General features: G+C 37.1%; 1 protein-coding gene across 1 annotated transcript; it reads right to left on the bottom strand.

The window, feature by feature from the left end:
- Positions 1-34,047: 34,047 nt before the first annotated feature.
- adamts18 (ADAM metallopeptidase with thrombospondin type 1 motif, 18) lies at positions 34,048-117,575 on the bottom strand. Its single transcript, XM_056461973.1, has 23 exons — positions 117,273-117,575; positions 117,110-117,182; positions 115,052-115,371; positions 91,896-92,175; positions 91,348-91,547; positions 91,193-91,276; positions 90,015-90,174; positions 89,331-89,436; positions 88,477-88,614; positions 85,990-86,143; positions 84,876-84,971; positions 81,616-81,764; positions 71,912-72,084; positions 67,594-67,724; positions 67,309-67,432; positions 64,677-64,924; positions 57,742-57,862; positions 56,977-57,103; positions 45,894-46,098; positions 44,123-44,317; positions 41,372-41,608; positions 41,098-41,275; positions 34,048-35,982 (listed from the first exon to the last, which is right to left on the bottom strand). Exons 1-23 carry the CDS (start codon positions 117,384-117,386, stop codon positions 35,864-35,866), a joined length of 3,732 nt encoding a protein of 1,243 aa, XP_056317948.1. The 5' UTR covers positions 117,387-117,575; the 3' UTR covers positions 34,048-35,863.
- Between the last annotated feature and the right edge of the window lie 26,604 nt (positions 117,576-144,179).

The following is a 144,179-nucleotide window of genomic DNA, read 5'->3' as shown; positions in this document are numbered from 1 at the left end:
ATGCAAGCAGTGTGTGGCGGCTGTGGGCTGGGCAGGAGGTGATAAACTCTGTCACTTTTCCCAACTTCCAGCGCTGATGAGAACGGCATCTACAGCTGTTCAGCCATTACCATTTCAGAGTCTCCACCTGCACTGGGCTTATGATAACCAACAGCTGGTTAGCCTGATAAACCAGCATCTCCTCTGGCCATAAAAGCAATTCTGAGCATTGCTTTGCAGTTGATATACAGAGCATCTGAACACCGTGCTTGGGCAGTGTGTGTGTGTTTTGTGTGTCTTTCAGTTTGTGCGTGTGTTGTTGTTTTAGGCAGTGGTGGGGGGTGTCTCTGCTACAGTAAAAGGTCATGGGTAATAGTTTTGAATGTGTGGAGGACTCCTGCAAATCCGGATGTGTCGTGCTGAGCTGATGGCCTTGTCACTGTGCCATGAATAGACCTGCCCCTCCCACAGAACACACACACACACACACACACACACAGACACATACAAATATTTCCATTTAAGCAGAACAAGAATAAGCAGGGAAAATAGAGACTGAGACTGACAAAACAACAATGGAATGAATAAAGGAGAGAATGAAGAATGAGATGAAGCGAAGAGGGGAAAATGGGGATGGATAGATGGATGGATTCAACAAACTGAAAGAAAAAAGAATGAAAGAAAGGAATAAGAGAAGCAAAGAAAGAAGGATAAGAGAAATGGAAAATGAAACAAAGACATGGAATATACAAATGGATGAAGGAAGTGTGGATTAGAGAGAAAATATTTAACAAAACAAGAAAATATGAGAGGAAGTATAAAGAAATGGAGGATGGAAGGAAGGAAGGAAAGAAGGAAATAAAGAAGGAAGGAAAGACAAGTATTTACAAATTAACAACTGGAAGGACATTTGATGCTTGAACTAATGATGGATTGATGGATGGATGGATGGATGGATGGATGGATGGATGGATGGAGTCAACAAAATGGGAAAAAACAATGAAACGAATGAGAGAAGTTCGGAAAGAATGATAAGAGAAAGGGGAGAAAATGAATAAAAAACATGGATGGATGGATGGGTTCAACAACTTAAAAAAGAAGAAAGAATAAGAGAAATGAATGTGAAAAGCAAGGAAAGAAGTATAAGAGAATGGAATAAATCAAAAAAGAAACAAGGACATGGAATAAACAAATAGATGAAGGAAGGAAGGATTAGAGAGAAAATATTTATCAAAAAAAGAAAATATGAGAGGATATATAAAGAAATTGAGGAAGAAACGAAGGAAGCGGGAAAATAATTTAGAAATAAAGAAAGAGTGGGAAAACAACTGGAAGGACAGTTGATGCTTGAGAGGCAGGAGAAATGAAAAAGTGGTAAAATAGTGATGGAAAGAAGAGAGAATGAAAGAAAGGACAGGGTAAACTAATTATGAATGGATGGTCAGCAAAATGAAAGAAAAAACAATGAAAGGAATGAGAAGCAAGGAAAGAATGATAAGAGAATAGGAAAAAACTAATAAAGAAAAATGGATGGATGAATGGATGGATGGATTCAACAAACTGAAAAAAGAAAATGAGAGAAGGAAAGAAGGATAAGATAATGGCAAAAAAGAAAAAAGAAACAAGTACATGGAATAAACAAATGGATGAAGAAAGGAAGGATTAGAAAGAAAATATTTAACAAAATAAGAAAATATTAGGAAGAAAAAAGGAAGGAAGGAAGGAAGGAAGGAAATAATTCATTTTTAAAAAGTGGGAAAACAATTGGATGAAGAGAGAATGAAAAAACAGAGGAACAAGGAAAGGAATGAGAGAAGCAAGGACAGAAGGATAAGATTATGTGAATGGATGGATGGATGGATGGATGGATGGATGGATGGATGGATGGATGGAAAGTGTCAAGGAAAGAAGGATAAGAGAATGTGAAAAATCAATAAAGAAACATGGATGGATAGATGGATGGATACTAAACTAACAAAGAAAGTAAGAAAAGCGTGAATGGAAGAAAGAAAGAAAGAAGGAAGGAAGGAAGGAAGGAAGGAAGGAAGGAAGGAAGGAAGGAAGGAAGGAAGGAAGGAAGGAAGGAAGGAAAGAAAGAAAGAAAGAAAGAAAGAAAGAAAGAAAGAGAGGAATGATGAAATGAAACAGACTGAACAAATGAATGAAGGAAGGATGAAAGAAGCGGGTGAATGGAGGAGAGACGAGATAAAGAAAAGACTGGAAAAAAAAAGAAAGGATGGAGTGAAGGAAGGAAGGTACGAAAGAGAGTGAATGGTGGAAATGAAGGAGGAGAGTTAAGCAGTTTGAACAAACCAAGGAAATAAGGAAGAAAGAAATGAAAGGGGGAATGAGAGAAAGGTGAATGAGTGAAAAATGAAGACAAAATTGAAGGACGAAAGAAAGATTGAAAGCTCTTTGTGTCCTACTGAATGTAGGAGTGAAGTAACTCACAGAAGACTGCCGGATTCAGTATCTGCTGGGGATTCAGCCATGATGCAAAAAGCTCTCGTCTAATTAGAGCACATCCCCGTCCCATCCGGAGCTCATGCAGGGCAGCTCTGCCCGATCCACCTCTCCTTGCACTCAGTCTCTCTCTCCCTCTCTCTCTACCACTATCTTTTATCAGCAGCCATTTTCCTCCATCATCATTGCTGTAGAGTTTCAGGGTGTTATGCGGGGCAAAGCAGAAGCCTCCAGTTGTCTATGTCGTGTTCGATTTTATGTATTATTGACTTGAACAAAAACACAGAACCAACCCCAGCACTATCAAACATATCAGAGGGGAAAAAAGAAAAACAGAAAGAATGCTGTGATAATACACAAAGCTGAGAACGTGTTGTTTCATCTGGCTGTCATTGTTTAATGTTTTATATTACAGCTCATGCTTTTCGTCCTCAGTTGTCTTTGACACTGTGAGTAAAGCACATCAAACCAAGCGTGCAGGACGTCATGTCAATATGCTCTTTGTCATAGTCTTATTATTTTCCTGCAGCTCCGGTCTCGCTGGAACTCAGCCGTTTTAGAGCAATCTCAATGAATGACATTGTCTTCATTTAGATTTCCCTAAAAAAACCTTCCATTTAATTTTGAAATGAAAGTAGCTGTGAAGTTCCATTAGAGTGATTCGTTCTTAATTAAGTAGAAGACGTTTTTTTTTCATCAGCACTATTGTAAAATGTTATCAGTGCAGAGTTTAAAATGACCGAAGAGAAAAGACGACTGCTCATTTATCATTTTCACAATATGTTAGGACAAAATTTTGGGCAAATAAAAAATAAGAATAATTACAAAACAGAAAAACATTTTCTTGGCTTGCAACAGTTCCATTAATATAATATATACAAGTTTTAATAGAAAACCTCTTAACACCAAGGTTATAATAGTTTTGGATTTTCATTAGTTTTAGTTTCTATTTCTTTTTGACTTTTTGTTTACAAATTCAGTTAGTTTTAATTAGATTTTAGAGGTAGATTTACTAGTTTTTATTAGTTTCTATATTTTAATAATATATTTCTAAATAAGGATATTTGTTAGGTGCATAATTCAAAATCATCAGAATAAATATTGTATAATAAAAAGTCAATCATAAATTTTTTGAAACATGTATTCAGAGGACACATGACTACTATCATCTACCACTACCATCTACCCATCCTCAAATTCAAAGTCAACAGCCCACAAAATAGCAGCCTTAAGTAAAATATGTGTGCAAGGCTGCTTCTGAGGCTACACGGTAGTGATGGGAATCTTCCCATGTTAGGAGTCAACATACTAAAATTATGTAGTGAGTAATCATAATTTCAGTCAGTTAAAACATCACCATGATCTGAAAAATTCTTACAGTTAGGTTTTGCAACCCAACTGACGCATGATTTACTTATTTAAACTCCGTTACTCATTTCTGTTATAAAATTAACTTCCTTTTTTTTTTCCAGATCTTCTCATTTAAGCCTTCGGTTTACCCACGCTGCAGTTTCTTATGTTTAGTTCAGTTACAGCAGGCTCAGTGTTGCCAACTATTTTCAATGAAAAGGCGCTAAGCTCTGGCCATATTTGGCCAAAACTCGCTACATGTTGCTAGATTACCTCATACGTCAATTTGCATATTACTGACGTCATAAAGTTCTATCGTTTTAGTTTGTTAAACAGCCTATGGTTAATAAAGGGTTATTTATATATTTGCACTACACTTTATATATGTGTCAATTTTGTACTTTATATATGTGTCAATTTAACTAAATTTATTGCTGTTTGAAAACAGTATATCAATATAGATGTGTAGTGAATTTGCAGTAATCTCTCAGATGTAATAAACTCAAACAAGTTCCGAAACTGTCACTAAAATATCTGTGATTGTGAACAAGAAAAGAATAAACGGTCAAATTAAATTGTTCAAATAAAGGAGAAGCAGATCGCTTTGAGTTTACAATGGAAATACCTCTCACACTCCAGTTGCTAAATCATTTGTCGTCGATACGCAGAGGAATGATCTGCTCTCGGGCTGCAGGTGCGGACTGAGTACTTTGCTGTCTGTCTGTGCTCTGAGGCGGGGGAGGGGCCGACGGCATCACCCGCAGCTCGTTGAGAAGAGTAGGGACGGTACGGTACGGATACATGACAGTCTATAAAAATGTCCAGTAACACACAAAGTTGCTAGATTTGTCGCTAGTCACTTTTTTGAAAATATTTCACTAAGAGGGTCTGAAAAGTCGCTAAGTTGGTAACACTGAGCAGGCTGTCATGTACTGTTTGTGTTCGCTTCACTGAATCACGCATACGCAGCAGCTATCATCGATTTACCGCTTCTCAAATCTGATATCAGTGTACTGTTCTAATAACTAAAAAACAGTATATATTGGTTTATTTAGAGCCAGAGCGGGGTATCAGGCCAGTTAAAAAGTACTTTAAGAGACACGAATCGTTTGAAATGATTCAGTTTGATTTAGTGAACTAGTTCAACCAATTCACTTAGAAGATTCGGTTAAAAAAAAACAATTAGTTCACGATCGCAATCACTAAAACACACTATTATTAAAAAAGAACCATTATTGGGCACAAACATGTTAATGTAAAAAATTTAAGCATCTGCTCAGGTCGTATTTAATGTTGTCACTGTGCTGCTGTCATGCAGCAAGGATGACTGGAGGAGGACCGGCTCGATCTGGCCAATGGCAGCAGGATTACAGACTTTGAGGTCAAACACTTGCAGCGCGAAGTAAACAGATTTACTTCTAAAAGGCATACAGTAAAATTATGTATTAAATACATTTACAAAGACGAAAACGAAGGATGTTTTTGAGATAATTTTACTTCCAGTTAGTTTTGTATGTATAATACAGTTTTTAGTTAGTTTTAGTTTTTTTTAAAAACTAACATTTTTATTTTTATTTCAGTTAACGAAAATCTTAGTTTTCATTTTATTGTCCATTTTCGAAAACTATAATACCCTTGCTTAACACCTCTGCGATAATAATTATTCTCCCTTAACAACTAGCATTTTACCAGCAGACCATCACCATTATCTCGCTTCTCTTTTCACTCTCAAACCTCTGACAGCTGTAACGGCTCATATCAAGGTGTTGACCTCCAACGTGTCACTCCCTCTTTCGTTATCCGCATCTCTCCTTGTCCCTCTCCGTCTCCCCCTCCGCCTCTCTCTCCCATCCTCTCCTTTTCTTTCTCTCAGACCCTGTTATCTGCCTGCGATTCTCTGCTGATAACAATGTCTTTTATCTGCGGGTTACCTGCACAAAGGGACCTCCGAATTGATCAAATGCCAGGCGGCTGATGAGCCCTCAACAGAGTGCTTTTCCAAATCCCACAGGGCCAGAGGGGAGGGCGGACTAGGAGACAGGGACATGGCGTGCATGGAAAACACAACTCTGCTGGCTTGCCGGACCCCTGAAGCCATTAAAACGCATCATAAAAACAACAACAGCCACAAAAAAAAAACACTTCTGCTGTCATTCTCTCTAGATGTACACCCATTAGAGGCCTTTCCGGCTGCCTGCTGCGAAGCCTTTCGTAATTCGAAAGGGAAAACTCCCCCATGCAGAGAAAGATGGAGAGTAGAACATGCTATTAATTTTATAGTTACATATATCAAAGAGTATAATTGTGGAAGTTTGTTTCCACCATGAAAAAAAAAACATTAAATAGAAAATAATCAATTGCAACTTGTGTAAACACTACCTGACAAAAGTCTTGTCGCCTATCCAGGTTTTAGAAACAACAAATAATAACCTGATGTCTAGTTGATCATTTGGTATCAGAAGTGGCTTATATATAAGGCAAAGGGCTCTAAATTCGCTAATTTTAGCAAAATAAAATATTATTATGCCTTGATTTTTGATTATTTAATTAGGACAGTAAGGTCTGACTTAGCTTAGACAAAAGTCTTGTCATTTAACAGAAATAATGTACAGTATATAAATATAATATAAAGAATATAAAGTCATGGTGCAGTGGAAAAGGAATTTATATTGTGTATGACTCCCATGAGCTTAGAGGACTGCATCCATACATCTCTGAAATGACTCACATAACTTATTCATGAAGTCATCTGGAATGGCAAAGAAAGCGTTTTTGCAGGACTCCCAGAGTTCATCAAGATTCTTTGAATTCATCTTCAATGCCTTCTTCTTCATCTTACCCCAGACATACTTAATAATGTCTAGTGACTAGGCTGGCCAATCCTGGAGCACCTTGACCTTCTTTGCTTTCAGGAGCTTTCATGTGGAGGCTGACCTATGAGAAGGAGCGCTATCCTGCTGAAGAATTTGCCCTCTCCTGTGCTTTGTAATGTAATGGGCAGCACAAATGTCTTGATACCTCAGGCTGTTGATGTTGCCATCCACTCTGCAGATCTCTCGCACACCCCCATACTGAATGTAACCTCAAACCATGATTTTTCCTTCACCAAACTTGACTGATTTCTCTAAGAATCTTGGGTTCCTGCGGGTTCCAACAGGTCTTCTGCAGTATTTGTGATGATTGGGATGCAGTTCAACAGATGATTCATCTGAAAAATCTATCTTCTGCCACTTTTCTAAATGATCAACTAGAAGTCAAGTTATTATTTGTTGCTCTTACGACTGGGATCGACAACAATATTTTTGTTAGCAGTTGAAGTCAGAATTAGTAGGCCTCCTGAATTTTTAGCCCTCCAGTATATTCTTTTCCCCAATTTCTGTTTAATGAAAAGAAGATATTTTTTTAGTAAACTAGTATTCAGCCTAAAGTGCAATTTAAAGGCTTAACTAGGTTAATTAGGTTACTTAAGCAAGTTAGGGTAATTAGGCAAGTCATTTTATAATTTGTTCTGTAGACAATCAAAAAACATATTGATTAAGGGGACTAATAATATTGACGTAAAAATGTTTTTTAAAAAACTGCTTTCTCTAGTGGAAATAAAACAAATAAGACTTTCTTCCAGAAGAAAAAATGTTTTCGGAAATATTGTGAAATATTCCTTGCTCTGTTAATCATCATTTTGGAAATATTTGCAAATGAAAAAAAAATACACAAGGATTAATAATTTTGACTTCAACTATATATATATATATATATATATATATATATATATATATATATATATATATATATATATATATATATATATATATATATATATATATATATATATATATATATATATATATATATATAGTTGAAGTCAAAATTATTAATCCTTGTGTATTTTTTTATATAAATATAATAAATAAATATATATATAAATAAATGATATAAACATATAAATTATGTTTAACAGAGCAAGGAATTTTTCACAATATTTTCTAAAATATTTTTTCTTCTGAAAGTCTAATTTGTTTTATTTCCGCTAGGAAAAAAAGCAGCTTTTCTTTTTTTTTCAGAAATTTTTTCAGAAATTTCAGAAGAGAAAAAACAAAACTTGTAAGCCATTAAAGACAGACCAGTTCTGAGCTTAGAGGTTGTTAATTGATTGTACTGTAAATGATTTGTTATACAACAGTTCATATTTACTGAACTTTGTTTTAAAACAAAGCAGAATTTAACGGAATTCGTGGAAAAATATTAAATAAAGTTAGTCTCTCTACACTCATTATTTAGTCAAATATGTTTGTGTACAGTCGATTGATCAACAAACAAACAGAAGTCCTTTTTTTCCATATCTACAATCTAAAACATATATAGTTTAATTTTTCTTTAGTTGACAAGATTGTTTTATTTATTTAATCAAAATCAACTGCAAAACGTAAACTGACAATTTCAAAAGGTTAAAAAAACATAATTGGAAAAAAAGTCTGAATTACAAAACATAAACTTTGAATTATGGAGGAAAAACAGTCCAAATAGTGAGACGCAAACTAGGGCTACACAATATCTCGTTTCAGCATCGATATCGCAATGTGTGTGTCTGTAATAGACGGATTGCAAGATATGCAATGTTAAGTTGGAATTATAGTCAATCAACAATTGAGATGAGATTTGTAACGTATACCCATAGCAGTGTGAAACTTTGTCATTTTTATGTGTTTCAAGAAAGTGTAACACATTCGGCCACAATAACATAAAACATTTGTAACTTTAATGAAGAAAGATTTACTGATTTACTAATACAATGAAGTCTATACAATGTTATTTTACATTACTTCATTTGAATACTGTTTGACTCTCCGGAAAACCATAATGATCTGTTTATTTACTTTTTTCTTTGCCCTATTTTGATTATTCTTGCAATTTTTTTTTCATACATGATCACACCCTTACAAAACCAATATAAATGAATGATTTTTCACAAATAGAGCTATTCAAAACATCTAGTGAAATTGTTCTCATGTCGCAATATCCATCGCAGCAAAACAAAACATCACAATGTTAGATTTTTCAAATATCATGCAAACAGAATTGAGAGTGTGGAACAAGAAGATATACAGTAACACTACAATTACAAGTTTTTAATGTGCAATTCTGACATTTCAACTAAAATTTCAGAAAAAAATGAATAAAATATGGTACTAGATATAAGCCTTCAACCGTAATAGCACAGGGATAAAGGAGGGAACGTCATCCATAAGCTACCTAGAAACAGACAGCTGGGGATGGATCATACTGGCTTTTATATACCACCACACACTACGAATCCCCCTCTGTGTTTGCGGGAATGCAAATTTGTGATCACTTCCATTTGCTAGGTGTTGGAATATGTGCACACACGTTGCCTGTATATGTGCGCATGTCTCTGCGAATCAACTGTTCTTGTTTGGATCTGCCTATGCACCTGAGACTAAATATGCCTGGATATATTTGGACTAGGATGCGTGTTTCTGTTCAAAACACACCCCCTCACCTATATGCATCCACACAAACATGCACAGCTGGGCACAAACACTGCCAGCGAGACGTCTTTGACGAATTAAACCCCTCCACCTCACCTGTCATCTCACTAGTCAGCAGGGAACGAGCAGGCTTGCGAGTCTCTGGATGAAGCAACATCCTCATCTCCGGGTCCAGTCCTCCTGCACGCGGCTTTGGCCCGTGTTGTGCACTGACCCTCTCACAGCACCGACATAAATAACCCATGCTGGGTGAAAGGACTGCAGTGGCCACAGACGCTCTCGGGTATTCAGGCAGCAGACACTCTGCGGCAATATCCAGCACTTCGAGCTAAAAGCGGGGCTGAAAATAAGCTGAGTAGCGCTTTGGGTTTAATGTTTTGTTCTGAAGAGGAGCGAGGAGAACAGAACTGCATTATCATCCTTCATCTTTAAAAGCATATATTCAGATTTCTGAAAAAGGGCTCTATTAAAATAGACTAAAAGAGCAGTGGAATCTCAACAATACAGAACGTAATTTTCCTAATCTAGATCTGGGCTGGTTTCACTGTAAAATGAACTATCATTAAAACAAGACACATTTACTTGATGGGTAAAAGTGTGTAATGTAGTAAGACTTGTTTTCACAGAATATCTCTGGAATTAAGTGTATTTTCCCCCTCCCTCACACCCTACTGGCAAATTGTTATTTCCTTGCTTTGAGCGTAAATCTCATTAAATGTTGTTAGATTGTAGCTTTAAAAAGAGGAAAGAAAATTTGCGATAGGGTAAGAAAAAAGTCTTTGTGTTGTCATTTACTCACCCACACCACTCCAAAGCCATTTCTGTTTCTAACAGAATGAACTAAAAACAAGATATTTAGCAGGATGTCTGCTCTATGGATATATTGAAGTAAAAGAAAGAAAAAAAACATGCTGAGAAACCTTTTCTTCTACAAATAAATCCTAAAGTGCAACTAGACTTAATAGTCATTGTTCACTGAAAATCATCCTGCATGCTGTGTCCCTAAAAAATCTCATGTACTTCATATGCTATTCAACAAAGTTGTGACATTACTTGCGGTGTCCCAACCGTACTTGCGGTGTCACAACCCACAGTTCGGAATGTGAGCCGCGGATTACTAACCTTTTTGAACTTGTAGGTTAATCCAACATTTATAACAATTGCAGAGAGATCGGGAGGCAACATTCAAATCATGTGTATGAAAGCATTTCGGCTTTCCTGTAAAATATAATGATGACGGAAAAAGTTGTGGTGGGACTTAAATGCTTAATTATGTTATTAATCGGGTATATGCACACAGACTTTTAACTTCAGTCCGGTTAATTGTCATCCCATATAAAATTTTTGCGTTTAAGATCTGATTTCTTTAAAAAAAAAAACAGCAATCTTCACTGTCTGAGATATGATATAAAGTGGGTATCAGACCAAACAAGAAGCACTGCATTAAATTCTATTTTCTATTTTTAGTGTCATGTCTATAAAATATGGAAATTAACTTTATTCCAGTATTTTTAATGGAATTTTGGCACTAGCCTGCTGCAAATGACAGCGCCTGCGATTAAACAGTGTTTTGACTCTTTTTACACTGTAACAACCATAATGAATGCTTAAGTCTATTTAACTGAATGTATTGTAATTACTTTACAACATCGATGCTGTAAAAGGAACCTTATGAAATTAAAAATAGTAACATAAAAGCTTTCACCGAAAGTTTTTCACTTGCTGAAAACACTAGCACTAGTACATCTAGCCCATTAAAGGTGTTTTCTGTCACTGTTTGTTTAGTCAACATTAATGTATTCAGTGTAAAGCTGCACAATTAAACAATAAAAGATCGGGATCTCAATTCAAACTCGCACAACACGAATGATAACTGATAATGATTTGCATACGTTTATTAATCCTTCGAAGTGCTGCAATTAAATTTGTGTTTGATCGAGAGAGGTTCAGTATTAACTTTTTCAGTTAGTTACAAACTATCAAATAATACAGTACTGGAAAAACAGTTTATAGTTCAGATATAAATCACTGATGTTTATGGCAAACGTTAAAATCACAGTTTAATGGAACTGGACACTGGTGAATGTTGTAGCAATTACATTGTTTAACCAATAGGTGGGGCGACGAAGTGGAGCAGTAGGTAGTCCTGTCGCCTCACAGCAAGTAGGTCGCTGGTCGAGCCTCGGCAGGGTCAGTTGGCGTTACTGTGTGGAGTTTGCATGTTCTCCCTGCGTTCGCGTGGGTTTCCTCCGGGTGCTCCGGTTTTCCCCACAGTCCAAAGACATGCGGTACAGGTGAATTGTGTAGGCTAAATTGCCCGTAGTGTGTGAGTGTAGTGTGTGTGTGTGGATGTTTCCCAGAGATAGGTTGCAGCTGGAAGGGCATCCACTGCGTAAAAACGTGCTGGATAAGTTGGTGGTTCATTCCGCTGTGGCGACCTCGGATTAATAAAGGGACTAAGCGGAAAAGAAAAATAAATGAACCAATAGGTGGGAGCAAACAACAATCAAAATTATGCCACTGACAAGGTTTTCAAAAATGATCCACCTATATTGAAACATGAAGTTTTATGTGTGAATTGTTGAAGCATTAATTGAAAATAAATATGATCTTTTGTATAAGATTTTAGATTTCTATATTGAGCACTATTAGCAACAGTAGCAAAGATCATTTTTCGTATTGAATATCTTCCTTTTTTTCAGCTGGTTCTTTCTTGACTGATATTTGTATTAAAATTATAGCTTATAAATTAAGTTTTGTTTGTTAAAACCAATGGTTTTTGCAGTATCATTTTTGTATAAATAGAATGCAAATGACATTTTTATCCTCCTTTTTTGCTGATCCAGAAAAGGGTCCGATCTGTGAATCAATAAGCGTAGTGGGATCTGAACCTTGAGATTTGTGATGCGTTACACCACTAGACATCACAGGTTTAGAGTTTATTTCAGGAGTATGCGACAGCTTCCAGAAAAAATAGCCTTCAATTTTAAATTACTTTAGCTGGTAAATGCCATAAAACTACTACTGGTGTTTGGCGATGATGTAATAGGTAGGTGTAGCTCTGGAGTAGGGCTGCACAATATATCGTTTCAGCATCGATATTGCAATGTGCGTGTCCGCTATAGTCACAGTCCAAAATATGTTGAGGGATTATAGTTGATCCACAATTGAGAATGCATTAGTTTTGTGGAGTAATTGCAAAATACAGCATAACCATAACAGAGTGAAACTTTTTCATTTGCACGTGTTTTAAAGGCATTTCAACAGTGTTTAAAGCATATTGCCACAATTTGTAACTTTCATGAATAATTTTACTGATTTATTAATACAACGAAGACTATATAGTGTCGCTTTACATTTCATCATTCAATTTCTGTACCTGAATACTTTTTGATTCTATGAAAACCAAAGCAATGTTTCTTTTACTATTGCAATTGTTCTTCCTAGCAATTTATTGAAGATTCACACACTTACAAAATCAACCTCATCAATCTATTCTATTTAGAATAAATTTCATATCACAATATATATGGCAGAAAAACAAAATATCGCAATGTCAGATTTTTCCAATATCGTGCAGCTCTACTCAGGAGTTCTTTGACTTGAAAATCCTTTCTATTTATAACTAAACAGATAGTTTATCTCCTCTGTTCAGTCCATTGATGCCAGGGGCCTGTATTACAATGAACAAGCTTAGGGTTACAGAATTAGTTTTGACTTGACACCATAAACCTGATCAATTTTCTCTGTCAACTCAGGCTTTGATCCATTCACTCGGACTGAAACTGTGCTTCACTTCTTGTGAGAGAGTTGGCCAGATTCACAGCCAAAGATTAAAAGTTTGAAAAATATGAAGAATTTCAACATTTAAACAGCAAGATGAAAAGAGCTGTTTATGAAAGATGACAGCTAAAAGAAAACATCATGCTTTTGTAGTGAAAGTTTGTTATGAAGCAAAGCAAGTCATGAAGTTAGTTTATAAAGTTACTACTGTACAGCTGTACAGAAAGTAAAAAAAAAATCTAAACTTATATGTACTGGAGTCATGTTTAAAGCTTCATCTATTGATTCTAAAGCTTATTCGAATGCATATGATCTATAAACTAGGGTGTCAGCAGGGGTGCTGCAGGATTCTGGGCCCCCTGGGTGACTGCCCCAGGGGTTCGTTCTTCATACGTGGATTGCTCAATTAGCTGGATTTGATTATTGAGGACTAGACACGATTCAGGGTAATTTTGTTCTTTAAAACTCATGAAGGGGTTGTATTCATAGCAACAGGTCTTTAAGCCCAAACATGCTTAGTGCATATTTACTTCATATAAAGATTAGATTGTGTTATTTCAAGTGAAGGTGATACATACCAACTGATGGAACACAACATTTTTACAAATGTAAGAACACAGTAGGGCTGGGCCAATAAAATAATATCTATATGCATTGACCGAACACCATTGTCAACACCAATAGAAAAATGTTTGGTATGAAGTTTCAGTATGAAGCGCTATGGTTTTTAAAATTTCCTAATCAGCTGAGCGCGTGCCTTGGAAGGAATGCCAATAAGCTTAGGGTTATTTTCAATCGAGGCACATGGGTTGGGAATGACGTGCACATGATGTGCAAGCGGGGCGCACATGACGCACTTACATTTTCCAGGCGCACTTAGTCGAAAACATCTCAACTTTCCAGAATGCCACGTGCGCAGACCAATAGTAGAACTAACCAATCTGCTTTACACTTTCTATGGAATTTACACATTTTGGTAATAATAGCAGACTAATTACCTCTAATTAGACAAAAAAAAAACAGAGCATCCAAACTCTGCAGTACTTTTTAATACTTCATTAATTAAAACTTGTATCGGAACTGCAGCAATCCGTTTGTCATCACCTGAGAAAACAGTTGATGGTCGCCTAGTTAAGAGAGATGCCAGGGAAGCACAAGCACAAAACTCATTGACAATGGTGAAAGAATCCACACACTCGCGCTTTTTACTTGCTTTTAGACACAATAAGTGAACGGACTCTGGTTGAGTTTCATTATCACTGCCTAATGTCAAAATAACACAGTGGCTTTTTGGGTATTTTTTCTTGTGCATTCCAGCCACAGCACCCCACCTGAATTTTTTATTTATTTTTTGGCATGGGGGAAATGTAGTCTTTCAACTCATGGGAGCCGCTGGTCGGTATAAGCCTAATGACAACATTTAGATGATGTCGTGAACTAAAGTGAAGAACTCTGGTTGGGGTTGGGGTTATTGCAGACGATAGTGAAAAGCGGGGTGGGTTTGGCATAGGGTTGAAAATTGAAGAGCAGAAAAGTGAAGAGCAAAAGACGTAAATAAAGAGGGGATGTTGGGGGGAGAGAACACACAGTGATATCAGATCAATTCATCCAGACAATTTAATCTGATTCACAAACTTGTTTGAAGAAACAACTTAGACAAATCTGTTACAACAATAAAAGATCCAGGATAATATGGCAAATCATCTGATGGTAGTAACTCTGGAAGCCCCAAAACGGTGTGGGCCCTTAGAATCATCTTAATTTCCCCCATAACAATGCCCCTGATTCAACTTCACAATTTGTAATGTTGCAGTATGTATTTGAATAATGATGGTTAGTTCCTTTACTTGAAAGCTCAGATTTAATTATAATTTGTTTACAGACTTTGAGGTTTGCTTTATTATTATTGACACCTTACAGATGTTGATCTACCTTAAAGTTTGCTATGATTGTTCAGCATTTACACTTCATCACTGCACACACTTTGTAACATTTTATTTATCAAGTTTAAGAGTCTCTTTAACACTACTGTTTATTTTATTATAAGACACAGAAGACGAGATATTTTTCTTTATTTATTTTTATTTTTTTGCTTTTGACTTAAATCTATTTGCCTTAGTAATGCTGGTAAATTAAAATAAAGTGGTTAAATAAATTAAAAAAATCCTAATATTCCTAAATGGATTGTAAAAAATGTAATAATTACAGATATGGAATTCTATAAAAGATTATATCATAATATTTATTTTTGCTGTATTGCCCAGCCCTAGAACACACACTCTCTTAGAACAAAGAAAGGGTTGCTTTCATTACACTGTGTATAGTTTATTGTGCAAAGATTCATTTTAAAAGCCAAAAATCATGTCAAAGTAAGGAGGTTGCCTGACCCCCCCTGTGTGACCAGGGCCCTTAAATATAATCATAATCTTCCCCCAGTTACAGTGCCCCTGGGTGTCCGAGATTTCACTTTGCTAACAGCTGATTGGTTTGCTATCTCAAACGCAGACTAATCTGCCTTTACCATACCCAGAAACCCAGAGTTGAACTAAACTTTAAACTCGGTTGCTAGCTAATCCAGCTTCATGGTGTAATCTCCTGATGTCAGCAAGTAAAAACCATACACAAGTTGCTTTTCCTTTACTTCTAAAGAAAAAAAATGTAAACTTGAATATGTGTATTTTTAAATTTGGTGTATTTTACTTGGTTACAAGACAAATTAGGATAGTATTTAGTGTTGAGGGAACAATAGAGTTATTGAGATGGCATCTGATTATACACGAGACTCATTGGAAAATTGCAGGTACATTTCAAAGCATATTCAATTAGTTTACCTTAAACTGGAATGATAGACATGTATAATTTATAGTAAACTTAATCCATTATTAATGTAAGATAATGCTTAAATGCAATAAGGGATTTTCAGATATCTTGGATATGCAAAATGGTCCACAATTCTAGAATCACCCATGTATGGTAATAAGATCTTTAAGTTTGTTTGTAACAAAAAAAAACACTGAATGGCTTTAAAATAACATACAAATTCTACAAGTTGTATGAAACATTTTTAGTTTTTGTTTTTTTTTTTTTTTTAAATCACCCTTAGTGCTTTAGCCAAGCTGAAAAAGAACATCAGCTTTTTTATATATATAGACACAACAGTTCTGTCTGTTTCTCGAACTGATTGGCTGATAGGTGTGTGATATTCTGCAATATCAGAACTCGTACAGCCTCTTCACCCTTCTGTATTACTCCACCCACATAGAGTGACAGCAGATCAATAAACTCACCACAGTTTGACAAATATTGCAGCTGTTGGACAACAAAATGTACTTTAACGGCTTTTTAAGTGAGAATTTAGTTGTTTAGATTGCATCTACAGTATGCAGTTTATTTAGAAGGACAGTGCCTATTTTAAATATTTGTAATTCCAGAATTTTAGCCAGCTGCCTCTCATAATGAGCAGAGCAAAGAAGGTTGATGCTCCACAACAAGATGGCGACGGATACCGCATAATACGTCCTTAGAGGGAGAAAAACTCAGCATTTTCTCAGCGCAAGTTTCAAACTACAGCTAATGAAATCATTACAGGACAAGAAAAAAGAAATTCTAAGTCGATCTCTTTCTTTTGTATTTTTGTATTTAGTTTGACGGCACAATCGTGTATATAAAAAAAAAAAAGATCAAACTTTCTTCACATCTGCAGCTGACGTCAGAACAGCAGAAGCCATTTCTAATTCACCAACGTCACTTTAGAGCCAGTGTTTCAATGATTCTCAAGCGTAATGTCTAAAATGATGACAAAACAGGTGATTTTGCTGACATTTTAAGATTATAAGGCTGAACTTGACATGAAATGCCATCCGTCTACAGAGATGACAAGGGGGTGTTCGAGGGTGAGGTCTCTGAATAACCCCGTTGAGAACCGGGATAGGAAAGTAACTGTACTGTGGTGTTAGTAACTGTATTATGCACTGAGTTTTTGGGTTAGTGCTACGATCGGATACTTTACCAAAGTTGGCAACCTGGGGTGTTACAGACTGTACCAAAAAGGGGGGAAGTTTTCCAGAAGAAATAACAAAACGGAAGGGTTGCGGGAGATTGGTCTGAAATACGGGGGACTCCTGGGAAAAACGGGAGTGTTGGCAGATAGGCTTACCAGTTTAATAATGATTTGATCAGCTGTAGCTAGAAATTAGGCTGTTTTAACCTTCTAAGGGCTTATTATGCAGTCCTGTTGCCATCTTGTGGATAGACAACGTCAACCGTCTTTGGTCAGCTCAGTATGGCTCAGATTTTTATTTATTTTTTATTTTTTTAATCAATCCTTTATGTATTACATGCATCAATTACAAAAAAAATCCCTAGTAAAACACTTTCCAAGAACTGCCAATAAAACAAATATAAAGCAGTTTTTGGAAGGTTTTATTTTTGATGCTTTTATTTCACTGCAAAAAAAAAATACTTTTACTTTTTTTAAATGCTTCTTGGTTTAAGAATTTGTAGATATTTGGACTAGAAACAAACAAAAACTTTAAGTAGGAAAAGCATATTTTGTAGTGTAATAGAATACAAAAATAAAAACACATAATTTCTCTTCAGTAATATCTGAACCACTGGAAAGAAGCCTGACTGTGATTTCCCACACTTGTGTGTGTCTGATAACAACAGCTGTGCTGCAGTGTGCACTTGACGAAAGAGTGAAGTCCTCTTTTATTGAGTGTGCCTTGTTACAGCTCCAACCTGGAACAGTGGGAAGGTATTAAGGAGTCAAAACAACTGTCTCTGTTTCTCCTCTTGTTGCGTCTGCAGTGGAACTAATCGTTGCGTCCCGCTGTTCTCCAAAACTACACTTCACAGCTCTTTTTTTCTGAAGGCTGGTCTGGTAATCACTTCTCCAACAGCATGCACTGCTCTGGACTAATTAAGCCCCTAAACCCCCTGAACAGGTCCTGGCAGAAACCATTCTTTAAATCTCCACTAACTGATGTGATGCCAGGGATGTGAACAGGTAGACGGTGGCAGACTGCAGAGAGGAGAGTCAACTTCCCACAGCAAGGGCTTATGGGAGTGCACTCGTCCCCCCTCTCCACCCCCGAAAGTGGATCCCAAATGAGAATGTGAGCCTCCCAGAGCAAAACAGACCTTATTGGCAGTGGAGAATGTTAATGATTGTTTATTCTCTCTTTGAGAAGGTGATGGAGGGGAGGGGGGAGAGGTGATTGATTTGCTTCATTTGCCGTGATATCTATTGTAATTGTTACCTTGTTTGACAGCTGTGCCTTGGGCTTTGGGCACATACCGAGAAGGAGAGAGCGCTCATGGCACTCGCTGTTGCTCCCCTTAATAATGGAGTGATTTGTAAATATGATTTATTTATTCCAAAGTTATTAGAGGCACACGCGCTTTATTTGTTTTGCGTTTCATGGCATCACACGAAGGCTCCCGAGCCCGACAGGAGCGTGGCTTGGCTTTCAGTGACAGCTTGTTTTGTGCTTTAATAACGACAACGGGTAGCAACGCTGCCACAACTCACCACTTTCATGCTCACTTTACCAGAGGCGTCGAGTTAAAAAAAAGAAAGAAAGAATGACGACAACTTAAGTGTGAGCTGTAACTGTCATCGACACTCCCCTGCCTCCTGCTGACAAATGTTGACAGCTCTCAAGCAAAACAGTTCCAGGTAGCAGAGATAGTGGCGTTATCTTTGGAGATGGCAGGCCAGTTTTGAGTTATACCTGCCTGTCACTTGTCTTTTGGAAGAATCTTCAGAGACCACGGTGTAAAAATAGCTCTCCTTTAGAGCGCTGAACACTGTCTCTGTCAATTTCTATGAGTTTTTTTAGACAAACTATGCAGAATGTCAGCTCCGCCAAACAGACACTTAAACAAAGATGCACAGCAGTTGCCACCAACTAAAGCAACGCAAGTGTGACAGCTCCTGCATGCTTACTGAAAACCGAAAACGGTGATATCCTGTATATGTTTCCCAAACGTTTAGGATCACAGTGAAACCTTGGTGCTTCTTTTTATTGCTGGAGCTTTGGTCCATGTCCAATAACGTTAAAACGTATTAAAGGCATTGAGGCTGAGTGAAAGAACCCTTTTGTTGCTTTGTTTATAAAGTGAAACGTGAAAAGCAAGTGATCTTGCTGCTTTCTTTCTGTATCAGTATGTATTTTATTGCTTTATGCATAATAGCGTGATGTCAATGACCGGTATTGAATGTGTTCAAAAATACAGAAATTCAACTTATTCACACAAAGAATGGTTTCCATACATTTCTTCTATGATGATTATCTCAGTGAAAAGTTCCTATGAATTGCTGTTTGTCAAATATGTCAAGGTGACTCACGGTAGCTCTCTTGATATAATGAAAACAAAAAACATCTTGAGATACTTTAGAGCATAATATTTTATTATCTATATTTTAACAAAATGCTGCACTGATGAATAATAATGACTAGTTCATTGGAGAGCAGGGATGAAAGTAACAAAGCGATTTTCTCGAAGCCCTGACAACATTTGATTTCCAGCCTATTAACAGCACATTCAGCATGCAACCCTTAATGGAGCTGCCAAATGTCACCTGATTTCAGGAATTTGTCCCGGGATTAGCTCAGAATTTCTGTTTTTAAATTGTCTTTTTTCCTTATTACAAGTTGTGTCTCTTTTCACATGTCACAGTAAAGCTCAATCGACCGGTTATTAAGTGCAATAACACATCCTTAAGTCTTCATTGTCTGGGTTTTTCATTTTAAAAGTAAATCAGGTTTAAATGGCAAGAGTTCCTGTTGGAGTGAATGTAACACTGTTATTTATGCCCCACTGATGATAGCCATACCTTATTCTTCGCTTCCACATTAGAGTTTGCAGTGTTTGAATTCAGGTGTTTCAGAAAATTTATGCATATTGCCAATAATAATGAAAAATAATACAAGTCAAAAGTAACAAAAGTAACATTGTGCACCTTTTAAAGTGAAGTTATATTGGAGTTGTTCTACATTAATACAAAATAACACCTGATTTTGATAGACCACACTTGTGAGTTAGTAACCACAGCAAAAAAATATATTTCTGCAAAAACATTATCTTTTAAAATTAGGTTTTTATGAAAAATGCTACTTTCGTCTCTGCTCTCACTTTAATATTTGATCACATAGAGTATATTCATAGGAATAGCCAACAATCATACAGTCAACTGTATGAGTGAAAAATGTTTGCCAAAAAATAATTATAAAATTAAATAAAAATCATGTTCCATGAAGACATTTTGTAAATTTCCTTCCATAAATACATCAAAACCAATTTTGATTAGTAATATGCATTGCTCTGGTTTCCCCCCAGTCTAAAGACATGTGGTATAGGTGAACTGAATAAACGAAATTGACTGTAGTATATGTGTGTGAATGGGTGTGTATGGATGTTTCCTAGTACTGGGTTGCAGCTGGAAGGGCATCCTCTGTGTATAACATAGGTTGCATAAATTGGTGGTTTATTCTGCTGTGTCGAGCCCTGATTAATAAAGGGACTAAGCCGAAGGAAAATGAATGAATAATATGCATTGCTAATAAGACAAATTTAAAAAGGAATTCTAGATTTTAGTTGCACCTCTGCCAAACTTTGTCTGATCCTAACAACCACAGATCAGTGGAAAGCTCGTTTATTTAGCTTTCAGATGATGTACAAATCTCAATTTCAAACTTCAATTACACTTATTACTGGTTTTGTGGTACAGAATCATATAGAATCACAGCAAAAAGTACATTTTAAAATGTATTCACATAAAAAAACTGCTATTACTGTACAGAGCAGAACCTTTGACTGCCAGTGCTGATATTTTTCTTTTAATAAGTTCAGCCTTGGTGAGCAGAGACTTATTTCAAAATCATAAAAAAATGTTATTTCCTCATATTTACTTTTAGTGTTAGTCTATATATTGAAAAAAATATATCACTTTTTAGTTAGATCTTTAAGTTTAAAGATAAATATGTGGACAATGTACAAGATAAATGCACAGGCCTGTAGCAAGCCTGGTAAAAGGGATAGTTCTTTTTTCCATATACTGAATTTAGGTTACATTTTAAGTACTATATTTAGCTGAATTACCTTTTCGGATGGTCATCATTACCACAATTATTTAGAATAAATAATAAATACAAATTGATTACATCATAATATCATTAGAAAAAAAGTTAATAAAAAAAAACTATAGCTTTTTGTAATTTATTAGGCAAATAACAAACTGGCCAGCACATTTAACTTTCCTCAGTCAGAATTTGGCCATTTGAATAAAAAAATAAAAAATAAACAAATAAAAAATAAGAAGAAAAAGAAGAAGAAGAAAAATAAGAATAATAATTTAGAGTTTCACAATTTTTGCTATCCTCTTTTCAAAACAACTATAGCCAAAATAGCATTCAAAGTGATTTTAATATGGGTTGCTTTTGGTGATAAACTCTTTTTAATTGGTCATGTTTTCTTTAAAGAATAAGCTCCAAGATTTAGAATAAAAGTTACTTGTCGAATGTTTCCTTTATTTAAAAACAATAGCGAAAGATGACTTCTCTTATGTCAGACGTCAGCACAGCTGGATGTTGCCTTGAAAAATAATTGTTTGCATTGGCCAAAACTGATTAACTGAAGTCACACCAGGATTCTGCTTGGTCTTATAACCTTTTTTGATGGATTATTTCAACACAATCTCATGGCAATTCATAACTTTTTGATTTATTGGCTAATTCGTACGATCTAATTTGTACAACTTAGTACGGTTTGCTCATCCGCCAATGACGGTTGGGTTTAGGGGTGGGGTTAGTTGCCACGCCTCCTTTTTAAAAATCGTACAACTTTGTACGACTGAACTTGTAAGAATTTGTACAAATTAGCCACTAAATTGACAAAACAAAATACTAAGGTTTTCTCGTGATATCCGGCTGGTTATTTTCACTATTTATGATGGCATAGCAGTCAAAATAGGACAATTGAGCTCATGAATGGGACAAATTCTAGACCTTTGTCAGTGAGGGATGGGGTATTTCTAACCACCGGAACCCCCCCTGGCTACGGGACTCATGCAGTATTATTTAATGTAAACAGTTCTGTTTTTGTGAAACAATTTTAAAAACCAATTTGAGCGACTTTCAACGTCCTTTGTGTGATTTATTATTAATTTCTACTTTTTTTACACCAAGGATATAAATTTAGTTTTTTTTTTTCAAGCCCAATTCTGGACAATCTGTACACTGTAAAATCAAATCAAATATAATCTAAATATACTGAACGTATCTAAACAAACATTTCAATCACATATACATGACTACACAGCTCAAAAATGATCCCCACACACAGCCACATCTACATACAAGTGCAGATCCCTTTTAAAGCGCTCATGCAATGACAGATCTTCATCCTTGAAGGAATCTAATTGTGTTTCCTGTCCTCAGAGACTGCAGCCGGCAGCTCAGCAGCAGGTGAGCACCTCCCTCTACTGGAGCTGAGCGGAACAGAACTGCTTCCACTCAAAACATCCCCACTCCGAAGCGACAACTGGCATTCTTCATGCGTACAATGAAATATGCAGCAGCCACTCAAGCAGAAAGGGCTTCACTGACCTGTGCCATGTGCTTCATAGCGACGCACAGATGGCAATAGCTGAGGTGACCTGTTCCCTCCCACTGTTTGTATTACTATGTAAAATAAATCGATGTCCTCCAACACACAACATCTCAGGGGAGGCGAGAGAAGAGAAGAGGGTCGTTCGGTCGGTCGGTAGGTGTGTGTGTGTGTAGGCATGGGGCTGTTTTACAATATCAGGCACATCAGCTCCTTGAAATACACTGACAAGAAATGGATCTGCTTTTGGCAGTAAATTGATTAATTCTGGAGTGTCAAAAGGAAGGACTTCAGATTGCCTGTGGTCTTTAAGGTAATACAGTACGACAGTTTAAGAGTCCTGAAATGCATCGCAATAGCCTTGAAGTGGAGAGGTTAAAGCAGAGGAGAGGGAGAGAGAGAGAGAGAGAGAATAGGGGACAAACGCTCCTCTCGTCGCGCGCTAGCGTCTTTTACTTCGCTCCAAGGTCAGCAAGGCTGTCTGCCTCCGCTATAGGAATTGTAATCAATTCTTACATTTCAAGGGGGAGCAAAATCTGAACAAGTCGCTCAAAGGAAGATAGATGAGAGAGCACAGCCACAAACACACAGATCAATAATATTCAGAGCACACAGGAAAAAAAAACAATAAATTACAATTTTAATCAATGATCTGTGGAGGAGATGCACAGAGATGTTCTGCGGTAAATTTGCCCTTAACCACTGCAAAATGTATTATTCAGAAAAGCAATGGAAGAAGGTGTTTGTGGACCTTTTCTGTTTAAAGTGCCAACATTGAGCTTCTATTTCTTTTATATGTGCTGTATGTGCGTGGGATGTGAAAGTAAAGGTGAATGCATGGGGACGGATGTCCAATTAGAAGGTAATAGGATAAATAATAATTATAATAGCGATCTATCATGCTGTGTCTGAGCGTCTCCGATTGCATTTTCCCAATGGGATATGGAGCAAAAGAGCAAAGCTGAAAGGAAATTTTAGAGATAGTTCTTTTCATTTCTGTCAGCATGATGGGCTACATCTTCTGATCCGAGTGCTTTATAAGTTTGATAAGGTGAGGATACAATCTCAGTGCCACGAAACATCAAGCTCCTTCATCTCTGTCTGTGGAAATTATCTGAAAATGTGCAGTTGTTACCTTTATGGGATGGTTCTGTCATCATTTACCCACCCTCATGTTGTCTCAGACCCGTATGACTTCCTTTCTTCAGTGGAACACAAAAGAACAAAATGCAAAGACAATTTGTTTTCGCTGATCTATTCATGCGATTTGAATAAGCTGGAGCTTTTAAGCTTCAAAAGGAGGCAAAAACAAGATGAAAGCATAATAAAAGTAGTCCATGTGACTATGATTATAGTCATAAAAGTAATCCAGCACTAAATTTCCAGTCGTCTAAATTATATTCAATAGGGTTGGGTGGAAAACTGACTAAATTGAAGTTGTTTTAGTGATAATCCTTCTTTAAAATCAGTTGAATGTTGAAACAAAGGGAGGACTTCTTACACAACAGACTATCTAACTAAAACTGAAAAACATTTCAGGTATTTTAATAATCATTTACTTAACAGCATTTTGAAAGTACAAAAACATGATTTTGTATAAATAGTGATGTCATCCACATACTGTATGCACATGTTCAGACTACTGTAGGCGAGTGAGAAAACATGTATTTAAAAAGTGGACTGTAGACCCACATGAGTGCAGATTCATAGTGTTCTTTACAAATAGTTGGCAAGTATGTATAACAATTTAGCTGAATTTTAAAGGGGTGGTCCACTACGATATCATATTTTAAATTTAGTTGATGTTTAATGTAGCTGTGTGAACATAAACAATATCTCTGAATGTAATCCGCTCAAAGTTCAATGCAAAGAGAGACATTGGCTTTTACAGAGTTAGCTTAGCAAAGCCTGCTGCGAACAAAATCTGGAGACTGCAAAAAAATTAATGCGGGTTAATGAGATCATAAACCGTTTAGGTATGCATACACCATGCACAAACACGCGAAGGGGCATGGCCAGAGGTGCTGTAATGTTATAGCAGAGAAAGCTAAAATGCCATCCAAACGCTGCTATTTCCACAGAGCTCATTCTGTTTCTGTATTTGGGCTTCCAAAGGACACGACACAAACAGAGAAGTGCTTACAATTAAATTTTAATTATGTTCCAGAGAATTACAAAAAAAGATATAACTCTAGCATTTGACAAAGGAGAGCTTCCAAAATCCCTCCCAGTTTAGTGCTGGATTCGGCTAAAAACTCCTCAAAGAAAGAGCAGCTCCAGCCATAATAGAAGAAGCTGTGGATTGTGAACCACAACCTGTATTTTTATTTACATGCATAGTTTCTAGAGTGTTGTAGCAAGGACGTAAACAATGATGTAAACAACAAGACGTGCTGTTTGGCACCGTTAACAATTTAGCTACAAATTAACATTTATCAGTCAAACCCCTGTAAACACCTACAAACCTCACCAGAACTGCAGTGTCTCTCTATGCGGCTGCTTTCCCTGCATTCTACATCTCAAATAACCAACTCGTGCGAAAGTTTCATATTACTTACACATGCTTATTCCAAATATCTATAAAAAAACACTTGTCAGGTTTTTATTTTAGAAAGCAGGGATGAGGTTCAGCTGTGGCCTCCTCATTTTATGTCTGATTCAGGCTAAAACTGCTAACAGCTACACTGACAGACAGTATTTACACAACAGAGGCAAAGCACATGCTAGTAGAGCAGAGGCGGGACGCTTTTCCTGGAGACGTGGATAATCACATAATCACAGCACATTATGTTAGCTGACCAATCAGAGCCTCTTGGGGGCAGGTTTTCGGTGGAACTAGGAAATATAACAGTCGTTTTCATGTTAGCTGAGTAGCTGTATATAATAAAATATATATAATAAAAAAATAAATAAATAAATAAATAAAAAAATCACATGATTTTTTACAAATGAAGCATGAGCACACATTGCTTTGCATCTTATAAACACAACCAAGCCTTAAAAATACACTCTGGACCACACCTTTAATAATTTTGCAGATCAGTGTGAAGAGGTGTCCTTTGTACAACATTGTCATCTAGATTTTGTGTAAACATAACTCTTATTGTGATTTAACACAATGATGACTCAATAGAGTTATGCTATTATAATTCAGACACAGCCATCTGTTATGTATTTACAAAGAAGAGTGAGGAGGATGCAAACTTATTTTTTCTGTGAATTTTACTGACTCAAAAAGGTGTAGTGTGGCTTCTGAAGACCTTGCAAATAGCATACGCGTTATATGGACTGCTTTTAAGGCACTTTTGATGTCTGAAAGCTTTACTCTCTATTCTTTGTAAATGCATGAAAACCGTTATAGAAAACAGTCTTCAGTTTCTTCTTTTGTGTTCCTCAGAAGAAAGGAAGTCATACTGGTAAGAAACAACACAAGGGTTAGTAAAAGATGAAAGAAACTTTATTTTTCGCTTTAAGGAGCAGCTGTATTTCTACCCGATCTGACCTTAAAAAATATTGTTGTTGGTATAATCCAATATATAACTGGCTTCATTTAGACTTATTGAATAACATTTTTGCCTTGAGTGGAATCATTTAATTGAGACGTTACCACAAAACCCATTTTTACTGTGCCGGTTATGAGACATGTCAAGTTCCATAATACAGCTCTATTTTCCCCACATAGCCTGTAAAACGTGGGTGGCAATCCACAAATCTCCCCTATATAGACTTTCTGACAGGGTTTTAATGCCACCAGTAAAACTTTTCAAAGTCGCAGAGCTTCTAGTAGTCGAGACTGTGGGGGTCGGGGGTCTTCCGCTCAGCTGGAGAGGCAGCCACACAAAGGTGGAGCGAGCCGCTATCAGTCCCTTTGAGATGATAATCTGCGAGATCGCTCTTGCAGCGACAAACGGGGCCACGGAGACTGCCATCTTTACATTACTGAGAAAAGGCCAATGCCGACTGACAGCTACAAATGAGCCCCGCTCCTGAGCCTAGACACAATCACAGCCATCTAAACCCACACTGACGTTTTAATCCTCCCGAAATAACCTACGCTGAAATTCTCCCACAGAGGCGATGAAAAAGGGTTTGTGTGTGCGTGCATGTGTGTGTAAAAAAAGCAAGAAATTGGGAAGAAAAGCACTGACATGGAGTGGGATGCTTGTGTGAACATGGTTTCTGTATGAATGCAACTGAGAGTCTACATCAGTGGTTTTCAACTGCTCACTCAGGAGCCAAAAAATAACATTGGACATGAGGACTGGTAATGTGACAAAAAGTAGCATATTGTGATTTGTTTAATCTTATTTTACAACAACAATATGCACTGCATGTCACCCTACCACCACCCAAATGTTCTTTATAAGCAAGATCTTCAGGGTCTCTGATTGTTTATGTATTGCAGTTTGATTGCATTATGCATTTATCATGACGTGACAAAAGTTGTACTCATTTATGGCAAAGAGATTAAATACTGATAATGAAATCACCCCTGCGACCCTGAGGCATCCTGTCCACTGTCGACTCCAGCACGTTATGATAGCTCATCCAAAAATGATAATTTAGGTTAAACACCTTTATAAGTTTCTTTGTTCTGTTGAACAATAAAGAAGATAATTTGAAGAAAAATAAAAACCTGTAACCACTGACTTTTACTGTAGAGAAAACAAATGGAAGTGGAAAAACTATGGAAGTCAATGGTTACAGATTTTTAGCTTTCTACAAAATATCTTATTTTATGTTCAACAGAACTAAGATACTTAAGCAGGTTTGGATCAAGTGAAGCGGGAGTAAATTATGATTTTTATTTTATTTTTTCGTTTTTGGGTGAACTATCCCTTTAAGCCTTGTTTAACTATTTGAGCCTAGTGGATCTTTGCACTGCCATTGTAGAATATGACCATCTAATGCAACATTGCAAAAGTTACACATTTAAAAGGGTTAAAAGACTTTCTAAGTATTTTTTTACTTAAATTCAAACAGCAACTTTTTACCATGAATATGCATGCATGCATGCATACATGTAGGCTGCTGTATGCATTCACATACACACATTCACAAGTGATTCACAAGTGTGTCAAGTGACATCAGAGTGTTTCATTCCACAAAAGTAAACATATCAAATCAAACCATGAACTAGACAGCAGGCCAACAAGATTAAGCAAACAAAAAAAATTGAATACAGCTCGTCCAACAATGCGTCACGCCATATTGGCCGCGCCACTCTCCCAACAGTTAACAGCAGCCAAATACTCGCTGTACATTTATACTTCCATCGCGATATAAACCATAAAGCACATACCTGCAATTTGCTGGACTTCGCGATGCTTCTTCAGAACCATATGCAGTAAATCAATCCAAATCCAATTCAAAACGTTGAATCCAAGCTTGTGAGTGTGCACAGAATACGATCTAATAAGATGTTTTTATGGGCGGGACTACCTGGGGTGACGCCATATTATTATTGTATTATTTATTATTTTACGTTCATATATATTATAAACGTTCAAAATTATAATGGCATAATTTTGTGGTATAAATATAGTGCATAGCATAATTGAGTACACCCCATTTCGAAAATAACAATTTTCTCCATTTCTCAGTGAATACAGGTAATGTATTTGGTGCATTTAAACACAACAGATATATAAAACAGATATATTTATTAAAATAATAGTTTAGTCACCAAACATATTTAGAAATTGACCGAAAATACAATGAAATACGAGCAAAATATTTCCAAAAATTTACAACCAACAAAATTTTAACAAAATCGTAAAATTTTTTTGCTTCTCTTGATTTTTTCTCTTTTTAAATTTTGTATTTTATATTTTTCTATAACATATACATTTGGGTGTACTAGTTTTTGGACCGTTATTGTAAGCTATTTTGTTAGATTAGCTCCAATCTAACTCTGCGTGTGTCTAACTAGCTCTGTGTCACAACTGCAATGAATTTGATAAACCCATGAAGCATTTCGCTTTATGGCCACACTTTTTCTCGCAGCAACCTAATGCGTAGAATTTATTCTTTACTTAAAAATTGTATAAATGTATTTTAAAAGTGGGTCAAGATAGGCCAAACTTACGTGGCCCACACATCCATTTTTAACATTTGGGCCAAATACTACATTTGCTATCTAGCCCAAGTCTTGTGTGCGGCCTTAAAGACCCGGGTGATGTTTGACCCACATGCTATATGCCAGTGCCGGACGAATGACTGCTGTGCCATCTTTTTGCCAAATCTGGGCAAGAATTCTTTGCTACCTGGGTTGTATAGCTTCCTATTAAAAATATGATTTTAAAAGATAGATTTGTGAGGAGTGTATATATATATGCTGATACATGTGTATAGACGACCACAAAATTATGCCATTGTGCTGCACAGTTTGTTCATTAAACACCAAAGCATTTACAAGTATTAATTATCATTTGTTTATATGCCTATTTTGCGCTCCGGTTTCCCCCACAGTCCAAAGACATGTTCTATAGGTGAGTTGAATAAAGTAAATTGGCTGTAGTGTATGAGTGTGTGTGAATGCGAGTGTGTATCGGTGTTTCCCAGTGCTGGGTTGCAGCTAAAAGGACATCAGCTGCGTAAAACATATGCTGGATAAGTTGGTGGTTCATTCTGCTGTGGCAACCCCTGATTAACAAAAGGACTAAGCCGAAAAGAAAATGAAGGAATGAATGAAGCCTATTTTGCTAAGCTCTAAAATATTACTCAACTACAAAATGTCGGATGGTTATTTAGATTGTATTAGTTGTATTTAATATTTCCAAAATAAGAACTGACCCGGGACCCACCTGTGAATCATTGTTTTATGTGCATTCACCCTTTAAGTGCTTTATTGTCTGCAAGGGCACAGAGTGGATGCTGGATGGTGACCTTTAGCTGATGACTGGAGATATGTCTGGAAGAGATGACAGCTCTCACTTCATCTAAGGGTTGAGAAGGAGAGAAAGAGAGAGTGAAAGAGAGCGTGCTCATGACCAGCGCCCTGTTAAGATGTGATTAGAAAGCCTGTCAAAAGTGAGCGGTACTCCAAAGAAGCATCATACTGCCAGAGCTGAAGTGACACAGTGAATTGTGAGAGTGAAGAGTCTTCTGTGTGCATGTTTGTGTGAGGAGAGAGGGGGAAACAAAGCGAGTCTGCACCATGCACAAGAGGATATAGAAATGCCACAGACGTGCTTGGTATTCAGTCTTCATAATCAGTGTCTGTGCATCCAGTGACACGGATGAGGAATTGCTTCTTTCTTTTACGAGTCTCTTGATGCTGTCAGAAATTATCACAAATAATTGTACACACAGGAAATTAAGAAATATGACAAAAATGACAAATGCGTGCATACTATGAGGAGGAAGAGATATTCAAGAGTGCCAAGGGAGGACTTAAGCAAACTCAGTGTGATTTACAGGGGCATTTAGTACACACAGGAACATTTTGCCTGGAACACAAAGAGGAAAGAAAGGAATACGAATGTTTGAGTTATTTCACATTAGGATTGGCTGGGAAACATTTCTCTTTGTATCAGAGGTTTTCCCTTTCAGTGTTTATAGCTTATTATTAGTGGTGGAAAATCTGAAAAATCACACTCAAATAAAAGTACCATTACTTGCCCAAAAATGTAGTGCGAGTAAAAGTATCTGTTGTAAATATTACTCCAATATTTAAAAAGTAAAAAGTAGCCCTTTTAAAAGTACTCATGAGTAGTGAGTCAAAACACTGTGAAAAGTTGATGCGTTTACATGCAGTTTGTACGGAGATGTGTAAACGTAACATTCTGTAGTGCATTTAGTTATGTTCCTATATTCGTTCGTTCCTTCCAACCTTTCTTCCAGTGTTTGTTAGTTATGTCCTTCATTCATTCGCTCATTTGTTCTGTCCTTCATTTATTCGTTTGTTCGTTCCTTCATTCGTTCACTCACTTATTCGTTCGTTCGTTCATTCATATTTTATACCTTCCTTCATTAGGTCATTTGATCATTTATTCATTCATTCGTCCCTTCCTGTCTTTCTTCGTTTGTTCAGTCCTTCCTTGAATCCTTTCTTCATTCATTTGTTCCTTCCTTAGTTCCTCCATTCCCTGCAGGCACAGGACGTCAACAAGATGTCATATTGATGTTGTACCCCAACGTACCCCAACGTCATGGGGACGTTGGGTTTTGTTTGAAAATAAAAAAAATTGGGTTGACGATGTCAGAACCCAGCGTCAGGCTGACGTCTATGTCCATCGTCCAACCTAAAAATCAACCTAAAATCAATGTCTAATCATGTTACACCTTGATGTTGTGTGGACGTTACCATTACAACATCTGTCAGACGTTGGATTTTGGTCACTTTCCAAAACAACCTAAAATCAACCAAATATCAACTTAATTTGACATTGTTATTGGACATCAAAATAACGTTGTCCTTAGACGCTGAAGACGTAGAATTTTGGTTACCTGACGTCATGATCGAAATCTAACATAATATTAATTAACGTCTTATGCTGCTGTATGCCTGCTGGGTTCATTCGTTCACTCATTCATTTGTTCGTTCATTCATATTTTTGTTCCTTGCTTCATTAGGTCTTTTGTTCATTCATTCATTAGTTCCTTTCTTCCTTCCTTAGTTTGTTCTGTCCTTTTTTGAATCCTTCCTTCATTCATTTGGTCCTTCCTTCCTTCATCAGTTCGGTCTTCTACCTTCCATTTTTTGTTCGATCCTTCCTTTATTAGGCTCTTCCTTCCATTCCTCATTCATTCCATTTAGTGATCGTTTAAGGCTGTTTGGTAATTTCAGTTATCATACAGTCGACATTCTTCATTTTCTCATCAGTGACATGCAGTCTATAAACAGTCTCTGGGTTATTACGCATGAAGACTTAGACATTTTTAATGCTTCCAAAAGCGCCCATGTCTTGAGGTTCAGTATGATAAAGTTTACTTTCTATGTGTGATTTGATTGGACAGGAATCGCAGTACTGATTTTTCTACTTTAGCCAATCACTATAGGCAAGAAAGAAATAAAGTAGTGACTGCAGCTTGAAGGAAAGTAGTGGATTAACAGTACTGATACAGCACTAAAACTGTACTCAAGGGGAAGCAAAAGTTCACAATTTTAAAACTACTTAGCAAATGACAATTTCTGAGAAAAAAAACTACTCAATTACAGTAATTTGAGTATTTGTAATTTGTTACTTTACACCACTGATATACCATCTGTCCCTTAGTGGCACATTTTAAACAATGTTTTTTATCTACATACATAATGATCAAGTCTGTTTTCCTTGTCGATATTATGCAAGGGAGTATTTTATTTAAAACCCACTTTGCTGCTGGCTTGATGTTCATAGTAATTTGTTGTGATGACAGCATATCATTTTTCATCCCTTAAATATTGCAGCGTTTTCATCATTCGAGTGCTTTCTGTTCTCGCCTCAATTTCTCCGTTGCAAGACCACTAAGCGGAAAAGCCTCACTGGAGGGATACAGTAAATCAAATACTTTTTTATTATAAAACTTTCAGCGAAAATATTAAATATCACACTTACAGTGTGCTATTATACAGGAAGCTCCTCTCCAGACAACACTGTAGCCCAGGAACTATTTTGACATAGTAATAAATTACACACTTTTTCCATCCAGACAGTGAGGAAAGACATAACTCATCATTTGTACAACATACATAACATCACAACAAGGCTAAACAATGTATTCCCCCATTTGTTCATGATTAGGAACACCTTTAAAGTCAAGTACAGAGACTGAGAGTTCATTAATGGAGATCCAGAAGTTATACAACTAGAAATAAAAGAAAGTACCCTTTGAAACGGTTCTGCAAAAAAAAAAAAAAGGACAGAGCACCCTGCAGTGCAACATCCACTTTTATAAGTGACCTTTTGCACTTATTAGTGTATGCAAATATCCCTTCAAGGGATTGGGGACTGGTAATGAAGTGTTTGGAATGAAATGAGGACAGAATGAGTGCTGGTGCTATACCTCTTGTGCCATCTGCTCTAATGTTTATTGCTAGAGCACGACCGTCATACCTGAACTCTGTGCGAGGTGAAACTACTTTTCTGTTAAGCACAAAACAACTGCAGCACTCTGAGAGATGGATAAAGAAAGAGACGGAGAGCGCTAACAAAGTAACCCGAGATGAGGTCCCGAGTCCTGAGAGGCTTGGGTTTGTTAGCCGCTCCTCCTCCTGAACATGACACTCACTCCTGCACACTAATTGGTCCCTCTAAAGTGACTGAGAGCAAGTTACTCTACTCTCGCTGACACACATCTGGGACGAGCTCAGCCCTCTCGTACGCCGTGTGGGAGATAGCACTGCATGAACAAATGACACACACACACTGGCACACATACACAAACGTAGTTCATCCGTCGATGGACGCACTACATATTTCAGCAGAAGCGCTCATCTTCATTAATGATAAATCTATCTTGCCTGCTTTAGACATCTGTGCTGATCATATGGGATTGTGCATCAACTTCACAAGTCTCAGCAAATCCACAGAGATAATCTGCGCATGTTAAAATGTGTTAAAATCATACATGGAGGCTCTCTCTTGACTGGAGATTTTGAGCAATGGGAAATCTCAAGTTAGTTTGTAAACATGTGAACATCAAAAGGGTTTTGAATGCCAAGGAAAACATAAGATGATGGAGATAAGCTGTTCAGGGTCTGAAAGTAAATTGAAAAATGAAACGAGAATGTGCACTGCACTTCTTATTGCACCATAAACACGGATTCAAAATATGTTCTGATTTAATAAAGCAGTCATGTAAAGCAGGCACAATTAATCAGGGTATCGTCCGTCCATTTCATATCCATTTTCAAAAAAAAAAACTAAGAAATCTGAGCTTGTGACGTCACCCTCAAAATAATAGTAATAAAATAATAATAATAATAATAATAATAATATTAATAATAATGAAATATATATAATTAAAATAGGAGGAAATAAAATAAAAACAAATATTACCCTTTGTTATAGCACCAGGGCCCAATGTGTTTTTATTCTGGTCCTGCTAACAACTACTAAAAAAACTAAACAATAAAAAAACACAAACCAATATTAATTATTATTATTTGTATTATTTAGGCCTACAGTAGCTCTACAGCAATCATGCATACCAGGTTCTGCTTGGCTATCTTTGCTCAGTATCAGGTGCACAGCAGCTATTATTTAATTTATGCATACGCAATGAATGTAAGCCTGCTAATTGATCAAATGATAGAATATGTAAACTTAGTTTATATATATATATATATATATATATATATATATATATATATATATATATATATATATATATATAATTAAATAATAGTAATTAAAAATGTGGGTGTTGATCCGCAGAGGCGTTTCAGCATCGCCTACATGTGTACAATGAATTTTAAAGTTTTCTTACGTTTTTTTTTTCGTTCTTTTTTAGCAAAAGAAAAAGCAAACAGATTTTTTTTAAACGGATATGGAATGGACGGAAGATACCCTGATTACAATTAAAATGTGCTTACTTTTTCAGCTTTTTTTTTTAGCAAATTTAGCATGAACGAAATCAAACTGGAACTCCAATCTGCAATTTAAATTAAAGCAAAGTGTTTTTTGACTGTTGTAAGGTACATAATGCCAATGTTTTTACTACATCGTGTTTCATCTTTTACTACATCTTTTTCTTTTACACAAAGACGAAAATGCATTCTCCAAAGTTTGCATTTCAGGCCCTCAAAATGTTGCTGTTGTGTAAATAATGGCCAAAATGCATTAAAAAAGTTTTCTGGGTGGTCTAAAATGTTGTCATTCACAAAATACGCATTAAAACAGGAGATACATAGACGATTGTCACGAAAACAAGACTCTCCTGTGCAAAACACTGAAAAAGCAGTGAGGCACGGAACAGAGAAAGACATATTTCAAGAGTTCACACTTAGATATTGCTTCATAACATTAGCAGGATTGACATGCTGTCCCGGGAGAGAACCCTGAGCTCGGAGATAATTGAGCCCAGGGCCCCCGCCTGGTCAATGAGCATGTAAGGGTGTCCGAGATCAGATAGTTCTCGAAAGCTCCCCCTGGTAAAGAAGGAAAAGGGGAAGATGGGGTGGATGGGGGATTCTTCAAAGAATGAAGATATGGGAGTATTACTAAATGGGCTATATATAGTGAGTTTGGATTCATCTGATTGGCTTACTAATGATTACTGATGGGAGACCAGCCGCGATCAATCATCCCTGCAGGAACAGGAAATCAACATGATGTCATGTTGACGTTGTACCCCAAATACCCCAACGTCGTGGAGATGTTGGATTTAGTTTGGAAATGAAAATCGGGTTGGCATCAGAAATCAGCGTCAGGCCAACGTCAACGTCCAATCTAAAATCAACATCTAATCATGTTACACCTTGAGGTTGTGTGGACGTTACCCCTATGACATCTGTCAGACATTGGATTTTGATCACTTTCCAACACAACCAAAAATCAACCAAATATCAACGTAATTTGATGTCGCTATTGGACGTCAAAATAACATTGTCCTTAGATGCTGGCTAGACATAAAATTTTGGTCAGCTGACGTAATGACCTAAATCTAACCTAATATTAACGGCTTATGATTTTGTGTGTCTGTTGGGATATCACGTGCTCCTCTCCAAATTAGTTCATGAAACTTCACTTTGAGTAAGTGTTTACATGAAAATTAATTAAAAAGCAGTGCAGTGGAACAAAAATGGCATGTGAATGAGCTCTGAGGATGTGGTGTTTCTGTTTTCAGTACTTTGCAGGTAAACATTGTTTCATGGGTTCGTCTGGAGCTCAAAGAAGAAACGCTAATTCTACAGTACTTCAGGCGTGCACAGCCACACGTTCACTAAAGTAACGCCAATGGTTCTCTTCAATGTTCTGTAGCATAGAGCTGTCTCTTAATGGCTTGAACTGATGCTTGCATCAATACAAATGTTCTGTAGAATCAGTCCAATGTGTTTTTGAGTTCCTCAGACACCAGGCTCTCATTATCTCTCATCAGTCCAAGACACGGACTGCTGGAATTCCTCTTTCTGTACCACATCTCGCAAATATCAACTTTGTCCATAGTGGCCATAATTATCACAAGGATTTACAGATCTCAGAGTCAGTGAGGAGGCCTGAGGGAAGTGAAGATTTTCTGCTTTACTGTCTCTTTGCAGAGCAGGACTTGCAGCATTGTTGACCATAGAATTTGTGATTGCAAACACCATGCTGAGGCACCAGATGACACCAGCTGAAGAAGTCAATGCAAGGCTGGTCTTCTGTTAATGGAAAGACACAAAATGACTATTATTTTGAATACCTTTTCATCATTTCCTGTTCTTCTATGTAAAATGCCTTTGACACAATCCACATTGTACAAAATGCTATAGAAATAAAAGTGTCTGGAGCTTTTATTTTAAGCCTTAAAAAACACTTTTGTGTAAGCGCTGTTTACTCTGAATATAGAGACGTTGTAGAGAGGTTGCTAACCACTTGGAAATACTGCACTGGCATACTGATAAGGACCTGACCTGCTCTCTGAAGACCCTCAGACTGAAATCTCCCATGGGAATGAACAATTATGCACACAAACACAGTTGCGTCCTTTGAGCTATGTGCCCTGTACTACTAAATAAACAAATAAAACGTATTTAAATTTTCAATATCATTATAATTAAAGGTATAATTCACCAAAAAATGAAGAAGTACTGTTGATTTAAACACAGCTAGACCATTCATGCACCGTAAAACCCAAGTCAACTTCATCAAATGAAATAAGTGTAGTTAACTCAAAATTGACTGAAAGTGAATTCTACTCATTTGAAAAGCATTTTGAACTCAGTGTTGAAGGTAATGAGTTAATTAAATACCTCATTAATTCAACTTAAATGGAGCAAGTTTTTTTTAACTCAAATGGTTTGTTGCAATCAGTTTCCTCGATTGGTTTGAGTTGACTTAACTTATTGGGTTTTACAGTACTCAGTTGGTTTGAGTTCTCTTTATTTATTGGAGTTTTACTGTGCTCAAATTGCTTCATTTTCTCAAATGGAGTAAGTTCACAGTACTCATTAGGATTAGGTTTTGAACTTAAATGGTTTGTTGCAATCGATTTTCTCAAATGGTTTGAATTACCTTAACTTTTTGGGTTTTACAGTGTGAAGTAGGTGACTTTTTTCATCTAATTAACATTAAATAAGACTATTACCAGAAACTACAGTATAAACATATCACAAACAAAACTTTTGCCCCTGACTCATGCCCCCTGTCTCATGAAGTGAAATGGTTAGTCTATGTTTTTTGTTTCTTCTATTGAGGTTGTTTGAAGATTGTTGCAAACTGGTTGCCATTGACATCCATAGTAAAAAATAAATAAATACAGTGGAAGTCAATGGGCACTGGTTTCCAACATTCTTCTCGAAAAAACAGAAGACAAAATCTCAGATAGGTTTGGAAGAAGTGGAGGATGAGTAATAATGATATTGTTCAATTTTATTTTAGGGTGAACTACTGTATATTGTATAAGTCAGTTTTTCTCAACCATGTTCCTGGAGGACCACCTCTGCACATTTTCCATGTTCCTTAACCAAACACAGCTGATTTAGATCGTCAGCTCATTAGCAGAGACTGAAAGATATGGGCTTTCAATATGCATTCTTCAGCATTCTTGTGTACTCGTGTAACATCATCATCAACCATCAAAATTCGGTTTCAAAACTCAAGAGCGCAGCTTCCAGCCTCTGGCACTTGAACTGCAGCTCTGCACAAAACGTTTGGCCAGTGGAGAAACGGTCGTGCCCATCTGAGCATGGTTCTCGCGAGGTTTTTTTTTTTTTCTTCACTTTCGCCAATTGGTGAAGTTTTTTCCTCGTCGCTGTCGCCACAAGCTTACATGGTTCGGGATCTGTGGAGCTGCGCATCAATGGATTGCTCTTCAGTGTTTGGACTCTCAGTAGTGATTATTAAACCTCACTGAACTGAGCTAAACTAAACTGATCTAAATTTTAAAAACTGAACTGTTCCAATTTACTATGATCTTTTATGTGAAGCTGCTTTGACACAATCTACATTGTAAAAGCGCTATACAAATAAAGGTGAATTGAATTGAATTAAAAAAGTCCAAGAGGTCATTGCGGCTGAATAAAGGAGATGGGAAGCGAAGAATTTTATATAGGTTTATTAATAAAGTTTAGAGATATAACTTATTTATCTGAGTTTCCCTAAATGAGACGGTAAAAATAAACATTAACATGAAAATCTAAAGGCATAAACACACTAAGGGTGTTTATTTGCTGAAATTCGAATTAAAATCTGCTTTATTTATATTGTGCAAAGTATTTATATTTATATATATATATAATGTTTTTATGCATGTTATTTATTGAAAAAGAGAAAAACAATAAATTATTGTATGAATGCTGTAATGTTTAAAAAAATTCTGTTAAAACACGTGAAGGTCATGTGACCATCAGGAAGAACGCGGCATCTCATTTCTCATAGGACGTGTTCTCTGTTCTAGCAGTTTCTCAAGTTTGTCCTTTTGAGGTACTCTGACAAGACCACTCTCTATGAGAACGCAAGTCCGTTCTCTACATTCTCAGAATCAAGAAACAGCTTTGTAATGGGTATGACAGACAAAGGAGACATCCAAAACATGCAGCGTTGGTGGTCCTCCAGGTACGTAGTTGAGAAACACTGGTATAAATCATACTATTATGATATTAATTGACACTGTTTATTCAAACCTTGTATTTCACTCTTATGTGTATATATAATTCAGTTGACTCGTTAAATGTACTGTAGTAGTGAAATTCACAAGTAAACAATGTATTGTTTGTACCACTACATAATAAATAAATGTAAACACTAATTCTGTTTATGAAGCTTGATAATTGCCTTTGATACACATGGAATCAAAGCAACAATAAAATTGAACACTCTGAAATTATGTATACATTTATGCAGCTGGCGGATGCTATAGCCAAAGTATGGTATCCATTTTTATCAGTAAATGTTTCCTGAGAATCCTACCCATGACATTACTAACGTCATGCTCCACCAGCTCCTCTACAGAGCGAGATATGAGAGTTCTTAACAAACAAACATTCAGCGGTAAGTCATAACCAATAAACATTCAGTGATGTGTCCTCTCAGGCATTGCAGGTACTGTTGAGTGAGATAAGAGCTGAGGTAAAAGTTGGGGTTCAGGTCTTAAAGATGGCAACCATTCATTCATTCATTCCTTCGTTCGTTCGTTCGTTCGTTCGTTAATTCAATTTCCTTCGGCTTAGTCACTTAATTCATCAGGGGTCGCCACAGCGGAATGACCCAACTTATCCAGCATATGTTTTACACAGCAGATGCCCTTCCAGCTGCAACCTAGTACTGGGAAACACCCATACACATTCACATGCATACACATCCACTACGGCCAATTTAGTTTATTCAGTTCACCTATGCTGCATGTCTATGGACTGTTGGGGGAAACTGGAGCACCCAGAAGAACCCCTTGCGAACACGGGGAGAACATGCAAACTCCACATGTTTGCCAAATGGCCCAGCCTTGAACCAGCAACCATCTTGCTGTGCAAGGTGAGAGTGCTAACCACTGAGCCACCGTGTTGGGATGGCAACCAAAGGTTGGTAATAAGATCCATGAGACATCACCCATGAGCAACACAACTGAGAATATCCCTGCAAAGAAGAGGTAGTGCTGTAAAAGTGGCAGTGATTTATTCTAAAACAGAAGGGAATTAAAGCGTAGTAGTCAGCCTAGACATGCAGATTAAACAAGAATCAGGTATTTCAGAGATAAATCTGCAGCCCAAATGCTACCTATAATAATATAAACTCTAGAATGCATAGAATGATTCTTAAATGTTTGTTTTGAGCACTTCTCAAGTGACTGCCTCTTTAGGATAAATGATTATGTTGGTTTTGGGTTTAATTCTCAGGAACACACACCGTGATAAAAAAGTATCAAATGTAAAATATAGTCTATTTATACTTATAAATCTACCAAATGTATTCTTGTTATAGCTATTATTCCAGGTTTCAGTGTCACAAACCCTTCTAATATACTTTAATAATGCTTATTATTATTATTATCAGTATTATTAGTCTTGAAATATGTTATGCTGCTTAATATTTTTTGTAAGCCATGATATTTATTTTAGTACTGGTTGATTAACTCTTTCCCTGCCAGTTTATTTATTTATTTTTTTTTTAAGTTGCCAGCCATGACCACTTTATTCTTTTTTGATGGTTTTCACCTAAATTTGACACTGACAGTGCCTTAGAATATTTTCTGCTAGGAATATATGACCATATATGATGTGATCATTTTTTTAATCACCACTTGAATGCAGATAGGTTTCATCAAAAATGCAACATTTTTGACAAAAAAACTGAAAAAATGCGCACATACTAAGGGACAGATGAAGTCCCCTGACAGATGAAGGCCCTGGTAAAGTAGGGAGTAAGTCAAAGAAAAGCTGTACAACTCTTAATTTTTAAAACGCAATCTGACTTCAACTTTCATCTTATATTTTAAGCCCAGATATCTAGTCCTGGGGTTCCCAAACTTTACAGCCAGCGACCGCTAAAATAACAATGCCAGTGACTTGCGACCCCCAAATTCTTCTTCTTAGGTGATTATAAATATGCAAACGTTGCTCATAGGCCTATACAAACAGGAGCACATTGACAACACAAAAACGTGCAACAGTCTAACAACCATATCATTTTTATAGTCATTTATTCATTTGTTTATTTCAATATTAACCTCGGCTAAAGAGACTGGTGGGCACGATGTTTTCAGCACAAGTCTATTCTTGGTTTAATTTTGGAGACCACCACTCTGAGATCATCCTCATTGTTCAGTTGTGGCCTGTATTTATTTTTAATGTATTTGATTGCCATAAAGGAGTCAGAAGGTATAACCTGGTGCTATAAAACCACTCTCCTGCAGCTGACATTATTGCTGTGTTGTTAATCTAACATAAACACACCGATCCTATAAAAATAATAATTTACAGGCTGATGGCTTTTCATTTGCATGTTGTTGTTTTTCACTATTAATCACTTATTTTTATTTTCTGTGGGTTATAGCTAAAATATTGTAATTCTAATAGTTTAATAAAATATATCTGACTTTTGGAAATCACCAAGAGACCCCTTGTCATTGTCCCGCGACCCCCACTTTGCCAACCACTGATCTAGTCAATGGTGGGGAAAAGAGTTAATGGAAAGTCTAAAACAGTGTTTCATTCTAATTGCTTCATTGCACTTTTTATTTTAGATTTGTTCCTACCAAATGGCATTTAAATGGCAGTACACACTGAAAATGATGTTTTATTTGATTCGAATGTCAAATGTTAAACTAAAGCAGCTTTTACCTTTAAGAGTGGGTGAAGGAGGTGGAACTGGCACTGGGATTGGAGCAGGACAGAAGTGTGTATTGCAGGCCCGTGAGCTTATGGGTCTCTGGTGAGGGAAACAGCCCACTGACGGACGCCCCTGTCTCAGGCACTGAACGCTGCGTGTCTGCACCCCACCGCCGCAGGACACCGTGCACTGAAATACACACAGACAGGACAGAAATATTAGAGCCTTGGCAGAACAGAGACAGAACAAAGGACTGATTATTTATGAAGAGCTAGTGACACGAACCTGCAGCCAAGGAGAAGAGTACCAGCCCAGTGTCACAGAAGGACCGCCAGGCTGGAGGAGCTGGGGTGCCAGGGGCTCTGGGCAAGGGCCGTTATTACAGGATTGCTCAAGATCTGCTTCAGGCTTTTGTAAGTTCCTGCACCTCCTTGCAGGGAACTCGGTGTAGCCTCCTTGAGAGTCTTTTTCTCCACAGTGGAGCTCTCTTCTCCTTACTCCTGCTCCACAGGAGGCCGAACACTGTCAAACAACCCAACAATTAGATAACACATTGTTTCCTTGTTCTCATACAAATCCCTTGAGTGTAAAATAAAATGCCAATCAGAAAATAAACACAGACTCTGATGATCCACACATTATGCATGCCCCAGCACTGGTTGATTGGCCGGGTTGGATATAGTTACTTTTAAAAGTAATATATTAGAGTCTTGACTTAAAACTAAGTTACCTTTTAAGAAAAGTAACTTTTTAAAAGATTTTTATTATTATTATTGTAATGTAATTTATTAATTTAAAAACTAAATTTACTCAACACTTCTAATGAATTTGCAACTATGAGAATATCCCCTGGGGCTGCATGGTGGCGCAGTTGGTACCACGATCGCCTCACAGCAAGAAGGTTGCTGGTTCGAGCTGGTTTTCTTGCTCTGTTAAACATCATTTATGAAATATTTTAAAAAGAAAAAAAATTCAAAGAGAGGCTAATAATTCTGATTGCAACTGTATGTGGGACTCTTATTTTGATCTCATCTCATCACAGCTCATTGTCAGAACACAAACTTGTGCAAAGACAGACTACAAATTTTATTCCGTGCTCCCAAAGAGGCAAACAGTCAGTTTAAATGTATCTTTTGTTAGTTTATCGTGTATATTGTGTAATTTGAGGTTATGTTTGTTTGTAATGAAGCAACAAGCACATGTAAACTGCTTAAAGATAAGTGTATAGTGGTAATACCTGTAGTTATAAAAGAGGATATAAAACTGTGGTAACATGTTATTTTGATGGTCCATTTGAGTATTAGTAGACTGTCTGCTTAATATCTGTTGATATGCTCTTTCAACAGACATTTAGCTGACTATAAGAAACTTTGCAAGTACATGTGCAACTTACATTAATCCCAACCCTAACCCCAACCTAACAGTCTACTTATAATCTAATGAGAATTAGTTGGCATGTAGATGTTATGCAACTTAAATTCAACAAACGGACCATCAGAATAAAGTGTGACCAAAATGGTTTCTGGAGAATTTTTGATCTTTAACCACATACTTTCTATGTAGATACCAGAGAACAATTTAACTTTAAATCAAAGCACTCTATGACACCTTTAATTTTGAAAATGCTCTTTTTGAAAATAATGATGGATGTTTATTCAACCAATACATTTTGTACATATCGATATCAATGGCTTTACCAGCATATGCTTGCTACATGCTATTCCCTTTTAATTTGTTGCTTAATATAAATGTTAATGTGCCCAAGATTCATGCTCAATTACTTAATTGACCTAAATTTAACTCGCAATAGCAAACCTGAAGCATAACATAAGTGTGACATGAATGCACCTGTAATTACTGAAACATTTTGCCGAAAAATATTATACCAGAAGATTAGGCTGAAAACAAACAGTTGAAGTCAGAATTATTAGCCCCCCTTTTAACTTTTTTCTTTTTTAAATATTTCCCAAATTATGTTTAACAGAGCAAGGAAATTTTCACAGTATATCTGATAATATTTTTTCTTCTGGAGAAAGTCTTATTTTTTTATTGTGGCTAGAGTAAAAGCAGTTTTTAATATTTTAATAAACATTTTAAGGTCAAAATTATTAGCCCCTTTAAGCTATATATTTTTTGATAGTCTACAGGACAAACCATCATTATACAATAACTTGCCTAATTACCCTAACCTGCCTAGTTAACCTAATTAACCTAGTTAAGCCTTTAAATGTCACTTTATGCTGTATAGAAGTGTCTTAAAAAATATCTAGTCAAATATTATTTACTGTCATCATGGCAAAGATAAAATAAATCAGTTATTAGAAAAGAGTAATCAAAACTATATAAATTATATTTAGAAACGTGTTGAAAAAATCTTCTCTCCGTTAAACAGAAATTGCGGAAAAAAAATAAACAGGGGAACTAATAATTCAGGGGGCTAATAATTATGACTTCAACTGTATCTGTCTTGTCCCTTGAAACACAATTTCTGTCTTTTTTTATTTATTTACTTTACATTTATGGCTATGCAATAAGATGATTTACGCCATTTCTGCAGCTCCAATGTGGGTTTGAATCTTAACGTAGGCATAGCATGTTGTGGTCTATCTTATAAAATTAATTTGTATTAATTGTAACATGATAAGATAATGGAATTGTGAAAGTGTATCCATAAAAATGTAGACATAAACTCAAAAAAGATTTTGCTGCTTGTTCAAACTACTATTTAAAATGAGATGAAACAACACAATTCTTGAGATTTGGGGGGGGACTTAATTTTTTATGTTCAATCTTCTTAAACTTCTTGTTAACTTAATTGATTTGTGTTGGGAAAACATAAACATTGTGTGAAACCATGCATTTTTTACAGAGTAGCATTAGGTACACTGCGTTGCTTCACACACTAACATCATGCATGTTTTCTGCATTTGAATATTACTATGTGTGATTTACATAATATTTTAGTACCATGCATGTACGCACATGGTTCGTACGAGTGCTTCTACATAACCTTTGATATTCCTATGAGGGCCTTACCTCTCCCCAGGCCCTAGTTATCCACTGAAGACGCTCATTCTTGGGGCAGCGGCTCAGCACACAGCTCTCCTGGGCTTTGGGCTTCAGGTGTAATTTACACATGCTGTCAGGCACCACCACAGCCCTGGCACCTGGATCAGTGCTCCTGCAGAAAACACTGCGTTTCTTCAAGCCTCGTCCGCAGGTCTTCGAGCACTTCAGAGAAGAGGGAAAAAGAAAGATAAACACAGAGAAAGAGAGCTCCCCCCATGTGGTCTTTGAGTGATGTTAGTTTAAGCATTGTAAAGGTCACAGTGGCACGCAGTTTCACCTCCAACAACAGTTGATATGAACTCTGGAGACAGGCGCTGTGAACTTATTCTGACCTTTATAGGAGGGATTTAGTCAATATCAACTACCATTTCTCAAAGATTGCAAACTGTTTATGCAAAACAATGATTTATGACTTATGATTTATGAAAAAAAAGGTTAAAGATTCAGCTTCACTGCTAATGATGAAATGAACTTTGGTGTGTTTCAACATTCTCTGTGGAATTTTTGTTTACATGAAAAAAAAAATAATTCAGACCTGATTCAGACACATTAAATCTATATTTATGCAAGCGAATACGCAATAGCAAAACATATTACAAGATATTAGATTAAACAGTGTGCTCATTTTTACTTCCAAACAATGCATGGTCACTTCAACCATGTGCAGAATGGACTCTGAACGTAATCAATGCAAGAGTGAGACGGATGAAGCAGAATGTGCTACATGCTCAATAACAGCAGGGGGCAGTAGTGTTTCAGCTCTGATGCTTTTTCAATTTGTTCTGGTCATCTCAAATATTCCCTTTAATATTTGGGCTATTGCTTTTAAGCACATTTCAAAACTGAATTTCAAGGTGCTGTATTATTTTTTTATTTATTATAACATGATTAGTTACACAGTGGAGGGAAAAGTTGAATACATAAGAGTTGGATTGAAAATAGCGCATACATTTCTATAACTATCTAACGGAACAATAAAGAACATTTCAGGCCTTTTGGGTCTACTGAATTTAAGGATTTAATAATTCATATTTTATATAATATTTAAATTAATATTTTAGCAATCTCATTCATTTTTTAGTGAGTTAGGTAGTTAGTATTAACATATTTTTATAGTTTTTTTTTTCTTCTTTTGACTATATTTGCACAATCCACCACAACACCCCATTTATTCGAATGGAAAGAAAGAGATGCATGTTTATGTCACACTCTTGTGACTAAGGAGCCATTGAGAGAAATATATAGTAACACTAGTTTAAGTACCAATTCTTGCTATTAACTAGCGGTTTATTACCTACCAATTATTAAGATAATGGGTATTCGTTAGTACTTACTGTATAAAGTACACATCCTGTATGATCTCATTACCTTAACAAGCAAATTAGGAGTTTATTGGGTAAAATGCCATAATGGGTAATAGCAAGAATTGTATCCTAAAATAAAGTGATAAGATATACTTTTTTCTTGTTTTGTTTCTCTGTAGTTCTTGTAATATATTTGGTCATCATTGACACAAAATAACCTATCTTATTTATCCTAAACATATGCTATACACCTGACTGAATATACAGTATACTCAACAAAACATCTTAAATAATACACACAACTCTGTGTTACACACTAGTCAGATTGTGCAAGTGACATAGTGAATCCAATCTTTCCACACCACATTAAAATGCTGAAAAACATAAATAAAGTGCAAACAATTGACAGAATATTGTATGTGATCCAACAGTACCTGTGTCCAGGAGCCAGTGCTCCACTCTGGAGGACATGACTGTGTGTTGCAGGGCTGTAATTGAGCAGGAGCCATTACTGGACACAAGGACTGAGCAGCCACCTCCTCCCGCTGGTATGTCACCTTCCTCAGGCAGCGGATGTTTCTCGTCTGCTGGCCACCTCCACATGTTCTGCTGCACACTCCCCATTTACCTGTGGTCCAGCTGACAAGCCAAAACATCTGACCTTCAGACAAGTACTATGAACATTGTTCATGACTTAAAATAATTGTTTTCTGTAATATATATATATATATATATATATATATATATATATATATATATATATATATATATATATATATATATATATATATATATATATATATGTAATATAACTTATCCAATATAACTTGTAATATATGTAATATGTAATATAACTTGTTTTACGCAGCGGATGCCCTTCCAGCTGCAACCCATATATATATATATATATATATATATAATTTTTCCTATCTTTTATGTCACATGATCTTTTGAGTTTTGCTGACTGGTGATCAAGATTATTTAAACCTTCGCACACAAATCTTGTGTTTTTATATTTCTGCACATTTTTAACAGAATTTTCTGTCTATTATGTCACACGATCTATTGAGCCTTTCTAATTGGTGATTGAGAATATATCATTCATTCAGTTTATTTTCGGCTGAGTCCCTTTATTAATCCAAGGTCGCCACAGCGGAATGAACCGCCAACTTATCCAGCATATGTTTTACAGCGGATGACCTTCCAGCTGCAAACCCATCACTGGGAAACACCCATCCACACACCTAATGAATGCCTCCCCCAATTTACCTGTACCACATGTCTTTGGACTTGTGGGGGAAACCGAAGCACTGGAGGAAACCCACACGAACGCAGGGAGAACATGCAAACTCCACACAGAAACGCCAACTGACCCAGCCGAGGCTCGAACCAGTGACCTTCTTGCTGTGAGGTGAGAGTGCTACCCACTGTGCTGCATTGAGAATATATGTGACCAGAAATTCAGTATTAGAATTAGCCTAAAATACCATGTATGAGTCAAAATTATCGATATTGCTTTTATGCCAAATTCATTAGAATATTAAATAAAGATCATGTTCAATGAAGATATTTTGTACGTTTCTTTCTGTAAATGTATTTTGAATACATTTTTATTAGTGATATGTATTGGTAAGAACTTCATTTGGACAACTTTAAAGGCAAATTTATCAGTATTTACATTTTTTTTGAACCCTCAGATGGCAGATTTTAAATAGTTCCATCCAGACTAAATATCCTAACACGCCATACATCAATGGAAAGCTTCAATTCAATCTATTCAGCTTCCAGATCATGCATAAATCTCAGTTTCCAAAAATTGACACTTATTTGTGGCCCAAGGTCACACGCAAGCCTTCGGTTACAAAACTTGAAAAGGACACTTTACATCCATACTGTAGGTCACAGACACGTACACACACAATCTTCTTCAAAAGAAATCTGCCTAATGTGATGATCATTAGATTATGACTGATCTGATTACTCTGCAAACCACATGATGGAAACACTAATGAAGAAACCACATACATCTGTGTGCACCCACTCCACCCTTTCCCTCACAATAACATACACATTTACCCTTTACGCTAATTCTTCCAGCCTAAGAACTAAAATGCTACCAGTAGACGCAGACATCTTGAGTTCATAAAAGGATTTCTATGATTTCTTCACATTTCAAAACATTACTAAAGTCATAGTGGCATCAATTTCATTGCAGCAATATGATGAACAACAGCTGGCATAAATCGACACCATTCATCTAAATACTCTCAGAATATGTCAAATTTTGTCTTTGCATATTTGGTGTTTTGATATTGCAACAGTGCCCCCTTGAGGCCAATCATGTAAAAATCTAACGTAAACATGTTGAAATTATTAACCTCTTAAAATAATTTGAGTGTGTAGGAACGATTGAGTTATTCTTTATATATTTATTATATATTTTTTTTATTTAAGTCTCTTTGCTTAGATTATTTGATTTGAATTCATTTGATAAAAATAGAGAAAAAGTTAATAATAATAATTAATAATAATAATAATAATAATAATAATAATAATAATAATAATAATAAATAACATTATATTTATATATTTATTTCTGTTTTAATTAAATTAATTTATTTTAGTCATATAACCATTCATAAATCATTTTAATATGTTGATTGGGTCATGAAAAGGACACTTTTAATAAGTTCAATACATCCTTGCTGCACAAAAGAATACATAAATAATAGCATTTATTAAAAAATAATGCCGACCACAAACTTTAGAACAGTAATGTAACATTTGTAATAAATATTTGGTTTAATTTGGCAGTTTTTTGGGGAGGAATAAAATAAAAATAATTTGTATGACAAAATCCTTGCATTTCGGTCTATAAGACAAGACTAAATGTGTATAAATTAACACTGGTGCCAGATCAGTTTTCTTCCAGGGCTCAGATTGCAACTCTGTGCCTGCTTCTTTTGGCTGTGGATGAAAAGAGGCTTTAAAATAGTGCTGGGCAGACGAGGGAGAGATTAGAGCAAATGACAGCTATGACGAGAGCCGTGGCCGCAACACCGGACAGACGCCCTGGGTCGACTTCTTAGAAGACCCAGTTCCACCCAAGCATTCACACAGACCTGAGAAAAATCCTTTCATTTTCCCTCCAGCCATCTGACAAATTGAAGGGAGATGGTTAAACTGCTATTTTAATTGAGGGAAGAAACTTGATCCACGGCACAATATGTCTTTTCCCTCCCCCTCGTGCTTTCTTTGCCACATAAATGACAATGTGTCATTGGTCAAGAGCTGAGCTGCCGTGCCTCACTGCAAACCACTGCTGGCTCCTGTTTTAATTTTACATTTCTGGAATCTTTCAATAACTCGCATATTTCAAGCATACAATTAAATGAGACATTTCTTTGGGGACAATAATATGTGGACTGCTTCACATTTCTGGATACAGTCTGATTTTGCTGGCAGCCTCTGCATGTCTGCCTAAAATGATGCACCCATAATGCATACTTGTTCCATATCACTTGCTGAAATTTAAGCTACCCTTGGTCATACTGCGGGACAAATGCTGAATTTTTAGAGCTCTCTGAGGAATGGTTTTGGTTTGGAAGTGTTTGTCAGTTTAAGAGCTCTAAGAGAACCATGTATTTTTCTAAACCCACGCGACTTTTCATTTATTTATTTTGCTAAATATATCAGTTTAAACTGACCAAAGCATGCGCGTTAACCACTTCGGCTATGTTTGGTTGTGTGATATATTGGTTATTCATTACAGAATATTGAATTAATATTATGCATCATTATTCATTAAAGAATATTTCAGTTATTATAGTTATTCATTACAGTAGTCTTATACATGACCGTTAAAAAGTTTTGAATAGTATCTAATGTTCACCAAAGCTGTATATTTTTTTACATATATGCACTTATTGGCCACTTTATTAGGTACACCTGTCCAACTGCTTGTTACCACAAATTTCTAATCAGCCAACTACATCGCAGCAACTCAACGCATTTAGGCATGTAGACATGGTCAAGACCATCTGCTGCAGTTCAAATAGAGCATCAGAATGGGGATAAAAGGTGATTTAGGTGACTTTAAGTCCTGATTTCTGATGCGACATTCGGATGGTAGGGTCAGAATTTGGCATCAACAACATGGAAGCATGGATCCATCCTGCCATGTATCAACGGTTCCAGCTGGTGGTGGTTTTTGGTGGTAGGGGATGTATTCTTGACACGTTTCAGCCCATTAGTTTAAATAGAGCATCATATCAATGCCACAGCCTGCCTGAGCATTGTTGCTGACCATGTCCATCCCTTTATGACCACAGTGTACCCATAATCTGATGGATACTTCTAGCAAGATAACACACCATGTCATAAAGACATGAGTCATCTCAGACTGGTTTCTTGAACAGGAAAATGAGTTCACTGTACTCAAATGGCCTCCACAGTCACCAAATCTCAATCCAATAGAGCACCTTTGTGATGTGGTGGAATGGGGGACAAATCTGCAGGATTTGACATGGAATGACAAATCTGCAGCAACTGCTTGAAGGATTAGGGCAATTCTGAAGGCAAAAGGGGGTTCAATCCAATACTAGTGTATATATATATATATATATATATATATATATATATATATATATATATATATATATATATATATATATATATATATATATATATATATATATATATATATATGTAAATATATATATATATATATATATATATATATATATATGTAAATATATATATATATATATATATATATATATACATATATATATATATATATATATATATATATACATATATATATATACATACATATATATATATATATATATACATATATATATATATATATATATATATATACATATATATATATATATATATATATATACATATATATATATATATATATACATATATATATATATATACATATATATATATATATACATATACATATATATATATATATATATATATATATATATATATATATATATATATATATATATATATATATATATATACACACACACACATATATACACACACCTTAATAGTTTATATTCATTCATTCATTCATTTTTTTTTCGGCTTAGTCCCTTTATTAATCTGGGGTCACCACAGCGGAATGAACCGCCAACTTTTATTCCTGTTTGTCTTCAGAACATGTTGGTGCTAATTTTTTATTATTATTAATAGATAGAAAGTTTCAAAAAAATCTATGATTCACTAGCTATGTTTCCATCCACATATTTCTCTGCTTATTTTTATGATATTAAACCTAATGCATTAAACAGCTGAATGGAAAGCCAAGATGCATATAAAATCCTAAAATGTGCATACAGGTCCATGTATTCAGTTGATTAAGTCTAAATTTTATCAGATAAGAAAACATGATTAAATTATGATGGAAACACATTTACCAAATAAATTCCTCGACGAAGCAAAAGAACCAGTGTGACTTTGATGCAACCTATAATTTGACTGGAGACCTTGATTAACCAGTGGATCAATATCAATGTAATCATCTCAAAAGATATTTCATTCACTCTTAAATGAATGAAAGTGCATGATTTGAATAAAGTACCTAGAACTGGCACACAAGATTGCATTTTCTTGTCTTGCAAGATGTGAACTAAGACGTGAGCCCAATGAGAGGCAACGTGTGGAACACATCAAACAAACTAGTCTGACAGACAATCACCAACGGCCTGACTCTACTCAACAGCCGACTGTCGGCTTGGTGTGTCTCAGCCTTAAGGCTCCAACAGAGACTTATGGGTACAAACATGAACCTTTCGAAAAGTGTTAGCTTATGAGAGTGTGGGATAAAAACAATGCTTTATTTGCAAACAATTTATGATATTTAACCTCCCACACATGTTACATTTGCAGCTTTAGATGGAAAAATAGCTACTGTAAAATGTTTTACTGTCTGTGCTTGAATAGTGCCATTTGAAGACAAAAGCAAACATGCAATCATGCAACAGAGCACTGCAAAAGTCTTTAAGTCATGTGCATTTATCTTTTCATGACATTTTAGGAAACAAATCAAGGCCCACGTTTGAAGTCGCCGCACTCCACGCTTCACAGAAGCAGCAAGGCAGCGTTTGCAGTCAGGAGAACGTCGTCAGACTGAGTCCTGTAGGCCACAGTCTGAAGATTAGCGCTCAATTCCTGGCTGACTAGACACACTCGATCCCCAGAGGGATGTGGTCTCTTTTGCGCTATAATAAAACATGGGCAGACCTGTCGACACTGGAGATATTTGCTGGAAAGATAAGCAGAAGCTTCTGTCTTTCTCTTCTGTTTTGAATGCAAGCCCAAACTTTTTTCTGGAAGTGTTTCCAAAGGTCTATTTATTTTCCCTTTCCTGCACCCTTTTTTAGTTTTCCTCTTTTCAGCGGTCATAAATCAAAGCACATAATGCCTCAAACAAATAATGTTTCGGCAGTCTGATGTTGATATGGTAAGGCCGTGATGTCATTCACTACATGGGGAAACAGACTCGGCTCTGCGTACAGTGGGGGAGGTCATTAGTAACTGTGGGATTTAGAACCTGTCTGCCTTAACAATAAACACACTTATGACATACACAGAGAGAGAAGCAAATTCATCTTGAATGGTGGGAATCTCGTGCAGAGAGGAGAAAAACACAAGACCATTTAAGAGTTCACCTACATTTGATAAGCTTTTAAACAAAGGAAAATGAAAATTCTGTCACCATTTCCTCTTTCTATGCTTTGTGAAACAAACAGAAATAGAATGTTTTAAGATTTTTTGTTTATATATAAAAGTCCTAAACCATATACTGGCTTAAAAATGACATGGTGAAGAGCAAGGGCATGTTCACATTTGGCATGTTTGGTTTGGTTAAAATCAACACTTGTGCAATTGCTCTTAGTACAGTTAATATAAATAATAAAATATCCTACAAAATTTGGAAGCTCTTCACAATTGATGTTGCAAACTAACCACTGCAAGTTCTTTGGTCCTCCAGGCATCAATTTACTGTTGAGAATCTAATAAGTAAGTGTAAAGTGTAAGTGTAAATGCTGCCATCTGAACTTAAGCGCACCTACTCTAACTGCTTAAAAAGAGTTTCGGTCCACTTACAAAATAATCCAACCCAGGCTCATTCTGAAAACATACTGCTATATACATTTCAGGAGATTGCGAAATACGTCCCAGGAGCTACGTTTTTTTTGTATTTTTTTGTTTTCGCAAATGCACCAGAAGCCGCTGTGTATGCTTTTTGAGATCTCAAATTTCTCTTGCGAGTGCCATTTGCGCCTGCAGCTATCGCGTAATCCATCAGAGGCCGCTGTCGACTGGCTAATTGACAAAATGAATGACTGACCGATCGACTGACCCACCCTCCTCCTTCCCTAAACCTAACCAATAGTGTTTTCAAAAACAATCCAGAAAAAGAAAAGCCCTCGCCTGATTTTTACCATGTTTTGAGATTGTACCACATTCTTATTCTGTTATTTACTTATTTTATTTTTTGGCTTCTTTTTTTTGTTTTACCTGCTTTCTGGAATCATTCTTCACCAGACTCGAACCCTGTCATCATGGTCAAATCCTTTCTGCATCTCAAGTCCACCAACATACATGGCGAGCTAACCGGACAAACTGGTAACAGCGGGAAAGCCGTCTATATGGAGGTAAGCGGTGTTTAGGGGGAAAACTACATAAGTGTTTCATTGATGGATCTTTCATACTAAGAGGTTGTAAACATTTGTTCCTTAAAGGAAACTGTCACTGGCTCTAGGTGTAAAAGAACACCCAAAAGTGAATAATATACAGTTGAAGTCAGAATTATTAGCCTCCATTTGAATTTTTTTCTTTTTTAAATATTTCCCAAATTATGTTTAACAGAGTAAAGATATTTTCACAGTATGTCTGATAATATATTTTCTTCTAGAGAAAGTCTTATTTGTTTAATTTATTAACTATTTTAAGGTCAAAATTATTGGCCCCTTTAAGCTATTTTTTTTCGAATGTCTACAGAACAAAGCATCATTATACAATAACTTGCCTAATTACCCTAACCTGCCTAGTTAACCCAATTAAGTTAAGTCTTTAAATGTCACGTTAAGCTGTATAGAAGTGTCTTGAAAAATATCAAGTCAAATATTATTTACTGTCATCATGGCAAAGATAAAATAAATCAGTTTTTAGAAATGAGTCATTAAAACTATTATGTTTAGAAATGTGTTAAAAAAATCTCTCCGTTAAACCGAAATTGGGGGAAAAATAGCCAGGGGGGCTAATAATTCAGGGGGGCTAATAATTCTGACTTCAACTGTATGCAGTAACTCTATTAAACTGATAAAAGAATAGTGGCAGACTGAGGGGTGACAGGCAACAGGCTCTGCCACAAGACTATTAATAATTAATAATTACCCTACTGGATTATTAGCCTATTTAATATGGAAAACTGAATTTGTATAAGACAGGCAGTAATAATATTAAATAATTCATTCATTCATTTTCCTTTGGCTTAGTCCCATTATTCATCAGGGATTGCCACAGCGGAAAAAAAACGGCAACTTATCCAGCATATGTTTTACACGGCGGATGTCCTTCCAGCTGCAACCCAGTACTGGGAAACATCCATACACACTCATTCACACACATACACTATGGTTAATTTAGTTTATTCAATTCACCTGTAGTGCATGTCTTTAGACTGTGGGGGAAATCGAAGCACCCGGAGGAAACCCACGCGAACACAGGGAGAACATGCAAACTCCATACAGAATTGCCAACTAGCCCAGCCGGGACTCGAATCAGCAACCTTCTTGCTGTGAGGCGACAGTGCTAACCACTGAGCCACCGTGTCACCCACAATATTAAATAATAATAATATTAAATAAAAAGGGACTAAGCCGAAAAGAAAATGAATGAATAAAAATTAAATAAGTGAATAAATAAATAAAAACACCAGGAGGGACCAAATCAGTTCTAGTGAGATATTACAAGATGCTCTAACATTCCTTTTTTTCTGGAAAATGCCAGTATGAATTGTAAGTCAACTTGGATAAAATGTGTTATCATCTTTTTTGATCCATTCTTTTAATCTTATCTTACTTTTTTTTGTAATAACTCTGTGTTTTTAAACTTTTTAAATGTAGGTACGGCATAATGACTAACTCACTCTGTGACCCCCCATCAGAAGGATAGTGATGTCATTTAGATTTGATGCTAACAGAAGGAGTCTGGGATCAGTGATAATCTCCACTGGTAATCAGAGCCTTTCAGCTCCCCGAGTTAAAGTGTCATCGGGTAACAGGCAGATATTGGTGATGAGTGATGGGAACCTGTGTAGTCTGTCTCTACATATCCAGCACAGCCGCAGACATGCTGCTCTCCCATCAACCCTGCATTGTTTTCAATTACACTGTTATTGGACTATTTGTCAGGCTTTGAATGGGACAAGCCAAATCGGTTAGAGCTTGTTGCTGTAAGGAAACAATCATATGGTCTTGATTTCCCCTTTTAGAATCGCCTCACCATAGCCTGCACATTATAATCGGTCGCAGCCAACATTTCACACAATGTTAGGCCAAAGAGAAAAAAAGTGAAAAGGACTGAGGGAGGAAAGCCAGAAGGGGTGATTTGTTATCTGAGCACCAGTATGGTGCGTCAATGCCTTTCAGGCTGGCAAGTGAGGGATGTTGGGCATGTAGATGCCTCTATATGGCAAGAGATCAGTAAATCAAGTCAAGTTAAGGGGTTGCTCTTATAAGAATGGCTGTAGGCCTCTCAAAAGGAAGATGGACCGGCAGATTGACTTCAGCTTTGAGACACCCAGAGAAAGGCTGTTTTGAGCAGCTCCTTTCAGTCTCCAGAGCCCAGAGGAGGTTTCTGACACCTAGACGGAGAATGTTTTCTCAGGATCCCTAATGAGACAGTCCCTGCTTTTCTTTCTCTTTTTCCATGCAAAAAAAAGTCATTAAGCATGTTTCATATAAAGTACAATGTCTCTATCCAATTCATTCATCAACTTCTTCAATGTGCCTTTTTTTCCATTTATTCTCCTCGTTTCCAAATATAACACTATAACCCTTTTCACTCAATGTAAATATAATGGAAGTTTAAAAATAATATGGCTTCAATTCCTGGAATTTTTGACTAGTAATTCACTGTAGTCAACAAAAACTCAAGACAGAATGAGAGGCTAGTATTTGTGTGTATATGTGCCTTATGTGCGTATGTATGCATGTGGCTTTGCATTTGTATAATTTAAGAGGTGCGTGTGTGGCAAGCTGTGGCTTGGAGTTGGAGTTTGGGCATTGAAGGAGTAGTCAGTCCCTGTCTGGAGACTATGTTAATCCTGTTTTCTTTAAGGAATGAAACAGAGAGGAGTACCCAAGGAAGAACGTGACTTTTTAGAAATTTAATTTGGGTTCTGCTCACGCTGAATCCACCACAGCTGATTTCAGACAGGCATACCAGGGCATTGTGCCCACCAATAGTACTGGAGAGCTTGCATGTCCAGAACAAAGAACTGAGCTTTTACTTATACATTTTGGACCCTGGTGCATGTTCTCGATTTATTTAGTTTGTTTAGGCTTATATGAACACACCAATCATGTTTTGATACCTACCAAAACAATTGATTCAATTGGTTGAAGGTAGTATCACTTATATTATTGTATATTATGGAAAGGATACCGTTCATTTAAATCAGGGGTGCCCAAACGCCGTCCTGGAGGGCCAGTGTCCTGCAGAGTTTAGACTTAGGGTTTAGACACACCTGAACCAGCTAATCAAACTCTTGAGGTATGCTAGAAACTTCCAGGCTGGTGTGTTGAAGGAAGTTGGAGCTAAACTGTGCAGGACGTCGGCTCTCCAGGACAGAGTTTGGCCACCCCTGATTTAAATGATTCTTCTGGCAGAATAAAGCCATATAGGGTTATCAACAGCTCAGGCTGTTGTATAAGACTGAAAAAAACTGGCTAGATGTACATATCCCACTTATTACATACCTAATTGCCACAAAACTAAACTATTAGGTGCAAAACATAGATCTGAGGTGTAATAATTCATTACCGCTTAAATTAAATGCAAAGCGGACAGAAACAAAAACAGACTACACTGACCTACTTATTATTCAGTCACAACATGACGCCAAAGATAAGCATGTAAATATGGACATTAATGTATTTACCAATGGTCAAATTGATTCAAAGTACCCAGACGAGCCTCTATTATTAGCTGCAACGCTTGTTGTCTTGGAATTTCAAACTTTGAAATGCCATGATTGACCAATCAGAATCAAGTATTCAATAATAATAATTTATTATTGAATGCATTTACTTTAAATATCACAGATCAATGTGACATCACCTTTTAAAGTATGTATACTCAAAGTACCTTGTCATAATTCAAATTCTGGTTTACTGGGACTAAATTCAAGTTCTAGTTCTTAAATTGAAAGGGAGTCAAATCTTAAACCAAAACAAAACAGAGAGAGAATCTTACTATGCAGGGCAGGGCTGTGTGTTGCACAGGTGAGAGCCAACCACCGGTCTGGTCTGAGGGTTGCAGAGGGAAGAGTTGACCTGCGTCTGCTGATCCTGCAGACAAATGGCTTTCGTCGATACACGACCTTAGAGAGAGTTAAAACCAGATACACAGATAGTGAGTGCAAACATTTACTCTCTGTGGACATTGCAGCAATCCATCTTTTTTAACATGTCCTAACATACATCTTTATCATGCGATAAACTAATGCATCCTCTGAGCAATCTTTCAAAAAGGAAAGTTGGGACACACTGTCCGTGAACGGTCTTTTTGGGGATTAAGGGAGCTCAGGATGAATGGCAGTACTGTAGTGTGGCTTCTGTTGTGGCAAACAAAGCTGGGCCTCTGTCAGTGTGAGAGGCCAGGAGGGGCGGCCCAGAGGTCCGTTTGAAAGAAAAGCATGAATGAAACTGTGTGAGAGCGCAGATAGAGATCTGTGCTCTGGGCATGTCATAGTGCTGCCTGTCTGCTACCAACACTCAGACAACTGACTGTGAATGGAGGAGCCACTAACACAGAGATGAGCCAGTGAGATTGGGAGGTCTAGTGGAAGGAGGGGCACACTTTTGTCTTTCTATCCTGTTCACAAAGGTGCATTTGATAGACCTGGACAAACACACACATGCGCTTCCTTCCTCCTACTAACACAGATGAACTGAAACTTGCTCTCTCCCACTTGAGTCAACAAAGCAAACATTTAACGTACATTCAACATCTACTCACCTCCCGCACAAGGTGCTGAGCAGTCAGAGCGCACAACAGACCAGGTGTAGTTGTGCTTTTTCTCTGGATGTGGTAGAGTGTATTCCCATGTTATACCAGGATTTTTACCTTGAAGAAGAATCTGTAAACAAGAAGAGGTAATAGTTTTATTATACACACTACCCTTCAGAAGTCTGGAGAAATGTGCAGTTGAACAAGTCTAAATAATGTAAACGGAAAGGTGCCATAGTGTCTAGTGGTGTTTTATGATTATAGCTCTATTGGGACTAAGAGATGACACCACAGTGTGTCTTGTGATGCTGCTCTGGAGGGATGCTTGAATTAGATTGTCTATGTGCTTGAACTGAAGCTTGTCAGCTTGGAAAACGGCACAAGTGGACCAAATTGTGGGTTGGTTGAATCTGAATATTTTCACATAGTAGTATACTGTGAGACTTTATTTCCCTGAAATTTTGACATCCATATTTATGTTTTGGTAGGCCTGCATGCTATAGTTTTGGTGCCTGTTCCTGGAGAAGATCTTACAGTTGTTCATGTGAGACTAGACCACAGAGGAAGTTCAGCCAGTTCCTCACTAAATCCATGCCCAGGGCCACTGAGGACAGCCTGAGGATAACTCTAATGGAGTGGAAAAGTCCTCCAACAAGAAGAGGACCTTTGTTTTTAGGCTTTGCCACATGGGGAATTTCCTCAGACTATTTGCAATAAAAAAATGCAACAACACTCAATTCACTGGAACTGGTAAACCACCAAATTATATGTCAAAAGTATAAACAAAGCAGCTAAACAAGGATCAAATCGAAAGGGTCAATGAAAAGTTTGCAGCAGTGTTTACACAAACCAACAGTAATAGCAAGGCAACCCAAATTTCTCGTAAGTAAGAGTGCGAGCTGAAGTAGTGGATTATGCAGACCTTTAATTACTCTGGATTTACCCTCAGTGAGTTAATGGTTTGAACAGGAAGCGTGTGGCAGGCTGCTGCTGATGTGGGTAGATTATCTTTAATCAGTCACAATAAACACAATAAATGCTCTTCAAATGGGCTCAATGCACTGTCAGATTATTGGGTTAGCTTAAAGCATCTACCTGTAGTTTGCTAGCCAATCTTGGGTTCAGGTAAGTGTCATGCATTTAAGTTTTACATTAAGGATGGAGAGCTATGCATTCGTGTGCAAACCCTTTTATTTAAAAATTTTTTTTTGTTTCAATGGGATGCATGTGAATGTAACTGAAACTACTTCGCAAAAGGTTATAATTTGAACGACATCTGCGCTTATGTTAGTTTGTTTTTATTATTTCAGAGATTTCCATAATCCTGGACCAGGCCGTATCCTGAGCAGCTGCTGTGGTGGTCATGGAGGAATGGAGAGCATGAGACTGATTCCTGTAAGACCCCAGTGACAGACGAGTCTTCGCATTTATCCTGAAGGGCCAGCCTGTACACCAGCCGGTGACCTCTCTCACCTGCAGCTTTTCCACGGTGGATGTCTAGCTTTCTCCAGCCTCCGGCACCTAGACTGTAGCTCTGCACAAGAAGTTTGGCCATAGGAGAAATGTTCATGCCCAACTGAGCCTGGTTTCTCTCAAGGTTTTTTTTTTCCTTCACTTTCATCAATTGATGAAGTTTTTTCCTCGCAGCTGTCGCCACTGGCTTGCATGGTTCGGGACTTGTGGAACTGCGCATCGATGGATTTGCTCTTTAATGTTTGGACTTTCAGCAGTGAAAATTAAACCACACTGAACTAAACTTCAACTCTGAAAACTGTTTCAATTTATTATAATCTTCTATGTTATGCTGCTTTGACACAATCTACATTGTAAAAGCGCTATAGAAAAAGATGAATTGAACTGAATAGAAACTATCACAAGTACAGTAAGCCCAAACCTGCAGAAGTGGAAAGAATCTGTCAACAGAACAGCAGAAGACATTGTGCGTATCAAACAAAGGCCGTGTTTGAGGGATGGAGGGTTTCCAGAGGAAGTAAAACAAGTTTCTTGAAAGACAGTGGCAAGTTAGCAAACTTTTTACTATTTCTTGGCTCACTCTCCCTTCAAGTGTCCAGGCTGAATCTATTGCCCTGGAATCAGTCCACGAGACCCTGCACGCTAGCCTGTTCAAAGCTGGTCCAGATTTACAGTTGGCACTGAACACAGAGCAGCTATTCCAGAATCAGGCTCAGGAGGAGGTCTCTGATCCATCTGTGATCCGGCTAGCCATCTCACTATGGATACAACACATGGGGAAACTCTACCTCTCCTGATCCAGGGTCAAGGCCTGCATGAGCCCATTGCAGCATGCCTGTGCTCTGATATAGGATGTCTAGAATTTCAGTCTTAACATATGCAACAAGAAACACAATTTTGAACAATGACTCAACATGCTAAATATCCTAGAACCTCAAAATACTGCCTCTTTGCATCTTCTATTGTCTTATGTTGGAAAAATAGCTTCACCCCATGTGCTTCTATTCCATTTCTCACTGTAGACGCTCCCTTACTATCTTTCACCTAAGTCATTCTGAATAATGACAGAAAATCTGAGGCAATTACTGAACTCTGTTGAACAGGACCACTAGGACAGGTTCATTATCAAGCAGTCCCAGTATTGGGTTACAACACAAAAATCCACGTGTTCCCTTGCTAAAAACGTGGCAGTTACTGCCATTATGAAGAAACAAGAGTGGATGAAAATCTGATTAATGGGAGTACAGTTTCAACATTTAACCAAATGTTATTAACAAACTGATGTGACATAAATAAGAATTATTCAAGGGAATTATTTTGGAGTTCGTGTCAGACTTATACAGTGCCTGAAACCAAATGTTTTGGAATAAGTCTGCTCCATCTGGTAATATCCTTCAAACTACAACTGGTTTATCTTGAATGTTGTAAGTAGATGCTACTAATTGTACACCATTGTACTCTCAGGTATTTCAATCTTATTTAACCTCTAAGTGAGGGAAGGGATATGACGATTAAGTATATTGGGGCTTTAAATGCATCATGGAGGATTGGCAATACCCTATTAAACATGGCACAAGAATATCCATAAGTAAATGAATTCTAAAAAGTATTTCTCAGGCAGAAATATGTCAAGTCTGAAGGAAATTGCTTTGCTAAATCTAGTACCTCTCACTCCACCATGCTGAGCTGATTACAAGGTTTAGTACCTTGTCATAGTTTACCTTCAAATTTCTCAAAAAGCATTTTCTTAAGTGTTCATTAAGGGTCTCGAAGCTGAAGTATCTATTTTTCATAGAAGGACAAAGATCCAGCCAAGCCTAATTGACCAGCTGCTTCCCTCGAATCGCAACCCCAAGCCTCTCTGATCTATTGAGTTCAGTTGCAGAAATCTTAATCTTTTAATCTCTCTCTACCCTCCTCTTCTTTTTAAAATTACAGAGCATACTTAGGGAGATTAATGCCAACTCATCGGCAATCAGAACTCCACTGCCACCACCCACCCTGGGGAAAACGTAACGAAGAGAGGGCACACGGGCTCAAGGGGAAAGCTGCATACACGTAACACACAGGTTGAGTGTGGTGCAGATCAATGGCCAGTAAATAAGGTCAGAACAAAAATGTATTAAATTTAGCATGCTTGACTGTTGTATAACTTACACAACAACACCTGCAAAGCCATCAAGTTTGACCAATTGGGTTTCTAACAGCTTGAGATGTTTCCAACAAAAGAAATTTGGTGGTATGATGGTGTAACTGAATTTTTAACTGACAAATGAACAAAAGAAAGGAATTCAGTCATGTTAGATCTTAAAGTGACTTCAAACACCATTCCTTTAGATAGTAGGATATGGCACTAGAAAAGACAAGGTTGTTAGTTCCAGAATAAAAATTAAAACTGGTCAAATGTGTACCACCTTCCATTTAGTAACACTTTGAATAAACCGTCTGCAAAATATTTTAGAAAATATTCAGCAGCACAAATATGACATTGTTTCAACCCAGGCTCATTCTGAAAACGTATGTTTTTTGCAGTTTTTTGCAAATCTATCAGGGGCCGCTGTGTACGCTTTTTGAGATCTTAAATTTCCTTTGCGAATGCCATTCGTGTCTGTTGTTCTCACGTAAATCCACCAGAGGCTGCTGTGGACTGACTGACTGACTGACCCACCCTCCTCCTTCCATAAAGCCAACCAATAGTGTTTTCAAAACCACCGATTGACCCACCCACCCACTTCTCTGAACCCAACAGACAATTTTAATAAGCAATCCAGAAGAAGTAAAGCCCTCGCCTTATTTTTACCACATTTTCAAATTTACTACATTCTCACCCTGTTATTTACTTGTTTATTTTATTTTTTGGCTTCTGTTTTTGTTTTACCCGCTTTCTGGAACCGTTCTTTACTGAACTTGAACCTTGTTGTTGTGGTCAATTCCTCTCTGCATCTCAAATCCGCCTACATACATGGCAAGCTACCCGGACAAACTGCTAACAACGGAAAAAGTCATCTATATAAAGATAAGTGGTCAGCTGGTAAGTGCAAAAAAAAACGGCATCGTACCACCACGTAGCGTTTGTTTTAAAGACGAAATGCAGCCATACATACTTCTGCCTACATAATTTATATTTCCAGAAATGTATATAGGGCTAAGTTTTCAGAACGAGCCTATGGTGTATTGTTTGGTGCCATACTATTTTTCATTAGTGTTGTCCTTTGTTGTAAACATCACATGTTATGCTATATTTTGATGAACCTCTTTAGACATTCTGTTGGCTAAAAGAAACGTTACAACTACATATTTAGGCATGAAAGTGTTTCTTGCATGTACCTGCACATTTTCTTGTAGATCATTGAACGTAGCATTAAACATAGCATAAAATATACAGCAAAATAACTAATTATTTTGATCAATATTAAGCAGACGGTCTATTGATACTGTAATGGCTGGAAGCCTAGTTACTTTTATTCAGCCAAAGGTTCAGAGGCAACCTTCCAAATAAATTGTTAGCAGATTTTAAGCAATTGACATAGCTGTAAAGTTATGCTATTACCTGCCTATTATTAAGATATTGGTGGTTTATTTGTACTTATAAAGTACATAATATCCATGATTCTATACTACCTTAATAACTATTAATAAGCAGCAAATTAGTTTATTGATTACATATGCTGCATCCCAATTTGCATACTATCTATCCTAAATAGTATTTGAAAATAAAATTAGTATGTCCCAAATCGTAGTATGTTGAAAAGAGTGTGCCAAAGATTCCCGGATAGTTTACTCATTCATTCATTTTTATTAATCTGGGGTCACCACAGCGGAATGAACCGCCAACTTATCCAGCATTTGTTTTATGCAGCGGATGTCCTTCCAGCTGCAACCCATCACTGGGAAACACATACACACTTATTCACACACACATACACTAAGGACAATTTAGCTTACCCAATTCACCTGTACCGCATGTCTTTGGACTGTGGGGGAAACCGGAGCACCCGGAGGAAACCCACGCAAACACAGGGAGAACATGCAAACTCCACACAGAAATGCCAACTGACCCAGCCGAGGCTCGAACCAGCGACCTTCTTGCTGTGAGGCGACAGCACTACCTACTGTGTAGAAGCGTCCATACTCCAATCACTAATATTGTCCACAATACATAGCGCATTGGATGTGAATTTGATTAGAACTACAAACGTGGGTGAAAAAGTGTAAATAAACTACAAACATGGTGGACGCACAAGACCAGCAGTCAAGTAGAGAGATTTTTGTAAAGATGTTTGTATAACTGTTAAATAATATCTAGTCCAATGAAAAAATATTTAAATCGCATTTCAGTGTAATATTTCACCTGTAACAACAAGATATGTTTGGACATTAATGTCTGAATGCATAATTATTCAAAGACCTAAGGAGATTTCTCTGCATTAGAGACTCTTGAATGGGAGATTATCCTGCTGCTGCTTCACCAATAAGGTAGGTAATTAAACATGAAAGAAATGTGGATGATGTGTGGATGACTGACAGGACTCGTAACTAAGCAACATAATGATGTTAACAAGGACTTAGTATGTCCCAAAGCTTGCATACTCTTCTGTTACACACTCGAAAAAGTATATACTTTTCCTTTACAAACAAAGTGCAGATTTACAGTTGGCTCTGAACAGAGCAGCTATTCCAGAATTAGGCTTATGAGGAGGTCTCTGATCCATCTGTGATCCGGCTAGCCTTTTCCTTTACAAAAAAAGTGCATACTTTTAGAGCGTAGTGTAAGTATGCGAATTGGGATGCAGCAACAGTTCATGGTTTATTAATAGTGAGAATTGTACATTAAAAAAGTGTGAACAAAGTTACTTGTAGTAAACAGAATGTCTAGAAATTACCATCAAAAACTATGGTGTGCATTATTTTCTTATGTTTAAATGATCCATCATCAATTATTCCTATACCAGCTGCCAAATGAATCTACTAAAACAAAAGTTTACCTGATTCGTCAGATCTGTTTTTCTTATATGTGCTTCAGATGTGTAAAGTTATATGAAGCACCCTTACTATGACCTCAAAGGTCACCTATACCCATACTTATTATTATTCATGTAAGAGGTGCCCTGTGCTGCCCATTAGCAAGAGCACACAGTGCAGTGAGTTCAAAGCTTAGTGCCATTCACATTGTCGCATCGTTTGATCTGGAGTCTCTACATACTGAAGATGAAAGTCGCAATGACCACGTCGGCTCTGGCCTGCAATTAATCCCAAACAGAGGCGTTAGTCTGCCCATTCGGCTCATTTGTGTGCCTTCTCTTGTGTCTCTCTCTCTATCTTTCCCTCATTTGCTTCTCATCTCTCTCCCCCACCCACTGTCCCTTAGCCTTGTTTTCATCTGACAGAATGGCCACAGCGCTCTTGCCAAGACCCTGTCATGGCTAATTCACTAACAGGTGTCAGGCAGAACGGGAATGGGGGTGACTCACTTCAAAGAGCAGGGTCTCATTAGTGGGGCCTGTGGCGAACAACGTCTCAGGCCGGTTGAAAGAGCGCTGATAGTTGAATGTAGTACCGGCAAACTGGAACCTGCCCGGCCAGTCCACAGTCCAATCCCCCGTCAGGTAATAAATGCCACGCTTCAGGCTGCGGACAGCCAGGTAGCTGTTGGAAATCTCCATCTCCTGCACCTGAATGCTCCTGGCGCCGGCAGGAACCATCACAACAGGGTAATACTCTGAAAAGAGAAAAGGAAAAAAATGGGTTCACCATGTCTGCTGACTTATGCCACTTCTACCATTTCTGAAGAATTGGCATCTTTGAACTGACGCATTATCACCTCCTTCAGACGGATAAGAGCGATGAGGTGCCAGACTGTAGTAAGTGCTCTAAAAAATACATGAATTTGGATGAAAAAGTGCTGTTTTCTGTAAAGCTTGCAGAGAAGAGCTCTACAGTGGCACATAGACTACTTAAAAGTGACAGTAAGAGCCAGATTTTGCCCCGCATTCATACCTCTTCTATCTGTGCATGACATTGTCTTATCCAATTAAAATTTGTTCATTGAATATAGTGGACAAAACTGAAGTTGCTGATGATTACACAAGGTTTTGAATTAAACCTTAAAGCAAGCCCCTGCAGATTTAATATATGTTATGCCTTTGCCCCTCTATAACTTCATTTTGGTTATGAATTTTCAAATGTAGGGCGTCACGGTGGCGCAGTGGGTAGCACAATCACCTCACAGCAAGAAGTTCGCTGGTTTGAGCCTTGGCTGGGTCAGTTGGCACTTCTGTGTGGAGTTTGCATGTTCTCGCCGTGTTTGTGTGGGTTTCCTTCGGGTGCTCCGGTTTCCCCCACAAGTCCAAAGACATGGGTGGTATAGGTGAATTGGGTAAGCTAAATTGTCAGTAGTGTATGTGTGTTAATGAGTGTGTATGGATGCTTCCCAGTGATGGGTTGCAGCTGGAAGGACATCCGCTGCGTAAATCATATGCTGGATAAATTGGCGGTTTATTCTGCTGTGGCGACCCCAGATAAATAAAGGGACTGAGCCGAAAAGAAAATGAATGAATTTTCAAATGTTTTTCTTCTGCGACAAATATGTACATCAAGTCGTGTCCTCTGGTTGCACTTTTTGGACTTTCTCTGAATATTAAAGGTTTATCTAGTTGTAGTGCAAATGCGTTTGCATTTTTGACACTGTTAGCAAGATGGTGCAGTCGTTTACTATGGAAATATTTTTTTTTTTTGAAAGATCCAAGAAAGACCAAAAATATTAGGTAGTGCAGTTTTTAGCATTGGGGTGGCATGGTGGTTAAGTGGTTAGTATTGCTGCCTCACAGCTTTCTCACCAGAAAGCCTTTCTATGGGAAGTTTGCATGTTCTCTCTCTGTTCCCGTGGGTTTCCTCCAGGAGCTCCAGTTTCCACCACAGTCTTAAAGACATGCAGTATAGATTAATTGGATTAAATAATTGACTGTAGTTTCCCAGCACTGGCGGTTGTATTCAGGGTGCAAGGTTGCAGCAGTAAGGGCACCCACTGTATAAAACAATTGCCAGAAAAAATGGTGGATCATACCCCTGATGAAGCAGTGAATAAGTCGAAGGAATATGAGGGAGTGAGTTTTTAATAATTATTTAAATAAGTTTAATACATTATAACTTCTTGAACACCAAAAGTGTATATGAGAACTTTTTTGAACAAACCATATGATATATAGGCCAACACGGAATCTGCACATGCAGAAATCTACAGATTTTTTGCCAATTATTGAGTCTATTTATTTACTTGTGGAAAGTATATTTAATCAGTTGTTAAATTAATTTCAGTAATATAATTGACTAATATGAAAATGTTTATATGATTTATTTACAATACAGTTTAAGTAATATTTTAGCAGATATATTATATGAAAGACTTGCTTTGTTTACCAAATAAGTGGATCTTATTGGATTTGCATTCTGAACATTAAATAACTGAGTTATTTATTTAATTAAAGAAGTTAAAAACATTTCATTAATTTTCTTTTCCGGCTTAGTCCCTTTATTAATCTGGGGTCGCAAAAGCGGAATGAACCACCAATTTATCCAGCATGTTTTATCGGATGCCCTTCCAGCTGCAACCCATCACTGGGAAACCCATACATATACACACTCATTCTCACACATACACTACGGACAATTTTAGCTTACCCAATTCACCTATAGCGCATGTGTTTGGACTATGGGGGAAACCAGAGCACCCGGAGGAAACCCACGTGAACAAGAGGAGAACATGCAAACTCTATACAGAAATGCCAACTGACCCAGCTGAGGCTCAAACCAGCGACCTTCTTGATGTGAGGCGATTGTGCTACCCACTGTGCCACCGTGACGCCCGCAAGTTAAAAACATAGAATTTTTTATTTCGTATATTACGTTTTTAGTTATGAAACTCCCAAAATCATTTAGCATAAATCTGCAGTTTTTTACAAAATTCTGTGCAGAAATAGCAAAAAAAAAAGTCTGCAGATTCTGTCCTGGACAAAACTGACTAATTTCTTTTTTTTAGGCCTGTTATTTTCTTTAAAATACCAATCTGAATGAATTAGAATAAGCCTGAATAAACAAGCCACTCACCATTGGCTCTGTGCTGGAGGGTGTACTGGCCACTGTAGAACTTGCAGGTGGAGTTGTCTCCTTTACACACCCCACAGGCATCCAGAGTGGCCTTTGATCCCAACACCTGGTCACAGCCCACCGGCTACACAGGAAAAGTTATTAAAATTAAATTCTCAAAATGACACACTCAGTTCAGCCCACTGGGCCTGTTGAACACAACTAAGTGCATATGTCAATCAATTGTCATGCAGAAAACCAGTGCAAAATGCACTGCCATCTCAGTATTATCATCTCCTCACATACCTCACATATCCCATCTATACACACGCCCCCTCTGTAGTCAGAGCAAGATGTCCCATCTTTGACTTTGCTGGACATTGCAAAGAAAAAATCAAAGTCCTCAGCAATGCAGTACAGCTTGCAGATGTCCTCTTCTAGATAGGAGATGAATGAGGTCATTAGATCTTATAGCTCCAGAGTGACTTTATGTGAGATCTTCTGAAGCTGTGAACAGGTAAATGAAGCATGCTGCTATGAAGTTTCATGCAAGAGAACATATGCATGAGCTATAACCGTATCAACATTTTTCAGACAAAATGCAGGTGGACTTTTACATCAAATGAAAAACAGTTCTTGAAGACCCATGCACACACATAAAATCAATGATTCCAATACCTCAGTTTAGTATGTTCAGGTGGCCTGAGGTTCAGAAAGGGATCATTGCATTACTACAATTTGAAAATAAAATAAAAAAAAATAAAATAAATAAAAAAAAAATAAAATAAAATAAAATAGTTAAGTTAAATTAAAAATAAAATTAAAATTAAATAAAATTAAACAAAAAATATAATTAATCAAAATTTTTTTATTTAATTCAATAATTTTATTTAATAAATTAAACAAAATAAATAAATAAATAAATAAATAAATAAAATAAAATAAAATAAAATAAAATAAAATAAAATAAAATAAAATAAAATAAAATAAAATAAAATTAAGGCCTGGAAGCCGTTGAGGCCTGAAAGTTGGCATTTCTGTGTGGACTTTGCACTCCCTGTGTTGGTGTGGGTTTCCTCTACAGTCCAAAGACATGTGGTACAGGTGAATAGGGTAAATAAAATTGGCCTTAGTGTATGAGTGTAAATGTGAGAGTGTATGGGTGTTTCCCAGTTCTGGCTGGAAGGGTATCCACTGTGTAAAACATATGCCGGAATAGATGGCGGTTCATTCCGCTATGGCGACCCCTGGTATATAAGGGACTAGGCCGAAGGAAATTCAATGAATGGATAAAATTAAAATAAAATCTAATTATTATTATATTGTTTATGATAATTTTGAAGTTTTATAATAAATAATAATTATTCATCATTTTTTCCAAACAGACACAATGCAACTGTTTACAACCGTCTAGTGCTAATTACTGGGCAAGTGTAAGCTGTTTGTGGTTGGCCATGAAACAACTGGAAGACTCACTGTGTTGTAGAGAACGTATCCACAGAACACATGTTACACTAAAATTTAAAACTCTGTTACAAACCGGCCCATAAAGCTGGAATGCAAGAGCAATGACTCTGTCCAACTCTCCCACTGAGAGAGAAATATGGACCTATCAGAGACGGATCCGCACTTCCCAGTCAGAAGAAACAGACCCAGCTTCACTTAATACACAAGCACAGTATGAACAGTAAGATACTGTAGGTTTTGTCCTTCTGGGATCATATTAGATAATAAAATACTTTTAATTTCAACAAAACCAAAATGATGTTACAGACCCATAGGTGCTGCTAAAAGGGAAACTTAACAGCAGCAAGAATTTTAACAGGAATCGTTACATCGATAAATAAGGAGGACGTATAAAACATAAAAACAACACCAGTAAGACGTCAGTGTTTAATCCAATTTGATTGAACTCCAAAATCCCAGTCAAGCAAGGGTAAGTGCTTCCTAACAGATGTAGTAGCCAGTGAAATATCCCAAGGCCAAACATGATCTACTACTGAAAACGGCGCTCCATTCACACCCCTGGAGACAGCTCAGAATCTCCTCTCTGGTCTTTCTTCGAAAACTGACATATGAAAGGCCAAACGCATAAACAGACTCAGTGGGTCCTGTTCAGGTACGAACCTGCCTACTGGGTTGATCAGAGCGCTGAGCTCACAGAACGAGTGCTTACACGTTTCTAGTCCAAATCCACACACAGCTCAGTCAACACATTCGGTGAGATGAATCGCTTGGGCGGAACACGTTTCTCCTATGTAACAATCTCACTGCATATTGTCAGAAACAAATGGGAATGATTACTATTTAAAAACACACCTGTTCATGCTGACTCAGATATCAGAGGGTATTAAAAACTAAGTAGGCAAGACTTGGGATGAATGTTTTCAGTGGTTACTTCAGGGTACATATATCGGTCAAAAGTTTGAAGGTCAGTGAGATTTGTATTTAGTTTTTTAAGAAACTTCCTTCATTTATACATTAATTCATTTATTTTTCTTTAGCTTAGTCCACTAATTATCTGGGGTCATCACAGCGGAATGAACCACCAACTATTCCAGAGAATATTTTACGCAGCGGATGCCCTTCCAGCCACAACCCAGTACAGGAAAACACCCATACACACTCACACTCACACTCACACTCACACTCACACACACACACACACACTCACACACTATGGTCAATTTAACTTATTCAATTCACTTATACCGCATGCCTTTTGACTGTGATGGAAACCAGAGCACCAGGAGGAAACCCACACGAACGCAGGGAGAACATGCGAACTCCACAGAGAAATGCCAATTGGCCCTAGGCACAAAGTCTAAAGCGTATGGCACAAAAGCATTGAGAGCATGTGGAAATCCACTTTTGCTATTTTAGGGACGGAAAAATATGATTTGCTCCGCGCCGCATGGTCTAACAGGGTTGTGCTTATTCTCTTAATGAGTTATGGGTGTGTTTTGAGCATAACATCTGTTAAACCAATCAGAGTCTCGTCTCACATTCCCTTTAAGAGCCAGTTGTGTCGCACCATGGCGCATTTGCTATTTACATGGTGAACTTTACATACTGTGGAAAAAGTGGAAAAACTGAATGCTTCACTAGCGAGAAAACCATAAACAGACCATCTGCTTCGGCCTCTTTACTTTCTCTTTACTTTACTTTTACTCTTTACTTTACTCCTTTACTTTTATGGATCAGGAAACAGTGTTGTACGCACTCCAATGAAGACATCCATTAGCTTACATATTTAATTTTAAGATTTATTTCAAAACTATTTCTAAATTCAGTTCTAATTTCCAGCAAACAAATAAATGAACAATAATAATGAAGTGTGGTCAAAGAACTGAGTTATATCCAAACACATGTCCCATTCTTATGCCCCATATGGTGATGCATACATCTCCAAACCCGACAGGTGGACAAATCTAAACTTGTTTTTATTAAACCAAATATAAATTTGCATATAATAAATAATACTACTAATAATAATAATATTATAGAAAAGCTTATTGTCATGAATAAACTGAAAAAAGCCCCCTGACACGAAGAAAGCATGGAGGGAGTGGTTTTTATATTTATGAAGAAAATAATATTTTTTTAACATTTAATCCTTTTTTATATATATGTAAAGATAATTGTGTATTGCTGTAAATCCTGTGTGTATTAAGAGTTTGGACCTGCATAGGCACATAACTAACGTGCTTTGCGCTGGACTTTAGACCAGCTTTCAGTTGGTCAGTGGCGCAGTCCATTTCAGGTCCTCAAAATAGCAACGCGCCAACAATGCGCCTCAACACACCTCCTTTATAGACCAGCACACCCATGACTCCACACAGTAGCGCAAAGGGATTTGCTATTTAAACAACGTGGCGCAAAAAACGTGAAAATTACAATTGCGTTGGTCAGAAAATAGCAACAAACCGCATAATAAATGCACATAAATATTAAAGAGCATGATCTTTTTCAACTTTGATACCAATATGAAATGTTTCTTGAGCACCAAATCAGCCTTTTGGAATGATGTTTAAATGATAAAAGTATATTGATTATATATTATAATATATTAAATAATAATATTAATAATATTAAATATTTTATATTATAAAATATAATATATGATATAGTAGAAAATAATAAAAAAAACATTATACAAATGTATAGAAAATAAAAAAACATGTGACCTCAAACCTTTAAATAATATTACACATTGTATGTATATAATACACTTAAAAAACATCCATTAATAATCAATTTCTTGTATTTTATCATTCATTGTGCTTTTCTGTTTATTAATGCTTCCAAACTGCATTATGGGAGTTTAATCTGTTCCAATAATCAATAGAAAAAAACATGTAAATCACAAAACAAATAGATATTTTTACAGTGCATATAGAATAGAATAGAATAGAATAGAATAGAATAGAATAGTTAGTTAAATTCCCAGATTAATCATTCATTTAATTTGTTTTTCTTTAAAAAGAATGAAGTCCTACATGTCCTATAAACACAGAGATACTGAACCCGCAGCAGAGGTTTGCTGCACTCTCTTTTTCAACTGTTAATGAGACATTTGCTTTTGTTGGTAATTAATGCATTAAGACCCAAATATCTCCCATACCTTCCACTTTGGTGTATGGCTTCCATTTGTAGTACCATCCCCTGAAGGGTTTGCTGTTGTACTCTGCACACTGCTGAGCTCTAAAGTCCACTCCATCGGACTGGCATGGCTTGGTGTTACACAGCTGGTGCAGTCGACCGGGGCCTTGGCAGAACTTGCCGTTGTGCTGTGGGCTTGGGTGAAACAACCAGCAATTAGCACGAGCGAACATGGAAGCAAGGTTAGAGAGAGAGAAAAAGAGAAGAAACAGATGTGCCTCAGCAAGCGTTCAACATGTGAGTGGAATGACAGCCATTTGCTATTTTTTTTGGAAGAACGGCTGGTGAGATGCATTTCATATGATGTGCATTAGCATCTGCGCTGAGGGAATGTCTTTGTGTGTTATCGGTGATGTGTCCGACTGAATCACATCCCAACTGACAGCTGTAAAAGAGGTAAAATGTTCAGGATGCGATTCCATTCATGACTTGGACTCGCTTGTGTTTTCAACAGCTATGATTTCTGAATAATAAACTTCAGCGAGAACAAGACAACACACAGCTGGATTAATTTACTTTACACATTGTGTTATCCGAGTTGACTTGCTTCCCTGTTGCATTTATATTGGGAATCTTTTGCTTTCTGAACTAGTTAACCAACAAGCTTCCCTTCAGGAGAAGTAATGTAAGTTTATTCTGGTGAATATCACAATGCTGATCTAGCAAGAAAACATCTACTGAGCTAAAATAAATCTGCTTGATCTAATGTGGAATGTCATTCATTCATTGGTAACACTACATCCTAGAGTATACTTAAAGTCCAAGTGAAATAAATATTGGTAACACTTTATTTTGATGGTCCATTTGAATATTAGTAGACTGTCTGCTTAATTTCTGTTGATACTGCTCCTTCAACAGACAATTAACTGACTATAAGAAACTTTGCAAGTACATGTCAATTTACACTAACCCCAACCCCAACCTAACAGTCTACTTATAATCTAATGAGAATTAGTTGGCATGTAGATGCAATGTAACTTAAATTCAACAAACGCACCATCACAATAAAGTGTGACTAAAAATGTACTATGTTTATTTTGCTAGCTCACGTTGCTATTCTTAAGGTGAATAATCAATCTGTGCATATTAATTCGCTGAATTTATTTATTTATCTCTAATCAAAGTTCGACCATTTGCTTCCCCATTTAGAGTGGCGGTCCTTCTATTGACGTCAACTTAAGGGCTTACATAGCAACTGTTAATAAATTTTCTTACCCTCTTACTGGAAGATTGCTATAAGAGAATTATGCACAAAAGTCCTTTCGATGTTTTAATTGTTTTTGCACTTCTTAATTTATTTTGCATTAGTTAATTTTAGTAAAGTTGTTATTTTCCATTGTGTGAAAAATACAGGCATCAGCCTTGAAATGCAGTGGACTTATCATTTTTGTGCCTAGTTACTTTTCAACTGCCCTGTATTAATCAATTTTGCATCTTCAGAGGACTTGGATTTAAGAGTTCAACAACTTTTATATCTTAATGAACATTTTAAAACTTTTCGGGGGTGAATATGCTGCAGATATGGAGGCATTATAGGTGCCATATACTGCATTAGTTTAATAAGTTAAATGGTTCTCTGATTTCTACATAGTAGGTTTATGTCTTTGGTAAGTTTCCAAAAATCTGCAGAAACGGTTTATTAAGCAGATTTTTCATTTACTCCATAAAATACCCATAGAAACAGAAGGTCCATGATTGATCATATCTGGTTAGTGTCGTGAATATTAACAAAGACTATAGAATACACAAGACATGTCACTTGTATTGTTTTGAATGGACTTGTCTTAAAGGGACTTTTGAACACAGATAAACCCAATCAGAGTAACGTTAACCTATTTTGCTCACCAGATCTGATAAAGGCTACATTATAATGTAATTTGACAAAAGAGAGTGGTAGAGAGTGCTGATATTGGTATAATTTTAATATTTAATAATATTGTTATACTAAGATTTGTACTATAAGATTTGTGAGTCAAACAGCTCCGGATAACTCCATTTTCTAAAGTATCCGTAGTCATCTTAACAACACAAGCACTGATGTCACCTTCAACGGAAACTCTGACCTCTGCTTTCAATAGATTAGAGAATGAAAAAGATGCAACTGACATAATTAGCTTTTTCTGCTCAGAATTGAACATAGTTGAATGTAGTTGAGCGCACAGCGTGCAAAAATGCAATGCATGCAGGATGCATATGCTGCACACAAAACGCTCACGGCCGTTAATAAACCAATCAAAAGATGCGCCTCACAATGCAAAAAGCGCATACTGTGTGATCGGTTCCTAACGCACAGTAAAGCTGTAAAGTAAAGTTGATGTTTTCAAAATAAAAGTCCCAGATACATAGTAAGTCAAATATATGCAAAAAAGTAACCAAAGAACAAAACATTATCATTGCTGCCTCACTAGAAAATGTTTGGCTTATCAAACGCAGCATGAGGCGTGCATATTAATGATTTCAAAGCTTTTTTTATGATCTCATAGCTTAATGACATAGCTGCTTGTCAGGTCCGGATGAACAACCCAAAAAAGTACTTCATGCAAATTCAAAGGGCATGGCCCGTGAGTCTCGTCATAGTTTGTTTTGAATTCTGATTGGCCCGTTGTCCACCGGGGTTTTACACTCGTGGAATTTACATGAGAATGAGGAAACAGTGGTGTCTGAGGTTCATAGAATGCCCATTTCCAAATACTGATCTTTTATTATTGTACAATGCCTTGGTATACCCAGATTTTCATTATAGGGCACCTTTAAATATCTGATTTAAAAAAGATATAATTCCATTTGTGTTCTGAGGATGAAATTTGTCATTTTTATCTCTTTTAAAAAATGACTTTTTTGTTTGTTTGTTCACTTTATCAGTGCAAACTAATCTGTTAACAAATGAAACTCTTGCACACAGGACTTAATATAAAAAGGTCAACTCTCAGACTCTGGACAATCTGTTCAAATCTTCCCCCTGTCTTGCTGAGGCAGCTCCAGGCTGGGGAAGAGCAGAAGCCTCCTCCCAATGCCACAGGAATGTCTCCGAGTGCCACATGATGCAGAAAGTCACCCTCTTTCCTGAGGGAAAAGCAGCCCAGAGCTCCTGTAACTGAGGCTGTGAGAGCAGAGGCATGCTTGCGGCATATGGCTGCATGTTTTCAAGTGGAAGACTCTTGGGTACCCTCTTGTAGACTAACCTCAAAGTAAAGGAGTGCGCCACGGGCCTGTCATTGTGTCTGTGCGTGTTCTTTTTAGTCTCTGGCCTTTAGCTTTTTATTGCGTGTTCACACTTGAGGTTAAGAAACCGCTCAAAGAGAGGACAGTTGGGCCTTCCTCGTGCTCTTTATGCATGTGTAATGATCTAAAAGAGCAAGTATTGCGAAACAGATTAATGATTGTTCTTACGAATCATACAACATACTTATATTGTCTAGAACAGCCATTTTCAAACTTTGGAGAGGTAATAAGTAGGTAACTATAGTAGATGAATTTAGCTGCATGCAAAAACTAATATATAGACCATTTCAATGTGGTGATGTTATTGGCTAATGAACACTTCCTGCTTGTTATCAAACTATTTCATAACTGTATCAAAAGGCAGTTCAATCATAACTTAATGTTAAAGCAGCTATCATAACATTATTTATCAATATGTGGCTCTTTTTGGATTCTCAGAAGCTAGAGAAATTTAAAATATAAAATACATTGGGACCATTTTTCTTTACACCCATAAAAATGGTCTAAAGAATTAGCTCCGGAATGCCGTTTTTGTAGACTGAGCTTACGGAACAAGATCTATAGCAACATAACATTTCCTTGATTACAGTGTAAAAATTGATGTAAAATTTACAGCAATACTGTAAACTTTGGTAGCCAGTAATACTGTAAAATTTACAAGTGCACTGTAAATTTACAATTACGATTGTGCTGGTAAATTATAGCAAGATTGTAATTGTTAATTTACAGTGAACTTGTAAATTTTACAGTATTACTGGCAACCAAAACTAACAGTGATACTGTAAACTTACAGCAATTGTTACAGTGTATTTTAATAAGAATTACACTACTGTAAAGATAAAAATAAAATATCTGGTATAGTATTTTGTATGCTAGTGCATCTGTGCTCTGTTGTCAGAATCTCTGACATTGTTTATGTCCAGTTACAGGTTTTGTAATATTTTCTACACAGATTTTGGAAAAGAATTGCAAAGCGTTTTGCATGCAAGCATGGACCAAGACTGGTTAAAGTAATACAAAAAAAAAATGTCCAGTTCCGATTTACGGCTGGTCAACTGGTGCATCTCTACTTCCAGCCTCAATCTGAAAACATACCGCTATATACATTTCTGTAGAGCGCCAAATACATCACAAGAGCTATGCTTCTTTTGCATAGGCCAGTGTGTACGCTTTTTCAGATCTCAAATTTCTTTCGCGAGTGCCATTCGTGACTGTTGTTCTCTCGAAAATCCACCAGAGGCCATTGTTTACTGACTGACAGACTTACAGAATGACTGACTGATCGATCGACTGACCCATTCTCCTCCTTCCCTAAACCCAACCAATAAGTGTTTTCAAAAGTATCATTTGACCCGCCCACCCACTTCCCTAAGCCCAACTAACAGTTTTATAAAGCAATCCAGAAAAAGAAAAGCCCTCGCCTGATTTCACCACATGCTCACCCTGTAATTTAATTGTTTATTTTATTTTTTTGTCTAACCCTCTTGCTGGAACCGTTTTCACAGGATTCCACTCTGCATCTCAAGTCCACCGACGTCCATAGCGAACTAGACAAACTGGTAACAGCAGGAAAGCCGTCTATACGGAGATAAACGGTCAGCTGGTAAGCGCGAAAAGGAACGGCGTCATACTGCCCTGTAGCCTTCATTTTAAACGGAAATGCAGCCATATGTACTTCTGGCTACATAAATTGCGATCTCCAGAAATTTATATAGGGCTTCTTTTTCAGAATGAGCGTATGTTGCCTACTCAGTTGGCATGCAAAAAAGCTTCATATGATTTTCATTTAAACTAAATGATGTCTTTTGTATTTTAAGTCAATGAGATCAATGATAGTCTGACAGTGCTGTCAGATGGTTCTTTGTACATGTCTGCTTTTGTTTTTGAAGCAGGTTTTCAGGCTGATCCTATTAGAGCTTTAGAGATAGTATACTATGGGCCCATATGGTAGAGCACTTACAACAACAACAAAGAGCACACACACAGAGAGAGAGAGAGAGAGAGAGAGAGAGAGAGAGAGAGAGAGAGAGAGAGAGAGAGAGAGAGAGAGAGAGAGAGAGAGAGAGAGAGAGAGAGAGAGAGAGAGAGAGAGATGTGGAGGAGATGGACATGTGTAGATTTTCTGATAAGACATTAAAGTAACTGTGTCCAAATCAAGTTTGTGCTACATGCTAATCTTAACACAATATTACTCTCTTATTCTCCCTCTAAATGTTGACAAGACCTTGCAGTACTGTGTTCCAACCAGGCAATGTTATATTCAAAACAGCATTACTACAAACTTTAGAGGAAACAAGGTCACTCAGTCTGTCTGCTTGCCAGAATCCACCGAAAACCCCTACCTAGACCCACATCCTTCTCTATCCCACTCCCTCTCAATACACCTCCTATCTCCTAGACCTCTATCTTTAATCAAACCCTCATTATGCCCACACTGTTACCCATTAGGTCTCCACTTTAAAGTCAACTCATTAAAACACATCCCTCTGCATATAAACAATACCAAACAATGATGTAATGAAAATGGATAGTTTGTTTGTTAGGGGCTTTCCGAAGTCCTGTGGGTGATCGTATATATATGCATCCTACTCTTTCAACTTTGGCCCCCAGTAATGATGCATTAATGCTACCCATACTCTACTAGTTAAAATGTTTCCTGTACACTCATGAAACTTACAAAAAATCTGGTCCATCAAAAATCTCCATTATACTGTTGCTAAGAAACATATTTCTCAAACACAGAGATTCATGAAGCTGAAGCGGCTGAATATGGAGTCAGTCACATTTCTAAGATCACTTTTATTGATAAATGTGATCCGAGTAAGATGATATGTTGTGCTGCTGGCTTCAACAGCTGTCTCCTGAGGACTTTATACTGAAGTGATGAGTACAGGATTCCCCTTGAACCTCACCGCCACAAACACAAGACATACCAGCACCTCTTCTGCTGCAGGTGCTGTCTGAGAGCTGCAAGGGGAGCTTATCCATCAAAATGCCTGTTCTGAAACAGGACCTTTTCCTTTTGGATTGAAACAGATCTAATGTTTTCATCAAAATATTTTCTATTATCATACAGAATATATATTTTTTAATCATTATTTTTTGTTGTTGTCCATGAAAATGTATTAAGTTTTCATTATTATTTTGGACGTGAACATCCTTTCAAACTATACTCCAAGTAATAGTCTATTTAATCAACACAGGCTCATTGGAAATGCATATGTTTGACTGCAGTTTCTAGTTAAAATGAACACCATGGGGCAGCCAACGAATTTTGTACATTTATACACATTAATGATAGTTACAGGGATGTATTAATAATAGAAAAAATATTCTTTTCATGCAGCTCTTTGCATGAAAATAATTCCAAAAAACAATTATGTCTATGCCTAATAATAAAACCACTCAACAACTTAACAATGTCTATGATTTGTTTTCCCCACCAGTTTATCTCCATATGGACAACTTTTCTAACATGGTCAGTTTGCTCTATAAATCACTTTGCATGGTATTGTACTTGTGACGCACCTGTACTTGAGTGCTTGTGTACGAAACTGCGGAAGCACGGGCCCACAAAAGAGATAAAACAATGTAAGATTAAGGTAAAAGGTCTTACTTTTGCTTTTGAAAACCCAGAAGGTGGGTTCAGAAGGTGATCTGTACAACTTCCTATAAGAAGGACACGTATCTGACGCATATAATAAAACAGACTCAAAGTAACATATTTCAGATTTGCAAAAAACGTGGAGTGCTCTCTACTGGATTTGTCATATGAAACATGCAATAAAGCAAATGTTATTTATTCATTTATTTATTTAATTTTACAAAAATGTAGGCAGAGGCACATATTTCCAATGAGCCTGGGTTGCATTTGATGCATGATTCAGAGTGCACTAGAAATGTTCAACATTTTCCAATGTCTAGGTTTTTATATAATAGAACTAATGTATTCAGACATAAAATCTAATTACATTTCAATTAAATTAATTTAAATATAAAAATAAAATAAATAAATAAATAAATATACATGAAGAGAGTCTGATACTTTACTGTAAAAAAGTCAGGATATGTTTAATAATATTAATCCGTTGTCTGCTTTTTAAGTTGCACAAGACTCCTGTTATTTAAATGCAGTTTATTAAATGATGCAATTCCAGTGCTTTTAAACTGGTTTCCTTGTTTGAATTTGCCCAGTTTAGGACAAAGAATGGAAAACAAAGTGACTGCATTATTTCTTGTTCCGATTTATGTACAGTTGAAGTCAGAATTATTAGCCCCCTTAAATTATTAGCCCTTCTGTTTATTTTTTCCCCAATTTCTGTTTAACGGAGAGAAGATTTTTTCAACACATTTCTAAACATAATAGTGTTAATAACTCATATCTATTAACTGATTTATTTTATCTTTGTCATGATGACAGTAAATAATATTTGACTATATATTTTTCAACACACCTCTATACAGCTTAAAGTGATTTTTAAAGGCTTAATTAGGTTAATTAGGTTAACAAGGCTGGTTAGGGTAATTAGGCAAGTTATTGTATAACGATGGTTTGTTCTGTAGACTATCGATAAAAATATAGCTTAAAGGGGCTAATAATTTTGACCTTAAAACGTTTTTTTTTTTTTTTTTAATTAAAACTGCTTTTATTCTAGCCGAACTAAATCAAATAAGACTTTCTCCAGATGAAAAAATATTATCAGAAATACTGTGAAAATTTCCTTGCTCTGTTAAACATCATTTGGGAAATATTTCAAAAAGAAAAAAATTCAAAGGGGGGCTAATAATTCTGACGTCAACTGTGTGTAGTTTATTTATTTATTTTAAGGAAATCCTAGATACCAGTGTTTCATATTATTCAAATGCAAAGATTTGAATATATATATATATATATATATATATGTATAAAACATTTTAACTAAGATACCACGTCTTATTTTGAATGTGCATTTAACTTCAACATGTTCTCAAATGTTAAAAGAGCCAGTAATCTAAAGTGTACTTTGGGGCTTAAATGTGTGTAAACAGCCACTCACAGTGAAGAGAGATTTATTGCACTGACCGTATTACTCAGGACTGAAGTTAAGCAGCAGCATTATTCCTTTATTTTTATTGAACCATGAGGGGGGGGTGACACTGATAGCAAAAACAGTCAATGGAGGCTGATACGTCCCCAAAACCTCAGATTACTTTGCAAATGGTGCCTTAAAAGCAAGATCATCTGACAGATTCCCTGTACCCTAAGCCTTTCTCAGTGGATCAAACATCTCTGGACTAATACAGACCATCAGAAACATGACAAAAAAAATTATAGCACTCAAGCTGAAAACCCTTCAATATCTGGACGCACATAAGATTAAACAAATCCCAAAATGTAGGGCAAAAAATATTCTCACCATTTGTTTTCTCAATTAAATACAACAAATTAAAAAATGCATTTAGGTCAGTTTAAAGGTTTCTAAAAAATGCTATTCAAAAATAGCTTCTTCATTCAGCAAAACAATCATTTTGTAACCTCTCTAAATTTCAGAATCTGTGTAAAGGATCTTTAAATCAACTGCAGAAATCGACCAAAATTTTGTATGAGATCACAATGCATAAAAGAAATCATATGCACCGTTTCTGGCCAAGGTATATTTCATGGTTTTAAAGAAGTTTTCAACCTCACATCCCTTTGAATAGTTTCTTTCTTGCTTTATTACTTTCTTTCCTGAGATGTTGGTTTGGCTGTCTAAGGCATTATAAGTATTTCCTATTCCAACAGAAATATGTTAAGATGCTCTAGACAGCCAAATGTTGATGAAGCACAATCCCATGTTCCATCAGCTTGACCAAACCACATGTAGATCCACCTGTGGTCTATAGAAACCCAATCTCAAATAAACCTGCCGCCACATACAGAAAGGAAGCACCTGAACCTAAACGCACAAAAAACTACATCTGCCATTTGACAGACACTCGACATTAGATGTAATGTAAGTTTATAAAAGCGTCTGCCAGATGTTTAAGCTCAAAGGCAATGCTTTTTATTATTTCTTCCGCTGCGACTAATATCCATTCTAATTGTCATTTGTAAAGACAACGATCTTGTGCAATGATTTAAGGGCATACTGCTTCAGTGAACCCTGACATACCAGAACGCACTTAATCCAAGATTACTTAGTGTGTCAAAGTTCGGGGGTAATCTAGGAGTCACAGTGGGTCAGTCGGTCAGGAAACACATGTGTTTCCACTATTGATCTACCATTCAAAGTGCCATTCATTTCTTACTGTGGTGACAGGCACAAACAATGGGCCACAACACATTCATTTGAATCTAATGCAATATATCTGGGTTTTCTTTCTCGTACAAACACAAACTAAATTCAATTGCTGATGGTTCGTTAAAAAAAAGGCAGAATAATGTGTCAGTGTGTAGGGATTAACGAGTGTGTTGTTGTTTACCTGGGGCTGTTGCAGGATCTCTCTCGGTACATGACCCCTCCACCACAGGTACGTGAACAGTCAGACCACTCAGACCAGCCTGACCACTGGCCATGCACTGCTTTAGGACCGTGATCACCAAATTTGACACATTGTCCTTTTCGACACCACTGAATTATGAGAAAGAAGAAAGATCATCTTGATCAGTAATGTGTGAAAGCCTGGTTCCATTCCACTTGAATTCTCTAGGAGTGAAGTTTATTCATTCATTCATTCGTTTTCTTTTTGGCTTAGTCCCTTTAATAATCAAGGGTCACCACAGCAGAATGAACCACCAAGATATCCAGCACATGTTTTACGCAGCGGATGCTCTTCCAGCTGTAACCCATCACTGGGAAACACCCATACACTCGCATTCAATTCACTTGAACGGCATGTCTTTGGACTTGTGGGGGAAACCGGAGCACCCGGAGGAAACCCACGCGAACACAGGGAGAACATGCAAACTCCACAGAAACGCCAATTGGCCCAGCCAAGGCTCAAACCAGCGACCTTCTAGCTGTGAGGCAACATCGCTATCCACTGTGCCACCACGTCGCCCGAGTGAAGTTTGTTTATAAACTAATTTCGAGAGAATCAAGTGCTTATGATTGTCCACGGCTGGTTCCGCATTAGCCAATACATAATTCGCTAATAAGACAGTTCCTAACTCACTATAAATAACCAAAGTTTCTTACTTCGGTGTCTTTGTCTTGAAGAATCCCTCCTCCTACCTATACTCCCCTCCATTCTAGATTGGGCGACACTGCAGCCCAGTGGTTAGCACTGTTGCCTCACAGCAAGAACGTCACAGGTTAAAGTCCCTACTGAACCAGTAAACATTTCTGTGCAGAGTTTGCTTGTTCTCCCCGTGCTCGTGTGGGTTTCCCCCAGGTTCCTCGATTTCCTCCCACAGTCCAAAAGCATGTGACCTAAATAAAAACATTCTAAATTGGCATCATAGTCACACTCTTAGTAAGTCGTACATCTCTTTTTAGCCATCCCTTCATCTGTCATTAGCCAGAAATAAGTCGGGGGAGTTTATTGAGATCTACCTGAGCTCAAACTCCCCTCTCGCCCTCCTAACGAGAGGAAGCCCAGGGCTCAAGGATCTTATGAGCTCAGGGCTCTCTCCTGGGACAGCATGCCAAACAAGCTTTATTGTCAATCATCAACTCAGTGTGAACTCTTGAAATTACGAAAACAACTGTAACATCAATGTAACAATGAGGTCTCATTAGTTTTAATTATACACTAATAAATGTGAAAATGAATTTGATTAAGATGTAGAGATATAAACTTGCAATTTTGGTTGTTTATGTCCTGCAATCTTAAGAAAAAAGTCAGAATTGTGAGAAGTAAGAACAAACTAAATAGTAAGATAACAGCTGGAATTGTTCAGTGGCAGAAACTATTTCTTAAATCTAGAAAAAAATCATCGTACAAACTCATTTTTCATTTTGACATGTTTCTTTTAAAAACAAGATTCTTCAATTCTAAATTTTACTTTTTTTTTTAAAGTCACTGTCCTTCTCCAACAATTCAATTCAATTCAATTTTATTTATAATTTACTTTAAAACAACACAGTTGACAATAAAGAGTAAAACAAAGCGCAGCACATATTTTAAAGAGCCCCAATTATGGGTGTGTAACACAATGCTAAGTGAAGTGAAATATCCAGGTTATCCAAATATCCTGGTATCCAAGGCTTAAATCTGAAAGTGCACCATGTTTAAAACTATTAAAGTAGTCTGAAGTGTGAGGGAAAGTTGGTGTTATTTTCCCTACCCAAAGATGAGGCTTTAAAGAGTCAGCGGTTGAAGTATATTTTTGCAAAAATACCTCAACATTATAGCCCCAGCCTTGTGCTGTGTTCCCGTCATTTTTCTGACGAGTGCTTTAGCAATCTACACACTTACAACGGGGAATTTGTCAGCTGTTTATTAAATGAAAGACTTTTTTTCAGAAAAGACTTTTGATGTATGGGACTTTGTCAGAGCTTGACATGAAATTTATCAGTATCTTGTACTTTATAAATTTATAAAAAGTACTGTATAAATTTATCCACGCAGCTTGTACTGTATCCGATTAACTCTTTATATTCTCAAATCTTATCTAAAACCATGTTTAAAAAGTGTTGTGTGCCGCTTTCTTTACGAATTTAAACGCATTTGTGAGCTCGCAATCCTCTGCCATTTGTCGTTGCTATGGCCAACATCAGCTGTTCCTACACACGAGCAGCGGTCAAGTTTCAAAATAGTTCAGCTGAATGTGTGTCATGGTCTAGAGCAGTGTTTCCCAACCCTGTTCCTGAAGGCAGACCAACAGTACACATTTTCAAGCTCTCCCTAATCCAACACACTTGAATCGGAGTCGCTGGGAAAATTAGGTAAAAATAAAAGCACATTATAAGACAATGAAAGTGTTTTTTGACCTTGCACGCATATCAGCATGTTGTAGGAGACCCCCAAATCCAAAATGTTACCTTTTTTTAATACATAATAGGGGCTCTTTAAACAAGTGTCTGGTGATTTAAAAATCTTAAGAACAAGACAAAATACTACGTAAGAAAATTTTTTTGGAATTATATTGTAACGTGACACACATAAAATTGTGACCTTGTATGTCACAATGTTATATAATACTTATAATTATTTTTATTAAACATATAATTGTATAATTATATATACAGTATTATTATTTCTTGCAGCTGTGGAATTATAATGGTTAAAAACTGTAAATATCACACTATACATTATGTCTGAGTTGTGAAATGCCTTACTTTGCAATTTTCTTATTTTAGACTTCACACTTTTTTTACTCCAATATAAAAACGTCCTCCAGAGAAATGTGCTTACATTCAAAAAGCCCAAAGCAACCCCAAATCAGTTTGTGTTACAAATGAAGAGATAACAGAAGACCAAAGTGATTTCTTTCAAGTCAAAGAGAAGGCATGAGAGGGGAAGTGAGGTAAATGGAGAGAGTGCGTATCTGCTGAGGAGATCTTGTGGCCTGCTGGTTTGGGACTGAGCCCAGAGTTACACCTGGAGAGCAGGACTCGGCCCAGCCAAGCCGCAGAGTCCTACACATCAGCACCTCTCACCCTCGTCCAGTGGAAAGATACGCAGGACAAGCCATCTTTACGCTCATTCGCACAAAGCAGAGAACCATACCACAGGTGGCTAGAGAGAATTCGGACAGAGGTGGTTCATCAGGTTCACACAGACAAGCTCTCACTCACCATGTCTGCTCCACAGATGGTGCCCTCGGCAGCAGGCATGAACTTGGTCTCACACCGGTGTCCTGTTCTGTGGCACCACAATGATTTACAGATGTCCTGGTGGGCACGAACACACAGAGAGAACAGTCAAAGACAGGCCTACTACACCCGCTGGGAAACCATTCAACCTCCCTGACTTGTACCTCACCACGCCGACCTCCTGTTTCTACAGCAACGGCCAATCAACTTTCCCAACAAATAAAAAAGCCTGTCAAAATCAATCACTGTGCTGCCCAAAAGAAACACGCTATTATCGCTGCATTTTGTTTCTTCCCACAATACGATGATAATAATGGGTGATGAGAGGTTGGGAGACCGGCCACTGCTGGCCGACGGCCCGATTGCATCTGGCAGACGAGTGAGAGAGAGATGTGGTTTACAAAAGCTAGCAACACCGGACCATGGATCATCGGGTAGCTAATGCCGCTAGCTCCCACGGCTAATTACATCTCAACGACTTTGTGACAAGGACGGGATGGTTTGTGGGGGATGGAGGAAACAAAAACAGTGGGTTTTATCTCCACAATCATTCTTAATTAAGATGTACAGCTGCCTTCCATCAAGGTCGTCGTTCAAGACTCTTTTCAGTCTCCGAAGAGCACAAAAGCAACAGGAGAGGAAGTCCATAGCATGAGAGCTAATCCCACAGATAGACTCTCGCAATGTTCATTTCCCAAGCATAACTATTTGCATATCAATGTGTGCGTTAGACGCTAAAGGCTACAGCGGATGCCAAAGGGGGCCCTGTCCATCTTTGTGGAACCTTTGTTCCGCAGGGACTGTGAATGAAGACTTAGAGTAGATTTTAAGGCAATGGGTTTCCTCTCGGTAGTTTGTTTTCTTTCTGATGCGTGTTTGTGTTCACCATAAAGTCTTTGCACACAAACATTACAGGTTGGAGCACATTTAAATATCTGAGACTCTAAATGAACTCAATCTCGGTGAATGCTTTCGTGACATTGTGTTTTGTCAAAAGGACTTCACCGTTTCCAACATGTGTTCAAACTAATTTAGTATGAAGATCTATTAAAGTGATTCAACTATGAATGGAAAATTTTTAAGCGCTATGCATTACCTTTACAAAGTCCAGGCCACATAGTTTTGCCTTTGAGCCAAACTGCCATTTGCACTGTATATCTGCATCGTACAGCTGACCTGGAAGCTGCTCAGGATACTTGTACTGGCCAATCTGCTTGGGCTCGTCCACTAGACACGAAGCCTGAGCTGTACTGTGAAAGTGAATGTACATGAAGATAGATGAGTTTTAACAGAGTACATACAGGAATCAGAAAGTGAAGTTCAATACATTTTAAGACCCTTTTTAAGACCCTTTCCATACATTTTAAGACTTTATAACCACTTCAACCGGAAACACTGGTGAGATTTTAACTTACAGTATATTTACTAAATATTAATGTAAGAAACTAATCCAAAATTAAAACTATAATCATATACTGAATGAAAATCTATTAAATCTAGCTAATTTAGCAGGTTGGTGCCTATAGAACTGCAGAAATACTGGTGTTGCCTTGGTTACTGCAGTAAACAAAGCAGCATGATGTCAAATCTAGTAGGATTTTAGGATTTCATTGATTTCATAAACTACACAGCATTTGAATCATATGAATAAATCATATTCAAAGATTTCATTCAGGCAAACTTTAGTATACTTTAGCAAACTATACATTGCCCAATCAAAAATGATATAAAAATGTAATACCTTGCAAAAATAGCATTTAAGACTTTTTAAGAGCCTTGAATTTCTATACATTTATCAACTTTTATAAATAAATGTATAAAAACCAACAGGTAAGTGTGTTGAAGCAGAGTTGGAACTAAACTGTGCAGAGCTGTGGCCCTGCAAGAACTGGATTTGACATCTGTGTTCTAAATGATAAAGTGCAAGATTAGCTTACCCATGTTATGACATTTTTCTTTCACAAAACTTAATTTATTATTAATTAATCAATATAAATGATGAGTCTTCACATGCACCTAAAATGTCAAATTTTAATCAGTTAGCCTACACATTTTGTAACATTATGAATGTTTAAAATGTTTTATCATTGTAATGCATTGTTACTAAAAAAAGGTAACATCTGGATTAAAAACTTAACTGGATGTGACATTGTTTTATTAAATTATTTTGTATTAGGTACACTGTAAAAAAATTAAGTCAGTACAAAAAAAACAAACATAATTCTGATTTCCTTTTGCTTTTTCTTGTTCACTCAACTTTTGAAAACATCAGCTGCACTGACCTAAAATTATTTGTCAGTACTACAAAAAATATTTAGTTGGGTTAACATAAGACTATTAGTTTTCTAGAGAGGTGAACTACTCCGTGACAAAACTTTTTCAGTTGTGCCAACTGATTTTTTGTCTGAAGAAGTGGAAAGCCTCAAGTTGAGTGAACCAAAAAACATAATCCTTATTTTTTCTTGTGTACTCAACATTTTTTCTTTCACCTTTAATTGACAGGACAGTAGAGAGTATAGACAGGAAAGCGCGGGGAGAGAAGAGAGGGGAAGGACTGTGAATCGAACTCTGTGAACGGTGAGTGCCATGGGTTGATGCCCTAATCACTACACAATTGGTGCCGACGTGTACTCAACTTTTGAAAACATGAGTTGCACTGACCTAAAATGTCTGAAGTTAAGTGAATAAAAAAAATTGTGTGGAAATTGGTACTAAGAAATAATACATTTTCAGAACAAAGAAACATAGTTCAATTAAAAAAACTAAACTAAAACAGACGTTTATTAGACAAAGAATTAGAAACAGGACAGCAGGTAAAACAACAATAACGGTAAACAAGACAAGGATCAAAACAGGGTAGGACAAACAGGGAAAAATGCTTTGAAATGTGAAGCATGCTTTCCTGTTTTTTTTTTTTTTTCAATTAAACTATGTTTGTTTGTTCTGATGATGTATTACTTCTTAGTACCAATTTCCAAAAGAGTTTTTTGTTCACTCAACTTTAGACATTTTAGGTCAGTGCAACTCATGTTTTCAAAAGTTCAGTACACGTCGGCACGAATGCTGTAGTGGTTAGTGTCGACACATGGCACTCCGGTGTACACGGAGTTCGATTCCTACCTGTGATGATCCTTCCCCTCTCTCCTCTCCCCTTGCTTTCCTGTCTATACTCTCTACTGTCCTGTCAATTAAAGGTGAAAAAATATTGAGTACATGAGAAAAACCGAAAGGAAATAGGGATTTTTTTGTTCACTCAACCTAAGGCATTCCAGTTCTGCAGACAAAAAATTTTCAGTTGGCACAACTGTAAAAAGTTGTCACAGAGTAGTTCACCTCTCCAGAAAACTAATAATCTTATGTTAACCCAACTAAATGTTTTTGTATTACTAACACATAATTTGAGGTCTGTGCAGCTGATGATTTCGAAAGTTGAGTGAACAAGAAAAAGTAAAAGGAAATGAGGATTATGTTTTTTTCTTGTACTAACTTATTTTTTTACAGTGAAGATGAAAAACAAAAAAATTTCCAAAATGTACACTTTAGTCTTGGAATAATATAATGTAAAGTAAAGGTTATAGTTTACCCTAAAAAACGGTTAAGGTATTGCCGACTACATGCAGACCACGAGAAAACACCATTATTCCCGGCCAATGTTGGAGACATTATATTCCCCTCAGTCTTCCGGCAGGGATTCCCCTCTCCGTCATGGATCATTCCAAAACTGGAGCAAAACATGGAAGAAGCAAAAAAAGAGGGAGAGATGGAGGGTGTGAGTTTTACCCAGAGAGACTATTAATGAACAACCCCAGGACAAGAACCACTCCCTCAGTCAGGTGGGACATTACCTCTGTAGCTGAAAGCTCTTTCATCCCACAAACCCCTTTAATAATCTCTGTACTCAGTCGTATTGGACAAGATTCCCACTGACACATTCAGAGGCATACTTTCATCAGCCCTGTGAGATTCAGACCAATTAATGCTTCAAAATAAACAACCGCACTATAATCATGAAATATAGCAGACATGTGCAATGTTGGCAAGACATGTCATGTTTATAAATGACCACTCCTCAATAAATGAGTGATTAATGACTGTTGGCCAGTGAAGATTTTGCCCCAAACACTGTGCACATTGCAGGCACGTGTCCATTTCATTTGACCAAAATGTTTCAACCACTGAGAATAACAAATCCCACAACATGTTATCAACCTGGTGGTTCTCCAGGATAGATTTCCTTCCAGTTTATGTTGAGAACATGCCAAAGGACCAAACGGCTCAAAATACGGTTGTCATAAAAACTAAATCTCAGACGTACAACATAAACTTCCCCTCATCACAATGGCAACCGTAAAACACAAACAAAATGTTTGTCTGTTACACAGCATATGGTTTCCCCAAATGTAAATGTGCGTGATCTGAAAGTAGGAATGAACATACTTATGTCCCGACTCATGAGCGATTGTGAAAGCAAGGCCCAACCCTGTGTCTTCATTAATCGTGCAGCTCCGATATTTGCTACACATCCCACTTATTGGAGCAAAACCTGCAGACATATAGTTAGAAAGAACAAAACAGAGGTACAAGTCAAATATGAATCAAATGAATCGTTTAAAGAGACAATAAAGTCCAAGAGTTGTGGATGAAAGCAGAAAATTATGATTTAAATATCACTTATCAGACCCCAGTGTTTTCAAACCTATAGAAATTGAAACACAATCCCATTTTACTATTTTTCTGACTGTATGGTTTTAGAAAAAGGCTTCAGTTTAAATTTCACATCATACAGAGGCAATATAAAAGCAGTGCTTTCCCCTTTGCCATACATTCAAAGAGGTGCATACTTGTGGTTTGGAGCTTTAAAGCTGAATTCATTACATTTGGCTGACGCCTCTATAGCAAAAACTGAAGAAGCTGCCAACTGACTGCAAAGTGGATTTGAGTTTTCTTGGATTCATTCAGGTGAAGTTCTTTGCCTGAGGCCAAACCAGGACACGCATCACCAACCACAAGCTCTTTCTAACCTTGCCATTGTGTAATGCACTCTCTAGGACTCGATTAGCTGCTGACATCACAACACATGACCCAATACTGATGCTGGATGGTGCATGTCAAGTGCCTCACCCAAGGTGTCACACGGTTCATTCTTCCAGGAGCAGATGTCCAGCCCTGTCAGCAGTATAGCATGGTCGTGCCGCTTGCCATTTTTACCTACAAGGCCCGACTGCCACTGGCAAAAGCTGTTGAGGGATTGGTCTGCGTGGTGGTTGATAGACAGGCCCAGCTGACAGCAGTGAAATCAAGAGAGATCAAAGGGGTGATGAGAGAGAGAAAAGAAAGTAATGAATGATCAGGTATGAAAGAATTCCTTTAAAATGCTGGGAATCATTCAAAAGGCAAACTCTCCTTTAAATAAGAACAAACAAGCTGTAGTGGCCAGTGTCTTCAGCGCTGTTGTCATGAAAGCAAATTAAGATATGCAACATGCAATATTGTTATAACTATTAATTGCATCCTATTCAACATATATAGTCAAGTCCAAACTTACTCATACCCCTGGCAAATTATAACTTAAAGAACTTTTATTCAACCAGCTAGTTTTGTTGTGTTTTGCTTTTGCTTTTGCTTTTGCTTTTGCTTTGCTTTGATTTGGTTTGATTTGGCTTTGCTTTGCTTGACTGGAAATGTCACAGGCTTCTCCCAAAAGATAGTAAGACAATGTAAACCAGACATCATTGTGGAAAAACAATTCTCAGCATTTATTTACATTTGAACAAAAACTTTTAGTCAGAATTTGCCAGTGGTATGAATATTTTTGGCCTTGACTGCATATTTGTTTTTGTTGAATGTGATGGAAATAATAGTAATATAGTTTTTCTGAACTGCTTTGGCACATTTCTCAAAACAGACTTAACTTCTCTAAACTGTGAGTGCAAATCTCAAAACTGTTGGTTGGATGGATGAATGGATGGATGGTTTGATGAACGGATGGGTGACTGGATGATTGGGTGGGTGGGCAGATGGATGGATGAGTGGGTGGGTTGATGGATGGATGGATGGATGGGTTGGTAGATGGATTGGTGGATGGATGGGTTGGTGGATGGATGGATTGGTGGATGGATGGATGAGTGACTGGATGATTGGGCGGGTGGATGGATTGATTGGTGGATGGATGGGTGACTGGATGATTGGGCGGGTGGATGGATGGATGAATGGACGGACGGACAGATGGATGGTCGGATGAACAGCTATGGCTAACAGACAGACAGACAGACAGACAGACAGACAGACATCTTTTTTACCGGATCTTTCTCAAGTAGGAGGAGGCTGACCACAACAATGTTGATATCATTCCCAATAGTCCCATCTTTGAAAAGACTTGAGACCTGTTTAACACAACATTACTTCACACATCACTTTAGAAACAAAGTGTCTTCAATGTAGTAGCTCTACCCACCATGTTCATGACAGTAAGGACATAGGTAGTGACATTGTCTCTGCCATGTTTCTCCAGCATCTTCCGGTCTGCCACCACCAGAGTCTCCACGTTCAGCCCACCCTCTTTGCTCGATGTGATCTCTGAGCGTTTCACTCGGATTTGCTGCTCAAACTCGTCAGGCATGACAAAATGATCCTCTGTAGGAGGCTTGGGAGTATCTGTAGTTAGGATCAGGTGGAAAGATAAAAGTGTGGAAACTCATGAAAAAGTATAGAGAGAAACTGGAAATTGCCTCAAATAACTGCTTGTCCATTTTCCAAGCTAGCTCCCAGATAAAAGCAGTGGAGAGGCGACGACAGAGCAGGAAAAACACAGTCATTAACCTCACATGCTGTTTCCAAGCTTTCATTCAATTCATTCGGTACAACGGATGATAATGACACAGCAGTTTTGCTTTGGGAATCAGTCAGAATATCTCAAAGAAGTTTGCTGACGAATGCTACTACATATATATAATGTGCTTTCCATCTACAAAACAAAAGCTAAAAGGAAATTCCCTTACATACATTGCTTGCGGCGTCCGCAGAAATGTTGTCTCTGGAGCTTTCCGTGTTGGTAATCATGGTGATGGTGGTGGCGATGATGGTAATGGTCTTCATAGGGGTTGGTTGATTTAAAGCTCCTGGTCTGGTCAGTTTTATCAGCATGCACTCTACGCTCTGCTGACCGCTTGTAGATGACATGTGGGTGATGTCCAGAGGGGGCGCTGTAGTTGTGCCGTAAAGCTAAATGCTGTGGTAGTGGAGTGATGAGAAGTTCCTCACTGGAGTAACGGATCAGGCCTGACTGCAGAGCACAGAGGAAGAGGTATCCATGTAATAACAAACAATGAGGTATGACTGTGTTTACAAGACAGACATATAAACATTAATGTTTAAAAGTTTAAAGATTTTTATGTTTCTGAAAGCACAGAACTATAATACATATAAATATATGTATGTATGTATGTGTGTATATGTATGTATGTATGTATGTATGTATGTATGTATGTGTTTATATATATATATATATATATATATATATATATATATATATATATATATATATATATATATATATATATATATATATATATATATATATATATATATATATATATATATATATATATATACACATACAGTTGAAGTCAGAATTATTAGCCCCCCTTTGAATTTTTTTCTTTTTTAAATATTTTCCAAATTATGTTTGACAGAGCAAGTATGTCAGTATGTCTGATAATATTTTTTTTTTCTTCTGGAGAAAGTCTTATTTGATTTATTTTGGCTAGAATAATCACAGTTTTTTTTAAAGCATAACTTTTTATGAACCATTTTAAGGTCAAAATTATTAGCCCCTTTTCCGATAGTCTACAGAACAAACCACTGTTATGCAATAACTTGCCTAATTACCCTAACCAGCCTAGTTAACCTAATTAACCTAGTTAAGCCTTTAAATGTTACTTTAAGCTGTATAGAAGTTTCTTGAAAAACATCAAGTGAAATATTACATACTGTCATCATGGTAAAGATAAAATAAACCAGTTATTAGAAATGAGTTATTAAAACTATTATGTTTAGAAATGTGTTGAAAAAAAAAATCTTCTTTTCGTTAAACTTGAAATTGGGGAAAAAAATAAACAGGGGGGCTAATAATTCTGACTTATATTATACTTAAATATATAATTTTGATATAAATATGTAAATGCATTATTAATTATGTATTTATTTTAACAGTATAGCATTTTTGTGCACAAATATTACAATTATGGTCAATACAGATAAAACCAAAAAAAAAATGTATTGAGTCTTCTTAAAAATTGTACATAATTTTGTCAGGGCGTCACGGTGGCACAGAGGGTAGCATGTTCGCCTCGCAGCAAGAATGTCGCTGGTTCGAGCCCCGGCTGGGTCAGTTAGCATTTCTGTGTGGAGTTTGCATGTTCTCCCCGTGTTCGCGTGGGTTTCCTATAGGTAAATTGAGTAAGCTAAATTGGCCAAAGTGTTTGTGTGTGAATGCAAGACTGTATGGGTGTTTCCCAGTTTTGGGTTGTGGCTGGAAGGGCATCCGCTGTGTAAAACATATGCTGGATAAGTTTAATATAGACCCCAGATTAATATAGGGACTAAGCCGAAAAGAAAATGACTGAATGAATAATTTTGTCGAAATGATTAAAAAATATTAAACTATACTAATAAAAAAAAGGACCAAACTCATATAAATCCTATATGAGGCATCACAACATATATAATTTGAAAAACATAAACAAAGTAAGCATTAGATGATGGCAGACGTTATACAATAATAGACTTCTGATATTTAGCAAATACTGACAATACTATCTATCGATAACAGCTGATAACCAATTCAATACCAATACATTGTGCATCTCTAGTTAAGGACATTTTCCAGCTTAAATGCAACAGCATGTGCTGCATACTGTGATTGATTAAAAGATCTCCATTGCAAGCACAAGTGGACACAACTGTCAGCATGTTTATTGTTTTCTTTCTACAAACTGAGGGCTTACTTGAACTTGTTTTTGGTGGCAATCAACAGCACGCAACAGATGCTGTCAACAGAGGTCACCTATCCCTCTGGTTCAAGTTAAAAATCGGAGCGCACAGATATGGGACCGAATATATATCAAATCAAAGACGTGAGGTATTTAAGTGAGTTTGATGTCATGGAAGAAAAGCCCTCCAGGAGACCATCGACTTTTACATTCCTGGCTGTGGGGGATTTGTGGTCCTCCAGCTGAAACTTTGCTGCTTAAGAAAACAGCTGTTGCAGAGTCACAAAAAACGGGCATCGCCATAGTTACAGCTGTCAGTACACAATAAACAAAAGATGACATGGTGGGACGTAGAGCAGCCTGGGGCTTCTGGAGGCATCTTAAGAAGCTGCCCATTTATCAAATGTTTCAGTACAGAGAGAAGAGGAAAATTCAAATGCAGCATAACCTTTCAGCAGCTTGTTTTATAGTGATGATTAGCATGGCCAAAAGCCAGGCATGACAGGTAAGATAGACTATCATATCTACATCCTCTCTCAACAGCACTCAGACCTTGAAACTCCCTAATTAACTCTTTTTTTTTTCCATGGAAAAATAAAGCCTGAGAGGCAACTTACTGTTTTTTATATACCATGCAACGTGGGTAATATTAATTCTAACGCAGCAACATTATCAGGAAAATACTTGAAATCACATCATCCAGTCTCATCTTATCTGGACTGGGGACGTTTTATGTATCTTTTAGAGCTGAATTAGATGGCATGTTTGAGAGGTCAGATATTCGCGAGAAGTGATTAATGAGGTGCGGGGTCAAAGGCAAGCCCAAAGCTTATCGTCTGCTATGATGGTGACATGCATTAGTGCCCTGGGATACATTCAGTGCAAGCCAACACATGCGCATATTAAGCCATTACTAATAAACCATGTCAGAGCTTAATTGCTTCATTATAAGTCAAATACTTGTGTTGACAATATATTTGGTTTGGGTCAGTGTTTCTGTGCGATGTCGTTTCCAGGTAAATGTAGCAGTATTTCAGGCTTGAATCACGCTTTGAAAACTGTGGTGCCAGTGGAAAAAGCAATTTACATCAACTTCATGAAACATACATACTACACATCGAGGCGTAGTCCATTCTTTGAGTTCACATGATGAATATTTATGTTATGCGTCATATGTTTTGTTATATTTACATTATCTATTATTTTGGAAACAGTCAGTAGCTATGTTTCCATCCAAAAATTGTAATATAGCATAAAAAATGTCCAAATAAAGCATCATTTCGCATGTTCCAACAAGTCAAAGCTAACAAAATCGTCACTTCCTGATTAACTGGTGCCAAATATAAAACGGAACTTGCTGCGGTAGGAAAAGCTGCGCCAATCTTTTCTTCATTTAATAAATTACTTGCGCCTCAGTATGCAATCATTACACGCAGTGAATGTGCGGTGGTGTTTGAAGGTGTGAGACGAGGAGCACAGACACTCTTGATTCTGGAGGTCATTAATAATATAATTACACTTATACTTAAACGGTAAGGCGTTTTAGAATGACCAAAAGAACATTTCAGATGTTTTACAGTGTGCTCAGCCAGCTGGTTTGTCCATTCTCACACATTTTTATCATCACATGATCTCTCATAACAGTCACATGACTTTTTTAATGCGCACACTGGAAATAGTTCGGTAGAAGTGTTTCCATCGTAGTTTATGTGCATCTTTTCTTATCGAATAAAAAGTTTATGCTACTCAGTTATGCGCATACTTTTTCAAAATTTATGCGCATCTTGGCATTTTCCATCAACCGAAAATAGGTGGATGTAAACGTAGCTAGTGACAGTGGAGGTATACTGTTTTACCAGTAGATGGCGGAAAAAATAACTGAATCATTCATTTAAATCAGGAGTCTCAAACTCCCAGCACACGGGCTATTTACAGCCCTCCTCCTCCTCCCTCGGGCCCACAACTGATGTCAAAAATATAACGATATTCAGCCCACAAAAACATATATTTTTCAGCCACTATCATTGTTGTGCAGTCACATATAGCCTCCTGTGGTTTTGACCTGCCACCTGCTGGACATTTAAAGTACTGCATTTGGATTAGATTTACTTTGAGTTTCTCTTAGTGTGCGGTTGAGAGTAACTGTGTGTTCAAAGCGAAGGTGGTGGGAGCATCAAAGTTTGCTCTGTCTGCCTTCACAGCAGCGGCGAGAGCATCAAACTTTGCTTCATTGATCTCGTATTTAAAGGAGCCCTTGCAGCATATCAGCAAATCACTCACATTACTGCATAAAACCATGCTTTCTAGCTTGAAAATGTTGCATACTTGTTATCAAATTCATTTCACAATGGAAGATCAAGTTGTTGCGTGTGGTGTGGCTTTGCTCCACTTATCCAATATGTGTCCATATGTCTGAAATACTCTGAAACAGCAATACTGTTCTGTACTGTAGTTATAAGAGATCCCGCCTTTATTAAAGAAATATACATATATAACATTAATGCCCATCAGTAACTCGCCAGTAACTTTTTATTGTATGCCCCTGTAAGAAAACATCGCAAATAATTGAAAATCAGCTGACCACAATAATCAAGCCCCTATTATCAAACTCTTGGGAACAACTGTGGTCAGAACCAAAGTTCACAGGACTGTGTTCTCTGGACTCCTCTCAAGCGGTGGACATCTACATTCTGATTGCTTGCCGCCGAACTGCGTCAAAGCTCATTACAATAAAGTTGACTTGATTTCAACTCTCCTTGACGCCCTCACCGGCGAAAACGTGCTCCCATTTGAAAATTAATGACTTCCAGCTACTTTATTTTTGAAAATATGCAAGGGTCATTTGATTGTTATCGGTTTTATACAGCCTGTATTTTGTTGTATAAACACTTCTTCATGGCTTACACGTTATGCTTGTGATGTAACAAATATGATAATTTTGCTAATATTCCATTTCAATCACAGATCTCAAACTTGACTCCTGGAGGGCCGCAGCTCTGCACAGTTTTGCTCCAACCCTAATCAAACACAGCTGATCCAACTAATCAAGATGCTCAAGACTACTAGAGACTATTAAACAGGTGTGAGTTGGAGGTGGTTGGAACTGAACTATGCTGAGCTGCGGCCCTCCAGGAGTTGAGACCACTGATTTAAATAGTCTCATTTAATAGATTTTCATTATATGCGTTTTGAGATTTGTATAAAAAACTATGTACATTAGTAAAATTGTACTGCTAGTTGAATTGAACATGTTAAAGAAAAAGTGAATATATAGGCTATATAATTTCCCCCTCTTTTTTAATAGTTTTACAAAAAGAACTTTCTGCTGTTCTTACGCTATCTTTTGGTTAAGCAACAATTGGTTGGGACAGAAAAATAATAATTATATATTAGAGCAATTCCAGCATTATAGATGTGACATTTGCAGTAAAATCTCAAAACATAAATTGACAGAGGAAGTATATGTTAGCATTATATTGAAACATCTCTTTAAATTTTTCAAAACAACTAGCCACAGAGTAATGGGATTAGAAAAATATCAATCTGTAAACATGTTTTATATTTTAAGTGAGGAAAATAAATATGCGTTATGGATGTGACAAAAAAAAGTCTGCAAGTTTACAGTATACAACATACTTCATAGAAATTCTGTGAATTAAACTGCACAACCCAAAAGAAACGATGCTAATCAAAAGGATATGAGTCAGATCACTATAAAACAAACATGATTTATTTTATTTGAGGAAAAAGCTTGGACGTCTCACTGTTATGGATGTGACGGATGTGAAATTGCCACTTGTGTGACTCAAATATAATTGTTTGAAAACACTGACAAAGACAATTTTGAGTATTTTTAAAGCACTGTAAAATACAAGACTACACAAAAAAATGCAGAAACGGTTTTGCTATTTTGGTGAAAACTTAATTTTTTTTAATGGCAAGGTTGATATTTGCATGGAATTGCTCATTATTATTATTATAATATTTACATAGCAGTTTAAACTCCCCCTTCAACGTGTACAACAAGAAACAAAAAGCTAGAGTTTTGACTGCATATACTCTGCCACACACACAACATTCACAAATACATTTTATCAGCTGTGTGATAGATAAGCATGCTCATTTACATTATCACTAGTGACAGGTAATGCTTGAAATATAAACGTCATGTCTATTGTCCTAAGTTGCATCAATTATGTCAAGTTTCCACTTTCTTCTTGTGCTTGAATGTTACAACAGCCCTCCTATGATTTGTCAGTCACTGAAATGGCCCCGCTCCAATTTGAGTTTATTTCATTTCACTTGATTATTCAAAAACAGAGATTAATTTAAAAACAAAACAAACTTGCTTCTTTTATGAGCAGTAATCAAATCATTAGCTTAAATGATTCATTCAAAACCGCTGATTCTTTCAGAAATTAAACAAGTGACTGCAGAAACGGCCCTGGTTTGCGTTAGAACACAAAGACACTAATGTTGCATGTTTTGTATAACATCACTGTGTACATACAGCACTTAATGCATGTGATTACTGATTTGTTTTAAAAAATCCATAACTGCTTTACTGCTCTTGTAGACAGACAAGGGTGGTGTAAATGGTCAAATATCGATTCTGACTTTTCTCTTTCCTGTTAAATATTTTTATTCATACTCTGTGTATGGCCATATCAACAATGAGACCAATTTATTATTAATTCATCAACAATGACTATGCTCATTACCTCCAGACTAGGCATGGGATGATAACCAGTTTCAATGTTTACTGCAGTTTGGGAAAGTCTATGTTTTAAAACCTCTACAATTTTCTGTTATACCTTTCCTAAGGTATATATAAGGTTTTTAAATGTTTTTTTTAAAATGTGTTGTAAAGAAAGCTGTCTTTTTGAAATCTATGAAGACAGCAGAAGTCAATTAATTATTTTAGTTATTTACCCTGACGAGTTTACTGCTCAAAACTATTATAAATGTTTCCTAAAATCAAATTTATTGTGTTTAACGGGGTAAAAAGGTTGTTTTTTACTCAGACATTTAAATAATACTTATTTTAGAGCAGTAATCACAATACCGTGACACTGGTATTTTTATCTAAGGTTGTCATATAGTCTGAAACTTATACCAGCCCATGCCTTCTCCTGACAAGCCTGGCTTTGCAAAGTAGGAAGTGTTGCAGTTGTAAAATACGCTATATTACTCCAGTCATCCCTGCCAGGGTAATATTCATTCTGGCAGAGTCATTATTGCCAAAGATACAACATTCAGAGAGGCCAAGCAGCTGTTTTTAGGTTTCTAGCTAAGTAAAAGGAATATTTCACCTACAGCCACAAAGATATAATAAACATACCATCCTAAAGATGAGGCACTCTGTCCTTTCAGTTTGACTTGGGGGATGAAATAAATACTGAATGTTTTCCTAAAAGACACAAATTCAAGCATAATATTTAGGGACCTGCGGTGTCGTAAAGAAGCTGCATGTCATGGGACAGTGCATCTTCCCGCACTTCCCAATTGAGGTCATCTTCCCTCTTTAGGACTAGATCTTTAACCTTTGTCTCCCAGACTGCTGAAGCTCACACATTCCGTCTGGCTGTGGAATTCTACCTAATCCCAGCCTCCACGAATGGGCAAATCCTTGCAAAATAGCTGTGCATTCACTCACTGATTTAACCCCCTTCTGTTCTTCATGCCCCTGTGTGTTTGATCCCGTGTGCCCCGACCCCTCCCATCTCGCAGGTGGCAAAGTAAACAGAGGGCACTCCCAGGGCTGAGGCGGTGCCCGCAAAAGCACATGCTGTGAAAACAGTGGAAGACCGTGGCAGGCTGCCACACTCATCTGGGGCATCTGCTCCCACCGTTAAACAGAGGGCAACAGGGCCACCTCTCCAGCCACGCTGACCTCTCGTCTTATGGCTAACAGCTTCCTTTCACAAACTGAAGGCAAAATAACTGAGATGTCTGATGTTTTAATTTACCAACATCTGCAAATGTGATAAAGAAAAATAGAGAGAACTGAAAGTAGTGATCAGGTACCTCATCAATGCATAAATATATGTCAAACTAAGTCCAAAGACATGCGCTATAGGTCAATTGGGTAAGCTAAATTGGCCATAGTGTATGTGTGTGAAGGAATGAGAGTGTATGGGTGTTCCCAGTGTTGGGTTGCAGCTGAAAGGGCATCCGCTGCGTAAAACATATGCTGGATATTTGGCAGTTCGTTCCGCTGTGGTGACCCCAGATTAATAAACGGACTACGCCAAAAATGAATGAATGAATGAATGAATATCATAATGAAAATTTTAAAATGTGCTATAAATAATATTTATTGTACTTTCAAACAATTAATTGGTGAAAACAATAAAAAATTATGAATATAAAAGTAATAATTAATGGCACGTCTCCACTAAGCAGCACAGTATAAACCATGTGGCATTTATGTTCATTTCCACTGTCAAAGGTACCAAATTACAAACCGTACCATACCACTTTTTTGCCACCCTTTCACAAGGGTACCTAGCACAACAAAAGGTTGGAGCTAGGTTTACTACTAAATGCTATAAGTTTACAGAGAATTGTCACCAACGTGTGCAACAAGCCAGCAGAAAAAAAAAACCTCAGAAAGCACCATTTCCAAATACACATCCAAGATATGGCACCGTTATACAATGGTGCCAACGCCGATGCTTGCTGTCTTCTTGTAACAAACAGCCCCATGACAAAAAGCAAGAGCATGATCTTTTCTATGTCCTCATTGTTGTTTATGGGACAGTTCACTGTGTCTCGCCGGGCCTCTTCTACTCTCTGTATGCATGCAATTGCCACACTTCTACATTTGAAAAAATAAACTTCAGTAATCAGAATTCAGTACAAAAGATACAATACATGAACAGCCTGTAAAGCTTCTGCTTTGTAAGGAACGACTTCAATTGTAACTTTCTGCCATATGCTACACCTACCAAATAAATGTACAGATGCCAGTGGAAATGCATGCCTAATCAGGGTGACCAAAACTGAACCATAACATACTGCACAGGACGGAATCGCTCAGTTGAAATGATGCAGTTGAACAAATTTGTTCATATGAATTTGTTTGGAAATAACAAGTCCATTACAAACATTTCATTCATTTTCTTTCAGCTTAATTTCTATTTCAGAGGTCGCCACAGTGGAATGAACCGCCAACTATTTTAGCATATGTTTTACTCAGCGGATGCCCTTCCAGCCGTAACCCAGTACTGGGAAACACCCATACACTCTCACATTCACACACTCATACACTACAGCCAATGTAGTTCATCCAATTCACCCATAGCGCATGTCTTTGGTCTGTGGGGGAAAGCGGAGCACCCTGAGGAAATCCACACCAACACAAGGAGATCATGCAAACTCCTCATAGAAATGCCAACTGCCCAGCCATGACTCGAACCAGCGACCTTCTTGCTGTGAGGCGACCAGGTTAGCTGTGAGGCTAACCACTGAGCCACCATGCTGCCCCATTACAAATATTTTAAATGTAACAACAACATTTAACAAGTAAATTGTATTAACACATAAAATGGAATGAAATGTAACAATAATTAAAGAGGCATTTCATATAAACCACAAGAAAATCTGAACAAAAGCTGATAAAAATGCTTTACAAAGAGTCAAGTTCTTCTCATTGCTGCAATCCATGTGCAGTATCTTCAGCTCTTTCACCTTCTGATACTTACTGATGCTTTGAAGACCATCACTTCTTTATTGTTGAAATATTTCACAGAGCACCAAACAGGTCAGTTTTCAAGGCACAAAAATAGATCAAACTAAAGCAATGTGCAAAATCAATCAATGCAAAGTTTTCAGTATCAACGCACTGGCCCGAAAGGACAAGTGATGGTTCTGTCATCTGGCCTGAATCTCTCTGATACTGGGCCACGGGCCAGCAGGACAGACTCATCGCAGAGTCATCTGATTATGACAATCATTAAATATGGATCCTGGGCCTCAGCTGATTATGAAAATTATCTGCATACACACTAAAATACACAAAAAAATGTAAAAATGTGAAGAATAATCATAGTGCATATAAAAAGCATTCTCAGGACATCTCTTTTCCTTCACACAGTGTCTGCGGGTTTGATTTTATTCATGCATAAGTCATAGCGCACGCCACTGTAAAACTGAAATCTGCATTCAAGCATTACAAACATCAAATGCACATAAAAACTGTAACGTCTAACATCTGCCACATACAAATCTACAGTACCAAAGAAGGCCAGTATGTAATTTACTTTCTTTAAATAACAGGGTAACATTCTTTTTTGATGATAATAGCACAGAATCACCCTACTATTAGTGTATTGGAATTACAGTGTGGATTTGCATTAAAACTTTGCTTACAACCAAAAAACCAATGCCAATGATCCATGTTCTGCACAAATTATGAAACATTCAAAAATAACTGGACAACTCCCATTGCTGTGATGTGGGTTTTCATATATCTTTCAAACCACCCAGACAGACAGATTGTTTTTCCCTCTGGGGGGAGCACTAATAACAATAGTAATAATAATAACAATAATAATAATAATTGTAGTATTTTTAACATTTATAATCAACTAGTATTTGAAACCATATCTGGATATAGCCGAATAAGATAGTTAGGGATGGGAGATGATTTACTGAAAAAGATGCCGTTATCTGAAAAGCTGCCAGATTTTGATGCTGCCATTTTCTGAATAAACTACAGCACATTACTCTAGACGAGCTTCCTGAAGAGAAGCCCTCCCCAAACGCGGCACCCCGCAAGCATGTGTTTAACCAACATCCTGCAGGACCTCTGCATGTGCCCTGCAGTCCACCGCACACAATTAAAACACATGTATTCCATTTGTTTTAGAGGCATAACAAACTTTACTGTCAAATATCTAACAACTTAGTCCAGCAGTTAGCAGATGGAGGCGCTTTGCTTCAATAATGGGGGTAAATGGATTCAAGCTGGAGCCAATTTTTTTTTTTTTTTTGGCCATTATGTCTGACGGGATGCAGAAAGAAAGGAGCTGGCTGAAGACGAGAGAGAAAACTGACTGAAGAGCCTCAGCAATTCTATTATCACAACATATTTTTTGTTCTTTTTGTCTCTCCTTTTTCTTTTCTTTTTTTACAGACATTTTTCATACTGCATACACAGATGACAAATCAGCACCAAATACATACTATGCAGCTAGGTCCTGATTTTCTAGCCACACTTAGAATCTGGATGGACATGTCTAAATACATCCAGGGTTTCTGCAGGTTTCACCAAGTTAAATTCAAGACTTAAGACATTTTAAGACTATTATGAATTAAATTTTAGGCTCATAAAGGGCTTAAGGCTAAGTTATTTTTGAAACAGCCCAGATGGAAGAGATTTTTATTTGCCATATCAATTTTTTTTTTTAATTTAATACATTTAATATTACAATAATTAATTTATAATAAAAAAACAAAACATTTTTAACAAAACATTTTAAATATTGTGTAAAAACAAGCAAGCTCTACTTGTATCCATACAACAAAAGTTTTAAAAACTATAATAAACTAAATCTATGCACAACAATCAGCCCAGGTTGATGTCCTCAGCAGTAAATACATGGAGCACTTTTAAACAAATGTTATTGTAAGGAAAATAATTAAACTGTTTAGATAAATAGAGTTAAAAATTACCTTTTTAAATAAAAAGTTTCAAGTTTTATAGTGATGGATTGTTGGTGATTGTAGGGGCTTTGGCCAGATTGGGTAGCAATACATGAACAAAGGAAAATAAAGACTTGATTAAAAAAAGATTTAAAACCTACAACACAATATTTCAGTAAATTTAAGACTTTTTAATGCCTAAAAAAGTGTATGCGAGTAGATTCATAAAACATAACTGGATACTCTGGATAACTGGATACTCAACAGATCATTTGAATAAGTGAGTTGTTTATATATCATTTGAATAAGTGAGTCATATTCTTTTAGATCTGTCCAGTTCACAACATTACTCGTCCAATGCTTTTTTGTGAACCAATTATCAGGTTAAAAGACATTATTCATCTGGTTCATGAACTGGATATGAGCAAGTGATGGTTTTCAAGTTCAAAATAACTTTTACTCTGGTGCTATTTATGAAAAGGCAAGGTCACACAAAAATCATTTACAGTAACCTCACAGCAAGAAGGTCACTGGTTCGAGTTCTGGCTGGGTCAGTTGGCATTTCTGTGTAGAGTTTGCATGTTCTCCCTGTGTTGGTGCTCCGGTTTCCCCCACAGTCCAGTTCAGCTGATATAAATAAAAGTGAATCTCTACTACAGAACAGACATTACTGCACTTCAACACTTTTAATGTAATATTGTGTGACAGATAATCACATAATAACACAAGTGCCTAACTACAGCCTTCTCCAAAAACCACCTGACTACTTCAAGCCTATTACACTGGGGAAGCACTCAACCACTGTCTCTTCTTCTGGTTTCACATTCATGTGTCAGACTTCTAGTTATCTCCTTCAAGAAACACTTGTAAGAGATGTAGATTAGAGGGCCAGAGTCTGCTGCCAGATAAACACGTTTCATTTTCGAAGCGAGCACAGAAAGTATGAGAGCTCTTTTAACTCTCTCTCCCCTCAGATCGGAGTCTTAACTTACTCAAAGGAGCATCAGATGTTGGGAATTAACTAATAAACCAAAGCACTGCTCTGTAGTCGACTAAACCGCAAAGACTGTCTGTTTTATGTGGTTACGTGAGATCTGTCTTTGAATCCATCACTGGCGAGTCTTCATTGTAAGTATGGGAAATAATTTATTGCCTGTCTCTGATTCTGTGAAACGTAATTAGCATCTCTTTGTGTAAACTGTGAGTGTTTTTAAAGCCTCCAACTGTGGTATAATAATCTAGATGAGTAAGTGCTTACATGCTGTTAAAGGCTGGAAGGGAGCAGTGAGAAACCCAAAGCTGCTTATTACCCAGCTTTAAAACACATATGCATTCTACCGCTGGGTTACATCTGACCAGAGCATCAACTCTACTGGCTACAGCAGGGACAGAGTGTGTGAGTACAGACAAATAATAGACACTTGAGGGTCATTTGAAAAAAAAAAAAGAAAAATCAAAAACTGGCCTTGACCCTTTGATATAATCTATTTAAACCTTAAATTAAACGAAGCATGCATAAAATAATACATACATTATTTAAGGATTTTAAAGCTTGGGTTATTACCCAGTGATGGGTTGCAGCTGAAAGGGCATTTGCTGCGTAAAACATATGCTGGATTAGTTGGTGGTTCATTTCGCTGTGGGGGACCCCTGATTAATAAAAGGACTAAGCCGAAAAGAAAATGAATGAATGAATGAATGAATGAACGAACGAACGAACGAACGAACGAATGAAAGCTTGGGTTATGAAACATTGGTATTAGAATAGGTTTATACTAAAAAGCATCTTGTGGCCTGAAATGATATATTGCTAGAAAGTTATGTTGCGCTTATAACTGATAACCAATCATAAGCAAAAGTGGTTTCCTCAGTAGTCACATGCTGAATTTAGTTGTTAAATATAAATATTTAAAAATGTTGACTCTACATGCACTAAAATGACTCTACATGCACTAACTTTAGCAGGCACACAGTAATGTATAGAGAAAAAAAGTTCAGTATATGTTATTTTTCAGTGTATATATACAAAGGCATTAATTTTAATGCACTGTTAGTCAATTAAAGTTTTCAGATCTATATATTTTTTCCGAGGGCATGTGTAGGTGAATTGAGTTCAAAGTACTATTCACAGTCACCACATAACACTATGATGTAAGACATAAATAGTAGATAGTGGATTACAGTTGGAAAGAGGAGACAGAATATTGGATGTTGACTGAAGAAGATGAAAATGCCTAGACTCATAGCAACACTTTGTTAAAGGTTTGGGACAATCTACATAGATAGAAGGACTGTGGTAAAGCAAATTTTGCTATGCTAACACAATCCTACATAATGTCTTAAAATGCTGCAGAACTTACAGATATGAATTCACAAAAATGGGTAATATAAACTGAAACTCTCGAAAGACCTGGACTATACACATTATTAAATTTCAATTGAAAATTTAAAGCAGTTTTTACAATGTGCAATCGATTAAAGTACATCATCATGCTTAACCCTGTTTCTCAGACCCCCTTTACACTAATACGTTTTAGTTTTAAAACAATGTTTTTTAACAAATACAATCCATGTCCACACTGGCGTTTCACCTAGCATTTTTGAAAAGATCTCCATCCACTAGGTATGCGATGATAACCGTTTCATGGTATACCGCGGTTTGGAAAAGTCAAGCATCAACATTTTCTGCAATACCGTTCCTAAGGTATGTGTATGATTTTTTTATTTACATTTTTTGGTTTTGTTTTATAGAACAGATGTATCTTTGGCAGAAAATATCTAAAGGTGCTTTAAACACAGCTTTCCAGGTGAGAGCTTTGCACTTCGGACAGTTCATCAAGGATGTACCACTGGATCTATAGTTGTTAAATGTGATATTTAATTAATCTTGTCTCTGTCAAACGACTCTTTGGTCTTCTGAATCGATTACTTGTTTTCAGTTAAAGTGTTTTGGTTAGGCGCAAAGATCAGTTAATATATTAATTTATGTAACCACACTGATTCTGCATTTGACTGATTGCTTGCCTTTATTTCCTACATTGTATAAACTTATTGTACGTTATACTTTTATAATGGCCATTATTGATTATTAAAACTGATATTCAGCAAAAAAGACAGGGAATGTTTCATATTTTTCTGTGAAAATGAAAGAAGGCAGTAATGTTATAGGCTCCGTTTTGTTATAAATATGCATACAGTGAAGATAGACAAATGTCTAGACAGGCGAATGTCTGCAGCCACGCTTTCGTTTTCAAATGCCTCCGTTTTCCCACATCCATACTGACAGAGCAGCAGCGTCATAAAACGAAAACGGCATTTTCACAACAGTGTTTTTAAAAGGTTCCATTTTTGCGCATTGGAAAACCCTGAAGTAGTGTGGACGGAAGGCGTAACTGTAGCAAAAGTTGTGCGTTTTAAAACTAAAAACTCAGTGTAAACAGGACCTCAGACTACCTTTCTGCAGAGTTTAGCTTCAATCCTTATCAACTAAACCAACTAAGAAGGATCTAAACAAGAACTAGATAATTAAAGACAGATGTGTTTAGTCAAGGTTTGCAGCTGATCTCTGGAGGAAGGTAGATTACAGGCAACAGAAAGAATTTTAAAATGGCCGTGCAAGAGAATAACTTGAACATGGCACTTATGAGCAAAACATTGCCCAGTGACACATTTGAGATCATCAAATAATTATACAGCGGCCTCTAGTGGATTTGTGAAAACAAGCTGCAAGCAGACGTTGCCTCATTTGCAGTTTCCAAAAATGTAGCCCTGAGCACATACTGTATCTCCACTGAGCTATGGTTGAACACAGCTAAGTTGTCTGTGACAAAAGGGTGTCCTTCTTTAACACTTTAACTCTCAGAAAGATGCATGAGCGTCACTAAAATAATTAAACCTCAGTGGAGAAATGAGAATTTTAAAACATTCATCCCAAATGGTCCAAGCCACTAGATATGGGATTGTGTATAATATTTATGGCTTCTCAGAGCTGGTGTGACAGCCACTTCACCACTGCCCATTAGTTTAAGGTCTTCAAGTGAGTGAGAACAGGAGCTATTACAGGACCAGCCTGCCTTTCCTCTTCCTCGCTCTCCCCTATAGCCTCTCTCTCTTCCTGGCATCCCTAAGCAGCCTCTACATCACTGTCACCACAAAGACCACCAGGGAATAGCCCCTGGCAAACTTCTATAGTGCTAACATGGCATAACACCCCATGAATTATGAAAGGGGGAGTGGGGAACATTTGTAACTACAAAGGAGCCAGCGTATATTCACTCTGGATTCAATTTGTCTGTCTGCCCTCCCAAAACTCAGACAAGTATAAATGTCCACCACGTCACCTGAGCATTGTCTCCCATGGTAGCAGGGCACTGAGTCTCAGCTAGCAGACTTAATTCAAGGGACTGAGTCAAATTGTGGTAGGAAGAATCCCAGACTAGTTTTAGCCATGTCCCTGTAGATGTAAGTAAAGTGTGTTGATAAAAACATCAAACCACATACACCATGGGCATGTCGCATGTGTAGCGAATTTCATTGTTTATCTTCAGAAATTCACAGCAGGGCTTATGGGTTGCTCCTGGTCAGCTGTGGTGGGAATTAACCAACAGTGGTTCAAGGTGTCATTTCTTCCTCTGTTTTACACTGGGGTGAAAACCAGACAAGAGTTAGGCATGGATGTGGTGGATTGACGTTGTGAAGGTGTAATAAAACAGAGGTGATGGACAGTTCGGTATTCCAGCCTCCTTTTCCACTGACTGGTTGGATTAGCTACTGGATTAGTTCTTCACACAAACTTTGTTAAATAAGCTTCCTCAGTGGCTATCTTATCTGGTCCAAGCTTACTGAAGATCTACTTTGGTCCCCGAAGGTTTGAATGTAGTTAATGTGAGGAATGTCATATAATGTGCATTTCACTTTGGTGCATATGGAACTACATGGCGAACTGTAAGAACTTTACCATTGAGCACTGGAATAAGGTTGCCTGGTCAGTTAGTTTTGAAGCACAACTGCTGGTTTGAGCTGTTTATGCTGGTTAGTAGCTAATCATGTGGTTATGAGCTGGTTTAAACTGGTTATGTGCTGGTCCTGAGCAGGAGCTAGTTACTTGTTGCCCGTTTTCACTGAGTGAAGATGGTATGGTAAGGTACGGTTCAGTTCGGTACGCTTTTATGGCAGCTTCCACTGTCAAAAGGTACCTAAAAGTGAACCGTACCGTACCACTTTTTGGGTACCCCTTGCATAGGGTACCTAGCATAACAAAAGGGTACCAATAGGCGGAACAAGACATGCAACTAAACGCTATTGGTGTACAAAGATACGTCACTAGCTTGTGCAACAAGCCAGGAGAATGAAAACAAAAGAACCGCCATTTTTAAAAACACACCGTAATAATATATACATATAATAGCAAGCCATGTTCGACCCAAGCTCAAACAAACCTTGTCATCGTCTTGAACAGCCACAAATCCAAGAAGAGCAGAATTTACCCTGTGCCCTGTAGTTTTTTACAAGGCCATCTAAAGCACGCGTGGTTCCACTTTCTCGAGTGCACTCGTAGCACGTCTATTTTGAAATAACAAGCTTCTTGAGCTGATTATAATAATGTGTGCATGATTATTGAAGTACTTCTGACATCTAATCCTTTCAGAAATAGACAAACGTGAGAGTGAAGCGCGAAAAAACAAAGGAGAAGCCAGAAAAAGGAGCAAATGATTCTTTCAACAGCCTAAAACATGAACAAACTGTATGTTTAACTATTATCATCACCTTTTGGACTATTATGAACTCAGAATGACGGAATTACTTTCTAACAAGAGGTTACATGAGCTGGTGAAGATTTAAGATACAGATGAGAGGTTTGCACTGGCAGTGAGTTACATGTTGCGTGTTGTTTTTGTACCCAAATAAGGACTAAATGTATGCTGTGTGTAGTTTTTCTGTAACCATTGGTTCCCTTTTGGTAGTTGAAAACAGAAGCCTGATAAAGGTGACCCAAACCGTACTGTACTGCACTGTACCACTCAGTGAAAACGGGCCATTAGGACCAGCATAGGACCAGCTCATGTAAGATCTCAAACCAGTAATCTATAGCTGATTATAAAGGAAAGGTCAACATGCCGTGATGCCTTTTAATGCCTTGACATTTAATTTACACCATGATCTCAAACTGTGAGGTTTCCAACAGTGGTCCTTTCAGCACAATCCATGAGTGCCAACCACTGACAGAACACTTGTTGAAAGCCCCAAAACATTTTCTCGCGATCTCATCCCAAAGTCATGCAAGAACTAGAGAAGTACTCTTAGAGTCTGCATAAGGCAAGTCCCGGCCACTCTCATCCATTGATGTATGAATGGCCCGGTGCTTTACTCTCACTGCAGTGTGTCCACACAAACTTTGAGTGCACTGACAGCTTTCCTCCTTTCCAGTCAGGGTGAATTAGCATCACAACTGTCGCTAAGTGCAATCCCACACGTTAGCGCATCAGCTTGAACCAGCAGGTCTGGCACTGAATAAACACAGCTGAAGTGCTTCACCAGCAATTCACACACATACACACCTCACACATTCACAGACAGTCTAGCACCCACAAGGCTGGGCTATGGGCTGGGCTGTCCATAAAAGATAAAAGAACACTTAACCATCCATCCAAAAAGACTTCATGAAACACCCCCACCCCGAAGACAGAGAGAAAGAATCCCTGTGGGAAACCTGTTTAGCTGAAGTAACTAATACCTTATAACGGTTGTGCATACTGCATAATTAATTAGTTTACCTGTTTTAAACATATTCACACTTTACAAGAACTTACACGTTGAAAGTGCTCAATCAATACATTTATGAAGGCACAGTATTCAGTTCATTAATTCATAGCAACAGAGCAAATATGTTACTCATATATGACCCTATTTCAAGTGTGCTATCATGTAAACAGTAACTAGGTGAAAAATAAATGACAGTCTGACCGTGAACAAAAGAGACAGTGGGGGCTTGGGAAAGGTCATGTCTAAGTTCAGCATGATTGGACATGTTTGGAAAGAACTAAAATTCAGTGAAGGGCGAATCTATTGAATCCTCTTTCCTACAAATCCCTGCTTGCAAACCATTCAAAGACCAGAGGGATAATTAGCTATCCTCAGTTGTCTTCAAGGTGGACTTCAATAATTTTACTTTAACAAACCATGTACAATGTACAGGAAGAAAAACAGCTAATGAAAAAAAGGAGGATTCCAGAGCTCAGAAAACCAAACACCAAGTAATAAATAAGCAATAAACATCTTTATTAAGTAGCGATGGGTCGGTATAAGATTCTGACAGTATGATAACCTGGGATACAAATATCATGATTTCATAGTTTTGCGATTACAATATTGCTGCTCAAAAATATATTCTTTTTAATCGCCTGGGTAAAAACTAAAACAAATTCCCCCTTTAAACACAATATATTTTATTTTGAGAAACTTTTTAAATATTTTGGAGCTGTAAACATGTCAGGCTAAATAATTCAAATCAATCATTGTCTTCTGCTGTCTTGATTTGTTTAAAAAACACAGATTTCTTTACTATTTAAAATGGCATCTTTGGATATCTATTCTGCTGGAGATACTGTTGTCTTAAAAAACAAAAAATTAAATAAAAAATCTGACATAAACTGTAGGAACGGTATAGCAGAAATTTTGACGGTTTTAAAACCTTGACTGTTCCAAACCGCGGTATACCTTGCGGTTTCCTTTATTGACTCTAATAAACGGTTATCATCCCATGCCTATTATCATGTTGTACATCTTGATAATGGGGAAGCTTTACGACTTTGTTTGTTGACTGAGGTAATTGATTCATTCACAGCGTCAACATTTGTAACCTGAGGTTATATTGTCAACTTATTGTTATCTCTACAGGCAGGGATTGCTAACATGCTAATTGTTAGCAAACAATGGTATCAGTTAACATAACCCAATAAAGGAACATTGCATTTCTACTATCTGATTACCAGCTTCAACAACTTAAGCTGACAGGTCAGTGATTGAGTTAAAGCTAGTGAACAAGCCAGAACTCAGTGCTAATGTGTCATATAAATCCTAATAACACTAGATATGCCAGAATATTTCATTTATTTATTCATTTACTTTTCGGCTTAGTTACTTTATTAATCAGGGGTCGCCACAATAGAATGAACCATCAACTTATCCAGTATATGTTTTACGCAGCGGATGCCCTTCCAGCTGCAACCCAGCACTGGGAAAAACTCATATACTCTTGCATTCACACACACTCATACACTACAGCCATGCACATGTCTTTGGACTGTGGGGGAAACCAGAGCACATGCAAAGTCCACACAGAAATGCCAACTGATCCAGCCGGGGCTCGAACCAGTGAACCTCATGCTGTGAGGCGACATCTTTACCCATTGCGCCACCGTGTCGCCCCGCCAGATTATTTAATCCATCAATAATCTATGTTAAACAGTATTATTAAGATTTCTAAATCTGTTATTGTCATACTAGATCTACTTCACCCTGCCAGTCAAAACAGATCTAGAAAGCAGGATCAGCCAAAGGGGATGGCTTGAACCTGTCACCAGCTATAAGGAATGGTGACCCAATGGAAGCCCAAGGATGTGCATTTGTCTAAGTCTTAGTGGAAAAGCAACTCTGAACTTGCACAGCCATGCAGGTCTGCAACTTGATCTAGTGGAGTTCTGACCTCTGAACCAGACATTGTAAAGCACCACCCCAGAATCTCCACCAGTAATATGCTTTCACAAACTGAAGATGCTTCCACTGTGGCACTATTCATATGCCATTCTGGATGAAGCTCATCTACAAGATTTTCATTTATTCATTCATTTTCTTGTCGGCTAAGTCCCTTTATTAATCTGGAGTCGCCACAGCGGAATGAACCACCAACTTATCCAGCATTTGTTTTACGCAGTGGATGCCCTTACAACCCATCTCTAGGAAAGATCCACAAACACTCATTCACACTCATACACTACGGACAATTTAGCCTACCTAATTCACCTGTACCACATGTCTTTGGACTGTGGGGGAAACCGGAGCACCCAGAGGAAACCCACGCAAACGCAGGGAGAACATACAAACCCCACACAGAAACGCCAACTGACCCAGCCGAGGCTCGAACCAGTGACCTTCTTGCTGTGAGGTGACAGCACTACCTACTGCGCCACTGTGTCGCCCACAAGATTTTCAATCAACATAAAACAGCATGAATAACTAAACTAATACTCAAAATAGCAAACATTACATTACTGAAATGATGTGTGTTTTTTAAAGTTGGATGGAAACGTTTGATCTTGCCGTTAATCTGAGGCCAGACAATCCACTGGAAGCAAGTGATAACAACAATTGAAGGGCACTCAGTAATTAAAAACTTTAAATGAAGCAGGATTTACTGAGTAAATCCCTCTATTCCTGATTTAAAGGCTTGGACCGCCTGTTCTTCGTTTAACAACAGAATCCCTCTCCATCTGCTATTTTATGCACTGTTTAACAGAGAGCGAGAGGACTAGTTCAAGCAAATCAGGCTTTCATCAACTCAGTAACCTAATGGATGGCATGTACCGACTGCGGGGGTTCTCATCCACATAAGCATTGATTTTACTTTTGGACCAGCATTCTTGCCACACAAAACCTCTCTAAGCAACTGCCTCCTCGGCCTTTCGCAGCACAAGGGTTAGCTGCGGATCAGCAGAGGGATGAATGGGTTCTCATTTGTACTTAATCCAAAGCTCCTCATCAAGCGGAGATGACATGGAAGGGTTAAAGTCCTCTGTGACTCGTTCTTTTTCACTCCAACAAAGAAAGGGAGAGTGAAAGAGGCAGAGTGACAGAATGAGAGACCCCCTTTTTTTCTCGGACGTTTGCTTTTTCGTATGTACATTTAAGCACAAAATCCGAAGGGACACACAGGTCTTGTTTGGCGTCCTGTACATCTGAAATAGGGGCACCTTTAAGACCACCGAGAGAATTATTTAGAGCTTGGGCTATCGTTCAAAAAAAGGACCTTCAAAAGAAAGGGGGAGTAGATCAAAGAGTCCCTGCAGTCTATTCAGATGCAATTGCTCCCAAATCACATTGTGTTGTCACACAGTTTTAAAAGAATGGGTCACTGCTGTTTTATTGTTGAGAAGCTACCACTAATGAAAAGGACAATGCAAAGATTAGCGCTGCCAGCCAAGCGCCTGAAACCTCACTCTGTCTTTAATTGTAGAGAACAAGGAAGGCAGGAAAGCAGGGCAAACATAGAACAAAAGAGCAGGCAGCGGAGACAAAACCGTCAGCACAACTCTGGGTATGATTTTACAGTAGCCCACCATCCGGAAGGTGTGACATGATCCTCTGTGAATGAAAACATAAACCAATAACCAAGACTTGCCGAACAAAGCACAATGCACAGCTCCACCACACACAAATCATGCCTCTGTGTTGGTTTCATTCAAAGCTTCAGTGATCTTGTTTTACTAAGCTCTTCGTGCACACTTCATATGTTCTTTATTTATTACACTATATGCTTAGAGGCAGACTATATACTTCGTAAGCATCCAGAGGCATAGTAGTTTGCACACTAATTGACATTTACAGCTATTGACATATAAAGCTACTTGAATTATATCCACGTAATTAATGAGTAAATCAACAATATGAGAATGCACATGTCTTTTTGTTCCAAAACCAAGTGCAAGCAGTACTAAGCAGTAATTCAACACAAAAAGCAACAAAAATGTGTCATGCTTAACAAAACAATGGAACACACTTAATATTATATTACTACACTCTAAAACACAACAGTGAACTTTATCAAATGAAATGAGTGTAGTTAACTCAAAATTGACTGTTCTACTCATCTCAAGAGTTTTGAACTCAGTGTTGAAGGTAATGAGTTAATTAAATACCTCATTACTCAACTTAAATGGAGTAAGTTCACAGTACTCATATAGATTCGTTTTTAACTCAAATGGTTTGTTGCAATCTTTTTTTTCTTTCAAACGGTTTGAGTTGCCTTAACTTATTGTGTTTTAAGGTAGTACTCAGTTGGTTTGAGTTCTCTTCATTTATCGAGTTTTACTGTGCTCATATTGCTTCATTTACTCAAATGGAGTAAGTTCACAGTACTTGCTAGGATTAGTTTTTAAACTTAAATGGTTTGTTACAATCAGTTTCCTCAAACGGTTTGAGTTCCCTTAACTTTTTGGGTTTTACAGCGTAGAAAAGAAAGACAAAATAAGCATAAACATATGTTTTACAAAATAAAGGTGGAATTTTGCTAACACAATTTTAAAACGTTCACAAAACAAAATATATTCAAGTTATGTTTACCAAAGACTTTATCATTGCCCTTAACTGAACACCTCAACCCCTAAATAAACCTCTTAGTAAAATCTTGAGGGAAAAGGCTAAAGAATATTCTTCCACGTTTAGTCAATCTGTATTTCCTTCATACTACAAAAATGCTTTTATGTTCTGATTTCAGTGAATGTGAGTGTAAAAGCAGACACTTACCAGACCTCTGCAGGTGGATAAAGCCACAGATGAATCAGAATGGTTTCGTATGGAACCCTGATAGAGACAGTTATGAATAGAGGGGTTAATTGTTGCTGTGTGGATGCCCTCTGCACCCAGTGTCTGTAAGGTAAACCCCTCTGCCAGCACGTGAGATGGCTGAAGGTCTAAATGTAGTTCCTTGCCAAAGGCAGAGACATGATAGTGCACTGAATTGCCAGCTTCTGACAGAGACCTTCTACTCCGTCCATGTCTTGACACATCATGGGAAATGTAGCCTCCATAGAAGTCCACTTCCACTGGTGTGGCAAAATCATAATCTAAGGGTGAAACAAACACAGTTTAAATAACACGAGTCAACATCAGTCTATCACTGGTCAATTGCAGTGGTCTAATATAACAGTAAAGAGTCAATATAGGAGTAAAGGAATTTTGTGGCTTTTCTCTGTGTTTATTCGATTTTTGGTTTCGTTTATTTCTGTATTTATTTATTTTTCCAGAAAAACATCCACCAAATACATTAATGACTCATCCTGCACTACACAGATTTTTGTCCAATCAAATTCTCCCTAATAGGATTGTCACTCTGTATAATAAAAACTGACAATAATACAAAAAGACAATTCTATTGGTAAGTCAATTCGTGTATATATATATATATATATATATATATATATATATATATATATATATATATATATATATATATATATATATATATACATAAGCCCCAGCTGGGTCAGTTGGCATTCCTGTGTGGATTTTGTATGTTCTCCCTGTGTTGGCGTGAACTTGCTTCGGGTGCTCCGGTTTCCCCCACAGTGCTTTAAGTGAATTGAATAAGCTAAATTGGGGCGACGCGGTGGCGCAGTAGGTAGTGCTGTTGCCTCACAGCAAGAAGGTCCCTGGTTCGAGCCTCGGCTGGGTCAGTTGGCACTTATGTGTGGAGTTTGCATGTTCTCCCTGCATTTGCGTGGGTTTCCTCCGGGTGCTCCGGTTTCCCCCACAGTCCAAAGACATGCGGTACAGGTGAATTGGGTAAGCTAAATTGTCCAGTGTTTGAGTGTGAATGAGAATGTTTCCCAGAGGTTGCAGCTGGAAGAGCATCCGCGGCATAAAAACTTGCTGGATAAGTTGGCGGCTTATTCCGCTGTGGCGACCCCTTTTTAATAAAGGGACTAAGCCGAAAAGAAAACGAATGAATGAATAAGCTAAATTGGCCGTAGTGTATCAGTGTGAATGCAAGAGTGTATGGGTGTTTCCCAGAGATGGGTTGCGGCTGGACGGGTATCCGCTGATTAAAACATACGCTGGACTAGTTGGCGGTTCATTGCGCAGTGGTGACCGCTGATTAATAAAGGGACTAAGCTCAAAAAAAATTAATGAATGAATATTTTTAAAGAAGTAAACTTTATGTTTCAACATAATTAAAAACTTGTTCTTAGTCAGTACAGAAGGTTTCAATAACGGAATGCTAATCAAGCCATTTCATGGGGTCTTGTCAACAATCTGCAGGCTACATGCATATGTCTGCATTTTGTGCATTGTGTTTCTATGCAATGCCTAGTCTACTCTGTCCAAGATGAAGAAACTAAACTTACATTAAACCTAGCCAACAAATATACAAACAAAACATTTAACCAAAAGCTCCAGAGGATTGCTTCCCAAACTTTTGATTGGCAGTGTAAATATTAATTAAAAAGACAATAAATTCTCTGTGACTAACTTCAAGTACGCGGCAGAGAGGAGATGAGGGAGTCCCTTTAATGCTCCCACACATACAGTACACACTACACAGGCTAGTGCACGACCACCGGCACAGGAAACGCACATCTTGGGAGCTTTTAGACTGTGTTGTGAACCCTCTAATTCACTGAATCTTAATGTGGTGCTTCGGTGTATTTATATTTGTGTGTACAGGTAGCCTGTATCCAAGGAAGGCAGGTACGGATCTTTGGTTTAACCAGTGCGCGGAAGCATGCATCGACATTTTGGTATCAATCATATGTTGTCATCATTTGCAATGGAAACACAATTGCAGTGCGTAAAGACACAAACCTTGATGCAGTCCGCCGGTGTCTCCGGTAAATGAGACCGATGCCACAGAGTGTAAACAACAGAACTGCACAGCCTGCAAAGCGCAAACAACTCACCACAATTAACTTGATAAATGACACTGAGCGCAATATGATAGATAAACAGTTGTCAACATGTCACCTGCCTTTATAAAGTTCCCAAACGACACACTTGCCAGCAATCTAAATGATGTGCAGTTTACCAGTGGGACTTGTAAACTCCAAAGCAAAAGGAAAAGGTAATCCATGTTGGTATGCATGCACCTTTACCGTTACCTCTTCAAAAACGTGGAAAGCAACAGTCCGTAAATCCATGCAATGCAATATGAAGACATTGCTAATTGTTTGAATAGTCCCGTTTCTGTCGCTCCTCAAGTAAAATCCACCGGGTCCATTTGGCTAATGCGCGCTCCCTCTGTTTGCAAGCACAGGTATACACAGAACTGCTGACTCCAGAGTGGTGACAGTCGGCGCGTATGCGTGTGTGTGCGTATGTGTGTGCGTCTGTGTATACTAGGGATAGTGGCACCGGCTGATGGGCAAAGGGTGGAGGTTTAAGTTTGGACCAATCAGCGACGAGCATCTGCCGGCGGTTCAGAGTGTATTAGCTTCTCACTGTCCGACGGTCCGCGCGTGCACAGATCACAGAGTTCATTGAAATGAGAAGCATGTTCACAGAACCGTCCGAGCAAGTAAACACATGCTGTCGAAAGAGTTTACGCGTTTAATGTGGAACTGAAGAGTAGTGGATGGGCTGAGGGATGATTTATGATACTGTACGCTGTACTGTATAATGAAGCGCTTTCACGTCAGGTCTTGTTCCAACTCTAACGTCATGAATCTAAAATCGCTGATTGCTGGGTGCTTTTGGTTTAATAATATGTGACAGTTTGTATCTGCTTTTTTTATTTAACCTGTTACCCGTGATTCTACATAATATATACATTTTGAGTAAATTAGTTGGGGGGGAATACTCTCAGTAGTCTGAAGTCAGATTACAGAGCAGACATTCAACATGACACAATTCATTTACCAACACCTCAAGTGAAGAATCAGCACTTGAGTTATTTGGTTTGAATATAATGAACACTGGTGTGATAGCTCTGTTTAGTGTAATTCATCTGAGTAAACTTCCAAAACTGACAGACACCACTGAAAAGATGCTCCGCCAACCTGATTTCACCAAGTAGGATATGTTCCTGGATTAACATGTATGCAACGTTCCAAATACCCAATCAGAATTAAGGGATATGTTTACAGTTTATGTGAAGTTTAGGCTTACGGTTAGGTTTATGCACTTATTCATGAGTGTTATCCTGTTATACTATTATTCACTTCTGAACTTGGGAATAATTTACAGTTATGGTTAGGTTTAGAGGTATGGAACAGGTATGGATTACATTTCCAAACAAAAATTATGTTCCAGGATCAACATGGATGTTAATCCAGGATCGCTTACTTGGCAAAATCATGAAGTGCAAGAAGACGCTTACTTCCAAACAGTTCGCTTTGATTCACACATATCTTATGAAACAAAAACAGGGCATAATATCACAAGATATAAGAATGAATAAATGCTTATATATACCTGGTTTTCTTAGCATATGTGCAATATTAAAAACTGATGTAAGGGGACTGTTCACCCAAAAATGAAAACTTCTCATATACTCACGCTCAAGTGGTTCCACACTTTTATGATTTTCTTTTTTTCTTCTGAGCACAAGAGAAGATATTTGAAGAAAGCTGGAAGCCTGTGACCATTGATTCCATAGTAGGAAAAACAAATAGCTACTATGGAAGTTGGTTACAGGTTTCATATTGGCCCACACCCATAGAACCAAGAGTCCAACCAAGTATCATCCGTTCATTTGATTGTTCTATTTATTCTGGAAAACAAAACACCAGAAAAACAGTCAATATTTCGTTTCACTGTTTATTCTGTAGGCACAAAAAAAAGCTCATCTGTTATCTTATTTTTAACTCAAAACGGAGATTTAAAACATACACAAAACTAAAACAAAATAACTAGGCATTTATTCGTTTGATCAAAATATGAACACCAAAACAAGATTTCAACGTGTGGGCGTGCACGAGACAGAGACGCCCCTCTTTCTGCCAATTGGTCAATATGAGGCTGTAGGACTGTAGGATGAATCTTCACTTATCAACTCATACATAAAACAGGTACATATACACCTATACTATTGGATGTTCAAAACAAAATATATGAAACTTGCGTATATACATAAACTTGATACATAATATGTAGTCAATCTAGGGCCATAAATACTTGCAACATAAAAGAAAGTTTTGCAAACAAAAAGTATTGAGGAAAAAAATGTAAAAAAAAAAAATCAAATCTAAAAAAAAATTTAGAAAAAAGGGAAATTTGAGTTTTGAGAAATAAAAATGAATTTTGCAAACAAAAATAAAGAAAAGCAAATAAAAATCAAGCAGTGCAATCAAAAATTATATTTGCAATTTAAAAAAAATATATTCATATATTTGCTAAATATTTTTTTCCAGTGTTGCCTTTGCAAAACCTCTCTAGTCAATTGCAATGCTCATTTTGATTAGCTAGTTTTACTGTTTGATGATTTAAACATCCCCCCAAAAAGCAAAGGATTCAGGTTTTTTACTTTATCTCGATTAGATTTATGACAGTGATTCAGGCTGATTTCTTTTGTGTCATGATGTCTCCAGTTGATGACGTTGCTTCATAGAAGGCAGGTCCGGGCATGCCGTACACGCCCCAGTTCTAGTGACCCCGCCCCCTTGTCAAATCAGGGCCAGAAAGTGAAACGCACAAAAATGTGAAGTGCAAAAAGAAAACAGCACTGCAAACTCACGGTTGACTAAAAAGCAAATCACAATGATCATTGCAATTGACTTAAGAGGTTTTGTAAAGGCAATACTGGAAAAAAAATATTCAGCAAATATATGTATTTTTAAAAAATTGCAATTCTGATTTTTTTTGCACTGCTTGATTATTTTTTGTTTGTGAAATTCCTTTTTATTTCTCAAAACTCTATTTTGCCTTTGCGATTTTTTGGGATTTGCATAATTTTTTTACATTTTTTGCTTAATACTTTATTTTGCAAAACTTTCTTTTTTGTTGCAAGTATTTAGCCTATGGCCCTATATTGACTCCATATACATACACCCACTTACACACTCACATGCATATAAACTCGCTACATGTAAACACACCTATAGAAAATAGAATATAAATAGATAGAATAATCAAATGAACGGATGATACACAAACCGAACCCTCCCTTAGAGTCTCAGGAATCAGACTATACAAGTCTTTGAGTTCAGTTGGTGTTGTGATTTCCATTAACTCATAATTCAAAAGAGCTCCCAAAATGTCTAGATTTTGAGTACAATAATTTGTGATTATTAAAAAAAAAGATTGCGTTCATGAGTGTTTTTCACTCAAAATGCTGTCTCATTCACTAGATGTTTGTTTTGTATTTTTGATTCAAATCATTCTTCACTTGCAGCAAGGTGCTCTAAATTTTGCTCCGTAGATTGAATATTAGTCTTTCTAAATAGTAGGAAACAATGTCAAAACCATGATATTATCCATACCATGAAAACCATTTTCACGTTTCTGGGTTTCTCAGTAGTGGAAGAGGTCATGGTTGGGTAAACTTAGAGCGCAGTGAATTGGAGAGTACAACAAATAATTTTTTAACAATCCTATTTGCTAAAATAACAAAAGAAAAACTCCACCGTGGTGTTATCAAGACTTTCAGAAAAAGGAAAGAAAAAATGTGTGAGACTGATAATGGCAGCCAGAGGAGAGAATAACTTCAAATTTACTGCCCCACTCCACAGACGCTGCATTAGACACTCTTTGCATAAGTGGTAATTTGTTTTTTTGTGCTTGATACAAAGATGATATAATAGATTCATAAATGCATCTAAATGTTCATACATTTGTAATAAAATCTAAATATTAAAAAATTTTACGATTTAAGATTATGATGACCGTTAAATGCGTCATAACAGGCTTGTGAAAAGGGTCCATGCTAGTGTTAGTGTGAGTGTCTTAGTGAGAATGCATGCAAGGGAAATTAAAGTCATGAAAATCCTTTAAGGTTTTGTTCTCAATTAGTTCTCAATATTAATTTATTATAGATTACCAACTTTAGGATAACCAAACCGCAGAGGAAAATCTCAGTCATATTAAAACAAAAGCTCTGTCTACATTTGGGTGAATTTGAGCACTCTCGTTTGTTTGATTGCTTTCCCTGTTCACTGGTTTATTAAACCATCTCATAAAACTACCTGATTTTCATACTAAAATTTTATGAATCACATAAAAGTTAAGTTAAGGTTCAGCCAAAGCATAAAAGATCAATTCAAGACGTCATACAATGTAGATTAAAAGTATTTATTTTTATTATTTTACTTAAAGAAAAAACTCACTCGTTTCTGATTTGCTTCTAATGAACGAAAGACGCCAAGATTCCCATGCTATACACAATATCAGCCATATGACAAGTAGCTCAAAGAAAGTCTCCATGTGAAAAGGATCATTCAGTGAACTTAATTGTACTTTACAATCCATTAGTTTCTAGCCTCATTTTGCAAAAAAGTCCTCCGAAAGAGTGTTGTCAGATGTTTTAGCAAATGTTGGCTTGGGGCTCAGATTGTCAAAGCCAAATGCATCAAACCCCAAAGGAAGATGGTTTTGCTTTGACTACATTGTTTAGCACGTGTTTGATTGCCAATACTTTCCTGGATTTAAAACTGTGCCCATGTAATGAAGTGGGCACAGACAGTCCAATGTACAACACCATAAAGCCATGCTGACATATGGGTTTATGTACACAGCATGTTAAATGGAGTGTCAAAAGCCTCACTCATAGACTTCTATCCAAAAATCAGGCTGTACGCAACCATCCAATGAGCAGTTAAACCCTGGAGGGGGGCACAGATATAATCCTTGCCAATGCAAACTTCTGGAGTAAATGAAATGTCTCTTAAACCTGCATTGTCATCAATTCAGTTTTGCTTCATGCAAAAGACTGGCGCTTATGATGGCTTAAAGCAACTTTGGCAATTTACCGTAATGCAATAGGCAGTGAGGTCATAACTGTGCATCTGACCTCATATTTGCTAACATTTGTTCTTCTTCTTTTTATACGGCTGTTCACCATTTGTTTTATATTTGTTTGCATCTTGTGGAGAAATGGCTTTTCCAGCAGGGGCTCCAGCTGGGAAGAAGTATGCCAGGTCAGGGTTGCCCGTATCTGCTCCTAATTTACCCCGTACTGGGTTTTAAAGTACTTAGTGCAGCACTGCAATTGTAATGTCTGATTGAGCACATCTCCAAATAATGCGGGTTTCAATTTATTTATGCAGAAATACACAGCACAGCTATTCATGTATTTGAAATCAGGTTTGTAAACAATCATTCATTGTACTGAGGGGGAAATTATAGAGTTAAACACGTTGGATTCTAAATAAAACCCCTCACAATCTTCCGACTCATTTTTTTTGGCAAGAAAAAAAAAATGTTTACCCATAATATAGTCTACGTGGGCTGCAGTAAATGTGGTATCCAGACTAGGATGTGGATTGGGGTGGTCATAAATCTTAATCCATGACAAGAATCAATACACCTTTGAGTAGTGGTTGCACCCACTATTTATTTGAATGTGTCACCGAACCCCAAACAGTCTAGGAAATAACTAGGAAATAACTGCCTTTTAAGCCTGACCTGTTGACTTCTGCTCATACCCTGGAGAACATCCCTGATATCTCTTATCTCATGACTCGAAGGCGTCCAATTAGCATTATCACAGACAAAATGAATGAAAATAAATGCTATCAGTCTTTGCTTTCTGAAGGAGTAACTAAGGCGTTTCGAGTTCTTGTGTCCACATGTGTTATGGGTCAAACATTGGTTAAATCGGTGCTGATGTGGCTGTTTACTGTCTGGTTAATGTTGTTTACTGTCTGTTTGCGATTCCCTGCAATTGTGCACCTGGCCTGAGAATATAGATTTCAAAACAGTGTCAGCAGTCTATAAATGATCAAGCATATTTCATAATGTTAGCATTGTTAAAGAGCCCAGTTTTAGAACGACAGCTTGACATTGTCAGTGGAGCTCCTTGAAGTTCAGGGCAATAAAAATAAATAACTCCGATACTATCAACATGACATGGGCTCAAGACAAGGGTCAAATGCTCATCTAAATACATTCGGATAAATACAAATACATGGGAGAGCGGTTTGTATATGCGGAGGACTGTTTTGTAAGATCTGTTTGCTTAGTCTTTGTGTTTCTAGAGGCCTGCATGCATTTGTGTATTTCTGTGTGGGCATGGGGGGGTCGGGGGTAGGTTAAAGAGAAAAAGACTGATATGTCAAATCTGATAAGAGTGTAGCTAATGACGCCTTAATCTGGGATAATGGCCCCTCCCCATTCCCTCTTAAAAGCCATCAGTGTTGACCCATAAAACCGTAAGTGTCTCATTTCCATAATGGTCTATTTTTCAATACATCCTTTGTACTACTAAAATACTCTATTCAAACTTTATTCTAAATCAGAGAAGAGAAATGAAATGAATGAATGTTTTACTATTACTAATTAAGTTATTAGATGAGGAAAGTGTTACCAGAATGGAGACAGGTAGAATGTGATTCTGTTAAAATAATAGTGATTTACTGTACACTGTAAAAAATGTGTAATAACATATTTTTACATTACTTTAACTTAATTTAGATAGTTAATTAGGTTTCAACTTATATTTTTTAAGTTAGAATAATTTTAACTTGATCTTTCAAGAAAGCTTAATGGATGAAAACTGATAAAATGCTGGGTTCCACAAATTCTTTAATATTGTCCCAACACAAATCGATTAATTTAACTTAATTGTTTTTACAAATTTAAGTGGATTAAACATAAAACAATTAAGTTTTCCCGAAAATACTGAAGAATTCTGTTCTTTCAACTTTTTTAAATAAGTAGTTTGAAAAAGCTGCAAAAGTGACTTGTAAAAGTAAACTGGTAAAAAATGTCAACTTAAAAATTGAAAGGGTACCTATTTACCCATTTTTTAGATTTAAGATAAGTCTTTTGTGTCTCCAGAATGTGTCTGTGAAGTTTCAGCTCAAAACACCCATCAGATTATTTACTATACCTTTCAGAATATTGGAATTTTGAGCTCTGAGCACATTGGTCAGATAAACAGAACAGTGACAGACATGAAAGAAGCAGATCTCACATAACGTTTGTGATAAATATTGAAGTAAGAACGTTCCCAATGATTATTTTATTTGTTGTGGAGTTAATTTCTACATTTCTGCAATGATGAGTCACACACAACGTTGTTGCAAAGTTTACGCCCACACACACAGCGCATGCGCATTTAACTTTGCACCACAAATGTGACAGGATACACATTAATATCCACTGCTGTGTGGTAATCCGTTGTGTTTATGTACAAAATTAACCTGATAGCGTCCACAAACCAGGATTGAAGCGTCATCTTTTATAATTGTACTGACATGCAGCTGTGGAGATGAATTACCAGCCTGATCTCACGAGAAAACGTAAGTATTTTACGTTTTGTCAGTTTAGTGGCTAATTCGTACGAATTCATACGAGTTCAGTAGTACGAAATTATACGATTTAAAAAAGGAGGCGTGGCACCTAACCCCACCCCTAAACCCAACCGTCATTGGGGGATGAGCAAATCGTACTAAATTGTACGAATTAGATCGTACGAATTCATACGAATTAGCCACTAAATCAAAAAGTTACGAATTGCCGTGAGATTGTGTTGGAATTACAGCGACTTTACTGTCTTTAACTTACTTTATCACAACTATGCACTGTTTTAAAAATGTTTAAACATGTAAAACTCATTCTTGATCACATTTGATGATGATTGATAAACAGAGAGGTGAACAGGAGTGTGTTTCCGAAAACCATCGTTAGCCAATTTAGATCCCAAGTTCCGTCGTTACAAACATAGTTCGTTGATTTGGCATTTCCCAGATCCATCGTTCCAACGAACATTTGCAAACTTGTACACTTGCAACTACACCTCTGGAGCTGTAGTTAGAAACATAGTTCCTGGTTGTTATCCCCCCTATGCCCTATTCATTTAGAACATTCTAACATTTAAACTTGGAATTATAAATAAAGCATTAAAGTCATCACTCTTAGGTGTAATTTGCTTTCAAAGTATTTTTACAGTTCAGTTTTAGCGATTTTTATGTTTACAATTGCACTCCCTTTGCAGTGCACTTTGAAAACATTGATGTAATTTTGAACACAGCCATGGCTCATGACGAAAGCTATAGGTGACCTATTATTTAAAACCAGAATTTATGTTACGTCTCCAAAGCTTGTGAAAACAAAACAAAAAAACAGTATACGTTAATGCTTTTATTTTATTGTAGGTTATTTATTAATTAATGTAGCCTACTGTATATGACATGGGCCTGTTGGTTAGAACTATTCAGCAGTGGTTTGCATGTGTCAAACTGCAAAAGTAGACTTTTCAAAAAACAAAAAATAAACAATATCCTACTACCTAATAATAATAATAATAATAATAATAATAATTATAATCGTCATCATCATTAATATTATTATTAACGTAGAATTTTCTTCATTTCCTAATAATATTTTCTTAATAAATAGCCTATTTATTTATTTATTTATTTATTTATTTATGATATTAGAATTCCTGTTAGCTTTTGTAAGGGATTTAATGTTTTAGAATAGAATATGTAATGTTCGCAATAATATTAAACAATAAGGAAACATAGGCCCTATATGTACCATTTACATGTATTTCAATTAATATGACGAACGAGAGCATGTTTTTCCCAAAACTAATATTGGATTTTTTTTTTTAAATGCGTGTGAGTGTAAAACAATATAATTTGCACAAAGAAATTATGGGGTTCTTCTCTAAAGAAGTTTTTACCACCCCATTTAGAGCATCATTATGGACGTTTTATGCTATAACTAACATGGTTTAAACGATGGATCTGTGACAGAGAAACTACGTGTTCTGGGAAATATTCGTCACTACATCGTTATTTTTTCAAACAATGCATCGTACTATGATAGTTCAGCCATGAGTTACGTTGTCGTTTGGGAAACGCCCCAGAACTTTTAATCTCAGTTGCTTTGCACACATCCTATTGATATGATTATACGCGTTACTACGGATACATGTTAATACACGGCTGTCAATCAAATCGGTGGGTGGGGAAACCGCACTCATATATTACATTGCGGTCAACCTCAGAACGGCAGGGACTTGAATCCTAGTTTAATGTCAGGAAATAAAAAAAAAAAACAGATACTTATTGTCTTTATATCACTCCAATATGACTGTGGACACACTATACTTACACACAGTTCTGTCCAAACAGCTTGTCCAAAAGATGATTTTCATCATAGGTGCACTTAAAGTGAGCAACACATTTTTTTTTACAGTGTAGCTGTTGGGCAACATTATGCAGTAGTGTGACAGGCCTCAGTTATTTCACCTGAAAAGGAAAGTAATTTTATAAGAAAAGTTAAGATATCAACTGGATTGAAGATTAAAAAGATTGAACATTAGATTAAACATCCACAATAGAACTAGCAAGAAAGTAAACATGCAATTTCAAATGTAATGAATTTAAGTTGACCACTTTTCGATAACAAAATACACTCCTTACTCTGCAATAATTAAATAAATAACACCCCATTCTCTTTCAATCCACAAAAAAGAAAGTACCTGTGTAGGGTATCACCACAGGTGGGATTCAGCCCCGCAGGCTTAAGGTAAGGAAGATAATTTGTGGGAGACGAGGCACCTGGGAGTCTGCCGATTCTTCTTTAAAGGATTCTCACTCTGATTTATAAAATACACACTGTGACATGCATACCTACTACACGCTTTCAAAACATTTTTTCCTGTACTCAATCCTTTTACATGTGAGGGTTTATTTATTGTTGTACATTGAAGCTCACAAATCACAAGCAGAAAACACTCCACAGCCTATTAGCATCTGATTTCTGCTCGCTAAAGACAGTTAGCGTAAACCTCACAGCAAGACTCAGTTGTGTTCTTGTTTGGAGTGCGCAAACAGACCAGACTCAAATGTATTTTTAGTTTAGTGGTCTGCCCTCGAAGAATCTTCTGAGTGGTGTGTTTGACCATACGAAACCATCGTCCTTCATTCGCCGTCAGACATAGAATTTTACTCTCCGGTAATTGCAGCCTAAATATTGTTGTCGTTTTTTTTTTCCCCAACATGTGTGGAAAATATAAAAATTGCAGGAGTGGAGAGGTTGGAGGAACAGGCAGAAGTTTGTTCTGAAGCCTCTTTCTTGACTTACCACAATGACCAGAGAGAGCCGGGGGATGAGGAGTGGCACCAAGGACACTCCAAATACAATAATCAAGATAAAGATACAGTGCTTATGGCTCAATTTACTCTGTCAAACAGCCTGACATGTAAACTAAACATACAGTATACAGAACTCTGTCAGATATATAAATCCTGATTGTATGGCTCAGTGAGATTTGAGAACATTTGTGTAATGCATCAAACAACAACCTCTACATATTCTCAGCATTCTTTGACACTTTAATTTAGGTACCAATATTGCCACTGTTAACTACTGACTTATTTTTTTCTTATAAAGATATTGGCTGTTTAATAGAACTTATAGAATATGACCGCATTCTATATCCCAAATCTTACACAATACCTAAACCCAATCACTACCTTACTAATAATCAGCAAATTGAGTTTATTGAGCTAAAAGTCTTAGCCAATGGTTTGTTACTAGCAGTAATTGTACGTTAAAATGTAGTATGAAGGCGGCATGGTGGCTAAGTGTTTAGCACTGACACCTCACAGCAAGAAGGTCGCTGGTTCGAGTCCCAGCTTGGCCAGTTGGCATTTCTGTGTGGAGTTTGTATGTTCTCCCCATGTTCGTGAGTGTATGTGTGCATGTGAGAGTGTTTCCCAGTACTGGGTTGTGGCTGGAAGGGTATCCGCTGTGTAAAACATATGCTGGAATAGTTGGCGGTTCATTCCGCTGTGGCGACCCCTGATAAATAAGGGACTAAGCCAAAGGAAAATGAATGTTTGAATGCAGTATGACCAAAAATGTATAAAATTTGACTGAAGAAAGCTGAAATAAACCATTCATTTTAAGTTCTCATTCATTTTCCATAGGGTATTTTTAAAAATAGTTTCTGTTAACGAGATCTAAATCGTGGATTAAACCCAGCGCACATATTTCAAAAATAACATAATTCACTGTTTAAAACAAACTAGTTTTTCACAACTGTTCCTCAACTGTTGTCAATATTGTTTGAAACACAATGATTAGAAGCGTCATTAGTGAAGCTACGCAGGTGGTGGAGTGATAATGTCTGTGTAAAGGGTTATCTTGTTCAGTTTCTGTGTTGGAGTGGGCTCTATCACTCTCTCATGTATGTTAGATCCTGCTTTATTTCACCCTTGCTGCCGCAACCTGATCATGACAAGAGAAGGGAACAACTTCTGTGGATCTTAAAAGCACTCTTATCAAAGAAACATTGATCCATTAAACATTGAATTTGTGAGCTTTTCTGGGCAGGACCTGAGAATGCATCTTAGTCCTGCAAAATTCTCCACGTTGGATGCTCATAATTCTCAAGCCCACCAATGTTTTTTTTTTTACACAGCAGCTCTGCCTGCCTACATTTGGCTATAGAAGGTCACCTTGATTGAACCTGGTTTCAGTACAGATGAATTCTCCTCTTTCATCCATTGTGGTTTTAGTTCTTGCTACTGTCGCCTCTGGCTTGCTTGGTCGAGGAGCCATTGAAAACTCTGCCTCCTTTGTGTCAGCCAAAGAGGCCATCCTGAACTATCTGTTAATCATATTAGTATTGATTAATCCTTTGACTGTCCTGTAGCACCAAAGAGTCTCATAAAGTCTAGCCATGCTGACTAACATGAGCATCTCCCTTGGGCTTTTTGTCTACCATCTCAATCTTCATCATCCCTCTTCTACCGTACCTTATTCCTCCAGCACCCATGCTCCACCTTAGCGTGACTCCAGCTCATCTCCAGGACCCTCAGTTTCACTATGGGCCTTCAACTTCACCTTGACCTCAGCTCCATCTCTGTCTTATTTTTGGTTCTGCTTAACAAGTCTCCACCATGGCTCCTGCTTCTCTTAACTTCGCCATGGGTCTGTTTACTAATAGATGAAAATATTTACTGTACACATTGTATTGCACACTTTGGTTTATTCATTTTGTTTATCTATTTAAAGGACTAGTTCACTAAAAAATCTAAATGTACTCACTATTTGCTCACCATTTACTTGTTCCAAACAAGTTCTTTCTTTCGTTCTTTCTTTCTTTCGTTCTTTCTTTGTTTTTCTTTCTTTCTTTCTTTCTTTCTTTCTTTCTTTCTTTCTTTCTTTCTTTCTTTCTTTCTTTCTTTCTTTCTTTCTTTCTTTCTTTCTTTCTTTCTTTCTTCTGTTGAGCACAAAAGCAGTTATTTTTAAGAAAGCTGAAAACCTGCAATTGTTGACTTTCATGGTAGGAAAAACAAATACCATGCAAGTTAGTGGTTACAGGTTTTTGGCAGTTTTAAAATATATTATTATATATACAACACAAAAGGAGGAAACTTTAAAATGTTTGAAACAAATAAAGATTTAGTAAATGATGACAATTTTCAGTTTGCTGTACAGATAGAAAAACGGAAAGATTGAGAGTAGTAGTTTAACCACACAATTTAGTTATTTTTTTGGATTCAGGGAACACTGAATCAGTGAACTATATTGGTAACAACAGAACTTGCAACCATAGTTGCAATAACAATTACCTTTTGTAAAATGCCCCCTGGGTCTGAGGTTAATCACAACATTAACAATATATGTAGTAAAATATATCAGACTATATATCTAATCAAAAATAATTATTATAATGAACAAATAATAATTGTGTTTCTGGTTAACAATATCCAATAGAGATACCCAGTTATGTTCCCATAACTACTTTTATTAAAGTGCACAAAGGCAAACTTTTCTTCTTCTTCTTATACTAGCACACACAAACAAATCATTCACATAATATTATGTCCACCAGAGGAAATTTACAAGAGCCCATGAAGCAATACAGAAGACAGAATCAAATGAAAAAAAACAACAAAACGCTGGGCATTAATGTAACTATTGACTTGAAGTTGTTTATAGTAAATATAGCAACGACATATTTTAAGTTTACTGAAAAATAAATATATACATACCAATATGTATTTTGATACTTTTATCAATTAACAAGTTTCCATTTTACTATAGGTCTTTCTAAAAACTAAAATCCATAAAATATAGCCCCACTGGGCCTGGTTGACAATACAAATTTTACCTACCAATGGGGGCTTTATTAACAACACATTATTGAAATATTTAGAATAAATTCCCTTCTGATATGGTAATACAGTGGAGGGAGAGTGGCAGATATACCTCAAGACCAATGTTTTATAAGTTAACCGTACAGAGGCAAATTTCATTCATTCATTCTTCATCCATTTTCTTTTCAGCTTAGTCCCTTTGTTTAACGCAGCGGATGCCCTTCCAGCTGCAACCCATCACTGGAAAACATCCATACACACTCATTCACACTCATACACTATGGACAATTTAGCCTACCCAATTCACCTATACCACATGTTTTTGGACTTGTGGGGGAAACCGGAGCATCCGGAGGAAACCCACCCGAACACAGGGAGAACATGCAAACTCCACACAGAAACATCAACTGACCCAGCTGAGGCTCAAACCAGCAACCTTCTTGCTGTGAGGACAACATGCTACCCAACATGCTTTTTTGGAGTCAAACGCTTTGTACAACGCTTGAACAAAATTAAAGACCTCGTAAAAATGCGATTAAGACTTTTTAATACCTTTTAAGGGCCTTACATTTCTCAGAATTGATTCATCAACTTTTAATACTTTAAGACCCCGTTGACACTCTGATTCCCATAGACATAATGATTTTACACTGAACAGACCCCTAGTCCTAAACAGAAAACATTTAGCATTTTTACAGATGTTCAAAATACTTTATTCTGTGTGATTTATTAGGGGTTTTTATGGGGGCCAAAAATGTCCTCACAAGGTCCAAATTTACTAGTATCGCTTTACTTGTGTGGGCATTTGGTCCCCACAATGTAAAGAATACAAGACACAGATGATTTCAAGTTGTCAGCAAGCTTGTAACTACATAATAGATTTGAAATTAATAAATAAACAAAAAAAATCATAAAAACTAAAATAATCATTGTAACACAAGTAAATGAACTAGACTCTAAATAATCTAAACAGAATATAACCTTGGCATACATGTTCTACCAGTGGTACAGAAACATTGAGCTTCTGTGTTTATCTGCTTCTGAGTATTTATTCTACCCTAAAGGCCAAGAGCTTCTCTTTATTTTCTATCACTGAGCTCTGATTTCAAGGCACCACAGTTTAGATAAGTCGCAAGTGAACTGAGTGTCTGAGTCCTGGTGGTCCGTAAGAGCAGCGGACGTGATATCGTCCACATTCGCCTTATACATCACAGCATATCTGCTGACCCTGGGCCTGCTAGGATAGGATTTATCTCCTATGTGGTTACATGTACATCTGACCCTTTGACCACCCATAAAGTGAATTGCACTGTAACCTACACCCCTCTGGAGGATAAAGCTAGCCTTTGATCCCACCAGGAGGCTGGGTCCATCTTAGCCCCGAGCAGGCTGCTGAGGGAGTCATCCTGGAGCTTAAGATTAGGAGAGGTGAGCAAAGATGAACATTAAAATCGCTGGACAAATAAACAACGGGGAGACACTTACCCACCACAGAAGTGTCTTTCGGGGGGTGATTGATGTGCTGACAGATACTTCCTCAGGGTGGAAGACAGAGTTACTTTCTCAAACTACTTTTTGACCTCCTGTTAAAGCACTGACATTCTCAGAGTTAAATCTTTAAAAAAAAATAATAATCATTTAGGAGTAACTAAAATTACAGTTGAAAAAATGACAACTAAGAAAACAGTAGTTAAGAGAGCATCTGAAAGTCAAAGTTCGTGTATATAGTATTTTATATAGCAAATTGAATATATCAGGGTATGTATTCCACAGATGTGTTGATCTGACAAGTGTCTAATGGTTTTTAACTGATCTTAGAAGTGTTGAAAACCTGTAACCATTGACCTCCATAAGATTTGTTGTTCCTACAAATGGAAATCAATGATTACAGGTTTTCAGCTTTTTTCTAAATATCTTGTTTTTTTTTAGAACACAGAATAATAGATCGAAAAGCGATAAATGTTTTTAACCAAAGGTTTGTAAGTCGCTTTGGACAAAAGTGTCTGGTAAATGATGCAATGTAAATGTTACAACATGAGGGTGAGTAAATAGTGAATAAATTTGGGTGAACTATCACTTCATTCATTCATTTTCCTTCGGCTTAGTCCCTTTATTTATCAGGGGTCACCACAGCGGATTGAACCAACAACTTATCCAGCATATGTTTTACACAGCGGATGCCCTTCCAGCTACAACCCAGTACCAGGAAACAACCATACACTCTTGTAGTGAATATCCAATTTAGCTAATTTAGTTTATTCAATTCACCTATAGCCAATGGGGGGTGGACCGGATCACCCAGTGGAAACTCACGCGAGCACATGGAGAACATGCAAACTCTACACAGAAATGCCAACTGGCCCAGCTGGGACTCGAACCAGCAACCTTCTTGCTGTGAGGCGATTGCTAACTACTGAGACATCATGTCACGCTTAAAATATCACTTTAAAGGGTTAAATGAGTATTAGATCTTCTTGTTTTAATACTTTGAAATTTTTTAAGTGCAAAAAGATGCAAAAAACACGCCGTGTATATTGTATACATGATATTTTGCATGTATAAATGTATACTGCCAAATAATAAGTCATTCCAAAAAAAATTTTTTGATACACATTATAATCATTGACTCCTGTTTGTCGACAATTTTGATTAGATTTTTTTCTGAGAATAATTACAAAAAAAGAGGAAAACTGTTTGTATTTGTAATATTTTACTGTAATTACAAGGAAACTGCTATAGAAACATCTATATCTCACATATTCAAAGCAAAAAACCTGCCAGATTGATGAGCTCTTATCTTTCCTCTAACATAAACTTTTTAAACATCCATTTGTTTCATATAATGCCATGACGTGGAAGGAACATCAAAAAAAAAAAAAAAAAAAAAAAAAAAAAAAAAAAAAAAAAACATTTCAAGTGGTTCAACAGAAGACATTAATACAAAACGTATTAAAAATGTTTCAAACACACTCTTGGCTATTACTCTCTTATCAGGCCAATAAAGATAACATAAAAATATATGCATTTATCTGTAAATACTGATATGGTTACCAATCTATTATGCCTCCCTAAATAAAATAATTACATTAATAAATAAAAAGCAACTTGAATTAATAACAAATAACAAACTTCTCACTCTCTGCGTGAACCTCTCATTGGGCTCCTCTTTACTGTCTAACCACATCTCTAAATACTAAATATCATAGTAGCATGAGTGTAATATTCTGAAGTGATCTTTTCCCATTTTGGCCAGAAAACCAAATAACATATTTATGATAATTATGAGTTGTCACCAAGCCTGTTTGCAGATTCGATTGGTGCCTTACCACTTCTCCACCGTAATGTTATTTTAAACCCCATGGATTTTACTTTAGCTTTTACTGAGAGGGGATTGCAAAATAATGCCTATCTATGAATATTACTTATGCCACATGTCTTGCTGCCAAAAAAGTTTGTGGTGTGTGAATTTTGTTATGGACATTGCAGGAATGGGTTGATGGTCTCTATCCAAGGATAGTCAGAGTTAAAGTGCTCGCACTGGACAGTGAGGTTTAGATTTAGGAACAAATAAGGACATAATTCATTCGTTTTATTTGATCAGTCTAAAATGCGGCCATTAAACTTGAGGTAAAGATCAAGCCTGCTAGGATTTAAGATTTTACATGACTGAAGTTGGAAAAGTAGATTAAAGTTTGGTGATTTTACTAGTAAAGAAATGGTCAGTGAGATCTAGACAGAACAAATGAGAAAAGAACATAAAAGTGAGAGAATCTCCAGTGAACAGGACCTGAGGTTAAAAAGTCTGGAAAAGGAGGGGATGTGTTTCAGCATGCTTTGGGAAGTAAAGCATTTGGGAAGTACATATTGTGTGTAATGTGTGACATTACATGATTCTCACACTTTAATCTAAGATGTATTCTGACAACAAATAAACCAATCTGTCAATCACAAAAATAGTTCATACCAATATCCCATAACCAATAACTCTCTTTTTATCGATAAATTTGATATGACAAGTGATATCAGACGATCCTCATTCTGTGATCTTAACCCTGTGAGTAATGAGTGTGACTTCAAAATGTTCAGCAAGCTGAGAGTGCAAATTTAAGCTCATTGCACTATTGTTCAGAGTACAAGTTTAAGAACAATATCAGGCAGATCAAGAGGTTTGTCTGAGGGCCAGGTGATCCACTGTTTCAAGTATAGCTAAGAGACTGCCAGAGAGGCAAGCAATATCAAGTTCTGAGAAATCAAAACTCTGGTATGCCAAAGAAAATGGAATGCTGCAAAATAATCAATGATGGGTGTTGCATTGTGTGAAGTTCGGGAAAATGTATTTGTGATTTTTTTTGCAGAATAGAAGCTATGTATACAAAGCCCTAGGACTCAAAGATCATTAGTGTATATGCAAAGGATTTCTGAATAGCACTAAAATGTTACATGCTGACACAACTCAACTGAGAGATAAGGCAATCATAAAACATTTGTACTTGATGAACAGGCCAATGTGTTAGAATGTGGTGTGCTTATCCCTTATGTATTGTTTGATTTTGACGCAAGTCATTAATGAGTTTTTGTATTGTTTTATTCCATGTTACTCTGATTTTGATCCAAAGAGGATATTATGTGTGTCTTCCAATGCCAACTTTGGCCCCAGCAGCAGGGGTCTTCAGTTACATTTTCAATGAAAGACACAACAGTTGTGGAAATGCCTGAGGTGAGAAAAAGGAAAAAGAAGCTCTGGTGGTGACATCAATTCAGAAACAGCATCCTCTGAAGGTCTATCTAAATTGAAGGTGTGAAAAAAAAATAGGCATGAATCTGTGACTATTCTTAATTTATATGTAATAAACATTGGATTTAAATAAATCAGAAAATTAAGTGAAGCAATCTGACCCAAAGATGCGTTCCACTTCCCAGAGGTTCGTTCATGTTTGTTGATTACTCAATTAGCTTGATTTTATTTTTGAATATTTGAAACACTCCAGGATAATTTTGTTATTCAAAACTCATCCAGAAGTTGTTGTCATTGCAACAGTCCTGAAAGTGCAAACCTGCTCAGGAGCAGGCTAATTATATATAAACAGGATTAGATTGTCATTTAGAGCAAAGGTGATACTGAAAGTATGCAAAGTTGAAGTCAGAATTATTAGCCCCCCTTTGAATTTGTTTTTCTTTTTTAAATATTTCCCAAATGATGTTTAACAGAGTAAAAACATTTTCACAGTATGTCTGATAATATTTTTTTCATCTGGAGAAAGTCTTTTTTGTTTTATTTCGGCTAGAGTAAAAGCAGTTTTACATTTTTTAAAAAACATTTTAAGGTCAAATTATTAGCCCCTTTAAGGTATATTTTCTTTCATTAGTCTACAGAACAAACCGACATTACACAATAACTTGCCTAATTACCCTAACCAGCCTATTTAACCTAATTAAGCCTTTAAATGTCACTTTAAGCTGTATGGTAGTGTCTTGAAAAATATCTAGTAAAATATTATTTAATGTCATCATGGCAGAGATAAAATAAATCAGTTATTAGAAATGAGTTATTAAAACTGTTATGTTTACAAATTTGTTGAAAAAAATCTTCTCTCCCATAAATAGAAATCGAGAATTTAGGGGGTTGGGGGGGGGGGGGGGGGGATAATGATATATTCCTTCAGGAATAACGATATATTTTATGTTAATCATGCACAGGTGGTTTGACCAAGCAAAAAATGAAAACATATCAAATATCAAATTAGTTTATTTATTAAAAACTTGTATAATATGCAGAAGAAAACTGTGAATAAATAAAAAAACTACAACTAATATTGCTATATTCTTGACACATAAGGGTGCCTGTGCAAACAGTGCACATCAAATGGTCTTGTGTATCATATTTATCTTCATTATGATTATGAAATCATTATTGGTGATGTATTGCTGCATATAACATGTAAATAAAATGGTGAAGCACAGGTAACTTAAAATCAATTAATTATAACAATATTCTGGATGCATTTGGCAGTCAAACTATCTTATCTATACTCATGGCAGCTCCAATATAGGTGAGAGACAGTAGAAAAAGAACTGTCACAGACTTTACCTCTAGAAGGGAAAATATAGGAATAAAGTGTTGCCATTTGTACTTCTGAATTGTTTGAAGAGTGAGTGTTTAGGTTGTGGTTTGTACATCTAAACACTGCTGAGGAACATGTAATGGCAAAAGAAGTAGTTGTTCTGAATTATATATAAGTTATATAGCTTATAACATAGCCTTGACATACTTCTCATTGTGTTTCAGAGTGTGTCTGATTTTTTGAAAGGACAATAATAACGGTGAAGAAGCAAAAGGGCACTTACAACACCAGAAGCTGAATGTGTTCGCCAAACAAACTTTTTTTTTGTATCCACTCCCAACACTTGGCAGAAAAGAAACCTAAATAAAAAAGGCACTGTTTGAGTGTTTATGGAGAGAATGCACTTGAAAATGTTTGACTGGGCACCGCTTCATTGTAATGGCATTTTAAACCCATTGGATTTCACTTTAGATTTTATTTTAAAAAGATTGCAAAATTATGTACGCCTATGCATATATTTTTTAAGCCATTAAGCTAGAAGTAAAGATCAAGCTTGCTGAGATTTAAGGCTTTACATGACTAAATTTGGCAAAGCTGACTAAAGTTTGCTGATCTTTATTACCAAAGGAAGATTTAGTGAGAGTCGGACACTACGGATGAGAAAATACCATAAAACTGAGAGGATCTCCAATGAACAGAACAGAGGTTAAAGAGTCTGGTAAAGGAGGGAATGTGTTTCGGCATGCTTTGGGAATTCCCAATGTAGCCCCCTGCTGGCCGTCCCATCAAAAGTATGAAAACACACGGACACACACATACATTCTTTTCTTACATGCTCCTTTCACTCTCTAAGATGATTTGCTTTCACTTTGTCAAATTAGCCCCCCTCCACCTCTGCATTCTTGCATTCACACAGGGTCTTACAAATAGCTGCAGGCAGCATTAGTGGGCCGAGTGGCAGTCTGGCTTTCTTCTCCTGTAGAGAGGCTAAAGAGACGTCTCCGGCCATCAACAGGAGGCCTATTCACTCTGACCTATTCACAGTCATCACAGCCTGTCCTCTGCTCAAATAGTCACTCAGCCTGTAACTTTTGGTTTCAGCGTCGTCAATGTGTAATGGATAAAACACTAGGCTCAAGCAAAAACTAATTTACAACTATTTTACTTGAAGGAATTTACATTAAGGTCTTATTGTATATTATTGCAGGAAACTGAATTGTGTGAGGATTGAATATGCACTCTTCCATAGACCTGTAGTTTAAATATATAACACTCGCCGGCCACTTTATTAGGTACACCGTACTTGTACCAGGTTGGACCTCCTTTTGCCTTCAGTACTGGCTTAATCCTTTGTGGCATCGATTCAACTAGGTACTGGAAATATTCCTCAGAGATTTTGGTCCATATTGACATGATAGCATCACGCAGTTGCTGCAGATTTGTCGGCTGCACATCCATGATGCAAATCTTCCGTTCCACCACACCCCAAAGGTGCTTTATTGGATTGAGACCTGGTGACTGTAGAGGCTATCTGAGTACAGTGAACTCAATATATATATATATTTATATTTATATATATATATATGTTTTTAAATGTCACTTTATATAGAAACATATCTTGTCTTGAACAATATCTAGTCAAATATTATTTACTGTCATCATGGCAAAGATAAAAGAAATCAGTTAGTAGAAATGAGTTATTAAAACTATTATGTTTAGAAATGTGTTGAAAAAATCTCTCCGTTAAACAGAAATTGGGGGAAAAATAAAAGGGGGGCTAATAATTCAGGAGGCTAATAATTCTGACTTCAACTATATATATAAAACAGTAGGTAAAAACTGATTGGAAGACTTAATACTTCTGAGAAGTGCGCATCGTAACTACTGAGGCCGTGAGAAATGAGGTTGTAAATTAACTGATGAATTACAAGATAATGATAATATGTGACCCAGGGACCACATCAACTGAAATCATAATAAAAATGATTTCCATTGATGAGTGAAGCATTAGGATAGACAATATTTTCCCGCATGGCTACTTGAAAATCTGGAATCTATAAATATTGAGAAAACTGGGGCAGCACGGTGGCGCAGTGGGCAGCACAATCGCCTCACAGCAAGAAGGTCGCTGGTTCGAGCCCTGGCTGGGTCAGTTGGCATTTCTGTGTGAAAATATATGTTGCATGTTATACCTGTGTTTGCGTGGGTTTCCTCAGAGTACTCCGGTTTCCCCCACAAGTCTGAAAAAAACATGTGGTATAGGTGAATTGGGTAAGCTAAAATTGACCGTAGTGTATGTGTGTGAATGAGTGTGTGTGGATGTTTCCCAGTGATGGGTTGCAGCTGGAAGGCATCCGCTGTGTAAAACATATGCTGGATAAGTTGGCGATTCATTCTGCTGTGGCGACCCTGGATTAATTAAGGGACTAAGCCAAAATGAATGAATAAATATTGAGAAAATTGCTTTTAAAGTGTTCATATAATAAAAATTTGAATACTCTATTTACAGTAGAAAATTGAAAAAAATCCCTTTATGGAACATGATCATTTTACTATTAACTATTTTTGGCATTAAAAGATAAATCGATAATTTAGACTCATCAGTGTATTTTCAGCTATTCCTACAAATGTCCCCGTGCAACTTGAGACTGGCTTTGTATTGTGACAAATGGATTGTGCCTGGATTTTATTCATACTACAAACATTCATATTAGAACTTTTAAATGCTCACAATCTAATTCTGCATTATTTTAAAGTACCCACTCAGAGAATATGTAATTTTAGACTTTATTTTTTCTCAGCCAATCTTGCTGTTTACAGTCAACAAATGTGTACAATGCATGTGCAGGACGTATGTGAGAGGGGTTGATTTCATTGAACAAACTTCTGAAATATAACACTTCACTGCTCAGCTCTCAGTATGAATGCCATAAGCTGTTAATATGAGAGGTAAAAAGACAAGGTAATGCTCACATGGGTGAATATTAAATTACTCAATATAACAGCAACATACTGTAAAGTATTCCATGGAAGATTCAACATCCCGTCCTGACACAGTGTTACCACCACCACAGAGAATGAATGCATAGAGACTCTTCCACATTGAAATACAAAGTCAATCAAGCCCTTAGACAATACATTTGCTGTAACAGGGACTAGGCAGATAAATATTTAACTTCCATTGACATTTGGAGGCACAAGACAGGCGTGACGGGACACGTTGTGACATGGTCTCTGTTGTGAATGGGAGACAGCAAGAAGAGCTCCATCAATAGCAAAGCCACCGCTGTTAACCACAATCAGCCATTCAAGTTTATATTTGTGTGTGTGTGTGTGTGTGCGTGTGTGTGTAAAGAGAAAAAGTTGGCAATGACTATGTGAAGAGCTCCAGTTACTCATCCTACAATGGGAGTTTATGACCTATTTTTTCCTCTTCCTTTTTCTTCTCATTGAGTTTGTGAATGAAAGAGCATTACTTCATTCTTTTCTTAGGTAGACATGGGACTGATTCATAGCCCTCTGAGACTATCAGTTGATGGTCAGAAAAAAGCTTTGGACAGTCAGCACATTATCCAAGTCGAGGTTAAATGCATGTTATGCAGTAATGTGCAAATATACACAGAATGCAAAATTCAAGATTACTAGAGGTTGTCCTGTTAGAATGGTGTTAAAGTCAGTGAAGGAGATGGCTCAGTGTGGTAATCCATGTGTTTAGTGTTAATTCAATCTGCTGGCTTTACAAACACCAATAAGAAAATGCAATGTCCTTACTACAACAATAGATCAATTTTAACAAATAAAAATACTTACAGGTTGTGGCTCACAATCCACAGCTCCATCTATTATGGTTGGTGCTGCTCCTACTTTGAGGAGTTTTTAGCCAAATCCAACACTGAACTGGGAAAGATTCTGGAAGCTATCCTTTGTCAAATGCTAGCTATATATATATATATATATATATATATATATATATATATATATATATATATATATATATATATATATATATATATATATATATATATATACATATATACATATATTTATTTATAATTCTCTGGAACATAATTAACATTAAACTGTAAGCACTTCTGTCTTTATGTTGTGTCCTTTGGAAGCTCAAATACAGAACAGAACAAGATCTGTGGAAATAGCAACATTGGGACGGCATTTTAGCTTTCTTTGCTATAACATTACAGAGCCTCTGGCCATGCCCCTTTGCTGCAGGGTGTGTATGCACGTGGTGTATGCACGTAACCTCTAGGGTTTATGATCTTATTAACTCAGATGTATTTTTTGTAGTCCTAAAACTTCGTTCACTGTAGGCTTTGCTAAGCTAACTCTGTAAAAGCTAATTTCTCAGTTTGCATTGAACTTGGAGCGTATTACATTCAGAGATGTTGTTTATGTTCACACAGCTACATTACACATCAACTAAAGTTTAAAATATGCTATTTAGTGGATCATCCCTTTAAAATGTACAAAACAAAGCATAAAGTACCTTCAGAAAAAAAACTTGAGAGTGTCTATATTGAATTGGAGCAAAAGACATCAATAAAATAGACAAAAATAAAGAGATAAAAATATATAAATGAATAAAGCAGAGAGCTCCTTCATCCTCCATAGACAGCAGCGGTCTAGAAATGGAATGAAAAACTTTGACTTGAATGGTTCAACTTTAATTAAACAAAGCTCAAAGAACACTTTTTAGGTGCCAAAAAAACATCTAATGTAAAAAGGTGTAAAACACTATTGTTCGGCAATGTATCAAACAACAGATCAGGGTGTGCTTTTAATACAACACTTGCAACATAGCCTCATTCTGAAAACGTAGCCCTAAATACATTTCTGGTGATCGCAAATTATTTAGCCAGAAGTACGTATGGCTCCATTTTGTCTTTAAAATGAATGCTATGGGACGGTATGATGCCGTTCCTTTTCGCGCTTACCAGCTGACTCTTTACCTCTGTATGGACGGCTTTTCCGTTGTTAACAGTTTGTCCAGTAGCTCGCCATGTATGTCAGCAGACTTGAGATGCAGAGAGGACTTGACCACAATGACGGAGTCCAGTGAAGAACGGTTCCAGAAAGCGGTAAGATAAAAACAAAAGCCAAATATAAAATTAACAAGTAAATAATAGTGAGAATGTGGTCAAATCTGAAAACATGGTCAGGCGTGGGCTTTTCTTTTTCTGGATTGCTTAGTTGGGATTAGGTAAGTGGGTGGGCAGGTCAATCGATGCTTTTGAAAACACTATTGGTTGGGCTTAAGGAAGGAAGAGGGTGGGTCAGTTGATCAGTCAGTCAGTCAGTCAACAGCAGCCTATGGTGTATTTACGGCAGAACAACAGGTGTGAATGGCACTCGCGAGAGAAATTTGAGATCTCAAAAAGCATACACAGTGGCCTCTGGTGGATTTGTGAAAACAAAAGCTACAAAAAAAAACGTACCGCCTGACACGTATTTGGGGCTCTCCAGAAATGTATATAGCGGTATGCTATCAGAATGAGCCTGGGTTGGACACTTGTGTGTTGTGGTGCAGAATATAATGACAATATGTTGTATTGCTCATAATAAACACACACCCTGATCTGGCATGAAAGAGAAGACATAAACAAAGTCATATTTGCAGGTTTTTTGCGCAAAAAAAAATGTTTTTGGAGATTTGTATGATACATTCAAATGTGCATGGAAACTTTTGACAATGTTATAGCTTCCTTTTTGCATGTCTCACGACCATTGCTCTCTATGGAGGATGAGAGAGCTCAAAATATCTTAGTTTGTGTTCTGAAGACCAACAAAGGTCTCGGGGTATTGGAACAACAAGATGGTAATTAATAACAGAATTAAATTTTTTTGGTGAACTAATCCTGTAACTTGTGCATCCCATAGCTATCACCATATGTATCACTTTGCAATGCAGCAAAATTGCTTGGCAGCTTGGTAGTTTTTTCTTGAAGATTTTTGGTTAGTTTTATGGTAGTCTCAACCAAAGATGCCCATTCATTCATTTTCTTTTCAGCTTAGTCACTTTATTAATCTGAGGTCGCCACAACGGAATGAACCACCAACTTATCTAGCTTATGTTTTACGCAGCGGATGCCCTTCCAGCTGCAACCCATCACTGGGAAACATCCATACACACTCATTCACACACATACACTACTACAATTTAGCTTACCCAATTCACCTATAGCACGTCTCTGAACTTGTGGGGGAAACCGGAGCACTCGGAGGAAACCCACACCAACACAGGGAGAACATGCAAACTCCACACAGAAACGTCAACTGACCAAGGCTCAAACCAGCGACCTTCCTGCTGTGAGGCGACCGCCACCATGCAGCCCCCCTTAGATGCTCATGGATAGCTAAATGTCTAATGCACTTGGTGCACAAAACACTTATAAAGCTCATCAGGACTACACATTGAATTTTTGAAGTATGAGAAGTTCATGGCACAGACTCTTGATTACTGAGCACAACATTCATTGTATGAATGACTTAATGATTGCATACTGATTTCACACTGTTCTTGTAGGGATAACGACTTTACATTTTCACAAATATCAGATTTCATTTGATTACAAGCCGCAGTGTCTGCCATGAGTCTGAATGTCTGGCAACGCTAGACTATATCTAGGGTAATATTTAGTGTAGATGATGCGTTCATTTCAAATGCGATAAAGCATTATATAAAATTAGTATTACTCATCCATCAATAATTTTTAACTGTTGTTAAACAAACGAACCAAAAAAATAAAGCGTCGCCACCATCATATTTATCTGTTACTGAGAAAACTGAACATGTTTTTCACTTTAACACCTTCAAGAGTTCACACTTTATGACTGATAATAAAGCTTATTTGGTATGCTGGCCCGGGAGAGTTTGCAAGGCACGAGGGGAGTTTGAGCTCAGGTAAATCTCGAGAACTCCCCTGCTGTAGTAGCTAATGAACAGAGAGTGATTGCTATGAAGAGATAACTACTTACTTGGAGCATGTCTATGGTGCTGATTTGGATTAGTCAATTAACTTAAGTTCCATGTTTTTGAACGGTGGGAGGAAACCGGGGAACCCACGTGAGCACGGGGAGAACGCGTAAACTCCACACAAAAATGACGGCTGGCTTGGTAAGGACTAGAACCAGTGACATTCTTGCTGTGAGGCAACAGTGCTAACCACTGGGCCACCGTGCCACTCATCTAGGAAAGGAGGAAGAGTAGGGGTGGAAGGGGGGATTCTTCAAAAGAAGATGGCTGTTACATGGAACTTAGGGTTTTTATAGTGGCTTAGGAATTGTCTGATTGGTGAATCGTAAATTGGATAATGCCAGGCTGGCAATCAAAAGCATGTAATCCTCTTGAAATTAGTTTATAAATAAACTTCACTCCGTGAAACATATGAGAAGCAATATAATGTCACCAAAGCATCGTATTTTTCACAAGCTTGGGCTGGAATTGTGACACTGACATCGCTGATGGAATGGGAGTCTTATGAGTATCAATTGTGAATTTAACATTGTAAAGGAGAGCTGAAAAAAATAGATCAACTTTTATTATCAAGTCCAAGAAAAAAAATTGCAAGAAAAACTTAAGGG

The sequence above is a fragment of the Danio aesculapii genome, chromosome 7, assembly GCF_903798145.1.
Source record: "Danio aesculapii chromosome 7, fDanAes4.1, whole genome shotgun sequence".
Lineage (NCBI taxonomy): Eukaryota > Metazoa > Chordata > Actinopteri > Cypriniformes > Danionidae > Danio > Danio aesculapii.
Note: the sequence above shows the minus strand (reverse complement) of the source record. Positions and strands in the feature narration are given on the sequence as shown.

What these genes read in the sequence shown, in the direction of transcription:
- adamts18 (XM_056461973.1), bottom strand. Translation starts at nt 117,386, where the DNA reads ATGCATACCAACATGGATTACCTTTTCCTTTTGCTTTGGAGTTTACAA. An exon ending in TACCTTAACCGTTTTTTAGG is followed by an intron (nt 86,144 to 88,476) that starts GTAAACTATAAC and finishes TCACTTTCACAG; the next exon opens with TACAGCTCAGGCTTCGTGTC. An exon ending in ACTCTTCTCCTTGGCTGCAG is followed by an intron (nt 41,276 to 41,371) that starts GTTCGTGTCACT and finishes TGTGTATTTCAG; the next exon opens with TGCACGGTGTCCTGCGGCGG.